We start from the raw sequence: 143322 nt of genomic DNA, 5'->3' as shown, positions 1-143322 counted from the left end.
CGACACACACACACACACACACACACACACACACACACACATACAGGGGAGGGGAGAAGGCAAGAGGAATGTAAGGAGGAAGAAAGGGGAGAAAGAAGGGAGGTAGACAATAGGGAAAAGGAAGAAAGGACAGAAAGAGGCAGGGGGAGACTCCCTTGTGAATCTCCCCACTGATAGAGAAAAGGGACTGGAGAGCCCTGAGTCACAGCAACTGTAATGACACCACTGGTCATTCTGGCTCATTAAAAGCCATCAGCAAGATATAAATGTTATTTCCTTTTATCAACAATGCTAATCTGTTCCTAATATGTCATTTTCTCTCTTCTCTTGTTTCCAAGTGAGTGCATCTGAAGGAGAACTGGCTGGGGTTAGCCAAGCAGTCTGTGGCTATGAGACTAAGAGGTATTAGCTTATTTGTACATGGAATAAGGCCAGCACTTGCTAACCTTGATGCCATTAACATTCCTCCCCAGCCATTGAGCCAATTACCCACAGACTAGTTAACAGGTGAGCGTAAGTATCTATTTAACATTATTTAATTACTTGCATTGAGATGAACATCTCCTAATTACATTAAAGAAATATGTGTAAGATTATGTTCAAGAAAGATGATTCTGAATTAGAGCCAGAATATATAAAACTTTCAGCATATGAATAGATTAAATACATTAAACCTTAAGACTGTCTATTGTGGCTACTGAAGTTGTTTCCTGACTAATGTTTGCCTGGCATACTTGAGGTATGATTCTTAGCACTCAGTTGTGGAACGGTGGCACAGACCTTTATAATTCCAGCACTTGAGAGGTAGAGAAGAGAGGCTCAGGAGTTCAAGGTCATCCTTGGCTACACATTAACTTTCAGGCCAGCCTGGGCTACTTGAGACCCTTTTTTATTTTTTTTGTTTTTGTTTTTTAAATGGTATCCTTTACTGGACTATACTTAAACTTCATGAAAGATGGAGCTTTGTTTTATTATTCTATTTTTAATATCCGGTAATATGCCTGACACACATTCAAGATTTAATAACTATTTGTTGAATAAATGAAAATAGTTTAAGGCATAATAGATAAAAATTAAAAATTACTAAGCCAAATAATTTCTGAAATTATTGATAAAGAGAATTAGGAAAAAAGGGATGCTGAGGAGTCACTCAGAAAGTGATTATTACCTGAGGAGTCCCTTTCCTCCCCTCCTTTTCCCTCCTCTCCCCTCCCTCCCTTCTCATCTTCAGTAGTTCAAGGGCTCTCTAAACCCATAAGCCTTTCTAAGAACTGACCTAGATCCTTAAATAGACAGTTAAAATTTTCATGTGTTTTGGGAGTAGCTAAGGGAGTGGCCTGTGACTGAAGTTTCAACAGCACATTTTAAAAGGAGAATAAGGTATTTTAATGTGTTCCAGGGCAGGCAGAAGCATTTAGGTTCAGGGGTCTCAAACTCAAATGTAGTCAGAGGCCAGGTCAACAGCATAACAGGGTGAAGCAGTTAGATAAAACACGGCAGGAGAGTAGCATCTGGAAAAACTAGTAACTGAGTACACCGGCACCCAGTAAAACATTATAAGGCCAAAGAGATTGGCTCACTAAACGTGCTCCCATGATAACCCAAGTTTGATTCCTGGAACTCATATAAAGCTACACAGAGAGATCCAACTCCACAAAGTTGTCTTCTGACTTCCATGTGGGTTCTGTGGCACACACACACACACACACACACACACACACACACCCATTTACTCTATCATGTAGATCTGTGCTGTCTCATACCATAAATATGTGAAGAGGGTGAGCCTGTAAGGGGACACATGTCTTGCTGCACATTTACTCTTTTGCTAGACACATCTTAGAGAGCAATACCCTCAGAAGAACTCCCAAGCAGCTCAGTGAGAGGTGGACCAAGTGGAGCTGCTCTGCTGCCTGCTGGGCAGTATGTGACTCAGAGGTACTCTGGGAAGAACAAATAAGTTCCACCCAATAGGGAATAACTCAGAATGGGTGATGTTATGGTTTGTATAGGCTTGGCCCAGGGATTGGCACCTTAGAAGGTTGGAGTAGGTGTGGCCTTGTTGGAGTAGGTGTGTCACTGTGTGTGTGGGTTCCTAGCCACCTAGAAGCCACTATCTTCTAGCAGCCTTCAGATGAAGATGTAGAACTCTCAGCTCCTCTTGAACCAAGCCTGCCTGGACGCTGTCATGCTCCTGCCTTGATGATAATTGAACCTCTGAACCTGTAAACCAGCCCCAATTAAATGTTGTTTTTATAAGAGTTGCCTTGGTCATGGTGTCTGCTCTCAGCAGTGAAACCCAGACTAAGACAGGCGCATATCCCAATACCTCTCCCCATTAAAATCTCATAAACTGGGCAGTGGTGGTATACACCTTTAATCCCAGCACTCAGGAGGCAGAGACAGGCAGAACTCTGTGAGTTTGGGGCCAACCTGGTCTACAGAGCTAGTTCCAGAACAGCCAGGGCTACACAGAGAAACCCTGTCTCAAAAAGCAAAAACAAAAAGGAGAGTCGAAATCGATGTTGGGTGGGTGTCTTCCTTGATTGTATTCCACTTCATTTGTTGGAGTCAGAGGTCTCACCAAACTCAGGGCTCAAGGATCTCCTCTTGTGTAGCCTGCTAGCTCCCCTGGGGGCATTCCTGTCTCTGCCTCCTGAGTGTTGGCTTTACAGGTGATTGCCAAACCTACCTGGCTTTTATTTGGGTTCTGAGATTCTCATACTTGGATGGCTTTATCCACTGAGCCATCTCCCTAGCTCCCCAACCCCACCTTCAAAATGTATGTGTATGTATGATGTGTGTGTTTAATATGTATGTGTGTGTACATGTGTGCATGAGTGAGTAAAGACACATTCCAGCCACAGAAATGTGTAGAAGTCAGAGGACATTAGTGTCAGTCTTCACGTTCTTCATTGACTCCCTGTCTCAAAAGAAAAAAAAAAAAAAAACAACAACAACAACAACAAATTGTGACCCAAAGTAAAGCCTTTCTCCCTCAGGCTGTTTTGATATAAAAAGAGATGCATATGGTGGTTTACATGAAAATGGTCCCTATAGACTTATATGTTTCCATACTTGGATCAAATTGGTGAAACAGTTTGGGAAGGATTAGGAGGTGTGGCCTTGTTGAAAGAGGTGTGGGGTAAAGGTCACTGGGAGTAAGCTGGATGTTTCCACAGCCATTTCTAATTATCTCTCTTCCTCTCTACCACCATACCCATCTGCCTTGTGCCTGTGGGTCAGGATATAAACTTTCAGTTACTGCTCTAACACTATGCCTGCCCACTGCCATACTCCCCACCAAGATGATCATGAACTCCAAACCCTCAGAAAATGTGAGCCCAGTATATTTTCTTTTATAAGTTGCCTTGGTCATGGTGTCTCTTTACAGCAATAGAAAAGTAACTAAGACAGCAGCTGGTACAAGGGTGGAGTGTTGCTGTAAAAGGCCGATCATGCTGTTTTGTGGAAGATTTGGGACTTTGGACTAGGGAAAGGGTTGAATGCTGTAAACAAGATTTAAGGGGCCAGCCCTGTAGGACCCTGGAAGACAATAGTGCTGAGAGCAATATGGACTATGAAGGCACAGAGTCTCCAAGGTCTCCTCTGAAACAGAGATTTCAGAGAATATTAGCAACTGGACTAGAGACTGTTGTGATACTTTGCCAAAGAATATGGTCACCTTCTGCTCTCATCCTAAGAACATTCCTACCCTGGCTGTCCTGAAACTCACTCTGTAGACCAGGCTGGCCTTGAACTGAGCGATCTGTCTATCTCTGCCCACTGAGTGCTGGGATTAAAGATATGTGCCGGATGATATTTGATTTTTTTTTAATAGAGTGTTGAGATTAAAAAAAACTATGAGGACTTTTGAAATTGAACAAATACATTTTACATTATGAAATGGGGACCAGGGAGTGGAATGTGTTTGGATGATAATGACTGCCTTGGGCTCACATGTTTGAATATCCCGTTCTCAGTGTGTACTTTCTTGATCTCTCCCTCCCTCCCTCCCTCTCTGCCTCTGTGCCTCTTCCTTGCAAATTAAGATGTGAGCTCTCAGCTGTTCCTACCACCATAGCGTCCCTCTACCACAGTGGACACTAACCCCCTGGAACTGTAAACCTAATTTAAATACTTCCTTTTATGATTTCCCTTGATCATGGTGTTTTATCACAGCTGTGGAAAACCACTAAGAAAATGGGTAACTGATGCAGAGTCTGTAGCTAAGATGATATTTTCTAAAATGAGAAACTTCTGAACTTCAAAACTTGCAAAATCTGGACCTTTCCAGACAGCTCAGGGTGATGACTGTTCCAGGTGAATCTCATCAGCAAACTCACAGGCATGTAACTGCCTTCACGTGCTTGAAGCAATCATTAATTTGAGTTTCTCCTAATTTAGAAGCTCATTAATGAAGGATTAGTTCATTTTTCTATTGTTTAGAGCAAAGGTTGAAAAGTAAGGCCATAGACTGGGTGTGGTGGCACATACCTTCAGGAGACTGAAGTCAGGGTAGCTGAGTTTGAAGCCTGCCTGGGCTCATAAAAAGACCTTGTCTCAAAAATCTAATCAATCAGAGACACCGAGTGGTTTTGATAGTAAATTGAAGCAGGATGGATACAGTATATTGGGAACTAGGAAAGTTTTCCTCCATGCTAGGATATTTTATTTTGAGGTTGAGTCTCATATGTAGTAAAAGCTGGTCTCAAACTTGTGATCCTCCTGCCTCAGCCTCCCAAACATCTGGGATCACAGGACTATACCACCATGCCCAGATACCCTTTAATTTTATGTATATGAATAATTGACTGACTGTATGAATGTGTATCATACATGTGCCTGGTACCTTGGAGGACAAAAGAAGGTATCAGAATCTCTGGAACAGGAGTTACAGAGAGTTGTGAGTCACCGTGTGGATTCTGAGAGCTGAACCAGGATCCTCTGCAAAAGCAACAATCGCTGTTAACCACTAAGCCATCTCTCCAGCCACTCCCTTTTGTTTTTTAATCACACGAGATGATTTGAGATATTATTTGCCAGGTGGAGACCAACCCAAGTGTTGGACACATTGTCTTTTAATTGGACAACCCAAGTATTGGATATGTTATCTTTTAATTGGACAACCCAAGTGATGGACACGTTATCTTTTAATTGGCTCTCCTAATATTAAAAATCAAAAGAACTATCCCGAGAGGTAACTCAGTCCATATGATCTCATAAAGGAGACTGGCAGAGATGAGCTAGGCATTGTATTAAGGGTGAGTCAAGGCCGTAGTCTACTCCCAAATGTTTCTATTGTTTCAGCCTACTGAACTTTCACCCACTTAAGACCTTCTTTGAACAGTCTGATCAAAAACAGGATCTTAAAATAAAAAATTTTTTTTCTAGATTGTTTGCTTACAGTTAAATCTTTAGACAGGAGGCCAACTCTCAGTGGTCAATTTCAAATAGGTGAACTTTGGACTGAATAGATTTAAAAAAATCTACAACTTTTAAACAGGCATGTAAATGATGCCAGTAATTTGGCTGTATCTGCTCTCCTGAAGTGATTCCCCTCGCCTAGAGAATCTCAGGGAAATTAGGAGAACTTTAAAGGTGAATCATTTCTCAGTCCTGAAGAGAGAGTGCAGTTGTTTGAGTCATGATGACCCACGGTTACAGGCTGGATAGGGAGGCCTACATAAAGGAGAGGAGAGAGGGAAAATCGGTGTGGTCATGTGAGGTGCACATTTCTCCCTGACAGGTGCCTTCTGCCACAACACATACTAATCTCCTGCCTTTTCAGTACAGATAAACGATAAAGTATCACAGGAAAATAGTTTTACAATGTGTCAATTTTGGCCGGTGGTGGCGCATGCCTTTAATCTCAGCACTTGGGAGGCAGAGGCAGGCAGATTTCTGAGTTCGAGGCTAGCCTGGTCTACAGAGTGAGTTCCAGGACAGCCAGAGCTACACAGAGAAACCCTGTCTCAAAAAAAAAAACAAAAAACAAAAAACAACAAACAAAAAAACCCAATGTGTCAATTTTGAAGGGGAATGATGGTCCGTGCCTTTAATCCCAACACTGGGGAAGGCAGAGCCAGACAGATCTCTGAGTTCAAGGCCAGCCTGGTGTACAGGGTGAGTCCCAGGACAGCCAAGGCTACACAGAGAGATCCTGTCTTGAAAAACCAAAAAAGAAAAGAAAGAAATGTTCTCCTGTACTTCCAGAAGAAACTGAAGCATTTTGGATATGAGACACTCAACCTGTTTTTATAATCTGTGTGTTGCTATGTAAAATGTTGGTGTGGTTAATATGTTTTATGTATGTTACTCCAATAGTTTTGTTAAAACTGAGGTTTTTGTTTGTTTGATTGGTGGGTTGGTTATTGTGTTGTTTTATTTTTCAAGATACGGTTTCTCTGTATCCTGGCTGTCCTGGAACTCACTCTTCTAGACCAGGCTGGCCTCAAACTCATAGAGATCCGCCTGCCTCTGCCTCCAGGATGGGCCACCACTGCCCAGTTGAAGGTGCTATCAACAAGACTAAGATAACTGGGTCAAGGTGTGGTGACATTTTACAAATAAAATCCATTGCCATATTACTTTCCAAAAGGCTATATAGCACTTTAGATTTCAATAGCAGCACATGAAAACACCCTTTACCCCACAGCCTTGTAGATGACAATGAGGTATGGTTTAGGAGAGGAGTTTTATTGTAGAGGGTGCCAGATCTTGGAGTTACAGACAGTTGTGAGCTGTCATGTAGGTGCTGGAAGTTGAACCCTGTCCTCTGGAAGAACAACTGGAGCCATCTCTCCAGTCCGGAAAGCCTTTTCTATTGTTTATGTGTCTACTTTATTCTCCTCAACATGTTCCTTTCCTCATTTCCACAGGGGTAGTTAATTTGCTCCTGTTGCTCTTAATTACCTTGTTGGATTAATTAGCTTGTTGGATTAATTAGCTTGTTGGATTACTCCCCCAAGCCATTCCCTACTTTGAGACTCATGGACTCTCAGGTCCTCCGGAATCGGCAGCCTCCCACCATGCCCTGCTGTGTGCCATCCAGATTTCAGACGATTACAACATTTCTTGTTTACAAGAATTATTGACTTTTAACTGTTTGACAGAAGTAGCCAGACTTGGTGTCAGCAAGAGTCGAGAGATCTCTGTCCAGTTAAATACCCATATACTAACTAACATTATTTGGACAAAATTGTTCAAAGAGCTTACACTATAGCTTACACTATAGCTTACACTATAGCTGTCTAGTGCTTCCCTCAATGCACATTTACTTCTGCAACTCATTCAGTCCTCTTACAGGTTGGGCATGGTGGCCCATGCCTGGAGGTTAGAATTATGAACAAAACAACAGGCTCACATCTTCATAGTATCTATTTGTTAGATGATTTGTAAGTATAAACACAAATGAAGTGATTTCGATTACCTCAGTGCAGGAGGAGAAGAAAGGAAAACACTCAGGGATGGACGAATGCGGGACTCAGGGACGAATGCGGGATGCAGCACTTTAGAAGGAGCAGTCTCAGGACGACTGGAAGATGTGTTACCCACAAGGAGACAGCTGAGCTGCAGCCCATTGGACACAAGAAGGCCAACACGTCTGTAGTCAGTAGGAGGAAGGGGGCCACAGCTGGAGCAGAAGTGTGTTAGTCACAAGCGCATTGGTGCAAGAAGACGTACCACCAAGTCTGCCTTTAAGTGAGCCTTGAAGCCCACACATGAACAAGGTGGTCAGCAAACAACCTTGAATTGACAGAGTGTTTAGGTTTTGCCTCCATAGACGAAATCTCTACTTTTTTTTGTTTTTGTCAGAGGCAGGGTTTCTCTGTGTAGCCATGGCTGCCTGGAGCTCACAGGCTGGTCTTGAGTACTTGGATTAAAGATGTGTGTCAGGCTGGAGAGACGGCTCAGTGGTTAAGAGCACTGACTGCTCTTCCAGAGGTCCTGAGTTCAATTCCCAGCAACCATACATTCACAGCCACCTGTAATGGGATCCGATGCCTTCTTCTAGTGTGTCTGAAGAAGGTTACAGTGTACTCTCATGTACATTCAATAAATGAATAATTCTTAAAAAAAAAAAAAAAAAAAGATGTGTGCCACCTCTGCCGCCTCCACCCTGTGAGAGCTCTGCTTTCTGCTGCTGTTGTTTGGGCCTCTCTCCTTCCTCTGTCTCCCCCTCCCTTCTCTCCTGCTTTTCCTTTCTCCCTTCCTTTTTATTTCCCATTCTCTCAAACTTCCTTTTTTTATTTTTCCTTTCTCTTCTGTGTAGCCCAAGTTGGCCTGGAACTCCTGATCCTCCCAATTCGGCCTCCAGGTCTCATTCTTGGCTGTCTTTCCTATGGATGATTCAAGGACCTGCAGTTTCTCTCCATCCCTCAGTGCGGCCAGCTTGTCACTGCCTCGGCCCTTCTTTTACTATCTATTTTAAGATTTTGTCTGCAGCTCGATGCACACTCCAGCCTAAGCCCCATTTGTTCTTTAGGGCTCAGGGTAAGCACTCCCTCTTCACGGATGCCGAAGGCTGTCTCTTCCCAAGACACTGCAGCTCCTTCTGCCGAGTTCACAGCCAACCCTGGGTTTCTCTCACTGCACTTGTGATTTTGCTGTGACGCTCTGATATCTGTTCTCTGGCCAAGGGACAGGAACTGGCATATTTTGTTTCTGTCTCATTCTTGTTTCTTCCTCCAATGACTGGAACCTCGAAGGTACACAATAAATATTTGTTGAGTGGATGGACTTGCCCTTAGTGGGTCCACGTTGGCAGTTAGGGTCAATTACTTTAAGTGCTCATAAAACACGTTTAGATATTCTATGCCAAAATCTTTCCAGGGATCACTGGAGGTTTTGTTTTCGAGGTGCCAAGGACTGAACAGGGCTCCTCACATGCCAGACGAGCACTCCTTTACTGAACTGCGTTCTCCACCACCATCCTCTTGTAAAAGAACATTTTTATTTTGAGATAAGATCCCACCAAGTTGTCTGATGCCCAGGCTGATCTTGAACTCACTTTGGGTTGCAGTTAGGTTTTACTGTTGGTGCTCTCACTCTACAGCCCAAACTACTAGTCTTGATCCTATGATCCTGCTGCACCAGCCTTCTAAGTGAGTTTGAGTGTCTAAGTGAGTAATGTATGATTACCAGCATACGTCATTAAAGACTGTGGAAACCCAGATTTCAGGATCTCACTTTTTTTTTTAATTTACTTTTTTTTTTTTTTTTAATGTATAGCCCAGGCTGGCCTTGAACTCGTGATCCTCCTGACTTTGCCTCCTTCAGCAAATCCTACTGGCCTGTGCCACCACAACCAGCTTAAATTTACTTTTTACTTATTTACTTTATATACTGCTTCCTGCTCCCCATCCACCCCCTCCCACAATCCTTCCCCCCCTCCCCTCCTATTCTCCTCTGATCAAGTGGGGCACCTCACTCCACCCTGGCACTTCAAGTCTTTGTGAAGCTAGGAGATTCCTCTTCCACTGGGGCCAGAAGAATCTTCCTTTTTCTATATAAAAAAAAATGCAGTTTTTGTTTTAAATTTAATTCCCAAAACCATAGGTATAGTTTTAAAAACAGTACCAAATATTGTAAATAATAATTTTAAAACTGTGGTCTATTTTCCAGTTATATTCTCTTGATATATAATTACATTAGGCAATTTTGGTCAATTCCCAGCCTTTGTTTTATTTACTTATTCATTTACTTATTTTTGTTTTTCTGAGACAAAAATCTTAATATGTTAGTCTGGCTGGCCTCAAAGCCATAATTCCCCTGCCTCAGCCTCCTGAGTGGTGGGATTATAGATGTGTACTACCAAGTTGGTTCTCAAGCTTAAAAAGGAGTCCTTTTTTACACTTGAAAATTAGAACATGTTGCCTATTAATAACTTTAGTAAAGACCATACACAGTGGCACAGACTTATGATCCTAACACTGGAAGGATAGCAGCAGGAGGATCCTAAGTTCAAGAACAGCCTATGTAATATATATATAACAGATATATAAAGAAACTGACAGAAAAACAAAGGGGTGGGTGGGTGGGTAAAGCTACACATAGTGGCATTCACTTATAAATCCCAGCACTTAGGAAGCTGAGAGGCAGCACTGGGCTAGCCTTGGCTATGTAGTACCAGGCTAGACCCAAATAAAAACCAAAAATAAGACTAAAGGTAGCTTTGTTGGTAGAGTGCTTGCTTCACAGGCACAAAGACCTGGGTATCAGACTCAGTACACCACTTAACTGACTGAGACTAGGGAATGTGAAACTCAAAGTCATCCTCAACTTGCTGCTCAGCCAGTTCAAGGCAGCTTGGTCTACATGGTAAGTTCTAAGCCATTCAGATCGCAATCCCTACCCCCACCCCCACCCCAAGACAGTTTCTCTGTGTGCCCTGTCTATCCTAGAACTTGCTCTGTAGATCAGGCAGGCCTTGAAATCACAAAGATCCACCTGCTTCTGCCTCTTGAATGCTGGGATTAAAGGTTTGCACCATCACCCAGCCTGCCTCTAGTTCTTGAGTGCCAGTATCACATGAGTGTGCCACCACTTGGGGTCTATGCAGTGCTAGGGATTGAACCCAGTCCTTCATGCATACTAGGCAAACACCTCACCAGTTAAAGCACATCCCCAGTCTGTGTTTAGGGATGAGGATTACACTCTCTCACAGCCCCACCTGGAAGGCATTTCCTGCAAGGTAGAACATGAAGGTGGTACCAAGCTTGTGGGGATGTCTTGGGGCCAGCATCAGTGCATCCCACACATCTCAGCTCATATCATGTGAAGAACAGACACTTTTAGCAGTTGGAGCCCTTTAGGCTGAATCAACATCCCTGGATGCTGTATGGTGGTCAGTCGGGCTGCCTGGTAGAGAGTCCAGAGAAAGTCAATTTTTTTTTTTCTTTTTGAGAAGGAGTAGCTGAGTGTTCTGGCATTTGATATATAGACCAGCTGACCTGAACTCACAGAGATCCACCTGCCTCTGCCTCCTGAGTCCTGGGATTAAAGTCCTGCAGCGCTACCCCTTCTTCATTTACTTATTTTTGTTTTGTTTGTTGAGACAGGGATTCTCTGTGATTCATTTGTTTGTTGAAGCAGGGGTTCTCTGTGTATCCCTGGCTATCCTAGAATTGACTGTGTAGACCAGGCTAGCCTCTAACTCAGCCTCCCAAATTCTGGGATTAAAGGGTTCCACCACTGCCGTCTGGCTATTTATTAGTGCATTGTTATAGACTTGATTCCAGAAGCAGCGATCAGAGGTGAAGGGATGCAGTCCTCAAGTTTGGACCCAGAGAAGGAGATTTACCTCCAGACTCTTGTCTCCAAAAATCCAAAATAAGTAACTTGTTGAGTAAGCTGAGCAGAGAGATGTAGCATTTGGATATTTGACCAGCATAATAGCTTCCTGGGGTCACTTCCTTTCCTGGCCAACTTGCCCCTTCCCTTTTGACTTTGCCTTGTGAAATTGTCACTTAAAAATCTCTGCTTACCAAGCACCCCTCAACCATGTTATCTAATCTAAACAGGTCAAACATGTGTCTTCTAATTACCTCTTCTCTTCCTTGTTTCCCACCAGCAAACAAAATCTTGTTGAAACAGACAACCTATCTGGGCTTAAGACCAGAATTAAGGTGGTATGGTAGCTCTGGTATTTATTGGCTACGTGACCTGGCGCCAGGCAGTGAAGGCTTGGGGATTCCTCTTCCTCCCTTGGGGCCCTGGAAGGTGGATGCAGCCAGTCAGTGGTCGGAGGAAGTGCTTCAGTTCCTAGCTGGCCTACTTTTTGCCTCGGTGACCTTTGACATACTGCTCCGCCCTGAGCTTCAGTTTGGACAGAACTGGTCATCCTTCCTTCCCCAGCGGATGTGAAGACCAGAAAAGAGAAAAGGATGAGTCCCAGGCAAAGCAGTGGGGCCTCTGGCTATGGGTGGCTTTTCTTTCTTCTTACTTTTTTCCTGTCTCCCCCCCCCCCCCCCACACACACCTCTGGATGAATTTTATTAATTTATTTTTACTTTATAAAATAGAAAAAACTTATAAAATTCTGAAAAATTAAATAAAATTTTATAAAAAGTTAAACTTCATAAAACCTGCCTTTTCCAGGCAAGGTGGCTCTGGTCTGTAATCCCAGTACCAGGAAGGTGGAGGCAGGACAGTTGAGAGCTGGAGGCAAGTCTCTGCTACATGAACCAAGTAGGTTTGTTTTGTAAACCTTTTGTTGATTCTTTGTGAATTCCACACCATGTAACCACGCACCCCAACCCACTCATCTCCCTGTTCCTTCATACCTGCCCTCTGCCCTTGCAACCTCCTCCCCAAAACCAAGTGTCTTTTTAAATAAACTAATTCATAAAACGAAGTGAATTTCTATATTAGTTGACTCCTGCCCTCCCAGCACATTATAAACTGTGAAAAAGAAAACAGAATATTCAGTTATTTGTGCACAGCACCATGCATTTCTCTGACCTCGAAGCCGTGCTTGAATTCCAGAGAAGAGCTGTTTTTCTAGTTTGGAATGTGGCAAGCTTTTCCTGGAGCTTGCCCCAGGCGGCATGGTGAAGGCTGAAAGCTGAGGGCTGAAGGCAAGACTTCCCTCCTGCAAGGGGACCTAGGGGTAGCTATTGCTCTGAGCAGACACCTGGATGCTGACTGTTCTTTGAGGGGCGGAACTGCTCAGACACCCTGAGACATACCCAGACACGTGCATCATGGAGCACACTAGTAATCCCAGCACCAGGGGAGTGGATACACAAGGATAGTGAGTTTGAATCCAGCCTGGGCTACATAAGGAGACCCTGGCAAAAAAAGAAAGAAGGAAGGAAATATAAAACACACAAAGGCCGGGCGGTGGTGGTGCATGCCTTTAATCCCAGCATTTGGGAGGCAGAAGCAGGCAGATTTCTGAGTTTGAGGCCAGCCTGGTCTACAGAGTGAGTTCCAGTACAGCCAGGACTACACAGAGAAACCCTGTCTCGAAAAACCAAAAAAAAAAAAAAAAAAAAAAACCCACACACAGAGAACCAAACAGACACCTTGCTACAAAGCCTCACACAGCAGTGCATGACTGTAGTCCCAGCTACCTCAGAGGCTGACGCAGAAGGATCACTGAACCCAAAGTTGAAGGCCAGCCTAGGTAACACAGCATCTCAAAATATAAATAAACTAAAATTATTATTAGTAGTAGTAGTAACCACACTAGGTATTTATATGTTTCTCTGGGGAGAGGTCAACAGAAGGTCAACTTCAGCCCAGTATTTTTTGCTTGTTTGTTTGTCTGTCTGTCTGTTAGACCCAGGGTCTTACTACATAGCCCACGCTGGCCTCTAACTCCTAAGCAATCCTTCTGCCTCAGCTGCTGAGGGCTAGAATTATAGCCACTTGGTACACACTCAACTTCAAGCCACTTTTTGATGTTTAAAAAGCCTTTTTACAGCATTTCCTATCTCTCCAGATGTTTTGTATTTATATTTTACCTATAGGTATGGTACATAAAATTTTAAAATTCGAACTAGTGGGAAAATAATAAAAAAAAAAATTAAATTGGCTGTGCATGCTGGCAAACACCTTTAATCCCAGCACTGAGGAGGCAGGGGCAAGTGAATCTCTGTGAGTTCAAAGCCAGCCTGGTCTACAGAGTGAGTTCCAGGAGAGCCAGAACTGTTACACAATGAAACCCTGTCTTGAAAAACCTAAATAAATAAATAAATAATAAACAAACGAATTGATACCTATATTCTTTGCCATCAGCAATAACAACAAGCTGGACATGGTGGTCGCACAGCTATAAATCCCAGGGCTTGGGGGACAGAGGCAGGAGTTCATCATGAGCTACACAGTTGAGGCTCTTAGAAACACAACACAAAACGCTAAACCCAAAATGACTCTGACAAAAGAACTCTTTAAGAGTTAAGACACATTAAACAGTGGAAATGAGGTAATTATAGATAACCTACTGAACAGGGCTGCTACTGAGCAGGAGAAGAGAGTCCATAACAGTTTAAATCAAGTTTCCTGTGTCCCTCAAGGTGATCAGTTTCTCTATAGGTTGTTTCTTTCCATTACACAATCCACTGTTACCCTCGTTGTAGCTGTAATGGGAAGCAGCATGTAGCCGCTCTCCGCACTGCGTTCTAGCTTCCAGTTGCAATGGCTACTTTAGTGTGTCCATTTCAGCCCGTTTTCAAATTAAAGTTTCATTACTGCTCCTATTAAGTTGTTCCCTTAAGGAGGGGGGAAAGAAAAAGGAGGTCTTGGAAAGAGAAAGCTGGGAGTGGGCCTCCGGAACTGGTTAGTCAATTTAGGCAGATAGCTTTTCAAAATGCAATGTGGTTCCTGGGTAGGGCACCTGGCCACCTTCACATCAGCAAACTGCTGACTCCCTGGCTCTGGCTCGGACTCTGACTGGCCTGCCAGAAAGCTGACAGATGGCTAGCATCCTCCCATTCTCCCTTTCCCTTCTTTTTTTTTTTTTTTTTTTTTTTTTTTGTTGTTGTTGTTTTGTTTTGTTTTGTTTTTCGAGACAGGGTTTCTCTGTGTCACCCTGGCTGTCCTGGAACTCACTCTGTAGACGAGGCTGGCCTCGAACTCAGAAATCTGCCTTCCTCTGCCTCCCAAGTGCTGGGATTAAAGGCGTGCGCCACCACCGCCCGGCTCCCTTTCCCTTCTTTATACTCATCACTCCTCTCGCCCTGAAAATGGCCAGGAAAAGGAGTTTCTCCTTCGTGCCCTACAGGGTTGGGACACTCTTTCCTTCTTTCCTTTCTAAGGTTAATGTCACAGACTTGTCCTGGCCAGGTCAGAGAAGGTTGCATCACAGATGTTGCTGCTATATTTAACCCCCACATGCCTTTCAATCAGAGCAGTTCATGTGATAAAAGACAGACGTGACAAATTGTTTCGGGTATCTTCCGGAGAAGAAAAACATCGATTTTTAAAGCTGTGTATGATTTTGTCTTGTAGTGCATTTCTCTAGGGGCTAAATTTCCTTGGCCACGCTCTAAGTCCTCTCTGAGGGGGTTGGGGCTAGGTGGTTCAGTTAGACTCTAACTGTTAGAGAGTGCAGGTGCAAAGGCTTTGGTTTGATCTACAACACGGCAAAATGATGAAATAACTCGAATACAAGTTAAGGAAATGTGGGTATTTACTCTGCAGGCTGTCAAACAGCCCCTGAGAGAAGACAAAATGACCAAGAGAATCGCAAGCAAGGTCTTTGTTGGAATGTTCCAGTCTAAAGACCCCAGACCCAGTTCCCTCCAGCCTCCTTCAGATCAGTTTTCTTCATTCTCCCTTCAAGCCTCAGTCTCCTGCTCCTGAGTAAAATGGAGAGGATCTGTCCTATTTCACCAGGAAGGGTGTTTACTGTGAAAAGAATGAATGTGGCAAAGTGACACCCCTGCCCCTCACACAGGATTCAGAAAGTGGGCAAGGAAATTTAGCCCCTAGAGAAATGTACTGCAAACCAAAATCATACACAGCTTTAAAATTCGATGTTTTTTTCCCTCCAGAACATACCCAACAACATTTGTCACGGCTGTCTTTCATCATATGACCTGCTCTGATGGAAAGGCATGTGGGGGTTAAATATAGCAGGTCTCAAAACCTGGCCTAGTGATGCTTTCCTGATCATGAGTTGGACGCCAGCATAGGCTACTCAAGGACTACTTGTCTCAAAAACAAAGTGAATAGGTATGAGCAATAATTAATTCAACTCTAATTTAGTCCAATATCTTCTTCCTTCCTTCCTTCCTTCCTTCCTTCCTTTCTTTCTTTCTTTCTTTCTTTCTTTCCTTTTTTAAATTTTCAAGTCAGGGTTTCTCTGTGTAGTCCTGGCTGTCCTGGAACTCATTCTCTAGACCAGGCTAGCTTTGAACTCAGAAAGCTGCCTGCCTCTGCATCCTGAGTGTTGGAACTTTTAAAGCATGTGCCACTATGACCCAGCCTCTTTTCTTGAAAGCGGGTCTCTCTATTATGTAGTCCTTGCACTTTTGATGAAAAGCAGGCAGGCCTCAAACTCACAGAGATCCTTGTGCCTATATTTCCCAAGCCCTGGGATTAAAGGCACGCACCACCATACCTGCTAACCTTTTTTTTTTTTCTTGATAGGAGAACTTACTTTCTTACTATAATGTGCAGGCTGGCCCTCAACACTTGGACTCAAGTCATTCTCTTACTTCAATCTTGCCACCAGCCTTAGTCACAGGCCATAGCACCAGCATCATTTCTTGAGTGTGACTTCATACCTGCTCTTTCTTTTTTTCTTCATTTTTTTTTAGACAGGGACTTCATATGTAGCCCATGCTAGCCAGGAACTCACTACATAACCCAAGCTAGCCCCTAACTGAAGCTAGCCCCTGCTTCACTCTCATGAATTCTGTACCACCAACCCTGCAGCTGTATGCACTCTTAAAGAGTTTAAGATAAATTTATGAAGAAATATAACCCCAAGATTTCTGAGAAAGACTACTGAGGGAATTTTGGAAACATCTGTGGAGGAGCCAGGGTTAAGGATGAGCTTGGGGGACAATGATGATAGCAGTCTGACCCTCATTGGAAGTCAGGACACAAGCTGAGACCTTGTTGTGGGGACTGAGGAGGCTATTATGGATATTTTACTGGTGTGTGTGTGTGTGTGTGTGTGTGTGTGTGTGCACAAGGCTGTTTGTGAAAGTGGAAACTGGACCCAGTCCTTAGGCCTGGCAGTAAGCACCCGCTAAGCCATCTTGCTGGCCTTCTGTTTTACATGAGGTGTTGTGTGACAATTGAAATGGTGCTTTAGGTCCTTTTGTATGACAGTTGCATCAGCGAGGGCAATGGTAGAGCATCCCAAGCCTTCCCCGGGCAGTCAGACATCCAAAACATCTGCATCCAATACCTTTCTTGGGACAACTTCCTTAATTAGCCAAACATATTTCAGGTGGGTGCCTTTCTTTTCCAAGGGAATAGTGGTGACATGAGAGGCATGGAGACATTCCAGACAGAACAAAGAGTGAGCTTCCTGAGAATGGGGCCTTTGTTCTTTATCTCTTGCTCCTCTCTGGGGCAGAGGTCCAAATACCCTCCTTTGTAAGCCCTGCTGAGTCAACAGACAGACGGCAAACCTTCCGGCCTGCGGCTCATCACCCCTTCTTCTGTGTCAGGACCTGCTTCCATCCCTCCCTCTACTCCTTCCCCTTCTTTTGTTCTTTCTTGGCTTTGGTGGAGCTGCATAGCCTAGGCTGGCCATCCTCCTTAGCTCTGGGTTAGGAGTGTGTGCCACCATGCCTGGCTACTTAAGGCATTTCATCACCACCGAAAACGTCCTATTAGTTAAGAGGGTGAGGGGGGAAAAGACTAACTGGGAAACAGATGAGGTAGGGCTCAACTGTGCCTATGTAATAATGAAAGTCAAAATTGGATCATGACCCTTTAAAATTTGATTTTATGACATCTGTCAAATAGATCAGACAAGCCAAGCATCTTGCAGCTTATTTATGTTGAGATGGGTGCGAGCGAAGGGTACAGCCAGCCCCTACCTTGCACTTTAAATGGGATTGGCATTCCTCTGAGGTAGGTGTTATGGCTTCATAGGTAAGAAAGCTTATGCACAGGGAAATTCAGTAATCTGTTCAGTGGCTCATGGCAAAGAACTGAGTCAGAATTTGAACTGTGTTTCTTTGCCTTCAAAGTTCCATTATTTATTTTGTTCTGTTTCATGGAGATGGAGTTTCACTATGCATCCCAGGCTCGCCTCAAATTTGTTATGTGCTCAAAGCAGGCCTTCTGCCTCAGCCTCTAAGATGCTGGGATAACAGGTGGATGCTACCACACCTGGTGCTATAATTCTTTTCCCCCCTGTGTTTTAAAAATAATCATTTATTTTTATTCACTTTACATCCCAATCACAGCCCCCTCTCTTCTCTCCTCTCAGTTTCACCCTTACAAATCCCTCCCCCACTACCCCTTCCCTATCCTCAGAGAAGGGGGAGCTCCTCTTGGGCACCATCCCATCCTGGGACATCTATCTAGTCCCAGCAGAACTAGGCACATCATCTCCCACTGAGGCCAGGCAGGCCCAATAGGAGGAAGAGGATCCAATGACCAGCAACCGAGTCAGAAACAGCCCCTGCTCCAATTGTTAGGGGACCCACATGAAGACCAAGCTGTACATCTGCTACATGTGTAAGGGGCCTAGGCCCAGCTTCTGCCTGCCCCTGGTTGGTGGCCCAGTCTCTGTGAGTCCCCATGGGCCTAAGGTAGGCTCCATAATTCTTTATAATTTTTTTTTTCATCCTCTGTCTACAGGTTCTCACTGTGAATCAAAGCTATTAGTATGATTAGTGGAAAATACCAGTTCTAAGCTGGAGACCTAGCTACCAAAGTTCAGGTAGCCTTACTTGTAATACAAAATGACTCTGTGTAAATATTACTCAAGGGACAGGACAGAAATCCTTAGCTCTGTGCGGTGGCCTGAGTGTTCTTATCCCTACCTCCCCACTCCACAGGCATGCTAGGCAAATGCTCTACTGTTGAGCTGCACCCCAACCCTCTAACTATTCCCTGAGATAAAATTACAAATTCCTTTTCTCTTTATCACTATGTAGCTCTCCTCAGTGCTGACCACTAAATGGTTCATTCTTTTCCCCTAAGATAGCTAGGTCCACCACAACAATTGATAGGATCCTACACAAAACAAATGTATTGGGGTAGCCTAAAAGCAATTCACAGCTTCTATTGGGCTCTTTTGAAATGGACGGAAGTGTTCCCAAACCTCCATTAACACCTCCATGGAGAGAGAGGCACTGGGGGAGGGCAATAATAATTCAGCTCTCAACTTTTCCCTACAAGAAAGGTTAGGTAGAAGGAGGAATCATGATGGGGAAAGTGGGTGAGGGGTAAAGGAGAAAGGAAGAGCTGAAATAGAGCCACTCTGGGCATTCTTCCCTTAAGCACGATGCTTGGAGCTGCTTGCCTGCCAAGTCAGCTGAGAACAAAATGTTAGGATGGACAGATAAGGATTCTGGAGGCAGCCTTCCTTAGATGTCAATTTCTGCTTATTACTCTGTTATTTTCTGAATCTTGTGAAATAAAATAATTCTTATACTTATTCTATATATGTGAGATAGGATATATATATTGATATATATATATATAATATATTGGAATATATATGTATATATACACATACATATATACATATACATACATGTCTCACACACACACACACACACACACACCCCACTACGGTCAAGTGATCAAGTGGTGGTATTAATTAGTATCAGTTGAAGGTTTGAGTACTGCCAATGGCTTTGTTTGTGGCTGGAACAGGGGTTCTCAGTATTTCAGGCGTCTAGAACTCCTGGTCCTCCTGTCTTGACTTCTCCATGCTAGAATTACAGATCTATACCATGCTTGGCTACAATACACATTTTGTTATGAAATTCGAGTCGGGTTGAAATAAACTAGAAAGACCTAGAGTATTTTTAGCGAAGATAAAGTGAGAGCCAGACAGCACTGTGACCTGGATGAAATTTGCTGTCCCCCGAGGAAGGAAGAGGGTGGACAAAGCTGCACTGTGCCGCAGCTATGCATTTGGCTCTCTAACGCTGTCCTGATCTGCCTGTGACTAGAGAGAAATTGTTTTCAACATGACCTGATCGATCACCAAGAGCATACAATGTGGCTTTGCTTCAAGTTACATTCTGAGACAAAATTTTTGTTCATTTTAGGGTCCTCATTCCAAGATCTGTTTTGGAGGCCTGATATTTCAGGGGAGCTTCAAACTCTGCCAGATTGTCCTGGGAGTGAGGCCTGGGGGTGAGCTTGCAGCAGGGCTCGGCAGGGCTCCACAGCATCCTACCTGGGTCCTTAACTCTGGGACCTTACTTCTCCAGAGCTATGGAGGATAGGAGAAGAGGAAAACGCTCTAGCACCATAAAAGTGCCAGCTAGGAGGCTGGGGATTTAGCTCAGTGGTAGAGTGCTTGCCCATGCAATCACAAGGCTCTGGGTTCAGTCCTCAGCTCCAGGAAAAAAAAAAAAAAAAAAAAAAAAAAAGCCACGTAAGTTTCTCCCCCCTCCCCCCCTTTTTTTTTGTTGTTGTGTGGTTTTTTTTTTTTTTTTTTTTTTTTTTTTTTTTTTTGAGATGTCCTGGAACTCACTCTGTAGACCAGGCTGGCCTCGAACTCAGAAATCCGCCTACCTCTGCCTCCCAAGTGCTGGGATTAAAGGCGTGGGCCACCACTGCCCGGCTCTATTTTTTTTGGGGGGGTGGGGAGGATGGTGGTGGTGGTGGTGGTAGTGGTGTTTGTTTTTGCTGTTATTGTCTATGTAGTCCTGGCTGTCCTGGAGCATAGGGCAATATGCCCTGAAACTGACAAAGACCCTCCTGCCTCTGCCTTGCCAGTGATGGCTTGTACCACCACACCTGACCTTAGAGTCTTCATTTTTCAAGACACCAGTCTTGAAAGTAAGAAGTCCAGGCAACACATCCATGAAGATTAAATATATTTCTTTTTTACAAAGCTTCTCTCTGTAGTGACAATATTGAAGGAATTCTAACTGGCCAAACATGGCAAACGTGGCTCTGGCAGGCCTTGCCCTTCCCCCATTCCTTCTTGCTTGCTGAAAACCCTTATATTGCATTCCTTAAGTAGCCATCAAGGGGGTTCTCTTATTTGGCCACTTCCTTCCCTGAAGCTGACCACCAAGGTCCAGCTATCAAAGTATTGAAGTCCAATAATCAAAAGTCCCCTTTGGCTACCCTAATTAACATGCCCAATTAACATTAAACATCCCGTCTCCTTTTACCTTTATAAACTGCCATTTGCCTATGGGTCATGTCTGTCTCCTCTCTATCCAGAGACAGTCCTTTGTCCCCTAGGGACAAATATCCCTTCATTGTCTCCCTTGTTCCCTTCCCTTTCTTTCTCACCCTCTGTCTCCTGTCTTGGTCTCTTATCCCCTGCCCTTTGTCCCTCTAGGGCAAATGAATCTCCTTTGTGTTGAGAACTTGGTCTTGGGGTATCTTGTGCAAACTTCGAGTTCCTTTCAAATATTACTTATTATTAGATAGTGAGAAGACTTTTTGGGTTCCTTAATTTCAACAAGAGTCAAAGAAAATAAAATTATCTATCTCCATTATGATTTTATAATGAATTTTTAAATATTCCAAGAATGGGGCCTGGATACCTTGCTCAGCCATTAAGACCACTGGCTGCTCTTCCTGGGTTCAATTCCCAGTACTCACATGGCAGCTCACAACTGTCTGTAACTCCAGCTCCAGGGGAGTTTCCTCAGACAGACACACAGGCAGGCAAAATACCAATGTACATAATTCAAAATAAAAACCTTGATTTAAAAAAATGCAAGAATGAGCTGAGCTAGTCAGTGTGGACTAGTCTCTTTTCTGCCCCAAGCCTGAGGGCTGTTGCCTAGGAAACTGGTTCTATCAGGTGAGACAGCTTTCTCTAAGTTAAGCATACTCCACAGACAGGAGTTGAACATGAGTGAGTATCTGGAAGATAGTATTTAGACTCGGCCAGGAGCTCTTTGCACAAACCATAAATGGTGAAACAAGGCAGTGTCTAGCTGGGGCCTGGTCTCTAATGGAGGCACCCTTCCCGGTTCTTCCTTTGGTTAAAGTCACAACCCACCGAGGATGCTCACCTCCTCTGGGAGCCTGCCCATCACCTCTCCAGACAGAGGCTATTGGGCATTAGCTTATCACCTCAACTTCACACAGCCATAAAGCTCTGTGCAGCCATGTGACCACCTGGTTTCAAGCTGTTCACCATGGCAGAAGTTTCTCAAGAGATTTCCATTTGGATCTCACCTATAGACACTAGCATAAGATCTGGGATACGGTAAAGAGTTTGCTAATGGAGAAAGGAAAAATAAAAAGGAAGGAGGTGGGAGAAAAGGAGAGGAGAGTGAAGGAAGGAGATGGTTAGCGGGAATAAAGGAGAGCAAAGCCTGTGACTTCTAAGACAGGAAACAGGAAAGGTAGACAGACAGTCTGGGGCAGGCTCCAACCATCTGGACAAACTCTCCTGAGGTCAACCACAGATGCTCCATGGATCAAAGCTTCTTTGCTTCATCAGCTTGTGCAGTAGGAGACAGGCTACCTGCTTATGTCTCACCTGCTATTGTTTTCTTTCTTCTGTAACCCTTTAAAAGCACATAGCGCTCGGCACTTGAAAGGTGTGTCCTCTCTTAGAACACCCCCCTTATGGGGTTTCCTCTCTTTCTCACACATGGTGTTGGCTGAATCACAGCTTTGGAGTCTGCCGGCTTCATCCCTCATCGTCCACAGGACTCCATCCTAAAGTCACTGCAGCCTGCAGCTCCAAGCCCTGCAGCTACCATTTTACCTCTATTATAGGTCTCTTTCCTCAACTGCCCCTCACTGACTCTCACCCAACACACCCACCTTAGTTTGGGAAGACAGCCCTGCCTCCATTTCCAGGCAGGATCACCAATAGAGGGTATCATATGTCTTTTATTTTTTGTTTTCTTCTTTCTTTGTTTCTCTCTTTCTCTCTCTCTCTTTCTTTCTTTCTTAATAACTTTTTTTGGGTTTTTTTTGTTTGTTTGTTTGTTTGTTTGGTTTTTTTTTTTTTTTTTTTTTTTTTTTTTTTCCGAGACAGGGTTTCTCTGTATAGCTCTGGATAACCTGGAACTCAACTCTGTAGACCAGGCTGGCCTCAAACTCGAAGATCCACCTGCCTCTGCCTCCCAAGTGCTAGGATTAAAGGCATGGGTGACCACTGCCCAGCTTGTTTCTTTCTTTCTCATTTCCTTCCTTCCATTCTTCCTCCTTCCTTCTCTCCCTCTCTCCCCTTTCTCCCTCCTTCTCCCTCCCCCCACCCTTATACCCCTGGATAACCTGGAACTCACTCTGTAGACCAGGCTGGCCTAGAACTCAGAGATCTGCCTGCCTCTGCCTCTGATTAAAGGTTTAAGGTTTAGGCCACCACTGCCTGACTTTGTTTTGTTTCTTTTCTATTTTTTTTCCAACAGAGTCTCATGCAGTCCTGGCCCGAAACTCACTAATATAGTAGAGGATGGTCCTGAACTAGAGATTGTCCTGTCTCCACCTCCCAAGTGCTGGGACTACAGGAGTTTGCCTTCCTGCCCACCTCTGTGTTTTGAAAAAAAAAAAAAAATTGAAGAATGATAGAACATGTATAAACAAGGCCCGGTGTTTTTGAAATGTACTACTTATTACATTGGAAACATTTTCCTGGTGGCTGCAGTGGTTCATGCCCATGATCTAAGCGTTGTGAAAGCTTGAGGCAGTGGGATTTTGCAAGTCTGAGGCCAGCCTGGGACTCATAGCAAAATCCCATCACAATTCCCCCTAGCTTCATTACCCCCAAATTTGAAGTTCCAACAAACCCTTTTCTCTGAGCCCAGTTACAGGAAAAGTTACAAAATGAGTCCAAGGTTACATCATCAATTAGCAAGTCACAACTGGGGTTTGATGATGAAATTTCTGTATGGTTTGTGGTAGAGTTAGGAATGCTTCAGGCAGGAACTTGGTTTGGGCTATAATCTATGATACAGGATTGGAATCATGGTATCAAGTCCATTTCTTACTCTGTGCTAGGCTTTAAAGACAAATTAAAACTAACAACAACAACAAAATGTGAAAATCCTTTTTCCCAACAGGGTCTCATATAGTCCAGTCTGGTCAGAACTTGCTAATTCAGCTGAGGGTGGTCCTGAACTCAAGATTCTCCTGTCTCCACCTCCCAAAGGGCTGAGATTACAGGAGTTTGCCTTCCTGCCCACCTCTGTGTTTTGAAAAAATATTCTGAAGAATGATAGAACATGTATAAATGCAGACTAGGTGTTTTTGTAATGTAATGTAATGTAACGCTACCTCTCTGACTTAGGGAAAGTGAAGCTCCTCTCATTTTAAACCCATGAGTCTGGCAGGATTGGGGAGAACCACCTCATAACAGGGAAAGAAAGACTGGGAATTTTGGGAGGGAGCTGGGGCTGAAGGAGGTAAATTAGAATAGCTCAAAACAGGAGGCAAAGTGCAGGACTGGAGGAACCGAGAGACAGGTGCCTCTGCAGGGCACAGTGGCACAGGCCTTTAATCCCAGCACTTGAGTAGCAGAGGTAGGCTGATTGCCGTGAGCTGGAGGCCAGCCTGGTCTACAGAGACCAAGACAGGCAGGGTTGTTACAGAGAAACCCTGTCTCGAAAAATAAAAACCAAACCAACCAACCAACCAAACAAACAAAACAAACCAAGCAAACAAACAAAAACTAGAGACCCTCCGCCTGTCCTGCCCTTTTCCTTGATTTATTTCTTCAGCCCCAAACCTGTGCTGGTCCTGTGCTGTGTGCACATCTGCGCACTGACTTCTTCCTGAAGCATCTCCTAAATCAGGCAGGTGTGAGGCCTAATTACTACTGTCTGCCACAGGCCTATTTTCATTCCTCAGTGGGGCCGGGCAGTGTTAAGACCCTTAACATTCTTGGATCTCATGTGTCTGGACTATGGAGTGGGCTGGAGGGGATGAAAAGGGGCAACATTTAAAAAATGGTCTAATGCCCTGGCATGGCAGCTAATGAGGCTGAGGCAGGAGAATTGTTTTGAGTTCCAAGCGAGCTCCATAATGAAAGTCAGGCCAGGAATGAGATCCTATTTCAAAAGTCCCAAACAAGGAAATACAGTAATAACGAGAGAAACAACGTTATATAATGTCTATCTTATAAAATAGAAAGCCTGGCACAGAGAAGCTTAGTCCCTTGCCCAAGAGTGCCCTGGGTTTAGCTCACACCTGAGGCTTTTCCATTTCTCTGTGAGTGACCTGTGCTGCTAGCCAGTACTGGGGAGGAAGAGACTGAAGAAAAAACTGTAAATTCTTTTGGCCCAGTTCTGGATAAACTACACTGTGGGACTTTATGGGAAAAGCAAGTCCTGGCCATTCTGGTTCCTCTCAGAAATAGCACACGGCCTACAGCTTCAGTCTTCACACATTTTTGCTCTTTTTTTTTAATTTTTTTTTTTTTATTTTTTATTTTTTTTAAGTTTGAAGCCAGATGTAGTGGTACTTATAATCTCCACTTGAGAGGTGGAGGCAGGAGGAAAAATAATTCATGGACAGCCTTGGTTTTATAGTGTGTTTGATTGTCCATGTTAGAAACTAACAATAATCTTGGTGCCCCACAAAAAAACACACAAAGCAAATGTAGCTCAGTCAGGCAGATTTCTTTTGCAAAAAGGATGTACCACATGGGCAGTGGTGGCACACGCCTTTAATCCCAGCACTTAAGAGGCAGAGTCAGGTGGATTTCTGAGTTCGAGGCCAGCCTGGTCTACAGAGTGAGTTCCAGGACAGCCAGGACTACACAGAGAAACCCTGTCTCGAAAAACCAAAAAAAAAAAAAAAAAAAAAAAAAAAAAAAAAAAAAAATAAAAAGAAAAAAAAAAAATGTGCCACAATCAAGCTAGCAAGCACCCAGGGGCAGTTCACCTGGTTCTTATCCTAATGCAGGTGGTGACTAACCTAGTGTCTTTCCCTTCGGCTGGAGTCCCACCTCATGGCCTCTTAAAACTGGCTAATTTTAAAAGAATCTGCAGAAAAGAAACGAAGGGCCAGGGAGGAGGCCAACAGCTTCAGGCAAACAAAAGTTTTACCTGTTTGGGAGGTGGGGGTTAGGGGAGGTGAGGAGAGGGATGGAAAAATTTGCATAGAACTTTTCCCAGGTGCAGGATTAAAAGCAGGGTGGGGATGAGGGTGGGGGTGTGTGGGAGTGGGGGTTGGGAGGTGGGAGTTTATGTTATATCGGTCAAGCCACTTGATAGAAACAAAGCAAAGTTGTTCTCTGACCTCCACATGTTGCCAAAGTAGCATCCCCTCCCCCCCAACCCCCACTAAGTAGACAACTTTGTGGAGTTGGCTCTCTTTCTACCTTTATTGGGTTCTGAAGATTGACCTTAAGCCATCAGGATTTCGTGGCAAGTACTTTCTTCTGCTGAGCCAGCCCCACAATTCACTTCCTAGATCATGAAATTTTATTGGTAATTTGTCTCATAAAGGTTTGGCAGAAATAAGTCAGTGTTCATGGTTCCTTGAGGAAAATAACTGAGGCTGGGAGTGATGGCACACTTGTAATCCTAGGTCTCAGGAGGCAGAGACGGAGGAGTGCTGTAACTTTGAGGCTAGCCTGGGCTACATAGACAAGTCACTGCCTTCCAGGACTGCCTACTGAGACATTGTCTCAAACAACAATAGGCAACAATTACAACAGCAAAAAATATAAATTTAAAAAGAGATAGACAGAAAGATAGATGATAGAAAGAAAAGAAAGAAAGAAAGAAAGAAGCCGAGCAGTGGTGGCTCACGCCTTTAATCCCAGCACTTGAAAGGCAGAGGCAAGTGGATTTCTGAGTTTGAGGCCAGCCTGGTCTATAGAATGAGTTCCAGGACAGCCAGGACTACACCGAGAAACCCTGTCTCGAAAAACCAAAGAAAGAAAGAAAGAAAGAAAGAAAGAAAGAAAGAAAGAAAGAAAGAAAGAAAGGAAGGAAGGAAGGAAGGAAGGAAGAGAAAGAAGAGAAAGAAGAGAAGAGAAATAAAGCAGAAAGAGAATAGTGGAAGAAAGCCATGTGTGTTAGCACATGCCTTTGATCCCAGCACTTGGATAGCAGAGGCAGGCAGGTCTCTGTGAGTTCGAGGTCAGCCTGGTTTATGAGTTCCAAGACAGCCAGGGCTACACAAAGAAACCCTGTCTCTAAACAACAACAAAAACAAATAAACAAAAATTATGGGATGAGAAACCTTTACACTCAGCAAAGTAGCTGGGCATCCTTAGCAGGATGGGGGTTGGGAAGGTGGGAGGGTAAGAAGTAGACTTTGTTGTTGTTAAGTAGAATAGGGCAAGAAAGTGAGATGTAAGAAGTAGACTTTGTTGTTGTTAAGTAGAATAGGGCAAGAAAGTGTTAGCTCAGGGTTGCAGACACCACCTTTATATTGATTTCAGTTTCACAGAAAAGCACAAAGGAATATTGAAGATCTGAAAAATGGATTCCTTTAAAACTATTCAGGACCCTGTATCTCCTGAAAAGTATTCCCATTACCTGGCCACTTATGGCCCTCCTAAACTCCATGCTCAATTTGTCTTTCTTGTGCCCTTCTTTCTAGGGATTCCTTCTGGATCATGGAGTTAAAAGAAAGCTTTGCTATTTGTCTTTTACCCACCAGTTATGCACAACTCACAGCCTCAAGGATCTGAGTCATCCTGGAGTCCTTGAGGTCTCTTTCTTTTCTTTTCATTTCTTGTTAGAGATAGAACCTAGAGCCTTGCTGGGTAAGCTGTCTACCATAAAGTAGCTTACTTAATTCACTACGTACAGCCAGTTGACCTGGAACTCACTATATAGACTAGGCTGACCTCAAACTCGAGATCCACCTGCCTCTGCCTCCTGAATTCTAGGATTAAAGGCCTGTGACATTGTGCCTAACCCAACTGATGATAATTTATAAAACACATTTCAAAATTAAATTTTTCTAAAGTATATTCTCAGGTCAAAAATGTAACGTGTCAGCGTAGAGCTATAGCAGGATCCCTGTGTTTTAAGAAGCTGAGTTAGAATATAAAGGTCCTGAGGTTTGTTAACCAATCTCTTACACTCGGAAACATTTAAGTCCCCTTATACTATGTAGACCATCTAGGATTTAAAGCTTAGGAATATGCTTTGTCAGGTTGCTGTGTTCCAGACTAGAAATGTGAGTAGTAGTGTTAACTCTCCTGGTCCTGTGTTCATGTGCTGATAATTATACCATGACTATTCTTTTATAAGCAAAGATCATTAGACATGCCTGGACACTGTCCACTCTACGCAGTGCCTCCTAAGAGTTTAAAAGTAGTAGGAACTGGTCACCTAAGAGGCTCATTTATAAGGTGGTACTTCTTTTTCAAATTAGCTTTCTTTAAGTATTTGCAATATTTTAGAAAAAGATATTTTGTCACCAGACAGTGGTAGTGCTTACCTTTAATCCCAGCACTTGGGAGGTAGGGGCAGGCAGATCTCTGAGTCTGAGGTCAGGCTGGTCTACAGGGTAAGTTCCGGGACAGTCAGGGCTTCACAGAGAAACCTGTCTCAAAAAAACCAAAATAACCAACCAACCAGCAACAACAACAAAACCCCCAACCAACCAACCAACCAACCAACCAACCAACCAACAAAACAAACAAACAAACAAAACCCAGCCAACCAAACCAAAAAACCCAACCAAATCACCGTTATTATTGCTATTAATTATTGTATGTGTGTTCATGTGCACATGTGTGATGTGTGTGTGAAGCCCCTTTGTGAGTATGGGATCTTGTGTGCCCTCACACTCGGGATTCTCTCCTTAGATTGTGTATCTCATAGATTAAACTCAGTTGTCAGACTTGCAAGGCAGGTAGGTACTTTTCCTGCTGAGTCATTTACCTCACGGGCCCAATATTTGCTCTTGGTGATTGTTTCGTATTCTCCTTGTAAAACTTTGCAATGGTTTTCCCATGGACACCCGCAGAAGCACAGCCTTTAAGAAAAGATCCTGAGGAGTATGATATTTTGAGATGCATCATTTATAGGGTAGACAGAATTTAATTCCTGAGGGACTCTAGGTGGTCCTGACCTAAGAGTCACTTCTTCCAAACCTCTTAGTTGCTTAAATTGAGCCTTAAAGGGTTTTATTGGCATCACCTCTTTGATACCTGTCCATTAGCCTTGTAATGTGAAAACGAATCAGACTGAGACAGATCTCATCCTGGTAGCTAGGGACAGTCAATATCGACCCACCAGATAGTTAATCATAATGTCTTCAGGGAAGATTATTCAGCATCAGAGGAGGAAGTTGTCATAACAAAAATGGAATGCTGGGCACAGTGTCATTCGATTGCAATCCCAGCATTTGGGGGGCTGAGGCAAGGGATGGTGCACTTGAGTCCAGCCTGGACTTCATAGTGAGATCCTGCCTCAAAGCCAGCAACAAGCTGGGTCCACATATGCCAGCACTTCTAAAAGTACTGAAAGCCTAGAGAATTCAAAGAGATGTTCCAGATGCGTGGTTACCTGACACTAAGCAAATGTCATTTCAGTATTTGTTCTAGGCAGGACATAGTTCAGGAGTTCTCACACCAACTGCAACCTATCACCCAAATCCCTTAAGATTGAGATCTAAAAACAAATCCAGGAGAATTAGGTCCTGGCAGGAGGGAAGAGACTTTGCTGCCCTTCTGTTGGGTTACAGATTATTGAGACAATGGTCCCCAAGGACTTTGGAATTCCTCAGGAATCTCGTGCTGGGATAAGGAAAAAGAATGAAGGAAGCTGGTGCCGGTGCCGGTTAGAGGTTAGAGGTGGAACCTGTTTCCCAGGAAGAGATTTCACAGTGCTGACACCTTATCAGAGGGACTACCTAGCAAGACAGACTGGAGCCAAGGCCAGAATTGCTTACTTATGCACAGCCCTTGCTTGCCCTCCTCGTGCTAGCAACTGGACAACGGGCTTGGGCTCACAGGGCCTTTTTATTTGTTCTCCTTCCTGTCCTTGCCAAAACGACCAAATCTCCTTTCTCTGCTTATTATTCGTGCTTGTCTCTTTATTTGGAATATTGAGGGGGACCCAAGGTTTTTTTTAAAAAAACTCTTTTAGACCCTAAAAATTATAACAACAGTTTCTGCCCATTTCATCTATCCGGCCTTTCTCAGCTACAGTGAAATATAGTCCCCTTACCCATGATCTTGGTTTTCAAGAGTTAGTTACTCTTCTCCATCCCTCCCTTCCCACCTCTCTTTCCTTTTTTCTTCTTCTTTCTTTCTTCTTTGCTTCCTTTCTTTCCCTTCCTTCCTTCCTTTCTTTTTTTTTTTTTTTTTGTTCTTTTTTGTTTTGTTTTCTTGTCTAGACAGTGTCTCATTATGTAGTCCAGGTGACCTGAAACCTTTCATTCTCCTGCCTCAGCAACTTCAGTGCTAGTGCTGTAAGCATGCATTACCTACCACTCCTTGACTCTGTGCAGCTTCGGGTTGGCCTTCAATTTGTAATCTTCCCTCCTTATCCTCCAGAGTGTTTCATGCTCAGTTTGTGTTACAAGTCCAACTGTAAAGGTTGTGACTATAGTCACGGTAAGTAATTAAGATGGGAAAACTCTACAGGTATGGGTGGAAAGTGGGATCAAAACAACGTATCCTAACTGCCAGTGAAAGCACTGAGCCTGAAGGAGGGCTTCGTTCAGCAGCAACCCCTGGAAATGAAAGACACTAAGGAGATGCACAGATTTACGAATAGGCTTGGACTAAAAATATAAACATGAATAAGCCAGGTTTAGTGTGCAGAGCAAAGAACCCATACGCTCTGAAAAACAAGAACAAAAAATAGTTTCCTGTGTTCTGCAAGAATATCTGAAAACATGAGTGACAGCTGTCTTTTTTATGGACTAGTTCTGCCAACACTTCATCAGAAGTGAAATATATATATATCATATATATCATATTAGGAAATATGTAAATCTGTACTTATATCTATCTATATACCTACCTATCTATCTATCTATCCATATATATAGATATTAGGAAATAGAAAGGTTGGAATCTAAAGCTCCATGAACAGGAGCTGGTGAGATGGTTCATCAGGTAAGAGCTCTCTCCTACTGCTCTTCCAGAAAACCCAAGGTTGGGTCATAGCATGCATGTTGAGCACCTCACAGCTGCCTGTAACTCTAGCTCCAGGGGATGCAAACACACTCTTCTGGCTGTAGACACCCCTCCCACAAATGCACACACATGCATAAAATAAAAAACAAATCTTTAGAAAAGTCCTATTAGTAGTAGATAATTCAGTGTGCGTGTGTGTGTGTGTGTGTGTGTGTGTGTGTGTGTGTGTGTGTGTAGGGGGTAAGGAGAAGAGGCAGGGGAAACTTCAGTCAGGATGTAAAAGAAATATCTCTATCTCTCTATTTCAGCCAGATATGGTATGAACTCCTTTAATCCCATTATTTGGGAGGCAAAGGCAGGAGGAGTTCTGTGAATCTGAGGCCAGCCTTGTCTTCAAAGTGAGTTCTAGGTTAGCCAAGCCTACATATTAAGATAGGTCTCAACAAAACAACAACAACAAAGACAGTTCACCTGGCCATCTATAATGTTTCTTACCTCCAAACACAACTTCATAATCTCAGCTCTTTTTTTTTTTTTTTTTTTTTTTTTTTTTTTTTTTTTTTTTTTTCCTGTAACTTGCTCTGTAGTCCAGGCTGGCCTCAAACTCAGTGATTTGCCTGCCCCTGTGACCAAAAGCATTGTGCCACCGCTGCCTGGCTTCTCTTCTAGTTCTTAAACTGAGATGCCTTGCTTAATAAACAAACAAATAACAAGAAAAACTGATTTTATTAATATATGTGTGTTTTAATATGCTCAGTGTAAATGTCTAGAAGAGATCCTGAAGAAAGTGGTTAAACTTTAGACTTAAATTTTCCATTATCTGAAATATAAAAGAAAGGACTCCGGGGTAGTAACTAAACATATATTTCAGGAGAGATGGTCAGGAAAAGCACCTTAACACCAGTCAGATGTGTTATGTGGGTTAAAGTCCATGTGATCAGTTTGGTAGTGCATGCAATAGAAGTACACCATACAGAGAGTAGCATGGTCCCTGCTAACGGATGGTGTGTGAATTTCTGAGTCCATCTATCTTTTGCTCCCTCAGAAGAGAAAGAGATGGACTGACCCTGACACTGCTATTGACAGCCTCGGGGGCCTTGGAACAAACTGTATTCATATTTTTTCTGCAAGGCGTGGGCTGCCCGGTGTCTCTCCAGTGTTACTGCTCTCCCATCCTATAACGTTCCTGGGGCCTGCACAGTTGTAACCCTAGTGTTATCTCTGTCTTTGGCCACTTTGCTCAGTCTACCACCTCCTCAGTAGTATATCCTCATCCTCACCCACCAACCCCCAACACACACACACACACACACACACTCACAAGCTAAAGCACTAACGGTCCTGACATTTGACCCTGGCCCCTAGCAATTGAGCTGGGAAGCTGGGCCCAACTGTAGGAGGAATTCTTGACCCAGAATGGATATGTTGGGGTCCTGCACATCCTGACTAGAACTGGAAGTGGCAGCTAGGATCCCCAGATCTTTTTAGGACCATTCCTAGTGTCTGCCTCCCAGACTTTAAAGATTGGAATACACTTTTGTAGGGCAGGGAAGGCACATGCCTTCTCTGTTGCTGAACACTATCTAGTCATTAGTCTTTCTAGTGCAAAGAAGAAAAGACCTTTAAAAATAAATTTCCCTTTTTAGGCATAAATTTCTCTTACTTTTTGCCTGTAGTTTCTCAAGATAACTAAACTAATAAATATAGCAAAAAGACATGGTTTGGAATTGTAGAATGTGGTTTTCTACGATCATATTTGATGGTTGTTTATTGAATTTCGATAAACAACCCTAAAAGAATCCATATTCTAATTAGAAAGAAAGATCAATTAGCAAGCTAGATGTAGCAAACCATGCATTCCCCGTACTGGAAAGCTGAGACAATCAGATCATGAATTTCTACTGGCTGGGCTATAGTGAGACCTAGTCTTTGGATTTTTTGTTTGTTTGTTTGTTTTTTGTTTTGTTTTTTGTTTTTTTGTTTTTTGAGACAGGGTTTCTCTGTGTAGTCCTGGCTGTCCTGGAACTCACTCTGTAGACCAGGCTGGCCTCAAACTCAGAAATCCACCTGCCTCTGCCTCCCAAGTGCTGGGATTAAAGGCATGCGCCACCACTGCCGGGCTGTCTTTGGATTTTTTAATTATATTTTTTAACTTACGTGTATGTGTTTGCATGTGTATAACACATGCACAGCTGTACTCACACGTGCACACACACCTCATGCACACGATAATAAAAATGCGATTTTAAAACAAAGTTATGATCTTTTCTTTATAACTCATCACAGTACTACTGTCAAGCATAGGAGAATGACTGCTTTAAAGGAGAGAGAGAAAAAAATGATTTTTCCAAGCCACCGAGTAACTCTGGCCCAAGAACAGTGACTCGAATTGCTCTGAAGTACACATTCCACTGTGGAAAAGGTGAGTTTTTATAGTCACAGAACAAAAGCAAGCCATATATCAATTTCCTAATTACATGGGTGGAAGCATCGGGTAGGCAGGCTCCAAGGCTAGGGAATCTTTTCCAGAGACTCACTGATGTTATCTCATGGTCATCTTAGTTTTAGGCTTTGTGGCGGCTCCAGGATGCTAAGCTTAGTGATACATTCCAAGAAGTTTACCTATTAGCCAGAAGAATGTTGGGTCAGATACAAAAGTTAGGCTATGCAGACAGCTGTTAAGGGACCCAAGATAGCCCAAGATAACGTCGGCTCTAGACTGACCACATTCCACCTGCCCACAGTGTCACTCGCCTACCACACAAGCTATCTACAGGATCTTCAGTGTAGACATGGCTTCTTCAGAGAACCTCAGCCCACTGTGCTGAAGCGGTACCCCTTCCACAGTAACTCGGGTGACTTTGTGCTATGTTCCATTCGAGGGTCATAGCCCATAATTTTGTGCTTCAATTTCTGTGTGACTCAACATTTGGGCACGTTCAGTCTCATTGACATCACCAGCTCTGTCTCTGCTCCTTCCTAATCTTCCGGCTCCCTCTGAAGATATTGCCACAGGCTCCTCCACTTCCTCACTTTTAATTAACACTTCTTTCCCTTCTTTGCCGCCTTCCCTATGCCCTCCACGCCCTCATCAAGCACCTTAGGCTTTTCTCCCAACTTGTCTTGGCTTGAGAATGATTACTCTAGATTTTTCCATGCATCGCCCCCCACCCCCGCCCCCTGTAAGTCTTTAAAGCTGATCGTGACTTCATACTTTCTTCTAGCAGCTTTTATGGATTTAAGTTGTAATCTGCCTTTTGTAGCTTTAATGAATGTAGTTCCATGAGCAACAGTGGACAATCTCCAGCCTGTGCTGTGCACAGACTTTCTTATGCTCTGTATCAATTACTGACCAAACATGATCAATCACACACCTAGTGGACAGGTCTAGCCTTTGACAAACCAAATAATTCCCAGGTCTAAGAGCTGAGATTAGCCGGGTAGTGGTGTTGCATGCCTTTAATCCCAGCTCTTGGGAGGCAGATGCAGGTGGATTTCTGAGTTTGAGGCCAGCCTGGTCTACAGAGTGAGTTCCAGGACAGCCAGGCCTACACAGAGAAACCCTATCTTGAAAAACAAGCAAGCAAACAAACAATAAAAGGTATATGTCACCAGATCTGGCAAAATTACAGTTTCAACTATCTTAACTGATTTTCCTTTGGGTAAAAAAATACTTCACTGTATAAAACAAAATACATGTTCCGGTGAGCAGAGCAGAGCCAAATTGGTTTCTAATGAGAAAGGCTGAAGAAAGCAAAAACCAAACAAAAAGACTCAAGATTCAGATTGGTTGCTTGGAAGTTACTTGTCTTACAAGATGGGATAGGACAATAGAAAAATAACTGATATAGGTTTCTTTCAGATTGCTTCTCTGTGTAAGGTCCGAGACAGAGCGAACATGATGACCAGGCCTACTGAAATTGTCCTATTCAGTAACTTGGCTGTTTGTCTACTCTGGATTCTTGGAAGTTCAAAGAAACTAGCTTAGTTTTGCGTTGATGATACAGCATTTTAGCACAAGCAACTGCATTTTGAGTTTTAACCTCATCCTGAGACCCCTCCCTTCCCAACAGAACTTCAGTGAAGAACAATGCCCCCTGTAATTTCTCTTTAAAATCCCCAAGTATTTAACACTGGACTGGACAATGCAGGGGCTCAAACGGATTTCATTGCCTTGAAAATTACGCCTTTTGGAGAAATTTGAGGTGGTTTTTTTTTTTCCTTTTTAGGATAATTATGCTGTTTTTGGCATATGTGATATTGGGGACAAGAAGTGTCCTTTGTGTTCCAGCAGGAAGTAGTGACAGAGGGCCTTAGCCTGGCTATTTTGCTGTTATTGCTCTCTTTGATGTGGTTGGGATGATGGCACCATGGTGCTTGTGTGAAAATCAGAGGACAATTGAAGGATCCGTTCTCTTCCTCCATCTTTTGGGACCTCGGGGTTAAGCTCAGGGCTTCAGGCTTGGTGGTCAGCACCTCTACCCACTGCACCACCTCACTGGCTGAAACACTGCTCTTGCTTTATTTAGAGATTAGGATGTCACTTGTACCCCAGGATAGCCTTAAACTCAAGATCCTTCTGCTTCTACCCCTGAATTTTGGACCTGTCTTCGTGTCTAGCTTTAAACTGGGTAACCCAAAAAGCTAACTTTACCACTGGTAGTTGTGGAAAAGAGAAGGGTAAGGATCAGGTACCGGTTGATTTGGTGTCCAACGAGAGCCAGTTCCTTAGTAGAGGTGGTTTTTACTTTTATTTTTTGGAGGCAGGATTTTGTGTAGCCCAGGCTGCCCTCAAACTCCTATTTAGACAAGGCTAACCCTGAATTATTTTATTTATGTATTTTTAAATTTAATTTTACTATTTGAGTGTGTGTGTGTGTGTTCGCTGTTGAACACTTGTACACAAGCAGTTAAGTACATGCCTTGGCACATACATGAAGGTGAGAGGTCAATTTGAAGGAGTCAGTTCTTTGCTTTATTGGTAAGTTACGGTTGTTGAACTTCAGTCTTCAGCCCTAACCTTGCCCTAACCTTGAATTCTTCTTTTTCTTTTTCTAAAGATTTTTATTTATTTCTTTTATATGAGGGTCCTATCTGCATGTATGCCTGAATGCCAGAAAAGGACATCAGATCTCAGTATAGGTGGTTGTTGGGAATTGAACTCAGGACCTCTGGAAGTGCTCATTTTCTGCTAGGCCATCTCTCCAGCCCTAACCTCTGAATTCTCTCTCTCTCTTTTAAAAAGATTTATTCATTTTATGTATGTGAGTGCACTGTCACACTGTCACTCTCTTCAGACACCCCAGAAAAGGGCATCAGATCCCATTACAGATGATTGTGAGCCACCATGTGGTTGCTGGGAACTGAACTTAAGACCTCTAGAAAGCAGTCAGTGCTGTCAACCGCTGAGCCATCTTTCTCCAGCCCCCAATCTCTGAATTCTTAATCTGCCTCCCTCCACCTCCAAATGATGGGATTACAAGTGTGTGCTGTTAGTATTCTGTCTAAACTCCACCTCCACAGTTACCTGGCAATAGCCAGGTATGCTCTTCCCCACAGTTACTTGGCACAGTTACCTGGAACCGTGTGGTCTGGAGTGGTCTGTTCTGAACTGCGGTCGGATTTCTAACAACTAACATGTGCCCCCTTACCCTGTTTAGACAATGTTTTTTTTTTTTAATAATTTATTTTCATTTTATGTACATTGGTATTCTTCCTGTGTGTCAGTGTGAGGGTGTCAAATTCCCTGGAACTGTAGTTCAGACAGTTGTGAGCTGCCATGTGCGGACTGGGAATTGAACCTGGGTCCTTTAGTTAAGAACAACCAGTGCTCTTAACCACTGAGCCATCTCTTCAGCCCCATTAGACAATGTTTTTTAATGGATTCTCACTGGTTGCAAGGCACATACATCATCTCTTAAACCTTATTTATAAAGGTTCTTCCCTGGTGACTCAATAGTCCGTATCTTGGTTGGGTGGTAGAAGGCTTGCTTAGGTTCATGAGGTGTTGGATTTGATTCCTCACCAACCAACCAACCAACCAACCAACCAACCAACCAACCAACCAACAAACAAAAAAGGCACTCCCTCTTTGTCCTACCCCCACTCGAAACCCTCAACCCCACTTTGAGAACAGGTCTAGCTATGGACTCCTTGCTGGCCTAGCATTCTGGTTCTGGTTGGTGTTGGCATGGCCTACCCTTCTTGGGAGGTACTACCTCTTAACAGTATCACATGGGGGTAAATATGTAGGCTGTAATACTTTTCTGTCTTTTATCTTTCATCAATAAACAGAAGGAATTCTTTTTCAATGAGTGAAAGAACTTTTGGTGTCTTGAGGACAAGGGCTCATTCCACACGGGACTCTGCCACCCTGGAGGTCCTGGATCTGGAGAGTGCTAAACAAGGGCTCAGGAATAATTCTTTATTTTAATATGGAGGAGAATGCATCCCTGCTCAGGGGTGAAGGAGAGGCCGACTCTGATTCTCCAGCCAGCAGATGAAAGAAACAGTCAATGGAGAAGCAGCCTATTATCTGGACTCAGTCCCCCCTCCAAACAATGCTTTTGTTGACACATTCTCTGCTCCTTTCCAAGGGGGAGGGAACAGCAGTTGGCTGATCTCTGAAGTCTTCCAGATTGGAGTCAGAAGGATCTGGGGGAGTCATCTCACCAGAATGTTACCCCAACAAGCCCTTGACCCAAACTACAGTCCATTCCTAGTCTCTGCGTTGGAAACGCTGCTCCAGATCCCACCCTCGGCACCCTCGGAATACCTTGAAAAAGTTAAGAATGCAAATGCCTGGCCCCCTCCAGGCTGTTAAAACAGAATTCCAGGGTGAGGCCCAGGAAGCTGTGTTTTAACAAGTTCTGCAGGGGATAATTAGATATGCTGAGGTTTGGGATGCTAGAGAGATTGGGGTGGGGGTGGAGGGTGGAGAGAGATAAACTCTTGCAGCTGTTAATGCCGGTCACTTTCCTACGGTTTTCCCTCAGCAGGCCCTGGGGTTTGTTTTTTCTCCACTGTGGACCCCGTTTATTCCCCGCTGCTATGGGTTGGGAGGGGATGCAGAGCAGCAAGGAAAGTGGGAGGGAGGGGAAAGGGGTCAGCCAAGGCAGTAGCGCTTTCTGGAATGGAAAGGCAAAGGCTTCGTGACAATGTCCCTTTGTCACTTTATGTTGATGGAACTGCAAGTCATTAGCAAGCCCAGGAGTTTGACCCGGTCATTCTTCGGGGCCAGATCGCCCTCTGCTGCCCACCGGTAAATGACACACTCTAGGACGCCAAGAAAAGAGAAAGAGTTGGCGCAGTAGTGGGAGAGGAGAGGACAAGACCAAAAGGTCACCAGGTCACCAATTCAGGATGTAACAAAATCATGTAAAGTAGCGTTTGCTGGGAAGGAAGATTTAGCCAATGTAGTGGGTGTTTCCAGGACACATCCAGCAAACAGCAGAGTTCTGCCAAGAGCCCCACTGTTCCCATGATTCCAAGCTCCACACTTGATTTGGTTCTGCAACCACTTTCCCCTTTAGCTCACCCTTACCTCACCTTGGACAGTCAGGGTGTTTAACAAAATAGGGAGACAGAAGAAGAAAAGTGATGAAAATTTTTGGTGTGCAGTCATTTATAGGCATTAGGTCTTGACTCACTCGGCTCCTCCCTCTCCCCCAATCCTCCTTTCTCAGCCTCTCTTTGTTTCTTTTGTCCCGGGAAAAACACCACATCTTTCAGCTTTTCTTTTCCTGCCAGGGAACTCTTGCCCCACAGCTGTGGAGTCAGCCTTTCTTTCCAACTTTATTGCCCCACTTTATTGCTGTTGGGAATGAAGGTTCCTGTAGGTCATTGGTTGAAAGAGCAAAGATTTCTTCCCAGCATAAAAGTTCAGGCTAGCAGTTGCTCCTGCCAGCCTTGAGCGATGACCTATTTCCTCCAGCCTCTTGCCTTGGCCCACTCAGCTCCGACTGTAGCTGACCTCCAGAACGACTCAGCTCTCCATACCCAACCCTGGGTTTCTGTAGCTATAGCGGATTCAGATCCTGCCTGGGAGGCCCCTTCATGGTCAGGTGTGGGAAATTATTTAAACTGTTGCAAAACGTTTGGGGTGAAATAGGGCCAGGAATGTGGGAGGTGAACGGGGGTGGAGGTGAAGGTTCAGGTGGGGAGGAGGTAAGAGTCGCAGCAAAATTCTATGTTCTGATGTCATGAAGCACTTGGGCTCTCTCTGTCCCTAACGACCTCTAAACTGGGTGAGTCTGTGTGGTTGAAGACAAGCCTTTCAACCCAAACAAACATTTTAGATAAAAGTCAGACCACATCTTTGCATCACTATTTTTTCTTTCTTTGTTTGTGTTGTCTACATAGTAAGTTCCAGGATAGCCAGGGATACCCAGAGAAACCCCATCTCAACCCCCACCCCCATGAATGAATGAAGGAAAGAATGAGTGAGTGAATAGAAGGAAGAAAGGAAGGAAGGGAGGGAGGGAAGAAGGAAGGAAGGAAGGAAGGAAGGAAGGAAGGGAGAGAGGGAAGAAGGAAGGAAGGAAGGAAGGAAGGGAGGGAAGGAGGGAAGAAGGAAGGAAGGGAGGGAGGGAGGGAGGGAGGAAGGAAGGAAGGAAGGAAGAAAGGAAGCAAGCAAGCAAACAAGCAAACAAGTAGGCTGAGCAAACAGAAGGGAGCAAGCCAGTAAGCAGCACACCTTCATGGCCTTGGCATCAGCTCCTGCCTCTAGGTTCTATCCCTGCTTGCGTTCCTGTCCCGACTTCCTTAGTGATGAACTATGATGTGAGAGTGTAAGCCAAAATAAACCCTTTCTTCCCAAACTTGCTTTTGGCCATGGTGTTTCTTCCCAACAAAACAGAAACCCTAACTAGGACAGTGAGACGAGCCCATGTAGTCCAGGCTGGTCTCAAAATCACTGTGCAGCCAAAACTGTCCTTCTGAGAGCTGAAACTACAGTTGTGTGCTACCAAGACGTGTTGCTAGGTACTGAACACAGGCTTCATGCATGCTAGGCAAGCTTTCTACTAGATGAATGCAGTCCAGTATGAAGGTCAGGGATTAGGTATCTCACCCTGGTGAGATGCTGCTTTGGGAATTGACAATGGTGGGCCAATTTCAATTTCTTTTTTTTTTTTTAACCAGTTCTCACTATACAACCCTGGCTGGCTGACATGGGACTTGCTATGTAGACCAGACTGGCCCAGAACCCACAAAGATCCACTTGCCTTTGACTTCCAAGTGCTTGGATTAAAGACATGTACCACCACACCAGACCTGTAAAGCTTCACTTCACAGACATTGGTCATTAAGGTATCCAGTCTAAGCTACACACCAATGAAATAAAACAGTAAATAAGATAGCATATATTTCATCTGTTTGCTTTAAATTGGGTCATACTAATTGAAGTTTCCATTTGAGGTGTGATTAGTTACTGCTGCTTTTTCTAAGGGAGGTGACATCATGCATATTGGTGAGGAAATTATCTTGGTTCCTGCTGCACTCAAATGTTATTGGGGATGGGAGAATGTTGCAAGTGGGGTTAGAAAGATGGTTCAGTGGTTAAGAGCACTGGCTGCTCTTCCAGAGGACCCAGGTTCAACTCCCAGTACCCATATGGCAGCTCTCAGCTGTCTGTAACTCCACTTCTAGAGGATCTGACACCCTCACACAGACACACATGCATGCAAAAACACCAATGCACCTAAAATAAAAATAAATAAATCATTAAAAAAAAGAAGATGTTATTGGGGAAGAAGAAGAGGAAAGAGAAAAAGACAGACTAGAGGTCCCAAGGAACCCTGTGGAGGGACAATGCTGGCCAGTGAGCAGAGTAGTGGACAGTCACAAGGCTGGCTCTGCAAGGAAGCCTGATCCCCATTTGAGTTGGGGTACAGAGGTTATTTGTTTGCATACAGAGGCAGAGAAGGGCACAAAGGAGCCAGCACTGAGAATTGGCTAAACCAGGAGAAGTTAGGAAAGAAAAGATGGGCAAGTCCTTTCTAGGTGGTGACCTTGTGTTTCCACAATGTAAACCCTTTCTGACTCCCTGTATACACTAATGCCTTTGGTTAACACTTAATAAAACAAACACTTCTTCTTTCCCTCCTCTTCCCTCTCTTCCTACTTCTGGTTTTCTGAGATAGGGTTTCTTTGTGTAGTCCTGGCTGTCCTGGAACTTGCTCTGTAGACCAGGCTGACCTCACAAACTCACAGAGATTCACCTGCCTTCTGAGTCCTGGGATTAAAGATATGACCCACCACTGTGTGGCCAAACAAACCCTTCTATACTTGTTGAACATTACACAGTATTTCTAAGTCTTTTACATATATACACTTTATTTATTGTTTGTTTTGGGGGGATCGGATTTCATGTGGCTCAGACTGGCCCCTAACTCATTATATAGTCAAGGCTACCCTTGAACTCCTGAACCTCCTGAATGCTGGAATTATATACAGGCCTGTGCACAGGCTCTCTCATTTGTGTGTGTACGTATATATGTGTGCATGTTTGTATTGGTGCTCATGCGTGCTAACACACTGGAGGCCAGAGTGGACCTTAGGTGCTTCTTGGATGCTCTCAACCTGTGTGTTTTTCTTAATATGTATTTATGCACCTTTTCTCTTATGTGTATGAGTATTTTACATGTATGTATGTATGTATGTATGTATGCGTGGTGCATGTACATCATGTGCATGCCTGGTGCCTGCGACTGTCATAAGAAGGTATCAGATCCTCTGGAACTGCAGTTAGGATGGTTGTAAGTCACCATGTAGGTGCTGGGAACTGAATTTGGGACCTCTGCAAGAGCAACAAGTGCTCTTAACCACGGAGCCATCTCTCCAGCCCCCTAATCCTTGTTTTGTTGAGAGAAACCCTTCCACTGGCTTGAAACTTGCTACATGACTAGGCTGGCTGGATAGGGAATACCAGGGACCTACCTATCTGTCTCCCAAACACTGGAATGACAGCTCAGTGGCATCACGTCTGATTTTCTTTTACATGGGTTCTGAGCATGAACTCAGGTTATCATGCATGAGGGTGTCAGATCCACTGGAACTGGAGTTACAGACAGTTTTGAGCTGCCATATGGGTGCTGGGAATTGAACCCAGGTCCCCTGGAATAATAGCCAGTGTTCTTAATTGCTAAGCCATTGCTCCAGCCCTATGTACACTTTTTTTTTTTTTTTTTTTTTTTTTTGGGATTAAAAATGCAGTTAATTGCAGCACTCAGGAGGCAGAGGCAGTTCTTGTGAGCCTGAGGCCAGCCTTGTCTACCTAGTAAGTTCCAGGCTAACCAAAGCTATATAAAAAGATTTTGTCTTAAACATCCCCATAAAGATATTTTATTTTGTGGGTATGATTATTTTGTCTACACGTATGTATGTGTACTGCAGGTGTGCCTAAGGACTTGCACAGAGGTTAGAAGATATTGGGTCAGCTGGGACTGGAGTTACAGATGGCTACCAGCTGCCATGTGTGTGCTAAGCACTAAACCTGGGTCATCTGTAAGAGAAGGAAATACTCTTAACTCTCCAGTCCTAGCTTCACTAAATGTTAGTATAGCATTATTTTCTGTCTTTCTTATTTTATTTGTTTGTTTGTTTATTTGTTTTGAGACAGGATCTCTCTACATAGTGCTGGCTGTCCTGAAATTCACTATGCTGACCAGGCTGGCCTCAAACTCAGAGATCTGCCTTTCTCTGCCTCTTGAGTGCTGGGATTAAAGGCATGTGCCACCACTGCTGGCTTTACTATTATTTACAATCATTCAAAACCTACAGATTAAGAAGTATTAGACAACCTTTTCTTTTTGAGAAAGGATCTTGTTATCATTGATATAGAAACTACAGCTCTCTCTCTTTCTTTTTTTCTTTCTTTCTTTCTCTGTCTTTGTCTCTGTCTTTATTTGTCTCTGTATCTCTGTCTCTACCTGTCTCTGTTTCTACCTGTCTTTGTCTCTACCTGTCTCTGTGTGTCTGTCTCTCTTTGTCTCTCTCTGTTTGTTTTTCTTTTCTTTTTCCTTAAGATTTACTTATTTTATGTATGTCTGTACACTGTCACTCTCTTCAGACACACTGGAAGAGGCTATCAGATGATTATGACTTACCATGTGGTTGCTGGGAATTGAACTTAGAACTGCTTGAAAAGCAGTCAATGCTCTTAACCACTGAGCCATCTCTTTAGCCCCTGGGTTTGTTTTTCAAGACAGGCTTTCTTTAGTAGTCCTGGCTGTCATGGAACTCACTCTGTCCAACAGAGACTGGCCTCAGACTCAGAGATCTGCCTGTCTCTGCCTCCCAAGTGCTGAGGTTAAAGGTGTGTGTCATCATGCTTGGCCACGGCTCTCACCTGCCTCTTTGAGTGAACATGGCCTGGGAACACCGGTTTCGGCTATCCCAAATTCCATGTTCCAACACAGAAGCAGTTTCAAGATGACATTTTTATCATTTTATGGAACAAAGAAAAGCCATAAATCAAGGCAAATTTAAAATACATTGGTGGGAACATCAGAGAGGTAGGTACAGAGCAACTGATGGGGGAAGCTTTTCTATAGGCCCAAGGTGTTGGTTTGGTAGACACAAATGGTCTGCTACGTTAGTAGATTCCAAGAGCTTTTCATCTACTAGTCACTAGGTGTTAGTTCCTGTACAGATGGCTCTTCTGGAGGACTAGAACTAGCCCAAGATAAGGTGATTCACCTCTGGATCTGCAACATTCCAACCTCTCTACAGTACTGAAATCCTAGTCCCTCTGAAGGCACAGCTGCTTGTCAGTTTTTATTCTCAGCTCTCTGGACACAGCTGCTTTTCAGGAGCTTCTGTTCACACTGCCTTGGAACCTGGAACTCACTGTGTAGACCAGAGTGGCTTAGAGATCCGCCCAGCCCTGCCAGGAACTGGCAACTCTTTAATGATCAAGTTTAAAAATTCGCACAGGGCTGCACATGCAGCTCAGTGCTGTGGTATTTGCTTAGCATGTGCAAGGTCTTAGATGTGTTACCCAGTACATCAAGAAAAAGGAAAAGGAAAGATAAAGAAAATTGATGAGAGTCAGAGCAGGAGGGACTGGTGCCTAGGACAAACTTCTGTTTTATGGTGTTTCTTGGCTTTTCTTTCTGAACTAAAGAAACATGTAAAACCAAGAGTCATAACCACGGGCGCCGCAGGATGGAAAGAGGTTAGTGAATGGAAATGATGGCCGGTACAAAGCTGCAGGGAGCAATGCTGAGGTGAGAGTGAGGTCTGAGTTGGTAAATTGTTTTAGGCAAGTACTCTATTGAGCTTTGACTTGACACCAATTAACTTAAAAAAAAAAAGTAAGCTTATTTAAAAAACAAAATTAAGGAGCTACAGAAATGACCCAGGCAAGAATTCTCACTGGCTGCTCTTCCTGAAGATCTGAGAATTCTGTTTCCAGGACCCACATGATGGCTCAGAACCTGCTACAACTCTAGTTCTGGGGGAGCTGATGCTCTCTCTGGCCTCTAGGGGCACTGCAGGTGCACACACATACGTACACACACACACACATACACACACACACACACACACACACACACCACTTATACAGACATAATACTAAATAAGTAGAAACAAAAATAGGGGCTATGAGAAGGCTTCTTTGGTAAAAGTTCCTGTTGGATAGTTTGTCACCAGAGTTCAATCTTCAGGCCTCACCGGGCACAAGGACAGAACTAGCTTCTACAAACTGTCCTCTGACCTAAATACATAGGCAGGGTCACAGCGTGTGAATTTCCTCTACACTTGCATACACACACACACACACACACACACACACGAAATAGGGGCTGGGGAGACACTCAGTAGTTGTACTGGCTGGTTTTGTGCTAACTTGACACGACCTAGAGTCATCAGAGAGGAAAGAGCCTCAGGAGAGGAAATGTCTCCAAGAGATCCAGCTGTAGGCATTTTCTGACTTTGTAATCACTGGGGGAGGACCCAGGCAATTATGGGTGGTGTCATCCCTAGGCTGGTGGCTCTGGGTTCTAGAAGAAAGCAGGCTAGTAAGCAGCACCCCTCCGTGGCCTCTGTCTGCATCAGCTTATAATTCCTGATTCCTACCCTGCTTGAGTTCCTGTCCAGATTTCCTTTGGTGATGAACAGTGTTGTGGAAATATAAGTGGAAGAGCTGGTGAGATGGCTCAGTGGTTAAAAACACTGGCTGTGACTAAGGCAGTGGTTAAAAGAACTGGCTACTCTTTAGTCTAAGCATAGAATGAAGCTTCTATCTCAAAATAAAAGTAAAGAAGTATGTAACTCAATGGTCACCTGTGTGAGGTCCTGGGTGATATCGCTAGACCTACCAAAGAAACAAAAAAGCAACCAACCAGGCTCTTCCCTGTGTGGGCCGTGTCTGGACCGTCATACACACTGAGTGTGCCATGTGTTAGGGGAAACAGCCTAGGACAATAACACTGGGCAGGGGACTTTGTCATGCGTTTCTGATTTTGTTCTTGCAACATTTTTAATGGTGCCGTTCTTGTTTCACAAAGGAAGGACATAGGCATAGCAAGATTAAGTCTTTGTTCCATATCATGTAGCTTTATCAGAGTTTAAGCGCATGTTGGGATGACTTTCCCATACATGTGCTGAGTCACTGTGTACATGGGCTTTCAGAACAGATGAGACTTGGCTAACAAGGTTGTAAATTAAACTGCACCTTAACACAAATTGTTAAACACCTTGAGTCTGTTTAACTTTGAGAAACAGAAGCATTGTGGTTATTTTAAAAATATTTATTAAAATTTAATGTGCAAAATGTAAGTCTCCAGGGTGTGACTGGGGCAAAATTGTTATTTGTTCCACTTAAGAAAAGACTTTTGAGCATCAGAAATGTCTGAAAAGGAATTAGGAGCTGAGAAGATGGCTCAGTCACTAAAGTGCTCCCAAAAAGCTCCTAAGAACCTGGGTGTTGTGGTGTATGCTTACAATCCCAATGGTGGGTGCTGAAGTCAGATAATCCCTGGAATTCCCTAACCAGCCAGTTTAGCCACATTGTCAACCCGTAGCTCTCACCTACCTTCAAAAACACGGAGGGTAATGGACTGAAGAGATGGTTCAGCAGTTAAGAGCAGTTGCTGCTCTTCCAGGGTTCAGTTCTCAGCACCCACCAGGAGGCTCACAAACATCTGAAAACTCTAGTTTTAGAGAATCTAATGACCTCTTCTGGCCATTGTGAGTACTGCACACAAATGAAACACATTAAGGGACCCACACATATACATGAAATAAATAAATAAATCTTAAAAAAACAAAATCATCCATGTGGTGGTGGTGCATGCCTTTAATCTCAGCACTCGGGAGGCAAGAGACAGAAGGATCTCTGTGAGTTTGAGGTCAGCCTGGTCTACAGTTCCAGGACAGCCTCTTTCAAAGAAACAAAAGAACAAAACAAAACAAAAAAAATAACAAAAACCAAATCAAAACAAAAACCTCTAATGTAGACAGTTCATAAAACTGACAGGGTCTTGCTGTGTGGCCTATGGTGACTGTTTTAGTTAGGGTTTCTATTGTGGTGAAGAGACACCATGATCCAAGCAACTCTGTAGACCAGGCTGGCCTCGAACTCAGAAATCCGCCTGCCTCTGCCTCCGCCTCCCAAGTACTGGGATTAAAGGTGTGCGCCACCACTGCCCGGCCACAGCAACTCTTATAGAGTGAAACATTTAATTGGTGCTGGCTTACAGTTCAGAGGTTTAGTTCATTAGTGTCATGGCAGGAAGCATAGTGGCTATGACGGTGTGTATATGCTCAGTCCAGGGAATGGCACTATTTGGAGATTTGGCCTTGTTAGAGTAGGTGTGTCACTGTGGGCTTGGGCTTTAAGACCCTTGTCCTAGCTTTCTAGAAGTCAGTCTTCTGCCAGCAGCCTCCAGATGAAGATGTAGAACTCTCAGCTCTGACTGCACCATGCCTGCCCAGATGCCACCATGTTCCCACCTTGGATAATGGACTGAACCTGTAAACCAGCCCCAATTAAATGTTGTCCTTATAAGAGTTACCTTGGACATGGTGTCTGTTCACAGCAGTAAAAGCCTAAGATAGAGACTCTGCAGGAAGACATGGAGCTGAAAGAGGAGCTGAGAGTCCTACATCTGGATCAGCAGGCATCAGGAAGAGACTATGAGCCACTGTCTTGGCTTAAGCATCTGAGACCTCATAGCCTACCCCCAGTGGCACACTTCCTTCAACAAAGCCACACCTAACTCCATGAAGGCCACACCTCCTAATAGTGCCACTCCCAATAGCCCTTTGGGGGCCATTTTCTTTCAAACCACCGTACACTGACCTTTCAATCTTCCAGGCTCAACCTCCCAGTGCTTGTATTAATTACCATAGACATAACACTTTTTAAATGACAAAATTAAAATATTAAAGAAACCATAAACCTATTCACAAAGGCAAAAAAAAAAGTTATCGTGTGCTTTGAGCTTGATCATCAATGGGTTTGGAAAAACTTTCCAAGTGGGTCACATGTAGAACAGAAAAGGCTGTTGTAGACTGGAATGTTCAGTGCTGCCCTAATTACTGAGAGCGGCAAAGACTGAGCTGCAAACTTCAAATGTTCACTTGTTTTCCTCTTTTCCTTGGGTCAAAGTCTTTGGGACCCTATAATAATCTCAGAATAGCCTTCTGTCTTTCTGGGATTAAAGTAGACATCATTACATTAAGAAATCTGGAAAAAAAATCTGATAACAGGGCTTGATCAATGGCTCAGAAGTTAAGAGCGCTGGCTGCTTTTGCAGAGGACCCAGGTTTGATCCCCACAACCCATATGGGAGCTCCCAACCATCTTTAATTTCAGTTCCAGGGAAGGTGATGTTCTCTTCTGGTCTCTTTGTAGGTACCAGGCATACACAGATATGCATGCTGGCAAAACACCCATACACATAAAAACAAATAAGTAAAATATGGTCATTGTTCACTTAGCTCTTTACACAGATGCTTGGAATTCACACCTGGGCCTCTTGCTTGCAGGGTTAATGCTCTTACTTATGGAGCCATTTCCTCTAAATTTTATTTATTATTTAATTTATTTAGTTATCCATGTATATGTATATATATGAATATATGGATATGCACACTCATATATATGCATGTATGTGTATATAGTATATATATATGGATATGTAGATATATATATATTTGTGAATATGTATATATATACAAGAATATACATATATTGATATATGTGTATGTGTATATACATGTATAACATATATGTGTATGTGTTTACAAGTTTTGAGAGTCTGCTTTCTTTTTCTACAATGTGAGCCCCAGAAATAAAATTCAAGTCCTTCTAGGTTTGGTGGCAGCCATCCTACCCGCCGAGCCATCTTACCAAATTTTGATCTGCGTTTTATAGATAAAGAAATCTGTCAATCTTAAAAAAGTTTAACTATTTTGCCTTAGGTTACTGTACTGGCTGGTTTGACACAAGCTAGAGTCTGATGAGAGGAAGGAACAGTTGAGGGGATGCCTCTATGAGATCCAGCTGTAAGGCATTTTTCCAGTAGTGATCATCGGGGAGAGAGCAGATTGTGGGTGGTGCCATCCTTGGGCTGGTGGTCCTGGTTTCTGGAAGAAAGCAGGCTGAGCAAGTCAGGGGAAGCAAGCCAGTAAATAGTACCTTTCCTTGACCTCTGCATCAGCTCCTGCTGTTGGGATCCTGCCTGTTTGAGTTCCTGTCCTGTGCTGTGGAAGGTATAAGACAAATAAATCCTTTCCTCCTCAACTGATTTTTTGGTTATGGAGTTTCATCACAGCAATAGAAGCCCCAAGACAGTTACTGAGTTAGTAAGTGATAAAGCAAGGACCTCTTTTCTTGGGGCCTTTTTCTTTTTTTCAACGTTGAGGATGAAACCTAAGTCCTTGCACACGCTAGGCAAACACTCAGCTGCTAGAGCCCACATGGTAAAGTGTGTTCTTCCTGAAGCAGTTTACTGTAGCCATAGTGAAGCAGTCTCCAGTGTTCTGGAATGAAAAGAGAGGCCCCACTCTGCAGGTCTCCTCACGTGGTAGGCACACTGGTAGAGTCTTCGGTCAAATGCTTAAGTTATCTGGGGAGGGAAAAGAAGGAGGGGGGCACTGAATCTACATGTTTTCCACTCCAAAACTTCCTGACTGTAACTCCTGTTAAACATCTTTCCAGAACCACGATTAGAAGTGATTTCATTTGTAATTTAACCTTGCCCAACCATGCTTAGTCACTGACACGCCTCTGTATGTGTCAGCACCTGCCAAGTCACATTTAGGTGGGGTTTTATTTTTAAGCCACCTCCTAGTGCTTTATGTTCAATCTCCACATTTTATATATACATGGTACTGCAATACTCCTATTATACTTGGAGTATTATCTACTTGTATAAAATGGGGAGTGATCTAAATATGTGTTAACAAATTGTAAACTGTGCACTTAGAGTTTATACTAGTACATATCTACTTCTATTTTATACACCCATAAAAGCTGTACGTACTGTGGAGGGGAGAGGAAGCTGAATTTGAGCGTGACTTTTTTTTTAGAACTGAGTATTGAATTTAAGGCCTTCCGAAGGCTAGGCAAGTGCCAGAACATCTCTAGCCCCGAACTTAACTTTCGACCGCACTACAAACTTGTCCACGTTTGTTCCATCTTTCAATCACCTGCAAACAAGGAGACAATGGTTGCTTCTAGCTGCAGGGCTATCAGAGGATCAGAGGAGGTCCCACATCTTTCTTTCCCGGCTAATGAGCTGCCTTAAGTTTGGATGAGGCAATGCTGAGTCTCTGTGTATCCCTGTTGGTGAGCCCTGAACTCCCCTCCCCTGCTTGCTTCTCACCTGCTCACATGCGTCTGGAACTGTGTTAAAGAATATGTGGCAGAGATTGAATTGAATAAGAATCAGGGGAAAAGGCAAAGGGCGGAAGGAACCGGACAGTAGCATGCATGTTCTTGTAAACTACAGAAGGTGCTGTTGTCTAGGATGGAGGAAAATAGTAGATAGGGGTGTGTGTGTGTGTGTGTGTGTGTGTGTGTGTGTGTGCTCGCACACTGGAGGATGAGACCCAGAGCTTCACACATGCTAAGAAAGTGTACTACTATGGACGGCATTAGCCCCGCAAATGATAATTTATATACTCTGAGTGTATAAAAGAGAAAAAAAAAGTTGAACTGCCAACTATGAAGTTGGAGATCAACGTATCCATTTTGTATTAAACAATAAAAACACCCTCATTTAAACTCATATTTTTACAGAAAAAAAGATATGAAAGACAATGAGTGGTTATCAGAGACTATTCTAAGTAAGTATCTGGGATGGATAGCTTCCATTTTCTTCCTCCTCTTCTTTGACATCATCTTTTTCTTTTTGAGACAAGGTAGCTCAGGTTAACCCTGACTCACTATGTAGTGAAAAAGTGGAGAATGACCTTGAACATTATTATTATTTTATATCTTCTCTCATATATTCCTACTCTAGTTCCCCTCCCTCTTCTTCTCACAGTCCCTCTCCTCTAACCTCCCCTCACCCCCAGATCCACTCCTCTTCCATTTCCCTTCCAAAATGGTCTCTCAGGGATATCAACCAAACGTGACATAACAAGTTACAGTAAGACTAGGCACAGACCTATCATGTCCAGGCATATCATGGCTAGACAAGGCAACCCAGTAGGAGGAAATGGTCCCAAGAGCAGACAAAAGGGTCTGAGGCAGCCCCCACTTTCATTGTCAGGAGTCCCACAGGAACACCAAGGTACACAATCATTACATGTGTGCAGAGAACCTAGCTCAAGGTGATTGTCTCTGTGAGCCTCTATGAGCCTTGCTTAGTTGATTCTGGTGGTGTCCTTGATCCCTGTGGCTCTTACAATCCTTCTTCCCCCTCTTTTGGTATTCCCCACCCTCTGCCTAATGTTTAGCTGTGGGTCTCTGCATCTGTTCCTATCAGTTGCAGGATGAAGCCACTCTAGTGACAATTATGGACCTTGAACTTTTGATCCTTTTGTCCCTTCCTCACCTCTTGAGTGTTAGAATTTTTTTATTGGTTGGTTGGCTTTTTGACACAGGATTTTTCTGTGTATCCCTGGCTGTCCTGGAACTTGCTCTGTAGACCAGGCTGGCCTCAAACTCACAGAGATCCGCTTGCCTCTGCTTCCTGAGTGCTGGGACTGAAGGCATGCTCCACCACTGCCTGCTTTAGGATTAAGTGTCTGCCACCACGCCTGTGTATGCAGTTCTGGAGCTTGAAGCAAGGGTTCATGCTAGACAAACACTCTAGCAACCCAGCCTCCCCTCCATCCCTGATGGCTTCATTTTTCACTTTACATTTTCCTGAACGGTTTAAAAGTGCCTGCAATCATTTATTATTATTACTTTCAAAAGTGAAATATGGAGGCTGGAGAGTTGGCTCTGTGGTTAAGAGCACTTACTGTTGTTACAGAGAAGCCAGGCTCAATTCCCAGCACCCACATGGAAGCTCTTGACCACCTACCACTCCAGGTCCGGGGGAATCCAACACCCTCTTTTGTCCTTGGCAGGCCCTGCATGTGGTATATTTATCTATATACATTCAGGCACACACAAAAATAGGTAGTTAGATACGCAAACACACTTTTTTCTTTTCTTTTTTTCTTTCTTTTTTTAAGTAAAATATGCCCAGGTCAGGGAATAACTAGGTAGGCATGCACGAGCCATGCTACTGTGTCCTTAACCCTTGGCTCTTCTCTCCAAGGCCGTTGGTCCTCAGTCCCAGGAGGATGTTGACCATCTGCCCTACTTTCCACGTGCTGTTCTGCAGTCCACACCAACTGCCTAAGCAGCAGGTTCCCAGTGGCTGGTCAGCTGGAACTGCTTCTAGAAACAAACAGGAAGGACTCATAATACCCCACTGGCCTCACTGACAGAAAAAAATTAAACCTCAGAATGTTGAAGGAAATGTCATGCTATCAATCCCCACAGCCTCTTCCTGGATCTGGCAGAAGCTGGACTTGGGATGCTCTGAAGGACTGACCATCTTCTCTGCGCAGAACAGGCTGCTTCCCTGGCAGTTTGCCTCTTTCTTGGTTAGGTTCCAGCTACGTCAGCTAAATTCTGATGATCTTAATTCTCTGAGTCACACTGGAACTCTCTGTGGACAAATAGGAAGCCTCACTATTCCCTTATGGGGGAAGCCTTGTAGGAGTTCAGGACAAAGGTGGATTGCAAAGAAAGGCAATGGAATAAGGCAAGCACTGCAATGGACCATAGGCAGTTAGTCTCTGCTCAGACTTTCATTAACAGTGTGACTTTAGGTAAATGGTGTCACCTGCCTGCAAGTTTCTTCATCTATAGGAGGGGAGGCATGTGATAAACATCTTTGCCTCACAGGCTTGGTTGGAGGTGTTCCATATAAAGGCCTAGTGCTATCACCCTTTAATCCCACCACTTGGGAGGCAGAGGCAGGTAGATCTCTGAGTTCTAGGATAGCCTGGTCTACAGAGTGAGTTCTAGGACAGCTAGGGCTACATGGATAAATCCTGTCTTGAACACTGCCCCCCACACCCTATGCCTAAAAAATCAAGGGTTAGTTCTTTACCTGGGGTCATGTTTAGCAAATGCTCTTGTTTGTGTGCTGATTCTTATATTCTGCGAGTTTGGACTCCTAGGGATAGGGCAAGCAGCTAAACCCCTGCAACCTCAGCACTTGGGAGATAGAGGCAGGAGGAAGATCAGATACTTAGCCAGTTTGAGGCCAGCCTGGGCTACATTATGAGACCTTGTATCAAAACAGAACAAAACAAAACAAAACCCAAAACAACAACAAAATGTCTAGGCCTCAGAGTCAGGCTGTGCCACTCAGTTCTCCGATGTTTATTAACCTGAGACTTTGGGCAGCCTTCTTTGCTTCTTGATTTTCTCATTAGCAAAATGAATATCGGGATTCACATCTCATATGAGTCATATGCATGATCTAAGATAAGTGCATATAAAACAGTATAGAGCCTGGAATCTTGGCAGTTAGGAAAAGGGGCTGATTTGTTACTTACAGTACAGTGGGAAGGCTTCCTGTAAAGGACACCGAGTTTCAGTCAGGCATGGTGGCAGTAATGTCAGCACTTGGAGGTGAAGGCAGAATTAGGAATTCAAGATCAGTCCTGGCTACATATGTATTTCAAAGCCAGCCTGGGCTACCTACGACTTTGTCTTATAAAAAAGGCCAGAGAGAGATAGATAACTCACGGGTCAAGCATTTGTTGTCCAGTCTTGACAACCTGAGTTCAATTCCCAGAACCAAACCTAAAGGTGGAAGAAAAACTGACTCCATACAGTTGTCCTCTGATCTCCACAGAGCCACCACACCATCTCCATTATACATACACACAATTATAAATACAATTTAAAAGTAAAAAGGGATTATGGGTTTGTTTTTTTCTTCCTCCCTCTCTTCTGCTTCCTTCTCTTCCTTCTCCTCCTCTTCTTCCTCCTCCATCAGGGTTTCTCTGTGTCGCCCTGGCTGTCCTGGAACTTGTTCTGTAGACCAGGCTGCCCTTGAACTCAGAGATCTGCCTGTCCCTCACACCCCAAGTGCTGGGATTAAAGGTATGAACCACCCACTGGCTATTAGGCCATTTTCTAAACCTCTCCCTGCACCCTTCTCCAAATACTGAGAGTCTGAGCCACTGGTTCCATTCTGAAATCTTGGTTCTTCAGTGAGCTACCATCTTCCTAACTTCACAGCCTCCTTCCCAGTCTGCCAGCTTCTTTTTCTCTCCCTGCCCAGACCTCTCATTAGTCCAATTAATAAATCACTGCGGTCATAGCAGACCCAGGATTGGGGTCCTTTGGGGATAGGCATTATGCTGGGGAAGTGAAATGGTTGGGGGAGTCACAGAGACATTCTCATTTCCATAGGGAGTGGACCTGGGGGAGCAGGGTTGACAGTAGATGAACCTCCCAGGGCCCAGGTCTCTGGGGACACCATTAGGATAATCATCGAGGACTTTATTATACAGTGAATGTCTGTCAATTTGCCAGAACACTGGGGCCTAAACAGGGACAGGAAGGCTCTGGCCTGGAGCTAATAACCAACCTCAGGCTTTTGGCTTTATTCCATGCTCTGGCCTTCAGCATCACATTCATGCAGTCACAAACACAAGTTCCCTCAGTGTTCTGTCAGCTAAAGGGTTGTGGGTATGTTTCCAGCCTGGAAGGCTGGTGGACAGGATGAAGCTGGGAGGGCTCAGGAACTCATGAGTGCACCTGCTGATTGCTGAGAATAACCAAACTCCAAGGTTCTCAAGAGTCCCCTAACCATCGCCACATCCAGAAAGCTTGGTTCTCTCCTAACTTTGACAGGGTAAAGGAGCAGGTCTGAAGGATGGAGAGAAGATGGCTTGGCAGTTAAGAGCACTGCTCTTCCAGAGGTCCTGAGTTCAATTCCCAGCAACCACATGGTAGCTCACAACCATCTATAATGGGATCTGATATCCTCTTCTGGTGTGTCTGAAGAGGGCTACAGTATACTCATATATGTAAAATAAATCTAAAAAAAAAAAGAAAGAAAAGAGAAAAGAAAAGGAGCAAGCTGAAAACACAAAAAATGGGGACTTACTTCATATGGACTCAGAGGTTCAAGCAGCTCAGGATCTGGCTGACATCATGGGTGCAAGATGGAAATTAGCATCTTCAACCCTTTCCCTATGCCCTCAAAGCATGAAACCAGAATTTATGCCAAGGATGAGGGATGGACCAAAAATCAAGGGAATGGCTTGGTGGGACGCAGTCTGACTCTCTTTCCTCCAGTTATTCTATCACACTCTTTCTTGTGTTTGTGTTTGTGGAAACTGAGTTGGCATCACACTCCTTGTGCTGACACCTGGTTACTACCTGCTACACTGTCAACACTCTTATTCACCACCCAGAATTATGAGCTTCTGTGCTGGCCCCAGCTCAAGAACTCAAGAAGAATGGAGGAAGAATGCCAGTGTTTTCTTCCTCTTAGTTCCTCAGCCACAAATCACCTCAAACCACCTATAGTTTTTTTCTCTCTCTCTCTCTCTCTCTCTCTCTCTCTCTCTCTCTCTCTCTCTCATCTCTCTCCCCCCCACCCCCCACTTTATGTTTTGAGACAGGGTTTCTGTGTAGCCCTGGGTATTTTGGAACTTACTTTGTAGACCAGACTGACCTCAAACTTTGAGTTCTGCCTGTCTCTGCCTCCTGAGAGCTGGGATTAAAGGAGTGTACCGCCACACCCTGCTTGCCCTCCACCCCTTTATTTTTCTCTTTTAGACAAGGTTTTTCAGTGTAGCTCAGGCTGGCCTCAGAATTTCAGATCCTCTAGTCTTGGTCTCAAGAGTGCTGGGACTACAGGGAGTGCCACTCTGCCTTCTGCAAAATCTGGTCCCATTTCAACATTACCTAGGAATTTAGAAACACACATTCTCAAGCCAGTCTGTACGTACTGAATCAGAACACTGAGGTCAGCTGTACAGTCTTTTTTTTTTTTTTTCTATTATAGCTCAAGTTCTATTGACCAAGTCCTGGGATTATAAGCATGCAGTACCACACCATTTAAAAAACAAAAGAAAAACCAAACCAAACCAAATCAAATCAAATCAAATCAAAACAAAACAAAACAAAACAAAAAACCCCCCAAGGTTTCAGGATAATTCTGATATTTGATGAAATCAAAGCGCCTATCTGTGTTGCTTTTAAGGATAACTTGGAAATACTGGTGGCACGGAGGTGGAAGGAAACTAAATGAAACCTGACCCGTGAATAAAACTCCACAAAGTGTGGAGTTGCTGAAAGGATCTACCCCCTCATCGCAGAGGCCTGTACACAGATGTTGACCTCTTCCTCTACCAAGATGGGGGTTTACTCCCATCCCCTGGATTCATCATCTCTCTCGTCTCTTCCATCCCCTTTCCTTTTTCTCTTTTTTTCTTGTTGTTGAGACAGGGTCTCATGCAGTCCGTGCTAGCCTCGGATTTGATGTGGCCAAAGATGACCTTGAATGTGAGAGCCTCCTGCTTCTGCCTGAGTGCAAAGATTATTGGCGGGTTTTTGAAGTGCTGGGGATGGAACAAACCCAGGGCTCCCCAAATCCTAGGCAAGCACTTCACCTTCTGAGCTCTGTCTCCACCTCCCTCACACACCTCCCACCTGGTGCTTGTCAGTTCTGTCTCTTCTTGCAGTAGTGTTCGCCACCTTCTCTGTGCATACTTTGAACTTTGTTACTCTGGCTGTGCTGTGCTGTGCTTGTCGTTGGCAGTTTGTTTTTCTCAGTCACGATGGAGTGTGGATAATTGTCCTCCCTAGTGCTACCGCACCTTTCCATTTTCTAGTAGGTGGATACTGGGTGGCTGCTAAGTTTCACCTGTGAAAAGTCATGTATCACCTTTACATAGACTTTAATTTTGTACCCCTATTTGACTTTAATTCTGTACCCCTTGTCTGACTATTTGCTTACCCACACACTTTTTCCTTCCTTACTAGCTAAGACCTTGTTATGAGTTCTTATTTTCTGGAAAGGTAGGTCCTTTGGATTTTTTTTTTTTTTTTTTTTTTTTTTTTACTTTTATAATATTGGTGATTGAACCTAAGGCTTTGCATATTCTAGGCAAGGAGTAACTCTAAGTAAAGCTAAGACACTGAGTTACATGCCCAGCTCATTTTTATTTTTTATTTTGAGACAGAAATAAAAGCCCAGGTAATGCCCAGGTTGGCTTTAAACTCACTCTGTAGTCCAGGTTGGCCTTGAACTTGTGGTTCTTTTGTCCCAGACTCCTGAGTGATGGGATTATACCAGCTTGGACAGAGCCACCAGGCCTGAGTTCTGTTTCATTTTTAGTTTTTTTGTCTTGATTTTTGTTTATTGAGACAAGATCTCCATAAGTGTTAATTTTAAGGCTGGCCTGTCAGGCTAGCCTCCAGCCTGAAACAATTCTGCCAAGGCCTCCTGAGTACAGGGATTATAAGTGTGTACTACCAAGACCAAGTTTGTTTTTGTTTTTTGCCAGGTTCTCATGTAGCATAGGGGTTGGACTCAAACTGGTTATGTACTGAAGGCTGGCCTTGAATTTCTAATACTCCTGCTTCTTTCCAAATGCTGGGATTTTAGATATGTGTTACTATGCTCACTTGTTTTATTTACTTGTTTATTTACTTGTTTTATTTATTATGTAGCCCTAGTTGGCCTGGAATTCTATATGAAAACACCAGAACCTACATGGTGGAAGAAGAGAAGCAATTTCTGTAAGTTGTCCCCTGATTTTTACATGCACTCTGTGGCCACACACAATAAATGTAATAATAATAATTAAAAAAAAAACCCAAAAAACAAGGAAGCTGGAGAGATGGCTCAGTGGTTAAAAGCACTGATTGCTCTTCCAGAAGTCCTGAGTTAAATTCCCAGCAACCACATGATGGCTCACAACCATCTGTAATGGGATGTGATGCCCTCTTGTGGTGTGTCTGAAGAGAGTGGCAGTGTACTCACAAATATAAAATAAATAAATAAATCTTAAAAGAAACAAAACAGCTGAATAGGGAAAAGTATATTATGCTCTCAGACCGAAAGACTTATTTCTATAAAGATGTCAAGTTCTGTCGGGATGATGCATAGATTTAGTGTAATCCTAAGAAAAAAACCTCAATCTGTATGGGAGGTGAAAATAACAGCAAAGATACAGTTGGGGTGAAAAATGTAGAACTTGCTGGGCCAGCTATCGAGATATATTTGAAGGCTATTGTAATTTAAAAATATAGTACTGCTCCATGGAAAGTTCATCTGACTTTTGATACATATCAGATGTTTAATGATATTTGATTAATGACATAGAACTTCAGAGTAGTGATGAAAGGCGGAACTTTCACTGAATGAAGCTAAGCTCACTGTATTGTCACATGAGAAAAAAAAGAACTTGGATTCTTTTTCTTTTCTTTCTTTCTATTTTTTTTGTGTGTGGGTTTCTAGTCAGGATTTTTCTGTGTAGCCCTGGCTGTCCTGGAAATCACTCCACAGACCAAGCTGGCCTAGAACTTAAGATCAGCTTGTCTCTGCCTCCTTAGTAATGGGATCAAAGACATGTGATACCTGGATCTTTTCTTAATCATATGCAAACATCAATACAAAGCCCAGGGAGATTGTACATGAGATAAAAGCACTTGTTATCCAAGGCTGATGATCTGCGTTCAGTCCCTAGAACCCATAAAAAGATGAAAGAAGAGGATCTCCACTCTGACCACTATGATAGAATCATGGCATACTCACACACCACCACATATCATATACACACACATACAATAATCAGTGGTTGGAGAGATAGATGGCTTACCGGTTAAGAACACTGGGTGCTCTTCTAGAGGATCCAGGTTCAATTCCCAGCACCCAGAGTGTGGCTTACAACAAATGGCCTGTGACTCTATTCTGGGGAATCCAATGCCCTCTCCTGGCCTCTGTGGGCACTGCATGCACATTATACAATATATGCAGACAAAACATCTACATACATAAAAATAAATAAATTTTAAATTTTAAATCAATTCCAGACCAAAATTATATGCAAATCTATAAAGGTTTTGGAAGAGAATTATCAAAGACTTTTTTTTTTCACTTTGGAGTAGAAATGGATGCTTTAAGATGTAAAAATGTTATTAACCATAAAAGAATAAGAAATTTAGCTATATTAAAATAAAATTGCCAGGCATGGTGGTGTATGCCTGTAACCCAAGCACTCAGGAGGCTGAGGCTGAATGCTCTCGAGTTCAAGGCCACCTTGGAATATAGAGCAGAGTGAGACCCCTATGCTATAAAAATAAAATTGGAGTTGGGCTGGGTAGAGAGATGGCTAGGCAGTTAAGATCAGTGGCTGCAACTGCAGAAACCCAGGTTTGATCTCTAGCACCCACAATCTTCTGTGACTCTAGTCTCAGGGAATCCCTTGCCTTCTTCTGGGCTCCTCAGGCACTGCATACAAGTGGTACACACTTGCATACAAGATAATACACACTAGCAAAACACTCACACGTTGAAAAAAAAAATCAGGGGCTGGAGAGATGGCTTAGCTCTTGTTCCTCTTCCAGAAAGCCCTCGGAGGCCGGAAGAGGGTATTAGAATCCTCAGAGCTGGGTTTCATGCTGTCCAGTGTGTGTGCTGGGAACTGAACCCTGCTCTTCTGCAAGAGCATTAAATGCTTACTTCACAGCTGAGGCATCTCTTCTGTTCCCAAAGTATACATTTTTGATGAAGTTCAATATCTCTATCATTTTTTTTCCCGGCTTCACATTTTGTTTCAGTGATAATAAATAGTAGTTGCTGTTAGTTTTCATGGTCATGTTTGCTTTGAGAAGGAAGAAGAGGCTGAAGGGAGACAGCCTCTAAAAGTCCTATGCAGTAGACAAACACACGAGGACAGCCAGAAAAGTAATTTTAACCCAAAGGTATGACATGGATGGAAATGGTGTGTGTTTAAGTGCCACAGTGTGCATATGGAGATCAGAGGATAGGGACTTGTAGGAGTCAGTTGTCTCATTCCACTATGTGGGCTCTGTGGCTCCAACTCAGGTTGATTCACTTGGTGGCAAGGCTATTATCGCTGAAGCATCTTGCCCACCCTGTTTTTCTTTTCTCCTCTTCGATACAAAGTATAACTATGCAGTTGAGGCTGAACTGGGACTTGGATTCTCCTGCCTCAAACTTCCAAGGAGTGCAGGGATTGCAGGCGTGCAGGTCCATACCTGGCTTGCAAAGTCTTTGCAAGTATAAACACTACACGTCAGTGAGCCATTACTGATATTTTCAGTTTTACTCACTTCGTAGGTAACACATAGTTGAGAGGGCACAGGTAGCTAGATTCCGCTGTTCCTAGTAAATCTTAACTTCAGGATAATTTCCTTCCAGCCTTCACTTTGTTGATTGCTCAAAAACCACGAACAGAAACCAGAAAACCCACATCCCCAAACCAACCCTTTATCTATTTGTCCCACTTGTTTTTCTGAAACAATATTTTCCCAAACCGAGAAAAGAATTATCCTTAGAGACAATGACTGAACTCCAGGCTACAGTAGAAGCCGGAGGTGTACTGATGACTAAATAGCGCCTCTGCTAGTGGGAACTTGTGAAGTCCTTTTCACAATGACAGCGTGCTGTGATCCGGGAGTACCAGCTGCCACATTTTTTCAGGGCAGGGAGTACGTGCCGCAGAGGCCGCCCTGGTTAGGCTACGGAGGCTGATGTCATCAAAGTTAGGCTTGGATTCCGCACTCATTTGCGGCGGCGGCTTGGAAGGCAGCCCTTCTACCATTCCCTTTTCCTGAAGCCTACAGAATAGGTCCTTCTCCACTACTACAGCAGATCTACCGCAGTGAGGACTTGGCGCTCCGGGTTTCGCTCTGCCAATCTATTTTAAGGACCTAGTGCGCCCACAAGCGGAGGAATAGCTGCAGAACTGCAGAAGAAGCTCGGAGAAAGGAGAAAGGGCCACTTTAATGCTCGCCTCCTAGGGGGCCGGGCTATCTTAGGCCTCGCCCCTCTCAGAAACCAATTTCCGACGCAACCTCATCTTGGGGCTCCGATTGGCTGGCTTCGGAGCGTGAGGACGTTGCGTCGCGGGGCGGGGCGGACGAGCGGTGTCTGTCAGGGTTTCAGCTCTACGCCCCCGACCACCGCCCCCTCCCCTGCGGTCGCGTCGTTTCCTCCTCTCGCCTGCTCTGAGAGGGGACAGGTGACGGCCGGCGCTCCGGGTAGCGGTTCAGCCTCGGGGCATCTCTCAGCCGGCTCTGAGCTAGCTGCTGTCCTCGAGCGGGTCCCGGCCGGGGGAAGATGGCGGCCGCGCCCCGCGGCGTCTGGGAGCAGCGGCGCCTGGGCTATGGATTGGGATCCCTCGCACGGTTGCTCATTCTTGCGCAGGCGCTGCTGCCCGCTGCCTGGGCCGGCCTGTGCCCAGCGCCCTGCGCCTGCCGCCTTCCTATGCTGGACTGCAGTCGCAGGAAGCTGCCCGCGCCCAGCTGGAGGGCACTGTGGGGCCCACTGCCCCCCGACATCTCCAGCCTGTGAGTAGAGGGCCCGAGGGCGCAGTTGCCATCGAGTTCGAAAGGGAGCTGCTGTATTGAGATTGTGAACTTTGGGTTTCCTGGAACTCGTGGGAAAATCAGGGTTAAGATCTGGGATCCTAGGGGATCTGTGACGTTTTGGGCTGGGATGTTTAATGTTGGACTCACGAGTCCAGCTGAGACTCTGGATGGCCGTGGGTCGGGTCCAAGTGCTAAGCCCTCTTTGGGCTGCATCATTTTTGTATTCCAGCTTGATTGGTCCTTGGACACGTGATGCAAACACGATCTCTCCCAAAGATACAGGAGCTCTCTTTTGTCCCCAGTTCTCCTATCGGCTCATTGTATGTTTCAGTTCTGATACTTGAGTTCTTGATAGGGTTGGAAACCTCAGCATGCATAAGGAAGATCATTGCTGATCGATCCCTAATATTTTTGAAAGAGTAGTATTCTTTAGTAATCAGTTTAGAGAAGGGATTTTTTTTTCTTCCCAAATCATGATACTTTGTTTTCACTATGTTGCTTTGAGTCAAAGGCCCTTCGTATCAGATCTCTTTGTTTATGTATGAGAGTTCAGTGCAGAGGTTGAATGGATTCTGGAGTCAACCTCTGACTTTAAATCCTGACAAACTTGTATTAGCTAATGGCACTTAGAGAGCTCACTGGTCTGAGTCAGTAGGTATTAAATACAACAGTAGGTATTAAATACTGCAATTATGAGACTTCTTAGCCACCAACATACAGTTATGTCTCTGCCACTAACTGATCAACATGCTTATTGACTTCTAGAGTTACCTCTGAAAAAGAGTTCTCACTAAAAATAGTTTTGTGATATAATTAAAATACGAAGACTGGTTAGGTTCTCATTGGAAATAGAATACAGACAGAACATCTGTATTGTAGAGGTTAAGTATACATCTGCAGAACGTATTTATAGAACGTATTATAGAACGTATTTATAAAGAGGAAAGAAGCTATTTCCTATATTCATTGAGTAAATTAGCAACTGCTACAGTTAATATAGAATTGCAGTGTAGTATTACAGCTTCTGTCATTTTGTGGTGGTTATATCTGTAGCTTATTCTGATTTGACTCAGACTTTAGTATTATCATGTAGCATTATCATGTAGTCTGAATTAAACCAGCACAGCATCTTCTTTATACAGTAGGTTCCTTTTTTGAAGAAATTAATGAGACAGCTACCTGATTGTGATAGACTGAATCTGACATAGGTTTAAACAGTATGACTTAATGTAACTAATTGAAATAAATGGCCGGGCTGTGGTGGCAAAAGCCTTTAATCCCAGCACTTGGGAGGCAGAGGCAGGTGCATTTCTGAGTTCGAGGCCAGCCTGGTCTACAGAGTGAGTTCCAGGACAGCCAAGGCTATATAGAGAAACCCTGTCTCAAAAAACCAAAAAAAAAAAAAAAAAAAAGAAAAGAAAAGAAATAAACATGGCCTGCTTTTGAAGACCTTTCATTGGGACTTGCTGAGCATGCTTGTTTAGTATTCATGAAACTGAGTTTGGACACTAGTTCTGGAAAAGAATTAAAAAAAATCATTAGTAAGTATATAGTAATTAGAAGTAATGTTACCAAAGATGAAAATTGCCAGAAGCTAACTGACATTTTTTTGTCTTTTCCCTTTTGTGTTTTGAGAGGAGGTAGCTCAAGATGACCTCCAACTGTCTATTCTCCCGCCTCTGTTTACTGATTGCTGCCCACCATTCCCACCTTGTATTCAGAAAATTGAAATTAAAATGAAATTGACATTTTTAGTTGAAGTGAAATGCCTTGGAGAACAATTCTCTTATACTCAATTATTTTGAATATAGCTTCACTAAAAATTTCAAACCACAGGCAGAATACAGCCATGTTCTTTGTCAGAGTTTAGTGTGAATGGGCTCTAGTCTGCCTATAGAGTCCTTGTTCTCTGAAACCAAATGAACGTAGTATCTACTGCTTATACTTTTATCAGCATTTTGGCATCAATGTATGTATGGTTCACTAACCTCTTAACGTTCTAGGGCTTTTCTTTTGGTTTTTCGAGACAGGGTTTCTCTGTATAGCCCGGGCTGTCCTGGAACTCACTCTGTAGACCAGGCTGGCCTCGAACTCAGAAATGCACCTGCCTCTGCCTCCCAAGTGCTGGGATTAAAGGCGTTCGCCACCACAGCCCGGCTATTCTAGGGCTTTTCTAACCCATAGCTCAAAATTCCTCTTGCAAACGAGTTCTGAGATCCACAGAACAATATGATCAACAACAGCCTTACTTCTTAGTGTGGAATTTTTATATTAGTTACTTTTCTTTTTTCTTTTGGTTTTTCTAGATAGAGTTTTTCTGTATAGTCCTGAAACTCGCTCTGTAGACCAGGCTGGCCTCCAACTCAGAGATGAGCCGGCCTCTGCCTCCTGAGTGCTGAGATCAAAGTCTTGCGCCACCACTGTTTTTCTTGTTGCTATGACCAATTATCTGACATACATCAACTCAAGGGAGGAGTTTTGGCTTATGTTCTGGGAGATGCAGTCTATTATAGAAAGGAAGACTCCACTGCAGAAGGATACAGAGCATGCCGCGGCTTGCTCACAGCTAGATGGCAGAGGAAACACTTTTTTTTGTTTGTTTGTTTGTTTGAGACAAGTAGTCCAGACTGTCTTTAAATTCCTATTTTTCCTAATTTTGCCTCCTGAGTGCTGGAATCATTCTGTGAATGAACCACATTGGACACTAGTGTGTCTGTAATTTTTGATTTATGTCATAATGTTGATGCTTAAAAGTATTGGGCTTTGGAGGATTTTGGATTTTCTGGTTATATATATATTTGATCTATATTTTTAAATCCCTCCTAGTTATTCTACTATCTAGTGTTAATGGAGAACCACTTAGCCAAAGTAGCTATAGACTGCTAGGGCCTTGTACCTGCTAGGCAAGTCCTCTGAGCTCTGTCCCCAGCCCAAGTTGTCATTGCTTCTCAGTGCCAATTTAGGAGATCTGTATTTTGTTTAATTGTTCAAAATTCTGTTGTGCATTGAAAGACCCACAGATTGATTTTTATTAAAAATACTTTGTAGAGAACTGGAGAGAAGGCTTAGCAGCTAAAAGCACTGGCTGCTCTTGTAGCAGGTAGGGTTCATTCCTAGCACTCAGGCAGCTCACAACCATCTGTAACTCTAGTCAAGTGTGGATCTGAGGCCAGGACTATACAGAGAAACCCTGTCTCAAAAAATCAAGGGAGGTGCGCGGGGGATAATCACATAGTTTTCTAATGCTTGAAAATACATTTCTCTCATCTTAGTAAATAGCCTTTTAAAGTGGATAAATGTTTATTTTTAATGTGTGCATGTTTCTCTGTCTGTCTGTCTGTGTACGTACAAGTGTCTGGAGGCCAGAGGCATCAGATCTCCATGAAGTAGGACATTGTGAGCTGCTAGGAATTGAACTCAGGTCTCTGAGAGAGCAGTATGTGCTCTTAGGTGCTGACCATCTATCCACTCCAATCTTATAGTTCTAAATTTTTGTGGGGAAGCAATGTGTTATGAGATTTTGAGATTGTTCTTTCATGTTATTTCGAGGCAGAGATTCTCAGTTAAACCAAGATCTGGCTGTGCTAGCTAGCTTGCTGGGGGAACCCCTGTCTCTGTCCTTGGAGCCTGGAATTACAGGTGGGCCACCATACCCACCCAATGTTTATGTGATTTCTGGGGACCTGAACTCCAGTCTCTAGCTTGCCAAGTGCTTTTAACTGTAGAACCATCTTCCTAGCCCTGCTTTATTCTTTAAAGGGTATCCTAAGCCTAATGAGAAACTGGCATTTAACCAATGGAGAAAGAGCATATTAAAAGCTTAGCAAAAATGTTTTTAAGAAGGTCTTTTAATGTGTTCTTATATTTTTTTTCTTTATGTGCCAAAGTAGATGACTCAACTAATTCTCTATTACTGTAGTCATGAAAAATGTTAGTATGTTCACTTGATATAAATTAAAATCAAAGCTATTTAAATAATTTTACCCCAACCAAATTACATTTGTATTAGGACAATCTCCAGAAGAGTTTTTTTCTGCTTTGTTTTTGTTTTGTTGAGACAGGATTTCTCTGTGCTGCCCTGGCTGTCCTTGACCTGATTTATAGAGCAGGCTGTTCTTGAATTCACAGAGATCTCCCTGTATCTGCCTCCCGAGGTAAACTTTTCTTTTTTCTTTCTTTCTTTCTTCTTCTTTTTTTTTTCTTTTTTTTTTTTTTTTTTTTTTGTTCTTAGGAATGTGCTTCTGCTTCTGTTGCCCGTCCCCCCACCCCACCCCCCAAAAAAGAAGAAAGGACTGTAATTCTGTTATTTGTAAAATAGTTGGCAGGAGCAGTTTTAAAATTAAGCAGTAAACAGTTCAACAGCAGAAACTGCACCATAATAATTGGAAACTAAATGCTATTTCTTTCAGGTTTCCCTTATTTTGTTTTTAATATTTGTTTCAAAATACTATCACAGCTTACTCATGTAATTGCAATATAATGGCAGGTTTCATTGGTAAAAGTATAGATAATCCCAAGCATAAGAGTCTTTCTTTGGAAGCCATGCATTGGATGTGGTGCATACCTTTAATCCTAGCAGAGGAGGATCTTTGTGTTCAAGGCCAGCCTGGTCTACAGAGGAGTTCCAGGATTGCCAAGACTACATAGAGAGTCCCTGTCTTGAAAAACCAACATAAAATAAAACAAAGTAAAAAAAGAGTCTCTCTTTGGGAAGCTGTTAAATCTGGTGCTGGGCTAACTGAAGTTACCATTGAAAGGCTAGGAAGGTGGACTTAGTGGGTAAGAGTGCTTGCTGAGAAAGAAAGCAAGATGACCTGGGTTAAAGTCAAGTCCCCAGCAGTCATGTGACAGGTAGACATGGCTGTGCATGCCTGTAATACCAGTGTATTGGGGGATACTGGTGAATCCCAGGAGCCTGATGTGATAGCCAGCCAGTCTAGGTGAAATGGTGAACTGCAGGTTCGTTTAGAGACCCTGTCTTAAAAAGTAAGATGGAGAGGTCTGGAGAGATGGCTCAGTAGTTAAGAGATAATTTAATTCTTCCTACAAAATAATAATAATAAAAAAAACCAAAACCTATGTTTGTTATAGAGAAATGATGTGTTGTTATTTTAGTGATGAGAAAGCCAATGATATGCTTTACAATTAGGTCTTCAGTGCATGTTATTTATTTAAATTAAAATAAAAAAGTTGGGTCTGGAGAGGGCTCAGTGGCTAAAGAGCACTGACTGCTCTTCCAGAGGTCCTGTGTTCAATTCCCAGCAACCACATGGTGGTTCACAACCACCTGTAGTGGGATCCAATGCGTGTGTCTGAAGACAGCTACATAAAATAAACAAATCTTTCCCTAATCAGCAGAAAATAGTCTAAGAATAAAGTCTCTCACTTTCCCCTCTAAAAAAATAAAATAAAACAAAATAACAAAGTTTTGGTCAGAGAAGAACTTTGTGGAGTCTGTTCTCTTCTACTTTGGGTTTTAAGGGTCAAACTTAGGCTGCACAACAAGAGCTTTGACCCATCTAACCTTCTCACGGCCCTTCTGACAATGTTTTGAATGGTTAAGAAAACTTTTTTGGTGTTGCTTGTTTGTTTTCAGATAAGGTCTCCCTATGGCACTCTGGTTGGCCTGGAACTCACAGAGATCCCACTTGCATCCACCTCCCACCCCCAGCTAAGATAGCTTGTTTTTAATGTCCATTTTGCATTTTAGAGTCTTAATTTAGTAATTACAAAGCCTGGCGGTGGTGGCGCACGCCTTTAATCCCAGCACTTGAGAGGCAGAGGCAGGTGGATTTCTAAGTTCGAGGCCAGCCTGGTCTACAGAGTGAGTTCCAGGACAGCCAGGGCTACACAGAGAAACCCTGTCTTGAAAAACCAAAACCAAACAAACAAAAAGACAAAAAAAAACCTTAGTAATTACAAATAGTTTGATAAAAAGACATGAATTCAGTTGATTCTCAGAAAGGTTCACAAATAATGGAAATACCCTATCTTTCTTTATAGTATTGGATATGATCAACATTATTTCCAGATTTTTTTTTTTTTTTTTTAGAGAGTCTTGCTTTGTATTGTCCAGGCCGGCCTCTGTTTTACAGTCTTCCTGCCTTGATCTCTGAGTGCTGGATTATAGGTGTGTCACTACACCTAGCCTGTTACTTTATTTTTAAAGATTTAGTTTATTAGTTTAAATTATGTGTATGGCTTTCCCCCTTCAGTCATGGGTTATCAATAGCTCCTCGGCCAAGTGTGGGGCATGGGGCAGGGGTACTCCTCCCATTTATGCTGGAATCTTGGCAAGCTCAATCTTGTGCAGTTGCAAGTTCATGAATGACATAGCCATATCATGTCTGGAAGTCAGCATTTCACAGGTCTCTTCCCTGCCCACCAGCTCTTCCATTCTTTCTGCCTCCTCCTTGGAGATACTCTCTGAGCCTTGGGTGGATGGCCTTGTGGGAGTGGAGAGGTTGAGAGGGTTCAGCCACACTCAGCACTCACAGTTACTCAAGCTCCCCTCTTTGACCAGGTATGATGAGGGTTTAAACAGGTTTTCCCCCTGATTAGCTATTAAAATAGAATGGAGACATTTAAGATAGAAAAGTAAAAATTCTTTTATCACATTTAAGAAAAGCCACTATTGTTTGATAGATAGGCATCTTACACATGTGTCTTTTTCCTTTCTTTTGAAAACACAAATGAAGCCACTTATAGATTGTATAAATATGTGTATGTATGTTTTAGCTGGTTGCAGAAAACTCTGTAGGATGGAACTTGAAGTTATTTAACTTATCTTGATAGCATGTAGGTTTTGTTTAAGATTTTTTTTTTTTTTTTTTGTATAACTCCTTGGTAAGTAGTTTTCCAAAATTATATGACTACATATGTAGACTAGATTCTTAGAAGTTGTGTTAATGCATGATTCTGGAATATCAAGTAGCATAATATTGGTGTGTATCCCAACATGTTGACCAGGTTCTTGGTAATCTATCCATCTTCTTATTGCTATCTTTCTCATGGAGTTAGGGTTCAGAATCAATTTTTAAGATTATGGTTTTAAATTTTTAATGTAGGGAGCTTGGACTGGTGGTGCATGATAAGTCCCAGTTATTCCAGAGGCCGAGCGAGGAAGATTGCAAGTTCAAGGCCAATCTGAGCAATTCAGTGAGATTCTGTCTTAAAAGTGAAAAGACAGGGCTGGAGAGATGGCTCAGAGGTTAAGAGCACTTGCTGTTCTTACAGAAGAGATGGGTCTAGTTCTTAGCACTCACACGGCTGCTTAAACAGCCTGTAACTCTAGTTCCAGGAGATCCAACACCTAAGATTTATTTATGAATTTGTTTTAATTATATATGTATATGTGGGGCATGTGTATGTGAGCACAGGTGCCTTTGGGGTCCAGAAGAGGCCATTGGATCCCCTGGAGTTAGAGTTACAGGCAGTTGTGAGCTGTAAAATGTGAGCTCTGGGAACTGAGCTCAGGTCCTCTGCAAGAGTAGTCTGTATTTATAATCCCAGAGCCAATTGATTAGCTAAGAAGTAAACTAAACTGACTAACTAACTAGAGAGCTGGATAGACAGCCAAGTAGTAAAAATGCTTACCTAACAGGCGTAAGGCCTGAGGTTCAATCCCGGTAATTGAACACACAACACATCATTTATTAGCTAATAATGGCTTTTCAGGCTACAGACTGGCTAGTCCAACAAGGAGTTGTCTCAGCCCCTGAAGTTGAACATGTCTTCTGTATACACTAGAATTCTAAAGAAGTAAGCTCTCATGCTACCACTGAAGGAATGGACTTGCCAGCAAGAGAACAGAGGTCAGAAAGCAAGAGCTTCCTTCTCTCATGTCCTTTATAGGCTGCTGCTAGAAGGGGTGGCCCAGATTTAAGTGCATCCTCCCCTTGAATGATCCAGTGAAGAAAAATACCTCATAGGTATTTAGATTTTGGCTAATTCCAGATGTAGTCAAGGTGACACCTACAAATATCCATCAACTAAGGTTTTGCCTTGGGAAATGGATTATACCTGCATGTTCAATAGATAAATGCTTAAAAGAGATGGTGTTGGACCATTGTTTTATTTCAGATACCTTTATACATTGACCTCTGTTAATTATTTTATTTATATATTTAAAGCAGTCCTATAAAGTTGGTGCTGGTATTCACAATTTATATTAGAAGAGACTGAAGTAAAGTGTAGAGAGGTTAAGTGATTTGTCTGCACTTCCTGAACTGGCTGTGCAAAGGCTAGGTTCTTGTTTCCTGTATTGTGATAGTCCTAAGAAGCAGACAGAGCATTAAGTGGTTAAGAACCCAAGGAAAGCGGTGTAGGCATGTAGGCTTATAACCCAGCTAGCTACTCAGGAGGCTAAGGGAGCAGGATTGCAAGTTGAAAGGCTGCCTGGCAGTAGAGTGATACACTTTTTCAGAGAAAAATAAAAAGAGGGCTGGAGATGTAGCTCAGTGGGGCTGTGCTTACTTCCCAGGACCACAACATCTCAGTAATAATATCCAGTAGTAGAAAAACAAAAATGTGCCCCTTAAGTTTGAATTGAGCGTCCCTATCATCCTACTGTTTGGATTCTTATAAAGGATATTCTGAGAAAGTAGTGGTTCTCAGCCTTCCCAGTGTGTGATCTTTTAATTCAGTTCCTTATGTTGTGGTGACCCCTAACTATAAAAATTGTTTTTGTTGCTACTTCATAACTGTAATTTTTCTACTGTTATGAATTGTAATGTAAATATCTGTGTTTTCTGACAGGTTTAGAACCACTGTTATATAGCTTTATTACCTTACAGAAGCAACTTAAGTGGGAAAAGAGTTATGAAAGTGCTATTTTGGCTCTTTTTTTTTTTTTTTTTTTTGACAGGGTCTCACTGTATAGCCCTGGCTGTCCTGGAACTCACTTTGTAGACTAGCTTGGCCTCAAAGTCACAGAGATCCACTTGCTGCTGCCACCCAAGTACTAGGATCAAAGGTGTGGATATAGTCTGTCATGGAAGGGAACATGTGGTGTCAGGAGCAGTTTGGACTGTGGCAGTGGAAATGTGAGGTGGTTGGTTATGTGCCGTTGATACTCCAGAAGCAGAGCTGGCCCATTAGCAAGTCCTGCTCTCTAGGTCTTATTTGCTCCTGCTGATGCACAGCTTCCTTAAACAGCTTTACTAGCTGGGAAATGTGTTCAGCCGCATGAGCCTGAGGTGGACATTACATTTGCATACAGCAACACTGTGTTAGAACTGGTACAAAGGAGACCAGAGAGTTTTGTCTGGAGAGTAGCACTGTGTATGGTGCACCTTCATATTGTACTTATATGGCACTGAACCTGGGTCCTCTGTGAGACCATCAGGTTCTCTTAATGGTTGAACCATTTCTCCAGACAGTGGTTTTTGTTTTGAGATTGCATCTCTCTATGTAACCCTAGCTGTCCTGGAACTTCCTGTGCAGATGAGCCAGACCTAATAGTTTGATGCACACTGCGCAGGCACTCTACCATTAGACTATATTCCTGGCCCTTTTCAATAAAATACACAAGTTCTCACTAGGTTGCCTAGGTTGTCCTCCAACTTGTTGTCTTCCTGCCTCAGCCTCTCAGATTTACAGTTCTGAGCCACTGCTTGATTAGATGTGGGTTATTTTTTGTTTGTTTGTTTTGATACCCTTTGTAAAAGACTCCATTATTGGGGGCTTTGTAATTGTTGAAGTGAATAATGCTGTTGATTCTTGAAAACAAGAAGAAATTATTGACACAAGTGGATAGACCTAAGTAGGCAGAAGAAAACTGTACTCTGCCGCTGCAGGAATTCTTTGTAGTTGGCTTGCAGAACTTGTGACTTCTCTGAGCATTCTGTAAATAATTTACACCCTGATGGCACTGCACAGCCACAGTAATGGCACCTCTGGCTCCGGATGATATAAGCACTTTAATAATTCATCGCTTATTGCAGCTGCTTCCCTGTAGCATGAGTGGGAGGCGAGAGACCTTTACATATCAGTCATCCATTATTGCTTATATCTGTAGTGTTAGAAAACACAGGAAAGGCTATTGATTGTTAAATACATTTTGGGGATAGTTGAAGGGAATAGTTGGGCTTTCATTCTAATAATAGCAGTGCCTGTGATGCCTTACCAAACCCTATTTCTTCCTGGTAGATGATGGTGATGATGATGATGATGGTGATGATGATGGTGATGATGATGATGATTCCTGGTAGATGATGGTGTGGAGGAGGAGGAGGAGGAGGAGGAAGAGAAGGAGGAGGAGGAGGAGGAATATGTATATGGTATGCTTATGCATTTTGCATATGTATGGGCATATATGTCTGTGCAGATGGGTGAAGGAGGTTCAAGGTTGGTGTTGGGAGTATTGCTTTGAGCAGGAGTCCCTCAGATGAACCCAGAGCTCATTGAATTTGTTAGTCTACCTATCCAGGTTGGTCTTGGGATCTTGTCACTGCCTTGTAAGTGCTTGATTACAAGTGGGCTTTCAGGACTATGTGGCATTTATGTGGGTCCAAGGGATCCAAACTCTGGTCTTTATGATTGCATGACAAGCATCTTTTATTTCCTCAGGTTGTTGGTAGTTAACTCTTGATTTTACTCCTTCCTAAGAGTTCTCCTGTGGGTGCCACTCAATGTTAATAGAGAGTTCTTGACCAATTAATTTCTTTTCTTCTTTCTTCTGGTTTTTCTAGATGTTTTTTCTCTGTGTACCACTGTCTGTCCTGGAACTTGCTCTGTAGACCAGGTTGGCCTTGAACTCAAGAGATCTGCCGGCCTCTGCCTCTGGCATACACCTCCACTGCCCTGCCCAAACAATTTCTTTTAAATAAAATACTTTAAAAGATAGTTTTCTGTCAGTACTATCATTTAAAAAAATAATAACAATGCTTAGTTTTGTCCCCATGTAAATTAAGCTCTTAAATAAAAGTGGCTAAGATTTACTGATGAGCAGGCGTGAATCTAGATGAGAGCAAATTATTTGGCTGTGTCACCCAAACCTGCATGCACTTGCCAACTGCCTGTGGCAGCACAGGGAGACAGATTGATCTGTAGTGTTCTCCAGTGTGCCCCTATTGCTAGCCATATTGTAACATGCAGTAAGTCTCTTGGGCAAACAGCTTGTGTGGGCTAGATTCTACTTGAGCATTGTAAAGACGACAGGAATCATCCAGGTGAATTTTTTAAGATTGTTTAAACTCATGATGAACTTCAGTGAAATTTCTATTTTAATAAAGTACTTTTTAGAGATGGGATGAAAGTTTGAATAAATAGCTTCTCTACTTTTAGTTTTGTGTGACTTTAGATTAGCAAGTTCTTAGTTTGTTTTTGTTTTCGTTTTTTTGGTTTTTCGAGACAGGGTTTCTCTGTGTAGCCCTGGCTATCCTGGAACTCACTCTGTAGACCAGGCTGGCCTTGAACTCAGAAATCCACCTGCCTCTGCCTCCCAAGTGCTGGGATTAAAGGCGTGCGCCACCACTGCCCAGCAAGTTCTTAGTTTGTATGCTTGTTTTATGTATAAGCATCTTGCAGTTATGTGCTAATTCATCTGGTAGTACGCTGGAACTGTCACCATCATCAACATAATTTGGAAATTTATTACCTTCTCCAGAAGCTAGATAGCTCTTTTTAGGAAGACCAGATTCCTTGACTGGGTCTGACTATGAGCTCAGGTTAGCCTTACACCAACCATCCTTCAGTGTTAGCCTTTATGTATTACCTCTGCATACTCAGCTCAGTTCAAGTTATAGAAATGCTCATTTTGACTTGTGGCTGGCTGGTGGTGACAACACATGCCTTTAAAAGTCAGGTGGATGTCTGTGTCTCACTGTGTAGCCTTAGCTGACCTGGAACTCACAGAGATCTGCCTAATTCTGCCTTCCAAGTGCACCGCCACATCCAGCTTATTTGTTTTTGAGAGAAGACTTTGCTAAGTAGTCTCGATTGGATTATAGTTTATGCCCTTCCCACCTTAGCTTTCCAAGTGCTGGGATTATAGGCATGGGCCACCATGCCTATATGGCTTATGCATTTTATTTATTATTAAACCATGCTAATTTATTCTAAATTACTGAAAACCATTAAAAATCAAAAAGTATTAGATCCATTGAAATTTGGACAGACTTACTCATAAGCATTTCTTTTGGTAATACTGAAATTCAGTTGCACTCTTTTTGAGACACGGTCTTGATATGTAACTCTGGCTGGCCTAGAGTTTACAGGCAAAGCTCAAATCGAGTGATCTTCATGACTCTGTTTTCTTAGTGCTAAGATTACAGACAGTTCTCACTATGCCTGACTGAAAATTTCTATTTAGCGGCTGGTGAGATAGCTCAGGTTAAGAGCACACACTACTCTTGAAGAGAGGACTCCTGCAGAGGACAGCATTGAATGCCTGTAACCTGCCCTCCAGGGGAATGTGATGCCTTTGGCCCCCATAGGCACCTGTACTCCCATGTATATACCCACATGGGAACATAATTGAAAATAAAAATAAATCTTTTGTTTGTTTGGTGATTATTTACTTTTGAGACTGAATCTTACTGTATAACTCTGGCTGGTCTGGAGCTTGTGCCTCTGCTTTCTAAGTGCTGGGATTAAGGCATGTACCACAACACCTGGCTAAACTCTGGCCTCAGTGGGATAGGATGTGCCTAGTCCCACAGTGACTGGGGAGGGGGTTGATGGTGGTGATGATGGTGCATGTGTGTGGGTGTCATCCAGAGGGGGGCTTTCGTTTTTCAGAAGAGAAAGGGAAGGTGGAATAGGGGGAGGACTTGTGTGAGGGGGGTACTGGAAGGAGAGGAAGGGCTGATCCTGAGTTGTAAAGTGAATAAATAAATTAATGAATCAAATAAAAAAGAAAAAACTTACCTTTGTAGGATTTAGTACCCTGGTTTAGTTTTGTACTTCCTTCTCCTCGATTCTTTGGGCACCTAGAGAGTTGCCTAGGTCTTAGCCGCTTTACCACTGAGAGATGTCCTCCTAGACCCTATTCTCTTTGATTTTCCTCTGAGGTTTTGCTTCCAACACTAAGCTCAGTATATCTGTCTTCTTTCAGGGATTTGAGCCATAATCGGTTGTCTAACTGGAACATCAGCTTGGAATCACAAACATTACGAGAAGTGTAAGTTATTTTTATTCATTCATTATTATAGTCTTTGAAGTAACCTAATTATGAATTTGAGTATTTTTGGTGTGTGTATGTGTGTGTACCTGTGCACTGTACATGCTTGTGGAGTCCAGAGGTCTACACTTAGTGTCTTCCTGAGTTGCTTTTGTCTGCCTTATTTATTTAAAATAATGTTTTTATTTATCTTTTGTGAATTTCATGCATTTTGATCATATTCTTTCCCTTCTTCCATCTCCTCTCAGTTCCTCAAATACTTCCCTAAACTGCCAACTTCATGTTCTCTCTTTTTTGTTTTTTTTTTGAAAAAGGGTGTCACTGTGTAGCCCTCGCTGAACAGAAACTCACTTTGTGGACCAGGCTGGCCTTAAACTCACAGAAATGTACTTGCCTCTGCCACCAAGCCTGGCATTCTTTCTCTCTCTAAAAAAACAAAAACTAGGGGCTGGAGAGATGATGGCTCACCGGTTATGAGCACTGACTGCTCTTCCAAAGGACCTGGGTTCAAGTTGCAGCACCCATATGGCAGGCAGCTCATAGCTGTCTCCAAGATCTGACATTTTCACACAGATATACAAGCAGGCAAAACACCAATGCATATAAAATAAAATTAGATAACTTAGAAAAGAATAAAAACTAAACAAACAAACAGTCTATTTGTGCTGGCTAGCTCTTTCTGAGCATGGAGCTTTTCCTGGAGTATAGTTGATAGATACACTATCACTCCATTGGAGAAAACAGATTTCCTCTCCTAGCCGTTACCAATTGTAAATAGCTTTTCATCTTAGGTTGGGACTTTGTGCTCACTTCCCCTTGGGGTTTTGTCTGGCCTGAGCTTGTGCAGGTCTTGTGCATGCTCTCATAGTCTCTGAGTTCATGTGTGCATTTTCCCTGTTGTGTCTAAGAAGACAGCTATTTCCTCGAAGTTACCCATTACTCTGGCTCTTAGGATCTTTCCGCCTGCTCTTTTTCATAGACCCCTGAACCTAGACGGGACGGGTCTGGTATTGGATTTCGCACTTAGGGCTGAGCAGTCCAGTCTCCTTCTCTCTGCACATTGATTAGTTAATCACCATCTACTGCAAGAAGCTTCTCTGATGAGGGATGAGAGAGAGAGACAGATCTATGTATAGAGCAGTGTGCTCTTAGGAGTTGGTACATTGATATGCTCATTTAGCAGAATAATAGTAGTAGATTTCCCCTTAGGCCTAGGTTCTTGGCCTCATTCTACCTTAGTGTTTGAAGCATCATCTTTAAAATCTGGACCTCATAGGCTGCTCGTTGATCATCAGGGATCCAACTGACTTCACTCTCCTACCTCAATACTGGGTGTACAGATGTGTGCTGCCCTGTTCAGCTTTGTATTGGTTTTAGGGATCTAAACTTGGGTCCTCATGTTTGTATAGCAAGTACTTTATTTACTTCCTGGACCATTTCTCCAGTGTGAATTTGGGAATATTTAATCTAGAATTGCTGGGGAAAAAAAATTGAAGGAATTGAAGGCTGGAGGGATGGCTTTGTGGTTAAGAGCACTTGATGCTCTTCCAGAGGACCTGAGTTCCATACCCAACAACCATGTGAGGCAGCTCACAACCACCCTATTATCCTACTACTAAGCTATAACTCTGTCCCACCCTTCTTAATAATTAATTTCTAAAATTAAGATATAATTGCAGCATTTCTTCAATCCCCCTTTAAAAAACTTTTTATTACTTTTTATTATTTGTTTATGTGTTTAGGTAGTTTACCTGCATGCATGTATGTGCACCACATGCATCCAGGATTCACAGAGGCCAGAACAGGAAATCAGATACACTGGAACTGGAGTTAGAGACAGTTGTGAGTTGCCATATGGGTGCTGGGAATCAACCCTGGGTCTTCTAGAAGAGCACCCAGTGCTTTTAACCGTGGAACTATCTCTTCAGCCCCTCAGCTCCCCCTTTTAAAAAAAGACAATATCTTGCTAAATAGCTTAGATTGGTCTAGAACATATTGTGTAGGAAGGCTGGCCAATGGACCTGTGAATCCTCTTACATACATCAAAGGACTGGGGTTACTGGCATGTGTCATCATCTCTGGCACAAGCCTTTGTAATACTGATCTATCTATCTATCTATCTATCTATCTATCTATCTATCATCTTATCTATCTATCTTTCTTTTTCTCCCTCTCTCTTCTTTCTTTCTTTCTTTCTTTTGATCTTGGTTTTTTTTTTTTTTTTTTTGAGATAGTCTTTCTGTTATATAGTCCAGACTGGTTTTGAACTTACATTCTCCTTTCTGTTTCTTCGAAGTAATGGGATTACATATATGCTAGAACCATAACCAGCATCTAATGCTGACTTTAGTGGTAGATCATTACTATGAAGTAGCACATTGAAATTGCTAATTTCTCAGAGCTGGAGAGGTAGCTCAGCAGTTAAGCATACATACTGTTTCTTGTAGAGGACCTGGGTTTGGTTTCCAACACACACATTGGGTGGTACCACCTTAACTCAAGCTTCAGGGGATCCGATGCCACTGGTTTCTGAAGGCACTGCACTTAAATGTACAACCTTCTTCTCCTCCTCACATAATTAGAAATAATAAGTCTTAAGAATATATAATTTCTTAGAATTATGTATTTGTCTAACTTAGTCTGAGTCATAGGCCCTTTCAGATTTGGATATATTAAGATATTAATCAAAACCAGAATTCAAGAGGTAATTTCCATTATTAAACTTTAAACTGTTTTCTCTTTTGCTTAGGAAAATGAATTACAATGAACTAACAGAAATACCATATTTTGGAGAATCAACACCTAATATTACTCTACTTTCATTGTAAGTATTATAAGTTAAGATTTCAGATCTCTTATTTAATTATTTATTGTGTGTATATATTGTACACACACACACACACACACACACACACACACACCTGCTACCACTCTGCTTTCTCTGTAACTATATCCTAATTATTTAGTATCTTTGTGGCCTGGGTTGGGTCACTGACAATAACTTCAATATAATCCTTGTTTTGTAGGGTCCATAATTTAATTCCAGAAATAAATGCAGAAGCATTCCAGCTTTACTCTGCTCTTGAGAGTTTAGACCTCAGTTCCAATATAATATCAGAAATCAAGACATCTTCATTTCCTCGAATGTCACTGAAATACCTGTAAGTAAATAGAGACTTAGATTTACTCAGTTAATTAGAAGAATAGTTTATTGAGTCAACTGCAATAGGCTGGGCAGGAACTGGTGTACTGCCTGCCAGTGCGTTTCTGTCATTCACTGGCCATCCCTCAAGTGTCTGTTGTTTATGGTAATTTGATATGTGTGTGTAAAACAAGCTTAGTTTTGAGCTTTTGTAGTTATTTATTTCCCTACTTCACCCTAAAAGAAAGAGTGCTCTGTTGCCAGAGAAAACTGCTAGATGCTGAGAGCACAGTTTGAGATTTAGTTTTGACATTTATTTGTTTGTTATTGTGCATGGGGTGATGTAATATGTACATCCTACAGTGAGAATGTGCAGGTCAGAGGTCAGCTGTGTGCACTGGGTTTTTTTTCTTCCATTTTTTTTCTTTTCCTTCATTTTTGGTTTTTCATGACAGTGTTTCTCTTTGAAACCCTGGTTGTCTGGAACTTCTTCTATAGACCATGCTGGCCTCAAACTCAAGAGATTCACCAACTTTTGCCCTTAATGCCATGTGACACATCTGGCCAGCCTTTTCTTCCATCTTTATGAGTGTTTCAGGAATGAAATTCAGGTTGTTAAGTTTGTTTGGCAAGTGTTTTTACTTGCTAAGCCATCTTGTCAGTCCAAGATTTAGTTTGAGAAATTTTTGTTTTGGTACTGGAACCAAATGCAGGATCTTGTCATGTTGGGCAGTGGCTGTGCCGTGAGCCACACCTCCAGTCCCAGTCAGCAATTTTGTGAAAAGTAGAGAGGACTGATGTGCTACTGTTTGTTGACCAGTAGCTTACCCTGTGTGCTGCTTCTGATAGTTAGTCTGTGTGCTGTTTCCTAAAGTCTAGTCACCCTGTATTGTAACATTCTAAGTGAACTAGGAGCCATGCTTTTATCCTTCCTTGTTTTTTTTATTTTTCTTTCTCTTTTTTCTTTTCTTTTTCCTTCCTTCTTTCCTCCCTCCCTTCTTTCTTTCTGTTTTGTTTGTTTTGAGACAGGGTTTCACTCTGTAGTCCTGGCTGGCCTGAAACTCACTATATAGACTAGTCTGGCCTCAAAGTCATAGAGATCCACCTGCCTCTATCTTCCAAGTGCTGGCATTAAATTTAACGGTGTTCTCTACAACGTCCTGCCTTCCCCTTGTTTTTCAATGCTAGGGTCCAAACCTAGGACCTTACAGTATCCTAGACAAGCACTCCATCACTAGCTCTAGGTCTAACTTAATTTATTTTGTAGGTGAAGGGAGAAAGCAATTAAATTATTTGTGAAATAAAATAGCAGTTAAGAGGCTGAGGAGATTGCTCAGTGGGTACAAGTGCTTGGCTCTGCAAGCACAAGGACCTGAGTTCAAATCCCAAACATCCATATGAAAATTCAGGTATGTCTCTGTGTGTTTGTAACTCCAGCATTGGGAGTAATGAGAGGCAGATGCTGAAAGTTCAGTGGCCGGCCAGCATAGCCAAAAATAGTGAACTTATGGCTCTGAGTGACTGAGCTTTTGGTTCCATGAGAAACGCTGTCTCAAGGTGTATAAGTCAAAGAATGATAGAGGTAGCTCTCCCTTTCCCTATCCTGCTCTGGCCTCTGCACCCTACATACACTGTGCACACATACACATGCACACAAAAAAATATCAGTTAAATTTTTTTTGTTTTGGTTCATAAGCATGATGACTGGGTACTTGTGCCTTTGCAGCACATGTGTTTCCCATGAACCTTATTACTTACAAATATGATTTTTGTCCAATAATAAAAAAAAGCCTGACTTGGGGTGGGTACTAGAAATAGCAGTTAAATGATTTGTCAGCATGTGTATAGTTAAATGACAGAGTTGGAGCTAGAGTTGGACTTGGGTAGTCACCACTGCTTCTTTTCTTGTGCTGTTATCTTGTTGTTTTAGGAATTTGAGTAATAACAGGATAAGCACCTTGGAGGCTGGCTGCTTTGACAACTTATCAGACTCTTTATTAGTGGTAAAATTGAACCGGAACCGAATAAGCATGATTCCACCTAAAGTCTTCAAGCTGCCTCATCTCCAGTTCTTGTGAGTAACAAAGCTGATGGACTCTAAGAAAATTCTAAGTTTTCCTCTACGGCAGTTTTTCTTTTAAATTGCGGTTAGAGTGCCTCAGCCAGTTGTCTAACTGTAAATCCTTTTGTTTAAGGGAACTGAAAAGAAACAGGATTAAAACTGTAGAAGGCCTTACCTTCCAAGGGCTTGACTCCTTACGCTCACTGAAAATGCAGCGGAATGGAATTAGCAAACTCAAAGACGGAGCATTTTTTGGCTTGAATAATATGGAAGAATTGTAAGTATTAGAATAGGGGACAGTTGTGGGGTGGACTCTTCCTCTCCGCTAGATTGAACCTAAGGCCTTACACATGCCATACCCCTTGCTTTCATACAGACTTTAAAGTTTTTTAGTTTACTGGAATTTTTGTTATCATTCATAAGCTTTTCAACACAAAAATAAATTATATTTCATATTGTTTTGACTCAAACTTACCAGAATTTATCTGGATTGGGAATGCTGTAGCACTTGGTCTGTTGGTTTTATAGATACTTAGTCACTTTAGAGCTTAAGTTTCTTGGGTCACTAGAGTTTAGCAAAGGTATCTGTGTGTCAGTTTAAAGGAAATTTAAAACTGTACTTGGTATTGAGTGGTTTGTTTTGAGTTACTTGCTTCTCTCTATACATACAGAGAACTGGAACATAACAACCTTACAGGAGTGAACAAGGGGTGGCTATATGGCTTGCGAATGTTGCAGCAACTGTATATGAGCCAGAATGCTATTGAAAAAATAAGCCCTGATGCATGGGAGTTCTGCCAGAGACTGTCTGAACTGTAAGTGTTGAGTGGTGCTTCATGGGAGGGTGTGAGACTAGACAGATTGGAGTCAGTTATTCTCATGGTAGTTGTGAGATCTGGCATCCCAGGTCCCTCAGTTTTTGTTAGAGAACTGCACTTATTTAACATGACGAAGTAAAATTCATAGATTGGGCTAATACACTAATTCCTGACTTTGAGTGTTTCTTGTTTTTTAGGGATTTGTCCTATAACCAACTGACTCGCCTTGATGAATCTGCCTTTGTGGGTCTGAGCTTACTGGAGAGATTGAATTTAGGGGACAATAGAGTCACTCACATTGCTGACGGTGTATTTAGGTTTCTTTCCAATCTTCAGACATTGTAAGTTTTGTTCTGTTTGGTTTTTAATTTTTTTAGAATGAAATGAACCAAATGAATGAAAATAATATAAAAATGGATATGTGCTAGTATTTTGTGCTTCTTTTGTTCTCTATCCCATAAATAAATTTTAGAGCAGTTTATACTTTATTCTGAGTTAAGTGTCATTGCAGCAAAGACTCTTCCTGTCAGTTGGCAGTGTCAGAATGCCATCATCTGCTTGTTCTCATGATGGATAGTGTCCCACAACTACCGGCTTTTGTCTGGAAGGATATAGATATATGTAGTGGTAGCAGTTCTGTTGACTGTTAGTAGTTTGCTGCATGACCTTGGTGTTTTGTTTTGTTTTTTGTGACTGTGATTTTTGTGATTTTTTTTTGAGTCTTTGAGGATAATGCTAGGGAGTAAAACTTCAGCATACTAGGCCAGCACCTTACCATTGAGCTATTGCCCAAAAGAAAGTAACTCCTTTTTTTATTTTTTGTTTTTGGAGATAAGATCTCAATGTGTAGCTTAGGTTGGACTTGAACTCTTAGTTCTGCCTTCAAGGTGCAGGGATTATTATAGGCATGTACCACCATGCCTGGCTGAATTGTGTGTGTGTGTGTGTGTGTGTGTGTGTGTGGTGATTTCAGCATCCCATTTATGACTGAGTATTAAATACTCATTCTCCTCACCTTGACACATTATGAGTCTCTGCAGTTAATTGCTGGCCTACTCCAAAAAGGAGCTTCTCTGATCAAAGCTGACAATTATAGTCTGACTATATGGCTATAATCATATAGTCATATAGACAAATCTATAATCATAAACAGTTATTTAGAGATCGAATGTTGGGTACATTGTGTCCATTAGGAAAATAATAGCAGTTGCTTCTCCAGCTATGGTCCATGTTTGTGAAGCAGGCCTTAGATCCAGTCACAGAGTAGTTGGTAACAGACTCATTGATGTTAATACCAGTGGGCACATCTTGCCTTATAAGTCAGTAGTGTTGCATATAGGGTTCCCAGCTGAGTAAGACTATTGATAATAATATTCTTAGCACTATGAAACTAGCCAGCAGGAAGGAAGTTTCCAGCAGTTCTAGTTTGATTTCTCTGTCCTGAGACCAAAGCATGTGGTACACTCATCAGTAGTGTCTTACCATTTAGATCTGGGAGCAGCCAACAGCAGTAGCAATTGCTACTTTTGAAGTCTTTCTGTCCAGTAACTTGTAGGGCACTAGCCCACGCTGGCACTGGGATTTTATTTAACAATGAATGGCTTCTGGTAGCAGCTTTATTCTATCATTCATGGTACCTCCATTCAAATTCTGTTTTGTTTTGTTTTTTAATTTTATTTTTTAATTAGCTTACCAAGTATCAGGTTTCCTTAGGGGTAAGGACTTTTCCCTATTTATAGCTTTAATTGACTTTCTTTCCTACCCTTTCCTCTTTCCCCATCTCCTCCTCTTCTCCCAACTCCCCTGCTTCCTTTTCCGGGTAAACTTTTCTACTTCTTGTATTCCCCTTTCTACTTTTGCATCACACAGGTTCTATCCCTCCCCACTAAAAATGTCTTTTGTATCTTCTCATGGGTTCCTTTCTCATAATTAAGATTCTATTTTTAAAAAGATTTATTTATTTATTTATTTAATTATTTAATTATTTTGGATTTTTCAAGACAGGGGTTCTCTGTGTAGTCCTGGCTATCCTGGAACTCACTCTGTAGACCAGGCTGGCCTCGAACTCAGAAATTTGCCTGCCTCTGCCTCCCAAGTGCTGGGATTAAAGGCATGCGCCACCACTGCCCAGCAGATTTATTTTATTTATATGAGTACACTGCAGCTGTCTTCAGACACACTAGAAGAGTGTATTGGATCCCATTACAGATGATTGTGAGCCACCATGTGGTTGTTGGGAATTGAACTCAGGACCTCTGGAAGAGCAGTTAGTGCTCTTAACTGCTGAGTCATCTCCCAGCCCAATTAAGATTCTTGTTGTTGTTGTTTTGGTTTGGTTTGGTTGTTTTTTTGTATTTTTGTTTTTTTAAGACGGGATTTCTCTGTGTAGCCTTTGTTGTTCTGGAACTTGCTCTTAAAGACCAGGCTAGCCTTGAGTTCTGCCTGCCTTCTAAGTGCTATGATTAAAGGTGGACACCCGGCTAATAATTTAGATTCTTAATGGCTCTTGAATAGGATATTTTGTTATTATCTTTTTTGAAATCTATATCTATATCTATATCTATATCTATATATATCTGCATGTACATCTGCACACCAGAAGATGGCATCAGACAGTTGTGAGCTGCCATATGGGTACTGGAAATTAAACTCAGGACCTTTGGAAGAGTAATGAATGCTCTTAACCCATTTCTCCAGCCCTGATACTTGGTTGTTATCACATTCAAAATTAATAAATGGTTTCAGGAAAGTGATAGGCTCCAAACTTTGGTACCTAACTACCAATGAGGAGATACTAAGTATGAGAAAATGCTCATATACTTAAGATACACAGTGTCTTTCTTAGTTACTGTTATACTTAGTTACTTAGTTCTAGTGATGTGAAGAGACAAGATAATCAAGGCAACTCTTATAAAGGAAAGCATTTAATTGAATACTTGCTTGCAGTTTCAGAGGATTAGTTGGTGAACATCATGGCAAGCAACATGGCAGCAGGCAGGCATGACACTGGAGCAGTAGCTCAAAGCTTACATTCTGATCCTTAGGGAGCAGAGAGAAAGATTGAGCCTGGTATGGGTTTTTTGAACCCTCAAAGCCCACCCACCCAGCGGTACACCTCCTCCAACAAAGCCACACTCCCTCCAACAAGGACACACCCAATTCTTCCAAAACATTCCACTAACTGGAGCTCAAACATTCAAACATAGGAGCCAATCTCAATCAAACCACCACATTCTACCCCCTGGCCCCATAGTGCTGGGAGCCTGCCCGACCTGGAATGGGTTGAAATGGGACACAGTGTTAGACTTAGGTCAAAAGATTGATGATCTCCTGCCTTTTAACTTTTTTTTTTTTTTTTTTTTTTTTTTACTATTTTGTATGAAAAACTTAACTCCTTATTATTTATGCTTAAATAAGTGCTAATATCTGGCGATTAACACATGGTGCATAGAAGTGGAGAATTAGGTAAAGGATTTATTGCTAGTGCTGCTTTTTTTCTGGCCAGGCAGGCAGGAGCCCTTCACTGTCCAGGCTGATTAACTCTTTGTGAACCAGAGAGGAAGGAGAGGAAAAGAATTAAGATCCTTTACACAGACAAATATGCACAGACACATATATATTAATACCTCCATACTCTGGTTAGGCCCGACCATCTGTTTCAGTCAACTCTACAAGTATTCATGCATGCTTACATACATATACCTATACATATACCTATATATATACATACAAACAGACATTATATATACATACATACATACATTTATTTGGATGGATGGATGGGGCAGAGCTCCCCAAGCCACCACATCATCTTTATTTTTTACCTCTGGCCTTTTTATACCTTCTTAGATAAAAGTTCTTTAGAAGAAAAATTACCTTGTAGATACAGTGTTACACAAAATGGGAGTTACAAAAGGATGTTGATGTTAAGTTCAAAGCTGTGCTTCATTCTATGTGCTCATTATAAGTTCAAAGCAACAGTTTCACATAGCCTTGCCTTATCATAGTGCATACCTGTGGCTTCATTCTTGGACCTGAATATTTTTCCTTGAACATAAATTTGTCATAAGCCTATTTTCCTTTTTAGTGTAATTATGAAAGCTCATTGCGTTTCTTGTTATGTAGCCTTTACTTACTCTTATGAGGAGTGCACACATTCTGTTCTTGATTCTAACTTCATTATATCTTCTGGCAAAACAGTTCATCTTAATGTTGATCTGCAGGAAATCTGTTCAATAGGGTAGGCTAATGCCCAGGGATTATTAATGCTAATTTAATAATGATAAGAAAGGCATATCAGCTGCAGGAAGAAAATCTGAGGTGAATTCTTTTTGGGACCTTGCCTCATAGAGCTCACCCATCTTCGTCCATGTAAAAAGGTAGGCCACCTCCAGGAAGGCCACCTGCTAGACTTAGTCTTTCCTAGATGGCTCCTGACACCATAGGCTTGTAGCCACATCGTAATGAAAAAAAAAAAATGCATTTAATCCACATAGTCTTTTACAGTCTCAACACTATTTAAAAGTTCAGAGTTTCTTCTGAGACTCAAGGCAGTCTTTTAACTGTAACCTCTATAGAATCAAAAGGCAAATCACATATTTCCAACTTAAAGTACCATAGAATATATATTACTATTCCAAAAGAGAGAGAAGGGAGCATAGTGAGGAAATACTAGACCAAAGCAAGACCAAAACCCAACAGGGTGAACTCCAAATTTTGTATCTTTATTCCCAGTGTCAAAGGGCTTGTTAGACGGCTTTTTTTTCTTTTTTTTTTTTTAAATTTATTTTTTATTGGATATTTTATTTACATTTCAGATGCCATCCCCTTTCCCCATTTCCCCTCCCTAGAAAACCCTTATCCCATACCCCCTTCTCCTTTTTGCTTTTATACAATTTTTTAAATGTTAACCAATGGCTTTATAAGTTTGGTAATGCTCAATATAAATCAGAAGTGTAACCTAATACCCAATCTAGATATATCAACTATCTTTGACTGTCGGAGACATGTGAATATCCGCCTTCATGTCTGGCCCCCCTCTCTCTTTCTCTCTCATCACCTAGCTCCTCCTTTCCTTCTCCTCCTCCTCTCCTTACTCCTCCTCTCTGTACTGCTCCCACCTTAACTCCTCTTACATATCATCCTTCCTGTTAAAATAAAACTTGTCTCTCAAAATACAGTTAGAGCATAACTATTACTAATTTATGTCAGTAAGGTGCAAGATAGACCTAATACCCAGTCCATCATTTTGTTGACTAAGCAGAACCTCTGTCATTTCTCCTAAATAAAAGACTTGATTCTGAGCCTGGCTTTTTTTTCTTGGCTTTAGAATGACTGTCAGCTGAAAACCATCCTCTCAAAGTAAATAGCAAGGATTGGCTATGAGACTATAAGTTTTCAACCCTATGTCAGCTGAAAACCATCCTCTCAAATGTTTTCTTTCAAAGTAAATAGCAAGGATTGGCTATGAGACTATAAGTTTTCAACCCTATCAGAAATCCAGAATGACTGAGTTAACTGAGATTATGGGAAGCACAAAGCATAGCTTCTAAATCATAGCCAATTTACAGAGACTGCTGGACACCTGGACAGTCCCTATACTACAGAACGTTGGAGCATCTGATCTTCAGCCTTCTGGCCCAGGATCATCTGACAGACCTAGTGATGCAGAATTATTGAGGGCTGATTACTCTGTCTTGGCAGATATAATCAGTCGACTATTCTGCAAGTGTGTCCTTTTCTGGACAGTATTTTGTCTGTAGATGGAAAGAGGCAATTCTTGCCTAGTGGCTGTCTCACCACAATTGAAATAACTCCAAAGATGCTCAATTTCTTCTTGTAATCCAAGATAGGAAGCTGTTAGGAGCAGACAGGTCTCTAATCAAAATGAACATTAATACAGAAATGTTTGTAACATCAATTCTGTGGATTTCTGATGTTTTGAAAACCAACTATCCATGTAAGGCTATCTGGGCTGTTGTCTGTTAACTCCACTCAGCTATTTCTAAAGAAAATAGAGAAAACTCCCTAACAATAAACTCAGAGCCATGAATTTGCTATCAACAAGTAAGGAAGGTGAATGTTTAAAAAATATGAGACCTGTGCTGGGCCATAGGAATAACAATACCAAGGTCTGCCAGTTCTCAGCTCTCTGCTGGTTTGCCAGTCAACAGTTGAATACACAGAGACAACCTTTACCCAGTGTGCAAAAGGTTACCCAACACTTTGCTTTTTTACAAGTTTCAGGGTTATCTGGTTGGGTCTTTCCCTTAGGTACCATTCCCTTTATCCTTTATTCCATTTAGCATCATTTTTTTTTATTTTTTATTTATTTTTTATTTTTGTTTTTAAGAAATTTATCATCTCTGTGAGCACAATACTTGGCTCTAACATTCTAATGCCTGGTGCTCTTTTTACCCCAAACTGCATTTTGCATTTCTTTTTGCCCTGCTGGCCCCTTTTCATTATATATCTGTGCAACAATGATAACCACATAACACAGTTAGTGCTAAGCTACCTTGACATCTCTGCCAACGGCATTAGTCTGGACCTCTTTAATTTAGTCTCTGGCAGATTTTTTTTTTTTTTTTTTTTTTTTTTTTTTTTTTGGACTAAGGGCAGAAAACAAGTATGTTCTTTGCCAAAACATCTCAAGAATGGGCTCTAATATTCTTCCCTTTTGAAGCCTTTTGAGCTGGGCCTCCACAGGCTACATTGTTTTCAGCACTACTGTCTTCTATGCTCCTTCTAGGATGGCCCAATTAAGTCCTACTTACATCATTCAACTGCTTTCTTAATCCAAAGTCCCAAAGTTTTCATATATCTCTAAACAACAGTGTGGTCAGGCCTGTCCCAGCAGTACCCTAGTCCCTGATGTTAACTTCTCTCTAAGTTCTACTTCCCAGCAGTACCCTAGTCCCTGATGTTAACTTCTCTCTAAGTTCTACTTCTATGATGAAACACTATGAGTAAGGCAACTTATAAAAGGAAACATTTACTTGGGGGCTTGCTTATAGTTTCAGAGGGTTAGTTTATAACCATCATGGCAGGAACTGTGTAGGCACACATAGCACTGGAGTAGTAGTTCAGAGTTTACATTGAACCACAAGATGGAGACAGAGAGAACAAGACTGGGCCTGTTGTGGGCATTTGAAACCCAGTGACAAACCTCCTCAAACAAAGCCATACCCCCTAATCCTTCCCCAAATAACTGAGAATCAGTTACTCAAACATATGAGTTCATGGGGGCCATTTTCTTCAGACCACAACATACACATGCATATAAAAACACACACACCGGGACTTAAACTGAGAGAGATCTACCTATTTCTGCCTCCAGAATGCCTGGTATTAAAGGTATGTGTTACCATACCCCACATACCCCACTACTTATTTTTGCCTAATTAATTAATTAATTAATTAATGTATGTCTCATGACAAGGTCCTGCTCTGTTACCCAGGCTGGCTTTGAACTCTCCATCTTCATGTCTTAGTTTCCTGAGTCCTGGGATTATAGGCGTGAGACACCATGCCTCTCTTGGTGAATAATTTGGAGGAGGGGGAATGTTCTGAAGAATTGTTAGTAAAATAAAATGAGCTATATTAGCATTTTACTTGAAGGCTAAGCAAAAAGAAACCTCTCTTGGCATCCATGCTTTATATAATCTTATAAATCAGAAAGTGTGTGCCTTAGTTTAGTATGAGATAGCTTTAGGAAGTAAAAGTGATTAAATACTTCTAATATAACTGGTATTTCATCAGCACATGATATACACAAGTGTACTTTCTCTAAGAATGGGGTAGTTTTTAAAGAAAACACAGTAAACACTCTAGTATGTAGTCATACCATTTTTTGCTTCCCAAAAGGAATGTTGGATTGCTCTTGAGCTGTGAAGTTCTGTCTTGGTATCTCTTTGAGCTATTAAGTTGAAGAGCCCAGAGGGAATCTTGGAGCACGCAGGAATCTTATGACTCTAAAATTACATTTGAAAGCTGTATCTATCACCTTTATCTTGAAACCTTCCTTTTTATAGGACCCTGCCTACGATTTTTATATAGGCTAGCACAATTAGATGAGGCTAACTAGGAAGATTAATAATCTTAGCAGGTTGCTTAGTTTGCCTATCTATATTTATTCATCCAGCCGTTTATCCATCTATCTATTTTTGAGGCAGGGTCTCTCTATGAAGTTCTGTCTTGGAACTCACTATGTAGATCAGGCTGCTTTGAACTCACAGAGTTCAAAGCCTGCCTCTGCCTCCAGCAGTTGAGCTGGGACTAAAGATGTGCATTACCATGCCCTGCTGCTTAGTTAATTTATTAATTTTTCTATGTTTATCACAAATATTCCTTTAAAAAGCAGGACTGAGTCTTCATCATAAATGACTGTTAAAATCAGGATTGGAGTTAATATGTGTGCTCCTTTGTGTTGCAGTATCAGGATGCTGACTAGTGGTGTGGTGGTCATATTGGCTAACAATCTTTTTCTCCCTGATGCTTTCAGAGATTTGAGAAATAATGAAATTTCATGGGCCATAGAAGATGCTAGTGAAGCCTTTTCTGGACTCAAAAGTCTCACTAAATTGTATGTATCTGTGATGTTCTAATGTCTTTTCAAGAACAGTTTTAAATGTTACTGCATAATGTTTATTTTATATAGCCAGAAAGTCTGAGCCTTCCTACCGTCTCCTAAAAAGGAAAGTTTTGTTTGTCAAGTAGATTGTTGTTTGATACTTTTTATTTATAAAATTTCCTATGGAAATTGGTTTTTATTTCTTAATTAGTTTCAGATTAGCATTGTGAGAGATGGGCCTCATCATGGCATGTTCATATATATGTGTAATTACTTTGTTCACATTCATTCCCTTCTTACAGTCCTCTTCCCTCTTGCTCTCTGCCTTGGTGTTTCCCATTTTACATCCAGATAGTCCCTCTGCTTTCTGATAACATATGCACCATTCTCTATTAGAGCTCTTGCTTCCATCTCAGGATCCCTTTTCTAGTTTCATGACCTACACACACACACACACACACACACACACACACACACACACACACTCCTAAATCTAGGTTCTGCATATGAAAGAAAATGTTTGGTTGTATCTATTTTGTTGTAAATGCTATAACTTAATTTTTCTTTATGGCTGCATAAAATTCCTTTGTATGTATGTGTTACTTTTTCTTTATCTGTGTTTTAATGGACATATAGGCTGGCCCTGTTTCTTGGCTGTTGCATGTAGTTCAGCGTGGTGATGCAAGTGTCCCTGTGGCATATTTTAGAATCCTTCAGGTATAAATCTACCAGGAGCATGGCTGGACCATATGGTAGTTCTATTTTCAGTTTTTAGAGGAACCTCCATACTGATTTCCATAGTGACTGTACAAGTTTACATTCTCAGTCTTGTGGGATTTAAATAAGTTACTGAGTAGAGCTCTCCATTCAAGTAAGAGCAGTGCTCTGAGATAATATAGTACAACTAGTGGTGTGTTTAATCATGGGAGCTATCTGGGGAATTAGTCTAATAATGGGGAAAATATTCTCCCATGAAGTGAAGCATTTGAGATCTTCTATGAGAAGGATTTCTCCAAAGATTCATACCTGTCTGAGCATCTGTAAACTGACCAGCTTTATTGGAGAACTGTGAGGAAATGAGGGAGAGAAAATAGTATGATAAAATGTATAATGTATGAAAATTAAAGTAAAAATTTAAAGGGAAAAAAGGAGAGAATGGAGAATTTAACCTCATTTAGCATAGGCAAGCTACCAGTATTTTAGTGGTTAGGATGATGTTCGGAAGACTTCCGTTGAGCTCTGAGATCTCAGTATATGCTTTCATGTTGTACTTTGTATTAATTAGTTAGTAAGTTCATAACTTTCTTAAAAATGCTTGTTGTCATTAAGCTGGTGTGCATAATTTTTCCCTTAGTTGTATCTCAGTAAAGCCATTAAAGGGGTTAAAGGGATGGTTCAGTGGTTAAGAATGTATTCTGTTCTTCCAGAGGACCTGAGTTTGGTTTAGCGCCAACATTAGGAGGCCCATAAGCACTCATAACTTCCACTTCAGGGATCTGATGTTCTCTTCTGCCTTCTGCAGGCACAGCACTGAACATGTCCGTACCTCTCCCCCAACATATACACATAGACATATGACTAAAACATAATTTTTAAAATGTGAATAATAGCACAATGCAAGCATTCAACACAATTATACCTTGTGTAGGTAAATATCTAATGAATTTAATTTTATTTCAGAATCTTGCAAGGAAACCGGATTAAGTCAGTTACACAGAAAGCATTCATTGGCCTTGAATCCCTTGAGTATCTGTAAGTATTTCATATATGTTTACTCACTGTATGATCTTTGTGCTGGGCATGGCGGTGCCTACCTTTAATTCCAGTCCTCAGGAGGCAGTGGCAGGCAAATCTTTGTGAGTTTGAGGACAGCCTGCTCTACATAGCAAGTTTAAGGCCAGCCAGGGTTGCATGCTGAGACTGTATGTCAGCAGGTATTCATGAGCATTTCCGCGTTTATGTAACTTCACTACGGAAATGGTTACTGATGTTGTATTTCTCTTCATTTCAGAGATTTGAACAACAATGCTATAATGTCTATCCAAGAAAATGCTTTTTCTCAGACTCACTTAAAGGAACTGTAAGTAATTTTTTCTCTTATGTTAGTGCTCATTGTATATAAAGTACACCATTTGTGTGCCCAATGCTCATATAGGCCAGAGGAGATGGTTAGATTCTCTGGAACTGGAGTTACGGATGATTGAAAACTGCCGTGTGGGTGATGGGAACTAAACTGGCTTATCGGGAAGAGCAGGCAATGTTCTTAAACACCGGACCATCTCTCTAGCCTCTCATTGTCCATAAGGTAAAGAAGGTGACTCAGATGTTTCAGAAGCGTGTGATGTGAGCAAGAGATAGAGCAGTGTTAACACTGAGTTGTTTCAATGGTCGTGTCATTTAGACATAACCCAGCACTGGACAATCAGGAGTGTGTGCTACCACATGTGTCCTGTCTGTGCTCACAAGTAGGAAACCTTAGCACTACTCCTGGGCTCCAGTGTGGATTTTATTTTCTAGACTGGTCAATCCATGAGTCTCCAGTTCTTTCTCAATGATGGGGTTAAGGTGGGTAACAGCTGATTTTGTTCTTTACTTTGTGAAATTGATCTAGGATTTTGTGTTATAAATTTTACTGTGTTTAAACTACTAAGATGTTCAGAAAATTTAAATATTGCAGTAGAAAAAAAGTGTTTTATACTAGTTTTCCATATGATTTAAAAAATAAGTTTTAAAATATATATGGATGTTTTGACTCCATGTATGTCTCTGTACCTGTACATGCCTGTTACCTCTGGAGGCCAGAAGAGGGTGTCGGATCCTCTGTAATTGGTGTTACAGACAGTTGTGAGCTGACATGTGGGTACTGGGAACTGAACCCAGATCCTCTGAAGAAGAAGTGCTTTTTAACTGCTGAGCTGTTTCTCCAGTAATTCCTATATAATTTTTAAAAATTGCCTTTAAAAATTATTTTATGTGTATGTGCTTTAGTGTATATAAGTATACTACATGTATACATGTGTGAGTTGAAGGAGATCGGAAGACGGCATCAGATCATCTGGATTAGAGTTATAGATACTTGTGAACCACCTTGGTGGTGCTGAACAGCAAGTCCAGGTCCTCTGTAAGAGTTCTTAACTGCTAAGCTATCTCTCCAGACTCCTAAAATTGGTTTTATTAATTTAGAGAGTTTTCTGAGTGAAGGAAGTTAACTTGGGAATTCTTATTAATTTAAGCTGGTGTTGGAAAATCAGTTTATTTAAAATGTCTTAGCTAGGGTCTACTCAAAAGACAGCAGTAGAATCAGTTCATGACAAGACAGATAAAAATGAAGAGAAAGCTTTTAGAAACTTTTTTATGACATCTTTGTGTAGTTTTTAAAAGTCTTAGTTTTGGGCCAGTGACATGGTTCAATAGACAATGGTACCTGCCATCAAGCTTCACAGTCTGACTCCTACAAGTTGTCCTCTGACCTCCACATAAGAGCATGGCACGTAGCCAGGTGTAATGGTGCAGACCTTTAATCCAAGTACTTGGGAGGCAGAGGAAGGCAGATCTGTGACTTCAAGGCTAGGCTGGTCTACATAATGAGTTCAGGATAGGCAGGATTATATAGAGAGACCCTATCTCAAGAGAAAAAAAGTATGATATGTGTGTATGCCACCCCCACCCAAGCATCTTTACACACATACATGGTAAATAAAAATGTAAACAAAGTTATCTTAAATCACTGATTTGTAATAGGTTGAAAAATTGAAAAACTGGTTCTTACTACAGATGGAGATGTATTAGAAATGTGTTTTTGTGTTCAGACCCCTGCTCCATTTCTTATGACTTGTCACAGTAGGCAAATTGCTTAGCTGGAGACTCAGTGTTTCTTCTTAGAATGGGAAGTAGGACATGTGACAGGACCATGAAATAATTTGTTTACTAAACCATTCTTTCATCCTCTATTGTGTACTATATTGGATCATGGTCTCTCTTCTTACATCGTATTATGTTAAGAAAGTTTATTCTAAGGTCGATAAAGAATTAAAACAGTATGGGCTAGCAATGTAGCTTGGTTGATAAAATGCTTATCTAGCAAGGTTCTGCACTTTATCCCCCAGCACTGCAAAACAATGGTAACAAGATAGGATAAATAGATGTAGGTTTTCAGAGAATACTGAGCCCTGATCCAAGGTACACAGTAGAAAATCAAATGACTAATATTTACAACAAAAATAGGAATATTATGAAAATCTGGACTAAGAATGTGACCAGTTGGTAAAGTACTTGCCTATCATGTGTGAAGCTCTGGATTTATTCCCTAGCATTGCATTAACCAGGCATAGTGGTACGTGCCTAGAATCCCAGCACTCAAGAAGTGAAGGCAGGAGGACCAGAAGTGTAGTCATCCCCAGCTACCTGTCACGTTTGAGGTCATTCTGGGCTGCGTAAGACCTTGCCTCAAAAACCTTTGAAAAATAATCATTAATTGCTTTTTGCACGTTACAGAAATTAAAGGGATCTTGTAAAATATTTGGATTTACTTCTAGGTATAGCTAATTTGTGAGGATTCAATTTAACTATAGATCAGTTTACCTTTTTTTCTATTAATATTATCTGAGGGTTAACAAGAAAGTTTTAATTATTATGAGAACTTAGTTCAATGTATAGTTTGGATAATAGGCAGTATAGTTTTAATGTAGGGATTCACTAGGGAGATGAACAAATAACAAGTATCTAAACAAATTTCAGCAGGCAGGCTCCTGACTCTTCTAGGCCTATCTGTGTACTTTTTTTTTTTGGTCAGGGTCTTGCTATATAGACCAGGCTGACCTTGAACTTAAAGACATCCGCCTGTTGCTGCCTCCTAAGTGCTGGGTTAGAGACATGTGCCGTTGCACTCTAGCCCATGTACTATTTTTTAACGTTCGTTTTAGCTGAAACCTTTCTGAACCTAAAAGTTTAGCAAGGATCCTCCCATGCACATTATCTGGGTATCCCTAGGTATCCTAGGTAACTGCTCACATTTTCCTTCTGTAACATTCCACAAGTGATGTCTGACCACTCTGGCCTGCCTTTAGCAAGGGTCTTTCTAGGTTTTTTTTTTTTTTTTTTTTTTCCTTAAGCTAGAACCCTCCTCAGTTCTGAAGCCCCTCGCTGATTCTTACCCCTCTTTCTCATTGGCTAAAAATTCCTGTTTGCTGTTGCTTGTAATTGGAGTTGAGCCCAGCTTCTTTTCCTCTCTTACAGAATTTCATTGCAGTGATCTGTGTGCCTGGGAGATGGTCTTGAATGCACTGCCTTACCACGCTTTAGCAAGTATCATCGACTAGCTTTTCCTTTAACAGTTATGGTGGTGTGGCATGGATAGGATCAGATTCATCATTGGATCCCCGGCCTCTCACCCAGGACTCCCAAATATACACCTTTGAAGCCTTTGTTTTCATTCCTGACTGATTGATCGGGGATCCAATGGTGAGTCAGACTGGTGAACCATTGCTCTGGACAAACATCCATTGGAGCTAGTAAGGAGAGATTTTGATTCTTGAGGTTCTGAGTGCAGTTTCTGAGCTGGGACAGAGTGCTACACTTGATACCTGTTCTGCCTGAGTCTTCCTGGACCCCTTTCCTGAGTGGGGGCTGTTTTCTGACTCTCTGGTGTATTCTTAGTCCTCTGTAGAATCTATCTATCTTTTTTCTTGATTATATTCTGTTTTTCCTCCAGGAACTTCTTTGCCCTCACTGGAAACCCTGGCAATAACATGTTCTGCTAACTATATCCACTTAACTGTCTACTTCCTAATTATTGGAATTTTATTGTCCTCTTTTGGGGAACTTATGGTCTTCCTGTACTGGTTCTTAAGATCACTCCCTTCCTTCCCTTTGAGTCTTTTGATATGTCTCTGAAAATCCCCCTTCTGCATTTGTCCGTCCACCTCCGTCAGTCCATATCCTATTTTAGCTGCTCCCTTCCAAGCTACCTGTTGTCCATTGGAGATTCTTGAGACTTAGAGACCCCAAATAGCAATTGTGTACGTCTGAAAAACACTGAATGCAAGTATTATTTTATCTATGCTGAGATGGACTTTGGCAATACCTAAATAGCTCCTATGTGTCTCTATAACCTCCCTAAGATTGATTATATATTATGGCAGAATAATTTTAAAAAATTTTAATTAGCATATATTGATTATACATGATAATAGGTTTCATCCTGACATTTTTATGCATATATATAATGTATTTTGAGCATATTTATTCACTAGTCCCTTTATCCTCTTATCCCCTACTTCCACTAACCTCTTCCCAAGTAGCCCCACTTCTATTTTTATGTCTTTTGTTTGTTTGTTTGTTTGTTTGTTTTTGTGACCCAGTGGATTTCTTAACTGTTTACAGACGCACGGGCACCTTACCCATGGCTATAGTACTGAAGAAAATGTCTCCATCTCCAGTAACCCTTAACAGTGTATAAATCCTCAGAGGGGGCCCAAGCTGATAGTCTCCTATACAACTATATATGTTTCACCTTATCCTTTAGGAATGTGTTCCCTATGCTGAAACTGCATAGGACCAAACCTATACATGCTATAAAATTACCACTGCAGAATAATAGCATTCACTTGTCCTTCCATGTCTCGTGCCCTGTTACTGCTTCTTCGTTGCTTGTGGGTTGGAACTTTAACAAATTAAAGAAGAGTTATTTGAACCCAAGCCATTGTAACACTATAACATTTGCTCTAATAACCAGTATGACCATTAAATTATTAATGGGTGATCAGCATATGCACTGTGGATGTACTAGAGAAAAGGATGATTTATATCCTGAATGGGATTGCATAAGGTTTTATTTCATTAATCAAAATGGCACACAATTTGCAACGTAGGAATTGTTTACTTCTGTGCTTTCCCATGTAACATTTTATATATTACTGACCTCCAGTGATTGAAACTGTAGGAAGCGAGCTGTGGATAAGGGAGACATCTAATTTGTAAATAAGTATCTTTCCCTCTTTGCTTTCAGCAACAGTTTGGATAAAAATGTAAAGTATAGGAAAAACAACAGTTTTTTTTACTTAAAACCACCTATGGGAGGCAGAGGCAGGAGGATCTCTGAGTTTAAGGTCAACCTGATCTACATAATGAGTTCCAGGCCAACCAGGGTTATAGAGAGACTTGTCTCAAAAAAAGTAAATAAATAAGTGAGTTTATGTTAGTGTTTTACTGTTTCAAGACTGAGATCTTAGACTGAAAGACGTAGTTTTTGCTTGCATCTGTTTATATAGTAGTTTGTTTGTGTTAGGTGTATGAATGTTAAACATGTTTGTGCATTAAGAGGCCAGAATTGATATGAGGGGTCTTCTGTTCTTCACCTTAGTTTTTGAGCTGGGGTTTCCCACTGATCTTGGAGTTCTGCTCTAGCTAACCTGGCTGTCCAGCATGTTCTTGGGAATCTCTCTGTCCCTGCTTCCCCAGAGCTGGGGTTGCATATACATGTGGCTGCGCCTGCCTTTTACATGGATGCTGGAGATTCAGACTCAGATCCTTATACTTTGACAAGAAACCCTTCAACCACCGAGCCACCTGTAGCCCTATGATATTTGTCTAGCTCTAGATTAGTGGTTTTCAACCTTTGGGTTACAGCCCCTTTGGCAAACTTGCAGCTCCAAAAATATTTACGTTACTATTCTTTTTTTTTTTTTCCCCTTTGACCTTCCCTTGCTTCCTCTTGCTCCAAACTTGCTCGCTCCGGCCCAGAAGCAAAATTACAGCTATGAAGAAGCAAAAATAGTTTTATGGCTGGGAGTCACCACACATGAGGCACTGTGTTAAAGGGTTACAGTGTTAGGGAGGCTGAGACCGCTGCTCTAGATGGTATTGCCAAATTAATTTATACTTTTTAAAAACAGAGTTCTTTAAAAATTGTCTTTTTTTCGTTTTGTTTTTTCGAGACAGGGTTTCCTCTGTGTAGTCCTGGCTGTCCCGGAACTCACTCTGTAGACCAGGCTGGCCTTGAACTCAGAAATCTGCCTGCCTCTGCCTCCCAAGTGCTGGGATTAAAGGCATGCACCACCACTGCCCAGCAGAAATTGTCTTAAGAAAAAAAGAAAGATGGAAGGAAGGAGGGAAAGGAAGGAAGGGAGGAAAGAAGGAAGGAAAAGAAAAGAGCTAGGTGTTGGTAACACATGCCTTTAATCTTAGCACTTGAGAGGCACGGGCAGATGGATCTTGAGTTCAAGGCCATACTAGTCTACAGAGTAAGTCCCAGGACAGTCAGGGCTATACAAAGAAACCCTGTCTCAAAAAACAAAAACAAAATAAGAAAAAACCAACCAACCAAACAAACAAAAAAACCCGAAAAACAAGAAGAAAACAAACAAGTACCCGAATAAGCATAAAATTCTCAGAAACACAACCCATGTGCTTTTCAAGTTCATAGAGCTGGGTAAGCCATGTATGGATAAGATTAGTCTAATGGTGTTGGCTTGTTAAAAACAGCTGTATTTTCAGAATTGTCAACATCGACTGTGATAGTTTCACTTTATCTGGGGTTCTATTCAGCTTCTTATCTTCACTAATGTTTGGATTATGAAATTACAATTCAACCTGTGAACAGAATGTGCACTAAAATTAGTTACTTGATGCGCATCAAATCAGAGTCAAAAAGAAGAAAAAAGAATAGTATGTTTAATTTTGTAGGTTTTCTATGATACTTTTTTCTCTTTTGAGAGTTCCAGGCAGGCTTCACAGTGCTGAACACATGCTGTGCCACTTTCAGCCTGTGATTCCCCCCCCTCCCTCCAGACCGCATGCATAAGTTGGCTTTCCTCCTGCTTTAGCCTCCTGAATGAGGGGATGTGTAGCCATGTACCTTCATATTCAGTTTTCAGTAATATTTTTTACTCTTACGTCTCTTAACAGATAATGAAAACAGATTTTCCATAAGAATTTTAATCACAATTAAGCACAAGTGAGTCAGGCAGATGTAAACAGAATAAGTTTATGAGTGAACTTTTTACCAATCACTGTTTTTATGTAATGTGTCTGTGTAAAACAAGCCATACTACTAAGTGAAATGGTGTAATTTATTCATTGAATTTGTAGATAATTTCAAAGCATAATAAAATTTGAGGCATTAATTATCAAATATCTTCAAACTTACATACTTTAGATGGCTTGAATTCTATAGGAAACAAATGTATTTGAGCCTGTTAGTGAGTATGTCCTAGGCTATGGAGAAAAAAATGTATTGTAGCCATATGCTTGCAGAAACTTTTAAATGGTGCATTCTAAGTTTAAATTTGTTATTCTTAAGATGCTGGTATACGACAGTTTACTTTTTGTGTCCTTTCTTTTTTTTTTTTTTTTTTTTTTTTGCTTCAAAATGTCTTTAAGTATTCTTTAAACTAGTAAACATTTTTACTGTTTTATGTGTATGCGTGTTTTACCTGCATGTACATTTGCACCATATGCATGCCTGCTGTCCAAGGAGAACATGATAGAATATTGGATCTCCTGGAACTCAGGATGGTTGTGAGCCATCATATGGGTGCTGGAAACTGAGCCTGGGTCCCCTCTGCAAGAGCAACAAGTGCTGCTAACCTCTAAGCTATTTCTCCAGCCCTGAGTGGGAAGATTTTTATTTTATAGGTTAGGCTTGGGTGCAGTGAACACATAAGTCTATTCTGCACACATTCAGTGGTGAGAATTCTGGGACATGAATACTTCCTAATTACAAAGACAGACTAGGAGATTAATCTAGCCATGTGCTCAGAAGGGAAAAAAAAAAAGATTTAATTGTAAAGGGGTCTTGGGGGAGAAGTAAGCCAGCCTGGTGTCAGTGGAAGCTGGAAGAGACTTAAATCTCCCAGAATTGGAGTTTCAGATGATTGTGAGCAACCATGTGAATGGTGAGACTTAGACCTGGGTCCTCTGGAAGAGCAGCAGTACTCTAAACTGCAGAGGCATCTCTTTAGCTCCACGACAAAAGTTACTGTTAATGTTGTAGCTAATCCTAAAAGTAACAATGCTCTATACAAGGAAAGATGGATATAGTTTTGATATGAAAGGATATAAAGTACAAATATATTTATTTTTTAAGTGTTTTTATTTAAAATTATTCATTTACGTTTGTCGATCTTATTTATTTATGTGTGTGTGTATGTATGTGTGTGTGTGTAGATCAGAGGCCAACTTGTGGGTATCAGTTCTCTCCTTCTACTATGTGGGTCAATTTATGTCATCAAGCATGCCAGTGGGTACCTTTACCCACTGGGCATCTCATCCAGCCCCCAAAGATACATTTGTAAAGTTGAGGGGAAAGTAATTTGTAGATCTTTCAGTGCTCCAAAATCTGTGATTTTGTTCCCAATGTTTCAAGATTTTAAACTTTAGGAGTATAAAGAATTGTACAGTAAATATCTACAAACTTTTCACCTGGATGTACCAGTTATTAATCTTTGACAAACTTATCCAATTCCCCGTTTCTGTTCCCACTCTGACCTTCACACTCTGTATACATACATAGTATATATTAATATGTATGTATGTGTATATGTGTATATATATGCATATATGTGTGTATACACATATATATACACATATACATACATACATATATATATACATATATATATATGTACACACACACACAGACACACACACACACACATCTTTTGTAGTTCTCAGACCATTTAAAAGTTATAGAGAGCTACCAAGCGGGTGAAGAGTTAGCTTAGTTAAAAGCAGTTGTTGGTTTTGCAGAGGACTCGGGTTCAGTTCCTAGTGTCCACATGGTGATTCGTAACCATCTGTTACAGCTTGGTATATATTTTCTAAAAACAGGGACATTTTTTACATAACTACATTACTGTTTTCATTCTCAATGAAATTAACATTTATAAAATTACATAGTAGATTGCCCATCTTCATGTTTTCTCAATATCACAAATATCGCCCTGACAGGGGATGCAGCTCAGTTGGTAAAATTGCTTCTTTAGGATGACTGAGGGATTCAGTACCCAGGACCATGTTAAACCAGATGTGGTGTTGGCACCCATAATACCAGTATTTGGGAGGTAGAAACAGAAGGACCAGAAATTTAAGATTATTCTTTACTACACTCACAGTAAGCTTTAAGCTATTCTGGAATATATGAGACTCTATCTTCAACAAACAAACAAAACATGCATATGTATGTATACATACACACACACACACACACACACACACACACACACACACACATATATATCTCCCTGTTTAGATACCACTCTCTAACACCTGCCAATCAAGAATCATGTTTGTCAGTGGATGTCACGGTATCTATCTGGGATTGCAAATTTGAGGCCAGACTGGGTAATACAGTAACTGTTTCTCTACAGTCCTCCCACAACAAATACACGTGCATGTATGCATTTCATGATATTGCAATGGCTCTTTACTTGTCTTTAATTTAAAATAATTCTCTTGTCCTTCAGTCTTTCTGATTTTTTAAAATAATGCTGACTTTATTAAGGCTAATGGTCTGTTTTATTATAATTAGATGAACATTTTTTGATAAGTAAATGCATATATGTGTAGCAGGATTTTCCTGCAGAAACTTGAATGAAGCTAAAATGAAAGGTTCTTTTCCTTGTTTTCCTTCTGTAGTGTTCTGAACACAAGCAGTTTGCTCTGCGATTGTCACCTGAAATGGTTACTTCAGTGGCTGGTGGATAACAACTTTCATCATTCTGTGAATGTAAGCTGCGCACATCCTGAGTGGTTAGCAGGGCAAAGCATCTTGAATGTGGACCTGAAAGATTTTGTCTGTGGTTTGTATTTCTGTTTTAAATTTAAAAAAAAATTTTCTTAACTATTTTAACAACAAACTAAAGGGGATGAAACACCATCACCATCAACAAAAACATCTACCTGGCTGACTAGCACATCGTAAGTCCTTGTGCTGCTTGCTCTCCAAGTCCTGTCTCAGTGCTTACTTTATACAGGCCACATTTTGTGTTCTTTGACTTAGTGTTTTATAAAGGTGTTTTCTCACCTTTTGTTGTTGTTGTTTGTTTGTGTTAGCACAAGGACTTTCTCAGTGCTGCCTTCTCTTTGTCTTTGAGTGATCATCTTTAGTGGCAATGTGAATGTCAGCTTTAATTTAAGAGGAGTTATTAAATTTAGGATACATAGCAGTAAGACTACTGAATCAATGTTTTTTTTTTTTTTTTTTTATGTGAATGCTTAGTAGATTCTGAAAACCACCAAGAAGAATCTTGAAATGTCATTAGTTTATGCTATAATCATAAGTGTATACTAGTATATGTTTATAATCACCAGTTTCATTTTTTGGATGCAGTCTCTTGGAAAAAGGACAGACAACTTGAGATGATCAGTTCTCTCTTTCCATCATGAGGGTTCCAGAGAGCACACTCATGGTGTTAGGCTTTAAGACAAATTCTTTTATTACATCAAGCCATTTCATTGACTTTGATGAACTTTCTCTTTCTCCCTCCCTCTCCCTCCTTCTCCCTCCCTCTCCCTCCCTCTCCCTCCTTCTCCCTCCCTCTCCCTCCCTCTCCCTCCCTCTCCCTCCATCTCCCTCCCTCTCCCTCTCCCTCCCCCTCCCCCTCCCTCTCCCTCCCCCTCCCTCTCCCTCTCCCTCTCCCCCTCCCCCTCCCCCTCCCCCTCTCCCTTTCCCTCTCTGTCTCTCCCTCCCTCCCTCCGTCTCTCTTTCTCCTCCCCCTCTTTCTTTCAATCTACTTTTATTTTGTGTGTGTGTGTAGATGTTTTGCCTGCATGCATGTCTATGTACTGTGCACAGTGCCCAAGAAAGCCAGAAGAGGGTGTCAGGTCCTCTGAAACTGAGAGTTGCAAAAGATTGTTAGTTATGGTGTGCTGGAAACTGAACCTGGGTCCTTTGCAAGAACATCCAGTGTTCTTAACTGTTCTTGAATCCCTTTATACACTTTCTTAAGACTTAAAGGGCAAGCAGTGGTGGCACAAGCCTTTAATCTCAGTACTCAGGAGGCAAAGGCAAGCGGATCTTTGAGTTTGAGGCCAGCTTGTTCTACAAAGTAAGTTATAGTTATAGGACAGCCAAGGCTACAAAGAGAAACCCTGTTCCCGCTGCTCCCCCCCACCCCCAACCACACCAAACAAACAAAAAGACTCAAAGTGGTAGCATATCTTTGAGACAGTAAAAATAGTCATAGACAGTATGTCCTAAATATAACCCTTTGTTGTTGTTGTTTTGTTTGTCTCTCCCCACCCCCCCAAGACAGGGTATGTAGCCTTGACTGTCCTAGACTTTCTCTGAAGACCAGACTGCCCTCAAACTCATAGAGATTTGCCTGTCTCTGCCTCTGCCTCCTGAGTACCAGGATTAAATTTATGCACCACCACTGCCCAGTCTGAATATAACATTTTTATTTCCTTCCTTCCTTCCTTCCTTCCTTCCTTCCTTCCTTCCTTCCTTCCTTCCTGATTTATTTATTTTATGTATATGAGTACACTGTCCCTGTCTTCAGTTATACTAGAAGAGGGCATCAGAACCCATTACAGATGGTTGTGAGCCACCATGTGGTTGCTGGGAACTGAACTTAGGACCTCTGGAAGAACAGTCAGTGCTCTTAACCACTAATACATCTTTCCAGCCCAACATTTTTATTTTCAAAAATAAATCTATAATTTTCTTTCTCACCTTGGAAGATTTTCTTTTATACCTAAATCATTGTTACAATGGATTGAATTCTATTTACATTGTCACACATTCTCCTTTGACTTTCGCTTAGTTTTATGTAAAGCATACTATGTTTTGTCTGTCTGCTTTTGAGACAGGGTCTCACTATATAGCCCTGGCTGGCTTAAAATTCACTATGCAGACCAGACCAGGTTGTCCTGGAACTCAGAGATCTGCTTGCCTTTGCTTCCCAAGTGCTGAGATTAATGATGCTAAACACTGGCTCATACTATATTTTTTATACTATTCCAATTACCTTTTAGGGCACAAAGGAAGGTTACTAAATGGACATACTGCCTCAGAATTTCTATAGCAGCCTCTCTCAATTCATAGCATTTTTATTTATGAATCCATAGTGTACTAGGCAGTCTTAAAACAGTTTTCACTTGTGTGTATGTATCCTGTTCATATTCTTCACTATTTTAATGTTGAAGCTATGTATAAAGTACTTTTAAGTCATGTATTCATTAGTATTCTCCATAAAAAGAATTAAGTTTATATTCCCATTTTCTGTATTATTTAGAAAGGATAATAGTTATTATAAACATTTTGCATATGTAAAATTATAGGACTATGTGATATATATAATATACATTATCTATTATATAATATATATATAATATAATATATATATAATATATAAGATATAATATAATATATAAATAATATATATAATATAATGTATATAATATATATATATATATATATATACATATATATATATATATATATATGGTGATAGCATTGGAACTTGCCTTGAAATTCTTATATAAGGTTTTTCTCCATCTCTACCCCCCACCCACTGGTAATGCATAGTAAACATGGAAGAGTCCTGTGGAATGGTGGAAGAGCACTAGGTGCTGAGGTCCAAAACCTGAGTTCTAGCCCACCTTCTGTCACTGCCTGATGCCTTTGCACAAACTATTTGACTTCTGGAGTTCATTTTCCTCAACTTTAACCAAGAGATTAGACTCCAGATCTAGAGTCTCCTTCAATCTTAACATAGCTCCTGTGACTGAAACGTACAGTGTTGGGGCTGGAGAGATGACTCAGTGGTTAAGAGCACTGACTGCTCTTCCAGAGGTACTCAGTTCAATTCCCAGCAACCACTTGGTGGTTCAGAACCACCTGTAATGGGATTCAATGCCCTTTTCTGGTATACATTGCTACAGTGTACTCGTATACATTAAATAAATAAATAAATCAAAAGAAAGAAAGAGAGTAAGAGAGAGAGAGAGAGAGAGAAACGTACAGTGTTACAGTCTTTGTTTTAAAATCGGATTTGAGGTAACGTATGTAACTGACTTGGCCACTGTTGTATTTATTCCCTTTAGATGATTTCCTGAAGCCTCAGATAAGGACACACCCTGAAAGCACAGTTGCATTAAGAGGTGTTAATGTGACACTGATGTGCACTGCAGTGAGTAGCAGTGATTCACCCATGTCCACTGTATGGCGCAAGGACAGTGAGCTCCTGTATGACGTGGATATTGAGAATTTTGTTCGTTATCGGCAGCAGGATGGAGAAGCTCTGGAGTATACTAGTGTCTTGCGCCTCTTCAGTGTGAACTTCACAGATGAAGGGAGATACCAGTGCATTGTTACTAATCACTTTGGTTCTAATTATTCTCAGAAAGCCAAATTGACTGTAAATGGTAAGGAATTGTGCTACTGGACTTTTTAAATGCTTTTTTTTTTTTTTTTAACTTATGTATTTCTAGAATAATCGCCATGCCTGTCTGGTCATGCTGTTGGGAAAAAGTACTTTGAAATAGTTTTTACATCTAAATTATAAATCTAACTTACAAATCAATTTACATCTAAATTGACAAGAAAATTTGGTCATACCCCACATTTGGAGGGGGCGCTTAGTGTCACTTTCTCTTGACTGTGGCATATGGAAGGGATGCACTAGTGGGTTACCCACCTGCCCACTAGCCCACATTCTTCTTTGCCCTGGGAGATACTTTACTTCCATTTTGGTTTGTCAAAAGACATTCTTTTATGGTCTCAGTTTCTTTCCAAAACCACAATTCTCTGAAATGTATGATTTCCTTTCTCTAATACTTTTTACTGTGTCCTCTAATACTTGAGACTGTTGAGGACATCTCTGGGTCTAGTGGTCTCTATAGCTCTCTGGATATAGCCAAAATCATTTTGAAAATAAAGCTCTCCTCGTAGTTGTAAAAACCTTTTCTAAGGCAGCTTGGTCTGTCTACTATCTGTGTGATCGAGTAACCCTGTGCTTCAACTGAGTGATGGACAGTTCCCTGTGCCTGTGTTTCTTTTTTTACATTTCTAGCTTCTTTTTTTTTAAGATTTTATTTTATATTTTACATGTATGAGTAATTTGCCTTCATGTATGTCTGCACCACATGCATGCCTGGTACCTACAAAGGCCTAGAGAGGGTGTTGGATCTCCTAGGACTGAAGTAACAGACAGTTGTAAGCTGCTATGTGGTTGCTGGGAATTGAACCTGAGTCCTGCAAGAGTAACCTGCTCTTACCCACAGAGACAACTCTTCAGCTCTACAACCCACTCTAATGTTTCTTAAATGACATTTTTTAAAAGCATAATTAAAAAAACAAAACAAAACAAGGTTCTGCTGACATTAGATGGTGAAGTATCACTTGACGGTCCTAAGTGGAAGAGTAACATTAAACACCGGAGTCTACACTGGCAATCAGACGTTTGTGGCTTTCTGATCTTCTTCTTCTCATTAGCATAGTAAAATGAGCATGGCATGTATTCTGGAAGTATTGTATTACTGTGTGACACACACTGAAAGGCTGGTGGGAAAGACGGTTGCAAACGCTGTGTTCATTGTCAGGCCAGAGATACGGTTTCCTAAAGAAATGGAGCATTTTACATCAGAATTCGGCCTGCTAGATTGGATTTGTGTTCATGTGTGTTCCTTTTGCCTACTTTCTCTGTACTGTTTTTGGAACAGAGATGCCGTCATTTTTGAAAACTCCAATGGATCTAACTATTCGCACTGGTGCCATGGCGAGATTAGAATGTGCTGCAGAGGGGCACCCTACACCTCAGATTTCCTGGCAGAAAGACGGTGGTACTGATTTTCCTGCAGCCCGAGAAAGACGCATGCATGTCATGCCTGAGGATGATGTCTTCTTCATTGCCAATGTGAAGATAGAAGATATGGGAATCTATAGCTGCATGGCACAGAACATAGCAGGGGGCCTCTCAGCAAACGCCTCGCTCACAGTGTTAGGTAGGCTCACCTGCTAGGACTTGCTTTACTGGAGCCTCTGAGAACCACATGTTACTTGGAAAGGCAAGAAAAACAATTGGAGGTTTTGGTTGTGGCTTTGTTTTTTTGTTTGTTTGTTTGTTTTTGTTTTTTTTCTTCTTCTTCTTCCCCAAAACAGGGTTTCTCTGTATAGCCCCTGATGTCCTGGAATTCACTTGGTAGACCAGGCTGGCCCTGAGCTCAGAGATCCCCCTACGTCTAGCTTCTGAGTGCTGGGATTAAAGGCATGTGCTACCACCATCAGGGTAACGTTGTTGTTCGTATTTTCCTGCTTTATTCAGGGGTATGTCAGCTGAAGGGATTAGTAGGTTAAATGACATAAATCTTGGAACATTTCCAGGGCATAAATCTTTATCACAAACTTCAGATCCCCTTTTTCTTTTATGTTTCCTCTGTAACATTTTAATTTGTATGTGTTTTTTTTTTTTTTTTTTTTCTGTCCAGCAAATTTGCATTGGGAGTTCTGCTTTTCCTAGAAGGATCCTAACCATGTGATGCAGCTACATACAAAACTTAAGAGAGTTTATGTTTTCTTTAATTAAAGGAAGGTTTAATATCAAAAATGATTTGTCTTCTGGTTAGATATTTTTATCTTCTTTTCAGTATGTTCCACATAATCTTGATATTCTTTAAGAGTGTCTTTTCCCATGCTGGGCATTATGACATACTCCTATAATCCCACACATGCACACATAAGGATTACATTAAGCTTGAGAGTGGCCAGGTTTAAATAGTGAGTTCTGGGTCAGCTGAATCTGTCTCTAAAAATTAGAAGAGAAAAGAAGTGTTTTCTTGGAAATTTTCCCTGGCTCGTGTTCTGTTTTGTTCGTTTTGGGGTTTTGAGACAGAGTCTCACAGAGCAAAGGCTGGACTTGAAACCGCCTCCACCTTCCTCTTTTTCCCAAGTGCTGGGATTATAGCTGTGTACCTTGTTAGTCTTAGTTAAAACATGTTTCTTTATGTAACTCAGCCCAAGGCAGATTATGTTGTCCAGGTCTCTGTTTTCTTAGATATCAGATTTTTATGGGGTCATCTCCACCTCCTTTTCTTCTTCTTTCTTTTCCTCCTTTTCTTACTCTTTTTTTTTTTTTTTTTTTTCCGAGACAGGGTTTCTCTATATAGCCTTGGCTGTCCTGGAACTCACTCTGTAGACCAGGCTGGCCTCGAACTCAGAAATCCGCCTGCCTCTGCCTCCCAAGTGCTGGGATTAAAGGCGTGCGCCACCCCTGCTTGGCACCTTTTCTTATTCTTAATCTTCCTTTTTCCTCTTCCTCCTCTTCTCTCTCTTTTTTAAAGATAGAGTCTCTCTCACTCTATAGCCCACCCAGGTTGGCCTGGAGAACTTGTGTGTTATAGGTGAGCCACTCTGACCTGGCTGTCAAAAACCTTTAAAATAAGTTTTTAACTTGGAGGCTGAGGCAGAAGGATCAAGAGTTCTAGGTCAGCTTGTAGTATATAGTTGAGAACCTGTCTCAGAAACAGCAGTAATCCCAGCACCCATGGACTGGTAGCCTCATTTGTGCATGCAGGCCAGCGTTGTGCCAAGCTAGTGTCCTGCCCTACAATGCTTTCTTCCTTTCTTCTGCCTTACTTACTTGCTAAGGTGCCTAGATGGCTGTAAACTTGTAATCTTCTGCTTTGGCTTCCTAGTGGAGTATCTGGGATTACAGCCCTGCATCACCACAGCCAGTTCACATTTATAGTTTTTCTGGTTTTGAGTCCTTTGGGTATCTGAGACATTAACTGTTAACCCTCATTAAACTGTACATTTCATCATACTTTTCATAGTGTCATTCTGTAGGATTTAGGGTACACATTTTCTAACTTAGTATTTCTAACCTTCTCCCATTAGAGACACCCTCATTTATTAGACCTCTGGAGGACAAGACCGTCACCCGAGGTGAGACCGCCGTCTTGCAGTGCATCGCTGGAGGGAGTCCTGCTCCTCGCCTCAACTGGACCAAGGATGATGGGCCACTCCTAGTAACAGAACGACACTTCTTTGCTGCAGCCAATCAGCTTCTCATCATTGTAGATGCTGGGCTAGAAGATGCTGGAAAATATACCTGCCTTATGTCTAACACTCTTGGGACAGAACGAGGACATATTTACTTAAATGTCATTTCATCTCCCAATTGTGACTCTTCTCAGAGTAGCATTGGGCATGAGGATGATGGTTGGACCACAGTGGGCATTGTCATCATTGTTGTGGTCTGCTGTGTTGTGGGCACTTCTTTGATCTGGGTCATTGTTATTTACCACATGAGAAGAAAAAATGAAGACTACAGTATCACAAATACAGGTAGGTGGTACCCAGATGACACATGGCATGTTCTTAGGAATGTAGGATTGAGTAGAACATTAAAAAAAAAAAGCTGGACTACGAGATGTTCGGAAGTTTTCTGACAAAATATCCAGCTTCCTTGAGATAATAGAACCTGTTTGGGGAAATAGTTTTAAGAATTTGTATATACTGTATATACTTCCCCCTAAATTTACCTCTTAGAATTATATTACAGGTATATTTTCTTGGTTTTGTTCTTTTGTTGTAGTTGGGTTTTTTGTTTTGTTTTGTTTTTTTGTTTTTTGTTTTTTTTTGAGACAGAGTTTCTCCATGTACCCCTGGCTATCATCACTTGTCTGTAGATGAAGCTGTCCTTAAAGTCAGCGATCCACCTGCCTCTGCCTCCAGAGTGCTGTCACTGAAGGTGTATGCCATTATGCCCAGCTTGTTCTTAAGAGGGTCTCAGTGTATAGCCCTGGATAGCCTGGAACTCATAAACTTGCCTCCTCTCCCTCTGCCTCTTTATGCTGGGATGACAGGTTCAGTTGGCCATGCCTTGCTGGATTGTGTAGTGGTTTGGGGTTTTTGCACTTTCTTTCTTTAGAGCCTAAATTCATTTCCACCATAGTTTTGCTGTAGAGTCAGACCCTTGTGAGTGAGTTGGTCTTTTGCCCCACTCATCCTGGGGTCTACAAGAGAAGGAGTCCATGCAGAGAGATTGAGGAAATACAGTTGTAGATAGGATTTTCATCTTTAGGGTTGTTTGTTTGTTTGTTTGTTTGTTTTGTTTTGTTTTGGTAACCTTCTCACCTTCAGCCCTTTGCCAGTGATTCTGGGGACTGAACCCACAGCCTATACATGTTTGGCAAGTACTTTACCATTGAGCTGTATCAGCAGACTTAAGTAATACTTCTAAAATGAAACTCTGAGAAGAACTTTAATAAAACAATACTATGCTAAGGGAGGTGTGAAGAGCTGTTGGGGTCCCAGGTCCATACCATTTCCCAGGCCTGTGTCAGACAAAATTGTTTTCTGTGTATTGGCTTCAACTGCCTGAGTTTGAGAGTTACAGATGTCTCTTTACAGAGGAGCTTAATTTGCCTGCAGACATTCCCAGCTATTTGTCTTCCCAAGGAACATTGTCTGAACCACAGGAAGGCTACAGCAACTCTGAGGCAGGCAGTCATCAGCAACTTATGCCTCCTGCCAACGGATACATACACAAAGGCACCGACGGTAGGCACTGTGCTGTTTATAGTTACAATTTCAGCCTGTTTTATTGGGTTTATTGTTCAGTGTATGGTCTCCCCATTAGCCTGAAGCAATATTTTAGGATAAAACACTCAGAACATTTAACTTTGCGTAAAATGGAATGAAAATCGACTATAAAGTCTTAACCAAAGAAAGCCATCTTACAGAAAGAAACGCATTACCCTTAAACAGGGATGAAGGACACAGCTAAGGCTCCTGGATCTCTCTCATGACCAGAGGAGATGTTCTAGAAAGTCAGTTCTTTAGAGGTGAGCATCCTTCAGATGACATCCAGAGGCATTTGGCTCTCCTGCTGACAGGTAGATACTTAGTAAAGTTTAAAGGGCAAAATGACTTTCAGCCTGTAATGGAGAGTTTCAATGGATATAAAATGTCCCCTGATAAAGTGACTAGGACACCTGTCTTTCTTCACACCCTCACTTCTTTAGAAAGTGACAGGCACACAGGAGAGTGGATTGACTAGGGATAGTCAACAGTTATGTTGCTTAATTTAACTTCTTGACTCATAAGAGTAACATGGGCTCTCATATCATAGCAATGCCTGTTTTGCTTCCGTTTGCTCAAGCCACGCACGTATCTCAGACAGAGGTCCAGGCTTGTCTTGGATCCCTTGCTTGGAATTTAATCTCTCCAGCCTAGACAGAGCTTTAACATTAGAATTCAAGAGTGTAGGCTCTGAAGCCAGAGTGTTTAGATTTACGTTTCAGCTCATCCTCCTGCCACAACTTTATCTGTTAAGTGGAGATGAAAATTATATCTACTCCATAGGGATGTTGCAAGGAGTAAATGAGTCAATTCACTTAAAGACCTTGGAATTTCACCTGGTTTGTAAAGTAAGTGTGTAGTAAGTGTTAGAACTGTTGAAGAAAGTTTATTATTCTAAAACTCTTCCTTATCAGAAAAACATCTGGATTCTTTCCATGTTGTTCCTAGGTGGCACTGGTACCCGGGTGATCTGTTCAGATTGTTATGACAATGCTAACATCTACTCGAGGACCAGAGAGTACTGTCCATACACCTATATTGCTGAGGAGGATGTTTTAGATCAGGCACTCTCCAGCCTTATGGTCCAGATGCCCAAGGAGACATTTTTGTCACATCCTCCCCAAGATGCTGCTACTCTGGAGAGTCTGATACCATCAATGGAGGGAGAGCCGTCTGCCTTTCCCACCAACCATGAGAGGATGAGTGAGAACCTTCCCTTCTCACAGAGGAGCAGTGGTAATGGGTGCTTTTGTTTCATTTTGAGCTTTTGGTTGTTTCACTTTCACCTGATGTGCCCTTCAGTTGTATCAGTAGCATGCACATGTAACAGGAAACACAAGTTAGTATACTAAAATAATTGCTGCTAACTAGTGTCAGCTAGAGGTCTTTACTTATATTTTCTCCCATCTTCATTTAAATAATAGAGATTTGAAGTGCTAAAAGTAGAGCATGAGAAACCTGAAGCATGTTTTGTTTGGTTGTTCTTCTACACTGTCAGTATCACATCACCTGTGTCAGCAAAACAAAGCTCTTTCTGGATTGTGATGGGAACTGTTCTCAAGCTGTTCATCAGCTGTCCCTTTTTTTTTTTGTTTTTTTTTGTTTTTTTTTTTGGTTTTTCAAGACAGGGTTTTTCTGTATAGCCTTGGCTGTCCTGAAACTCACTTGGTACACCAGGCTGGCCTCGAACTCAGAAATCCGCCTGCCTCTGCCTCCCAAGTGCTGGGATTAAAGGCGTGCACCACCACCGCCTGGCAGCTGTCCCTTCTACTCAGAGGAAAAACATTGGGGAATGAACAGGGCAAAAATTACAGGGTCACAGAGGAAGGTAAGTGTAGGGTTGTTTCCAGGGTCAGTTCTGGCAGCAATAACTGATGTAACATGAAACTGAAAATGTGCTCTGTAAGAGACCAGTTCTGAAGATTTTTCAAGAGGAGTAGGTTAGAAAAAAGCACTGTCACTGAAGGGAGTGTCTCAGCTTTACATTCAGTGTCATGAAGAACTAAGGTACAATACATCTTGTAGCCTGTGGGATGTCTTCATTTTAAGTAGGGAGTCATCACTAAAATGAGGGTGCCTTGGTGCATTCTGTGCCTAGGACACTCTAATTAATTTACTCATTGTGTGCTAGGGTGTATTAGCATGACCTTAGAACTTGTTAGATATGCAGTTGTGTTCCCACCGTAGACCTGGTGAATGTAGATCCAAGGATTATTTGTATGTTTTGGGGTTTTTTATTTGTGACAGTGTCATGCTCAAATTCAACAGTAACCCCTACCTTAGCCTTCCAAGTACTGAGATGACAGGCAAATGCTGGGATTATGGGCATGAGGCTTGTAGCTTATATTAAATTTTGGGTTTGTTTTATAAGTGAGTTATGTATGGATGCATGTGCTTATAGGAACATTCTTATGCATGCATACACATACATGCATGGGGGGACTAAAGGAGAAAGTCTAGAGTCATTCTCTATTGTTTTCACCCTGTTTGTTGAGACAGAGTCATTTCACAAACTTGAAGGTTGCTGTTTCAGTTAGGCTGACTGGTTAGCAAGCTTCTGAGATCCTCTTGTCACTGCTCCTCTGTGTTGGACTTACAGGCGTACATGACCATGCCTGACTTTTTATGAGTGCTGGGAATTAGAACTCAGATCTTGCTTGCACAACAAGCCATATCCTCAGCCCCCACATGCATGTTAAGTTTTGAGAAATCATTTCTTAGCTTATATTCTAGGTAAATTTTGCTTTCATTTGTGGGATTTTGTTTCTAGAATATTAGACTAGCTTTTCCTAAAATATAGCTCTCCTACCTGTGTGCGTGTACATGTGTGACTGTGTGTGTTTGTATGTGTGTGTGTACGCGCACACATACATGCATGTGTGTATCATCTTTTTGCCTCTATCTTCTCAGTGTTTTGACTACACCTGAACCCAGGTTCAGTTCTCAGCACTCATATGATGGCACTAAAGTTCCTGAAGATCTAATGCCCTCTTTCTGACCTGCTTCACACAAGCACAAGGCATGTGTGGTGCACAGACACACTGGCAAAACATCCATACATATAAAATAAAAAATTTAAAAATGTATTTAAAGAAGTAACAGCTGCTTTGAAACAATGAATATTATCTATGTGTTGTAAAACTGTCATCACAGTGTCTTTTTAAAATTCCTTTTCCATGAGTCTAGAATTTTGTATTCTTATTTTTATCTTAGTTATGGTTTCTATTGCTGTGATGAAACACCATGACACTTCCTCCCCAAGGGTTTACTCTCCTTATAGCTCCATGTCACGGTTCACCATCAAAAGCACTGAGAACTCATGCAGGGCAGGAACCTGGAGCCAGGAGCTGATGCAGAGGTCATGGAGGATACTGCTTTCTTGATTGCTCCTCATGGCTGTTCAGCCTGCTTTTTTATAGAACCCAGGACCATCTGCCCAGGAATGGCCTCACCCACAATGCTCTGGGCCCTCCACTATCAATCACTACTTAAGAAAATGCCCTACAGACTTGCTTATAGCCCATTCTTTTTAACTTTTTATTGGTTCTTTGAAAGTTTCCCATCCTGCATCCCAGTCCCACTCATCTCCCCATCCACTCATATCTGTCCTTCGCCCCTGTAACCTCCCCCTGAGAATAAAACACACCCTCCACAAAACAAAAACAAAGCATAAAAACATTTCATTGTGGATGCTATGATAAGTATGTCACAGTGTGTCCCACAGTATATCTCTCTGTCCACACATCTTCACTTGCAATGAGTCAGTGGTCTGGTTTGAGATCTCTGTCTTTTGTGACACCATCAATATTGAGTCCTCATGGATCTCTTCCTGGTTATTGCCCTGTAGCATGAAGATCCTGCAGCTTTGGATCTGCAGGACTGGCCCTTTCACATGCTTCAACAATTCATAGATGGAGTAGATTTTGGGATAGGCCAGCTCAAAGCCCTGGATCTGAGCCTGGGTGGTAACTGAGTTGGTGAGCCTGACAGCTCTCCTGCACCCGCACCACCAGGGCAAGCTGTCCAGTACTGCTCCAGCTAGGCCACCCAGTGCTCCCATTGGCAGGAGGCAGGGTCAGTTCTGTTCTCATGCCTTCAGGGCCAGCTCCACTATGCTGCCCAGTCAAAGCATAGGGTCCACACTTCCAAAGTGCCGCAGCCTGTGAGGGACCACCAGGTCAGCTCTCCCACTCTTGCACACTTGGGGCTGGCTCACCCATGTCTTTGCCATCGGGGCCAGCTCCACTGTGCCTCCCAGGCCAGGTACAAGGCCCAGTCTTCCGAGTGCTGTGGCCAGTGAGGATCCAGGGCCAGCTTTTCACTCTCATGCCCTTGGGGCCAGCTCTTCTAACTACCATAGTTGACAAGGGTGAGGGGGCCACCAGGGCCAGCTCTACTGTGCTGTTCAGGAAAGGTGGAGTACCAGCTCTCATGACCCCAGGGCCATCTCTCCCAACTGCTGCAGGTGGTGAGGGCCAAGGTTCGAGAGGGCATCACACCCATACCACCTCTCTGTGGGGCCAGCTTTCCTGTGCTCTCAGCCTGTTCTCCTGGGTGCTGCAGCTGGTGAGAGGCAGTTACAGCCCAATCTCATTAGGGCATTTTCTTAATTGAGATCCCTTCTGATAACTTCAGCCTGTGTCAAGTTGACATAAAACTAACCAGTACAAATCTTTGCAGAGAAAAGGTGCTAAAACGACAGGTGAAAAAGAGCAGCGTGACTTCGGAAATTAGCTTGTTAGGTTTGTTGACCGTAAACGTCTGGTAGTTTGTGGTTCCAGTTTTTATTTTGTTGTTTTTAATGTTGGCATTGTGATCTTTGTGTCTTTATCAAGGATGATGAGCATCTGAATTTCTTTTGAGGATTGGATTAAAAGGAACCCTGGGGGCTGGTGAGATGGCCGAGGGGTAAAGGGCATTTGCTGCTTTTACAGAGAACCTGGATTGATTCCCACCAACCACATGGCAGCTCCCAACCATCTGTAACTCCAGTTCCAGGAGATCCAGTGCCCTTGTCTGGCCTCTTCAGCCACTAGACAGACAGACATGCAATGCATAGACATACATGCAGACAAAACACCCATATACATTTGGGGGGAGGGAAGCATATTAGTCTTTAGGGAATTAATTTTGAAATTCCAGCTATCACTGATGATATTTCTTGTCTTACTCTCATTCTCAGAAACATTTCCACGGCCTCTGTGGAACATGAACAGAGAACTGGGCTTACGTCCCTTCCCCCAACAGCCTGTCCTTGAGTCACCACAGCTGCCAGAGAGGGATCCAAACTGCTCTTCACCTGTGTCTTGCCACAGGTTACATGACCATGCTTTTGATTTTAGTAGGACTCGGAACATTCAAGACGGTACTGAGGGCACATGAAGCCTGTCCAGGAGGAAGTCTGAGCAAAGACTCAAGTTAGTTAATTTACTACCTCAGAATTGAGAAGAAAAGTCAGCATTTGCATTTCTCTTTGCTTCTTTACATCTGACCACATCAGTGTAGCCCTGATGTTTGTTTGGGCTTACACCTGGCAAAGAGAAGGTAGCGGCTGACAGAAGTGTACCACAGAAGTGTGTACCACGTTGAAAGTGCACAGCCCTGGCAGAAGATGATATGGGAAGTGTCCTTCCTGATCCCCACAGGGATGTGTCCAGGCGAGCACTACCTGTCATGAAGAGTCACTGCTGCTTAGCCTACCGGATTGTTCCAGTCCTCAGAATGGTCCCGAGAAAGTGTCTCTACTTTGATATTCTACTTTGCCTTCCAAGCAAGGAGCAGAGATATCTTCTGAGCTTTCATAAGTGCGACAAGGATTCTCCAGTGGTGTTGAGCAGAGAAGAGTGGCTGAGGCTTTGATAGTCAAGGTCTTCAGCTAGAATCCAAGTCTCACCAACTGGTAGTACCAGATCAAAGGCTTTGTATTCTTGTGGGTTTTGTGAGTGAGTGTGTGTGTGTGTTTCGTGGGTTTGTTTTGTCTCTATAACTGGTGATGTCATTGTAAATATATGTGCATTTATAAATAATTTTTCTACTCATTGACCTTGTGTGTTGGATACAGTGTAAATATTTTTGATATTCCCAAATTATATATAATGTCTGTCTGGTTACTGTATGGGCAACAGCTTCTCAAGATCACAGATTTTATATAACGTAGTGTAATGAGATCTGCAAACTCTGTTTAAAGTTCTAAACCTGCGTATTACCGGTGTATGTATAGAGGCAGGGTACTTAGTGATTGTGTGCTCATAGACTCAGTCTTGGTATAATTAACTGCTTGCTTCATGCCTGAAGTTCTGTGCATCTCGTACTTACCATCTCCTTACAAGTGCCAGGTGATAATCTCGTTCCAGCGTAAGCGTCTTGTTCTTCCAGAGCCCAGCAGTGTTGTCACAGCCCTGTGAGCATAGAAGATGACGTATTTTGGGACTGACTTCTTTCAGCAAAATACTTTGAGGACAAGAAAACCAAAGATTGTTCCTTTTTATGTTTACTTTGTTTTTAATCTCCTTCATGAATGTAGCGTATTAAGAAGGGAAGTGTGCTCTTGGGAGTAGATCACACAGAAGTTCCTGTACTCTGTAGATTTAGTGTGGTTCTTTCTTTATACAAGTATTATTTAATCCAAACAGCTTTCTGAATTTCTGATAGCAAAAAGCTTTATGTAAACAAAGAATGTTAACACTAATGAAATGTCACACGCTTTCAGTCTGTCCTCTGGGTGTCATACCAGCTTACTGCTTGATGGCTGTCAACTTGTGAAGGTGTCTATTTATAAGTAACTGTGTATATCTAGAGTTCCAGACTCACAGTTTTTAGCTTTTTGTCAGAAAGTTCAGATGAGTTTCTGACATTTTTTCCCATGCTTTTTTTTCAAACCTCATTTTTCTTCCTCAAACAGCAGCACTGTTTACTTTTTAAGCTTTCTCTTTTTATTTAAACTGTCATGTTTTCTTCATTTCCACTTTGAACATTTAAAATTTATAGTCTTCTCATTGTTTAGACTATATGCTTCTTTTTAGGCTGTATTCCAGTTTTTTACTGGTCTGACTAGGAATTAAGAGCCTGCTCTCTTGGCACTGCTCTCGCTAGCTGTCTGATTTTTACTGATGGAAGAGACTGGTTTGTAAGCTGCTCTAAGCTGCTCTCCAGCTCCCTCCAGGAACCAAAGAGGATTGTGCCTTTGTGGACTGTAAGCTAGATCAAGGGTGATGCTGCTCGCTCCAGCTTGAGCTGTATTTATTTTGCCAATACAAGATTTAACGGTCTAAGATATGCTCAGGGGAGGAAAGAAATGTTCTGCTTCTAAACAGTGTCAGTAAACAACAACTCACATCTGAATTGAGAAGTCATCTTTAGTCCTGGGCTGAGGACGGAGGTGTACAGCATCTCGGTTAGAGCTGGCCATCCCACTGCTGTGGTCAGAGTTCTGTGCTCTCACAGAGGGAGCTCAGGGGAGTCGGGGAGAAAGCAGGCCTGACCTAGTCCTCTACCTCCAAGCTCCAGCAGTGGCCGTCTACTGGAGTGTCAGATTGATCTCCTGGGGGTTGATGACATGTTGACCTGCCCTCCCAGCTCCCTGGCTGGCTTAAGTAACTGGTTAGGAACCGGTTTACAGATGGGAAGAGCTTGCCTTTGCTCCTAAAACAACAGCAGCAGATTTTTACCCCAGAGAACTTGGTTACACATGTTTGATCAAGTGGTCTCTATCCTCCCAGCCATAGGACTAGTATCTGCTTAGTTAACAAAGGAATCTTCTCTGTGTTCACAGCTAAAAACATGAAATTATGGCATTATTTTTCTGGAAAAAAAAAAACCCAAACCAAAAAACTAACTCTATACATCTGACACAAATGTCATTGACAAAAAATTTAAGTATGTGTTATATTATAAGTCTTTACTCTTGTTTTTTGTTTTTGTTTTTGTTTTTTTTTTAAAGTACCCACTGGCCTTGAATTCTCAATCTCTTGTTTCTCTCTCAAATGTGGAGACTCTAGATGTTTCTGACTTGATTAATTTTTATTCTTGCCTATGGAGCCAGCTGGAGTGGGATTGGTATTACAGCGTTCAGTTTTATGTTTTATCAAGTGTGTGAGGATGGCCTTTTCTCATGGTTGGATATTCACTGGCACACTATGGGGTAAGGAGTAGTAACAGGTAAGTAAGGCTGTTTCCCCCCTGCTGGGGTTCAACCTACAGGTTTCTGAAGTGAGATATATCCCATCTTTGGGCCTGTCTCTACTCCCCACCCTTTTTTGGCAGTCCTAGGGAGTAAACCTATAACTTCCTCCATACCAGGCAAGTGTTCTACCTCTGATTCAGCCTCAGCTGAACTGTTGTTTGCTGCAGATTAATAAACAGGTGGTTATAAAATCTCTGGGGCCGTGAATCGCTGAGCTGCTTGTTTCTGTTAGATCTCTTTCCCAGTCCACTTTGGAGGTGTGCTCCCACCTACTTTGAGCTTTTTGTTTGGAACATGGTTAAATATATAGCAGGTAGTCTAGATTTTCTTTTTCTTTTATTCTTTTCTGGACATCTGTCTGGTTCATTGACAGAAGTACCAAGTTTCTGATGTGAGGATGTATTAGGAGCATCTGAAACATGTGAAAATGCAAGAATCACTTGCAGGTTTGTGAGGAGGTGGGAGGTGAAAGAGAGATTGCTGTATGATGTCCTAGGAATCAAGCTCAGGCAAGCGCTCTTGAGGTAGGTGTGCTGTCAGTTAAGGTCTGGATCCTCTCCCTCTAGGCTGCACATTGTTTCCTCGAAAGTCCTGGTAATCAGGGAGAAGAGCATCTTGACTGGTCTGCGCCTGTTGTTGGAGGTGAAAGTGATCTTGTAACAACTGTAACTGTTTTCAAAGAGGAGCTGATCTTCAGGTGGCCAAGTGCCCTTGAAGTATCACCTGGCTACTGGAGATGGCCTCTTCATCCCTGAGTGACTTATACTCTCTGCTGCCCTCTCTTCTCTCACCCATTAGAGGGTCTCAGGCTGAGCAGCCCTGGTGTAAGGCATCTCTAAAGAGAAAGACAAGCCAAGTTGTTCATTGTGGCTATTTCCTGGTATCCTTTATATTTTCTCATGTAAGAATGTATATTTTATAGAGCATGTGTTTGTTCTGTCTACTGTAATGTCAATAAAGCTAAGACATGATTCTCTGGTCTTCTCTTGCCTAAAGTATAGGAATGAATAGTGTGTTTTGTTTGGATCCTTTGAGGGGACTTTTCAAGTAGTTAAGCTTGCTTTAGCTTTCACCAAGTCCTAATTTCTGAGCCTGATCTGGCAGTGCCTTGCAATGGAGCTGTGCTGGGGGTGGGGGGGTGGGTGAGTGGGAGCACTGTATGTTCTCCTGCTTGTCCTTCCTAAGGTCCACTTTTGTCCTAGGTGCCGGGAGACAAGTTGGGCTAGAGAGTCATGGAAGTGTTCTTTGCAGGGGGGGGGGGGGGGATGTTGAGAGCAATATTTTCAAGTCTGGTTTGGTTAACATGGTATTTGAGGAATGTCAGTATTCTGTATCTTTGTTGCTCTACCACCTCTGGGGTTTGGTCTCTCTGGGGTGTCAGCCCTTTGAAGACTGGGCTTGATCTCATTTTGTACATCTGTCACAAACTGGGAAGCACTCACCTGAATCTCCCAGCAGTCTGGGGGTATAGCTCAGGCAGACAGCTTTAATCTGCAATCCGTAGTTAAGGAAACTGCTTCAGTGAAGCCTAGTGGCAAGAAACTACAAGGCAGAGAAGCTGGGATTTGAGTCCCGGTCTGACTCATACAGGGCTTGTCTGTGAGGATGCCTTCTAGTTCTGAGTTCTGTGACTTGGCTGCAATCTAGGGAAGCAGCCTGGGCCGCTAGTCAGCTCAGGGTGAAAGTGTGAACTAGAAGATTCATGATTTTTTTACTAAAGTCTGATGGAAAACCAACTAGTCTGTGTTAGACACCCTATCTTTCAAAAAAAGAGGGAGGAGGTGTGGCTGGTGCTGAGTTTGGGTCTCAGCACCTGTGTAAAAGTCCTGCTTGGTGGTGTGCTTTAAGTCTTAGCTCTGTGGAGGTGGAGTGGAGATAGGCGGATCTCGACAGGCTAGCCCATTTGGAAGTGAGAGACCCTGTTTAAGGAAAAAAAAAAAAACAGTTAAAAGGACCACTCTCAAGGAATGGCATCCGAGGTTATCTTCTGGCCTCCATACACATGAATACTGCACACAAAGATGCACACACAAAAAAAGACAGTGCAAGTTTAAGTTCACTATACATTCAAGAGGTAGGTGCTCTTAGTTTATGAACATTTCTGACTTCTGTTCAGTTTCTCTATGTGTGGTGTGTGTGTGTGTGGTGTGTGTATGTATCATATTTTTTTATGGATAAGTAACAAGTACAGTGTGTGACCTGGAATAGTCTGCTACATCTGTGACTGTCAGTGCCACTGGGGTCACTGGGGGCTTGGTGGTACTTATGTCTCAGGGTTCCTTTTAACCCAGTGATACGGAATATTTGAAACTTGAAAACCACCCCTAGCCAGAAGCAGCAACTGAAAGGGCTTTGCTGCTCAGTCCCCCCTCCTGTCTCCTTACCCTTTGAGTGCAGATTTGCTTCCCAGGCCTGCTGTGTTTCTAGGCGATGCTCTCTGGAATGGGAAGCCTGTAGTTTGTTACCAGGGAAATTTTATCACAAGGTGGCCTAAAGGAAAAGAAAATACATACATAGGTCAGTCTTCAAAGGAGAGGGATTGCCGATGTGGATGTCATGTGGCTTGTGGTAGTGTCTGAAATGAGGTTGTTGGAGCTGTTGAGTTTGCCACCTCTGCTGCATTGTTCAGCCAGTGTTTCTTGACAGCTCAGATTGAGAGCTGGAGAGATGACGAAGCGGTTGAGAGCACTTGGTGTTTAGAGGCATAAGGGTGCTGGGTTTAATTCCCACTACCCATATTAGTTAGCTCAGTATAGCTTATAACTCCAGTTCCAGGGGATCTGGTGTTTGTAGGTACCTTACATGTGTATGGTGCACATGAACTAGTGTGTGTGTGTGTGGGGGGGGTTGGGTTTTGAACTATCATTCTCTGCATGAGCAAGTATTCTTAACTGCTAAGCCATTTCTCCATCCTAAATGAACAAATGTTTAAAATAGGAGATTTCAGATGTTTTTTCCAGCATTCATTTAGTTCCCAGATTGCAGTTTATTTGTCAAGGTAAACATGAAGAATTACTTAACTATCACTGATGGGAGGAAGTTTTAAAATCAATAGCAAACCCATTGTACTCCTTCCAGATACTGTTAGACACTCCCCACAAAACAAATTCACATAATGAGCAAGCAGTAGAACCAGGAGTTGCAGTGAAGGTCTCAAAGTGGAAGTTATTATGTTAAAGGAAAAAATGTGACCCTCTGGAAAGCCTTTGGTTTTTTTTTTTTTTTTTTTTTTTTTTTTTTTTTTTTTCTTGTAGTCTTTATTGACTGAATTGTATCCCTAGCAAGTAGAAATGTTGATGTCATAGTCCCCAGGGCCTCAGATTATAGTCCTATTTCAAGGTAGCCCTTGGAAGATACGATTAAGGTAAAATTACATCTTTAAGAGCAGGACCTAACTTGGCTGGGGTGCTAAGAAAGAAGAAAACATCAGACATAGGAGCCCAGACAGAAGACCATGAGTGAACTAAGAAGACTCAGTGCACACCAGAGCCCTTAGAAGAACCCAGGCATCCCCACTTTTCAATTCCATAACTATGAGAAAACGAGTTCTTTTAAAATAAAGATTGCTTTTTATATGTGTATATGCATACCAGTGCCCACATAGGCCAGAATACAGTGTTGGGTTTCTTGGAGCTGGGGCTTCTGATGGTGGCTGGGAGCTGAACTGGGGCCTCTAGAAGAGGACTACTTGCTCTTAGCCTCTGAGCAGCTCTTCAGTCCACTCAAAAAATTCCTTACCCAGTCTGCAGCCCTAATAGACATCGTCTTCCAGCAACCAGTCAGGCTGGTCAGACTCCTTTTCTAAGTAAGGAGTTCATTCCAGATTATGTGATTTGTCTAAGGTCATGTGCTCCAAAGCCTCTTTCTACTGAAAGATACTGGGCTCTGACCTGTCTGTCTCTTTCTCTGTCTCTGTCTCTGTCTCTGTCTCTGTCTCTCTCTGTCTCTCTCTCTCTCTCTCTCTCTCTGTCTCTGTCTCTCTCTCTCTCTTTCTTCATTTCTCCTCTGCCTCTTTTTTTTTTTTTTTTTTTAAGCATGGTTTCTCATGTAGTTCAGGCCAGCTTCAAACTCACTTTGTAGCACAGTGTGATCATCCTGCTCCATCTCCTGAGTAGGCAGATGCTACTATGTTTACTTTCGTTTTCAAACAGGATCTCTCTGTTGTATAGCCCTGGCTGTCCTGAAAATCTCTATGTAGACCTGGCTGGTATCGAATTCACAGGAATCCACCTGCCTCTGCCTCTGGAGTGCTGAGATTAAAGTCATATACCATCATGACCAGCTGTTAGTTTTAATCTCCCCCCCCCCCCGTGTGTGTGTGTGTGTGTGTGTGTGTGTGTGTGTGTGTGTGTATGTGCAGTGAGGAGAGAGAGAGCATGGAATATGGGTGTGTGTGCTGTGGTACATATGGAGCAGTCAGCACAGCCTTGGCCATCAGTCTCCACTTTCCACCCTGTTGAGATGGGGTGTCTTGCTTTTCCATTATACACGCTGAGCTCCTGGGAATTCTCTTGTCTCTGCTTCCCATCTCCCTATAGGAATGCTGGGATGACAGGCACTGCATTGGTTTTACTGGGTTTTAGGGAGTCAAACTCGGTTTCTCACACTTTGCTGAGCTGTCTCCCCAGCCCCCTCCAGTTCATTACAAGTTGAAATACATCATGGAGGCTCAACATTTTTAGGTTTTCTGAGGAGAAATGAAACCGAGCAGATGAGCCCACTGGCTAGCATGTCATTGCTCTGATCTACCCCAGGGATCACTAAAGTCTAGGAAACTGAAGCCAGCAAGCAGCAAACCAACTCTACCACAGAAATGAGTGAGTCTAGGAACAAAGAAGGGGTACTAGGAGCACTGAAGGGTAAGTAAGTGTTTAGACAAGGTCTCATCATGTAGCCCTGGTTGGCCTGAAGTTTGCTATGTAGATCAGGCTAACCTAGAACTCAGATCTGCTTGACTCTGCCTCCCTGAGTTCTGAGATTATAGCTATGCTCCACCATGCCCAGCTTAGTACTTTTAAGTTCCTATTTTATTCTTTTCCAAGGAGAAACCAGATGCAATAGGATCCCATGCACAGACTGACAGCAGGCCAGCTCTTGAGGCATATGTGCAAGGCTGGGCTTTTTAAAGATCTATCTTTATTACTTTTAGTTATGTGTATATGTGTGTCAGCACATGTGAGATCAGAGATCTCCCCCTGAAGCTGGAGTGACAGGCAGTTATGAGTCACCTGATACAGGTGATATGGGTGCTGAGAACTGACCTTCAGGTACATCTTACTGCCAAGTCATCCCTCCTGCCCCAAGATCTGAGTAGCTTCAATTTATTTCTTTTCTAAATGCGCCATCAAAGCCAGTGTGAAACCCCTCAGTCTTGAAAACAACGGACATGTGGCTAGCGTTGGTAGTGGAGACAGTAGCTTGAATTATTTATCCTATGGAGCAAGCTCCATAGGAGTTGTGTCCCGTTGCCAGAAACAGCAAGGACAGAGAAGAAATACATTTCTCTTCCAACAATGAATTGCTGCTGCCTGGGTGTCTTTGTCCTTTATACATGTCACGGGAGGAGTGGGGGCTGGCTCAGGGATTACACAAACTGCTCTTACTAAGATGGGACTTTTAAGGTGAAAATTCAAGCATGTGATGTTGAGAAAATTTGACTTTCGGAGAAACACAAAATCATAATAAATTGTGGGTCTGGAGGGAAAGCCATGAATCATGTTGGCAGGTGTGCTGCCTCGTGGGCCCGTGCCACCAACACCAGCCTTCTCTCACACCTCTCTTAGCCCTGAGTCACCTGTCTTCATCTGCCAAGTGTGTACTGTTCCCTGATGTTTCCCCGAGCACAACAGATGTCAGTGCCCATAGGTCAGGAGAAGTTTGCAGAAGACCCCGCACCTCCGGCCGTGAATGCTTTCATAGTTCTATCTTTGGTCAGCCTTAGTTTAGGGAGGTCTCTCAGCTGGCTCTGCTTCATGCTTTCTGTGGTCCAGGAAAGAAAAATGACCAGTTGGTCCCTTTCTTTAAAGTCCTCTCGTGTCTGAGTTGTACACGATGCAAGACTTGCTAGTGAAATGACTAATACAAGTGGTAGAAAAATTTAAGTTCAGCCTAGATTTTATTTATTTATTTATTTATTTATTTATTTATTTATTTATTTTTGGCTCCTGGAGACAATGCATGGTTCTGTGAAAGCTCCAGTTAAGAGCACAGGCTTGTTTTCTTTCTCTACAACCCCCAATGTGTCTTTCCTTATGCTTTTTCTATCTTTTCCTTGGTCCTCAGAAAGGGCATTTGGGCAAAACACAAAAAGTTAGATTCCAAAGGCTCCAGTTTGCCGTCCTTGGTGGGAGTCCCAAGACGCCACCCACTTGCTATGAGACAGCTGGTGAGTAGGCGGAGGTCCTGCCTGGTCAGCTGGGCCCTTCATTTTCCACATGACCTTTAAAAGTAAGCAGCAGGCTCCAGTCCTACGTGGTGGTTGCAGAGGCTTAAGCCAGTCCCTTTAGTTTTGTATACCTGTGTTCCTGATTTGCAGAACGCAAACAAGCATGTCCTACTTTCACTAGAGTGGGCTGTATCAGCGACTGCAGACAACAAATGAAGCACAGCGTTCAGCACAGCCATCCATACGTTACAGGTTTTCAAAATGGAGCATCTCCTCCTCCTTCCTTTACTGTCTGGACCAGTTCTGGGTAGAGAATGGGGAAGGTTGGTTTTCTAGGGCTAGCCCTGGAGATTTGGGTTCTAGTTGGTTTTGGCTTAGAACAAGACACTTTGAAAAACTGAGGAATGCACTGGCCTAGGAATCAGTGGGACTGAGATTCTGACTTGGTTCTGTACACACCCATGTACTACAGTCTTCATAAGCTACTGACTGGAGAGTCTGGGCGGCACGCCTGATGCTGAAGAAGCATGCACGAGTCCTGACTTGGGAGCCCTTTCAGCTCTGGAAGCCTATACATCTTCTCAAGCACACTGAGCCCTTCCCAACATGGTCTCCATTGGGGTTTTATCCCATCCTCCCTTCTTCCCTCAGTTGTTTTCTAGTGGTCTGTAACTCCCTGGAAAGGCTTTTAAAGGAACAATAATTACAAATGCACATACAGAATTTTAAAGGGACAGAGACCTCAGCTGCTTTAAATGAGGATATGGGAAGTAAAGGGTTGAAACTTTTTGAGCCCTCTACAAATGTGTGTTGAGACTGCCAGTGGGCATTCTTTCCCACTGAAGATCCTCTTTGGCCCAGACATTCCCCTGTATAGTCCAGTCCCCATGATGGTGTACGAACTCCTGCAGTGCTCCCTGGCAAACTGAATTGCTTCTCAGAATATTATCTTCAGTACTTAGCATACTGACTTTATGCCAAGAGGGGAGATGGCATCTTGGAAGACCACAAAAGTTCTGGAGCCAGAATGCTTGAGTTCACATCATGGCTACTTGTATTTTAGGCAGATTACTAAATTTCTTTTAACCTCTGTTTTGTTTTCTGCAGGACAGTAATGATAATCTTCATTCTACAAGCTGACTGAGCACCACTGAACTCAATTCTACTAGGGAAGCAAATACGGTGGCATTTTCTTTGTTTGTTTGTTTAGTGGGATCTCACTAGGCAGTCCAGGCTACCTTGGATTCACAGTTTTCCTACCCCAGGCTTATAATCATGCACTACGATACCCTAGCTCAGCTTTTGGAAGTCTAATTGGGGGGCGGGGCATGGATAAATGACATCATGTTTCTTTGTTACCCAACCAGTAGGCTATATGTTGTTCCCCAGGGGAACAGTTATATTTTTTAATAAGTTCAAACATGACTCTTCTTTCCCCAAAACCGTTAAGGTGATCTTGTTGGAACTGTTGGTCTGAAGAGTGACAGCAGTGGCTGCATGTGAAGATGTGGGCACCTTTGTGGGGGCCTCCCCGGCCTGCACACTGCCTATTTCATGGCTTGTTCTCTAATTGTGCTAGAGAATTCAGTAAGCTGAACAGCAGCAAGCCGCATATAATGCTTTATAATTGAAAAATGTAGTCCAATACAAAGTTTCACTATGGAGTCTTCGTATGTAGGCGCCATTACACTTGTCTTCTGTTTTCCTCCCCGGCCCCTTTTTACCCCAGTCGGTCTCCCTCTGATTTCCTGTTGTATGTATCCCACAATCCTCTCTGGTTCCCAGTGCCCTTGAGATAATTTTTTTCCTTCTCATGATCCCCTTTCTGTTTTGTAACTTACAAACATGTATAGACATGCATATATAGACATGTGTATATGTAATTTAACATGAGGTGGCACACATGAGAGAAAACATTAGGTATTTATATTTCTGAAACTGGTTTATTTTGCTTAATGTTCTAGTTCCCTCCATTTTCTTGTCATTTATGATGTCATTTTCCTTTGTCCCTGCATAAGATTCCACTTTGCATATGTATTTTTAAAACCGTAATTAATTTTTGACAATTTGCACATACATAATGAATTTTGATTACATTCACTTCTCCATTACCTCCTCTTGTCCTCCTCCTGCTGGACCCCTTCCCAGCTAAACCACCTTTTACTTCTGTGGGGTTTTTTGTGAGAAGGTTGTGGCCCACGGAATTTAATTGAGGTTGCTTGTGTAAGCATGGTGGGGTTGTTTTCTGGGGCACAGGCAACTTACTAGTGTCAACACCACTGAAGCAACTGTTTCTCTTTGCTTCAGCATCTGTTAACTCCCAATAGCCCCTCCCCGACCTGAGACAGAATGCTGACAGTGTCCTGTGTTATGCGGGTGTCGGGCTGCTGTGACTTCATGAGTGAGTGGGTCACATCTGGAAGAAAGCTCCTCACAGCACTCCTCTCCACCCTCCAGCCCTTGCAGTCTTTCTACCTCCTCTTCCATGGTGTTCCCTGAGTCTTGGAGAGGGTAAATACCGCCCATGTAGAGCTGAGCGGTCCCAGTCAGCTGTTCTCAGTACTTCCACTAGTTATGCGGCTCTGCACTAACCATTGTCCACAGCAAAATGAGGCTTCTCTGATCAGTGACAGCGACACTATGGGCCAGTGCGATGGCTTAGCAGGTAAAGGAGCTTGCTGCCAAGCTTGATGACTTTTCAATCCTCGGGGCCCACACGGAGTAGAGAACTTATCTCCACATGTTGTTCTCTGAGTTTAATACGAGTGCCCTAGCATGTGTGCACCTCCCTACACAGACAAATAATAAAATGTAAGAAACCATAAATTCTTAGAAATCAACAGAATAACATGTACATTTAGCAAAACAACAGTGGCTCTCCTCCTAGTGCCTGGTGGCTTTTGACTAGATCTAAATTCCTTTCTGTGGAACAGGTCCAAATCTGTAAGTTATCAATTACCCGACATTGGCCATGCCACTGTTACACCAGGGGACACTTTTGTTTTCACTGTAGTTTAACACAAAGGAGCCTCAGCTAGGTAAGACTGTTGCTGACTACATTCTATTTATGTGTTAATCTATCAATACACACCTAGTTCAGTTCTATTTCTTGGCTTTTATGAATAGCACAGCAGTGAATGTGGATGAGAAAGGTATCTCTGTGGCGTGCTCTTGACTAGAATCCTTCTGGTATGTATTCAAGATTAGTGTAATTTGGTCAAGTGTAGTTCTAGTTTCAGTTTTTTTTATATTAAAAAATATTTTATATGGATGGGTGTTACCTGCCTAAATGTATATACCGTACATACTCACATGCCTGGTGTCTATGGAGGTCAGAAGAGGATGTGGCTGCTGGGAACTGAAGCCAGGTCTTCTGCAAGAGCAGCAAGCATCTTAACTGGTGAAGCATCTTGCCATATTAACTTCCACAGTGGCAGGTTTACTAGCAGTGTACATGGGGCACACACATGTACATGTTCATTTCTCCACGTTTGTTGTTATGGTGACAGCCATTCTGGCTTGCGTTCCCCCGTGGTAAGGATGCTGAACACTTAAGTGCGTATCACCTATTGTATGCCTTCTTTGAGAACTGCCTTCCAGTCCATTAGCTTGTTTTCTGCTGGATGACTTGTTTTCCTGGTGTTTAGTTTGTCCAGTTCTGTATATATAAAGATGTGTAGCAGGCAAAGATGTTCTTACCATTCTCTAGGCACTGGTGCTTGTTTTCTTTGTGGAACAGGAGCCTCTTAATTTCCTATGGTTCTAGTTGTCAGTTGGCATGATTTGCTGTACACTTGGAACACTTGAGAAAGTTTCTGCCTATGCCTGTGTCTTGAAGTGTTTTTCCGAGCACTTTCAAAGCTTCAGGCCTGGCTCTAAGATTCACTTTGAGTTTATTTTGCACAGGGTTAGTGATCAGGGTCTTAGTTTTTCCTCTCCTTGTGGAAACTTTTCTCAGCACCGGTGTTTAGAGGGTCTCTTTCCTCCAGTGTATGGTTTTGACACTTTTGTCAAAAGATAGATAACTGTGGCTTTGTGGGGTGACTTCTGGGTCCTCTATCTGCACCCTTTGATTGCTAGGCCCATTTTTTGAGCTTGTACCATGCTGGTTTTGTTACCATGATGCTATAATATGATTTGAAATGGGATATTTCTGATACCTCTAGCATTTTCCTCTTTCTGATAAGGATTTGCTTGAGATATCAGGGTCTTTTGTCCTTGTAGCTAGTGTTCTCTCTCTCTCTCTCTCTCTCTCTCTCTCTCTCTCTCTCTCTTTCTCTCTCTGTATGTATGTATGTATGTATGTATGTATGTATGTATGTATGTGTGTGTGTTGTTTTGTTGCTTGGTTACTTGCTTGCTTACAAAAAAAATGCAAAACAAAACCAAACCTTTCTCAGTTTAGAAGCCTGATCTCTTTTTCTTTATATTGGATATTCCCTATTTCCTGGGTCCCTCTAGCTTAGGGTTCTTCAGGCTAAAATAACTTGGAGCTCATTTTAAACAATCATCTTTGTAGGCCCATCCAGCTGCTTGTTAACGAATAGTCCAGGGTGTGTGTTCATGCCCAGGCCCAGGCAGCTGATTCAAAAAGCTCTGCAGCACCCCCAGGCTCTCCTGAGAAGGGGCCGGCTCACTGCCAATCTCTCTACACAAGTTAGTGGAACCTGAATTTTGCATTAGGGGGACGAAGAGGTTGGAGTCTGAGATACATGGCAAAACTGCAGTTTTCTCCTCACGTGTGCTTTTCAGATCCAGATATTAGAATTTATGAGAGGCAGTGACAAGATGACTGTGGTTCTAAGTCGTGGAGAAATCCTGTCCCTTTAAGAAGCCTGTCATTCAACCCTTGAATATCCCATCCGCAATAGCAAAAGGGCCCGTGAAGAAACTGTTGAGGTTCTTTCAAAAGGTTCCTTTTTGTTCCAAGGCATCTCCTGTTTCCCTGTGTGGAGGCTGATTTTAAAAAGGTCTACTACACGACGGTTTGAGCGAGAACTGGCCCCCAGGTGGCGCTTCAGCACAGAGAATGGCGGCACGGGGCGCTTCCCAGGCCACCATTGCTCACGGATGTCCTTACGTAAGGGGATTCACGAGAAATCGGCTTCTCTGGTTGCACAATGGAGGAGAGGCCTGGCCTTTGTCATGGCTCAGACTGTAACTCAAAATCTGTCCCGGGCAGTGCAGGGCTCGAACGTTCTAGGCCGCTGCCAGGATGAAGCCCAGGGCAGCTTGGCCTGTTGGGAGGGAGAGGCCAGAGCTCCAGGCTTTGTCCTCAGAGGAGGCCGGTGCTCTGGGCTCCCAGCCCAGGATGAGCTCGCAGCTTAGCCCTCAGAGGTATTCAGATGCATTCTGATCCAAAGGTTGTAGTCTCGCCTTTGTCTTTGCGCTTCCTCGCTTCTCCCTTCTCCCTCCCCCTCCTGCTCCCTCCACACCCCATTCTCACCTTGTGCTTTTTACGAATTTCCCTGTGTGATCCCATTTGCAGTTCCCACGCCCAGGGTTGAGGGGCAGGTTGGGGCCATCTCTCAGTCCCTGCACTCTAAAGTCTTGAGAAGGTCTCTCCCCATGCCTGTCACCACTAGCAAATACCGGAGCGGCTTGGGCAAACATTGAATTCAACTTGGTGGTTTGAGAGCTTGGCACTGAGGAGTGCTGGAAACTATTTCCAGCATGAAGAAATATTTACAGATGAGAAGCTGTTTGGAGGAGCAGTGGGTTGTGGACTGTACTCTAGAGGTCAGGGCCTCAGATACTAGAACCACCAACAAGGCTGCATGAGGCAGTAGTTACAGCAGTTACAGTTGACTTCTGCAGGCAGAAGAACAGCTTGCAGAAACCTTGAGACCCTGTCTCGGTGCCTGGCAGACACCATGAAACTTCTCCAGGTTAGGTCCTGGAGTACCTGTCTATAAGGGGATGTGTGACAATAAGGACGAAATGAATGGCATGTATGAGGCCTCAATGGTATATATGAAGCCTTGTTTAAAGCATGGGGTGGATAGGCACTCTAACTCTATTTATCAAAAGCCTGATGTTCACTGAGAGTGCCCCGGAGTGGGCACTTGTAGTGTCCTTGTAGCTGTCACCTAACCTCCTGCCCCCATTAGATCACGGACCAGCCCTTTCTTTGGTTTTTGTTTGCATGTGCATGTTTCAGGCATTTGAGACTTGAGGCAGACAAACTGGGTTCCAGTCCCAGCCCTGCCTTTGACTTGTGGGTTGGCGTCACATGGTCATTGAACCCCTTTCTGCCTGCTGCTTATCTGTTTGAGTGGTAATATGATACTAAGAATATTAACTAAAATTTCAGGAGCTAATACACAGAAAAATGTGTGAGTGTGTGTGTGTGTGTGTGTGTGTGTGTGTGTGTGTGTGTGTACACATGTGTGCATGAGTACACTCACACATGCTTTACTACTGAGGCCCCTGCCCCATGTCTCAGCTGTCTCTCTGGAGTTATCTTGTACTTGAGAACTGATCTGGTTTACCCTGGGGTGGGGGGAGGGTCTCATCAAAATTGTGTAAGATTTCCTCAGATCAGCTGACAGATTCTCTCCTTTCTCCCATTCAGTTATACCATTCTTGTGGTCTAGGTGGGAGAGGAAACCACTAAAACAGACTGGTCTTGTATTGTTTTTCTGACAGAGGCACTGCCGATTTCATCTTCAGCCTCTCCAGGGGTCTAGCCAGAGTTCAAGGCTCTCTTCTTGGTGCTCAGGTTCCCTGTATAGTGTATGGCAATTGTTCAGTACAAACTCACGGCAGACAGGAAGGAAGGGACCTTTCAGATGATCACACTAATTAGTACAGAATAGTTAATCTGGACAAGATCCTGTGGAATGCAAAACCATCCCTTAAGTCTCAGTGTGGAAATCACCAAGGAAATGTGATCAGCCTGAAACAGAAGGGGGTGGGGAGGAGAGAAGAAACCATAGCTGCTGGCTATCAACCAGAGCATCGGTTTCCATTGCTCAGGGTTCCATCTCCCAGGCCAGGTTGAAAACCTTGCCACTGCTCTGGGTCTCCAGTTGCTGCCTGCCCAGGAGTCGTGTTTTGTGGGGGGAATTTGTCATGTGTTTCATAGCCTCTTAGGTTCCTCTCTTTATGGCTCAAGACCAGCCGGTTCACTGGGCCTATGTGTAGGACTGAGGAGGAGAAAGGCAGAGCTGGGGAGAAGTCTTCAGAATGCACCCCGCCCCGCTCCCCGCCCATCCCCACCCTGGCTTATATAGCTGAGCCTGGTGGGGAACTTGCTATATATATCACTGAAGGTGACCATGACCCGCTCTTCCCACCTTCACCTCCCAGTCCTGAAACTCCAGCTCTGCAGACACCACACTTGTTTTATGTGGGGCTGAGGATCGAACCCAGGATGTTGAGCATGCTAGGCAAACACTCTTACTAACAGAGCCACATTTTCAGCCCTTCAGCATATATATATATTTGCTTTTTGAGACAGAATTTCTCTGTGTAACAGAGCCCTGGCTGTCCTAGAACTTGTTCTATAGATCAGGATGGCCTCAAACTTGCAGAAACCCACCTTCCTCTGCTTCCCAAGTGCTGGGATTAAAGCCATGTGCCACCACAAGTAATTTTAACTTTTCTGACTATAGTTGTCTTAGCCCGATTCTCATGCCAAATAAGACTTCTGGAAGAAGCCGGGCAGTGACTGAGCAACCTTCCTTTAACCCCAGTGCCTGCTCTGGAGGCAGAGGCGTGTGGATCTCTATGATTTCCAGACCAGCCTGGTCTACAGAGTGAGTTCCAGGCCAGCCAGGGCTACACAGAGAAATCCTGTCTTAATAAAAAAAGAAAAAAAAAAAAAGAGAGAGAGAGAAATTTCTAAAATAGCCCACCAACAGCCTGGATTGTTCAGCCGGAAAGGATCAGGGTAGACAGAATGTAACTGGATGCTACTCTAGTTTAGGGTTCCAGAAGGGAGAGGAAATGAAAGCTCTTGGTGCTTGCCTAGTAAACACATTAGCTATTAACCAGCTGGGTCACTGATGGTAAGCAGGAAGGAATGTCTCAGGCACCTGCCTGCACTCTCTGACTGATGGACATAACCTTGTGTGGAGAAGGATTCTGAGTGTGCCTGTCATTTGACCACTTGATGCTCAGGGGCAAGTGCTCTGACAGCCATGTCTGTCACAGGTGCAGAATGGGGAACCTACCCGCCCCCCAATGGTGGGTGTGTACCTGCTCCTGTTGCTAATGAGAAGAGGAAGCTGTGTACAAAGACGGTTGACTGGTCAAGGATGCTCATTTAATTAGCTCACAATGGGCACTGAGCAGTAGCAGCACAGGAAGGTAGGCTCTGAAGGATGTCGGCGAGGTAGGGAACATGGATATTCTAGGTCCCTGTAGACCTGTCCCTATTAACACTCAGATGGAGATGGCCAGGCAAGATTCTGGCTCTGGAGTTTAAGACCTGGGCAGACCCTAGAAAAGAGAGTGAGACGCTATTGTTAGGCAGATGAAAGGGCGGGGAGAGTTTTTCTCCCTGAGCTCTGCACTGCTCAGCACCCCTGACATTTCCGTCAATGTTTTACTGTGAAAATCAGGCAGTGATGAGTTTCCATCAACCTAGGGAATCCTATGAAAAGGATCCAAAAAAGCTTACTGAGCCCAAAGTGGATCATTTATTATTTATTTGAAGCTATTAACGGTATAAAAAAAATCACAATTACATTTTCATACTGTATAATATCCTTTATTCATATCTCCTCGAAGGGATGATTGGCCTGAAGGAGGTGTAGAAGGGGAGAGTACTGAGGTTCCAGTTCTGAAAGGCCTTGAAGAGAAGGCGAGGAGTCTGGTTTTGACTGGGAGGTAGACAACTCGTGGGCAGAGGAGATGGGGTGAGGACCGGCTTAGGAAAATCACTGTAGGTACCATGAAGGAGAGGCTGAAGGCAGGAGAAACTGGAGTCGGAAGAGGACTAAGGACCTGTCATGTGGTCTGCGTAACAGGTGTTAACAAGGCTGGGGTGTAGCTCAGTGGGTAGAATGCTTCTTAGCATGCGTGAAGAAGCCCTGGGTCCATTCCCTAGAGATGCTTAAACTGGTGCATGTTCTACAAAGGTAGAGGCAAGAGGATCAGAAGTTCAGAGTCATCCTTGTTACATAGGGAGCTCAAGGCCAGCCTAAGCTACGTGAAACACTTAACAAATGTTAAAATAAATAAACATAAGAGATGCTAAACCTCATCATGGCGGACAGTTACCACAGAAATAGAAAAGCCGAGAGTCAGGAGAGACTTGCCATTGTCTTCAAGAGCTTTCAGGCCCTGAAACTGGGCCTCCAGGGAAAGGTACCAGCTTCTCTCACAGCCTTTAGAACAAAAGTGGCACAGGGGGAAGCAAATAGCTGAGCTGAGGTAGTTGATAAGAGTGGCTTCTTTCCATGCTGGGCCAGGCCACAAGCGGGCCCTTCACAGACAAGTGGCCATCATCCCTGGACCACAGGCAGGCCACTCAAAGCTGCTTTCAGCTACATGAGAACTGCATGAATTTGCTTGGGAATCTGAGTATCAGCCAAGGTCTTGAAGCATTCCTAGTCAGTGGCTTTCAAACCTGACTGAACAGGACTCAGCAGTCCTGTTGAATAGCAGCTTAGCATCCATGAGGTGTGGCGTCCAGTCCCCAGCATCAAACACATATACACCATCCCTCTTGTAATCACAAACTCTGATGAGCTCAACAAGAAGCTGATGCCAGACTCTTTCTGGAGAGCTGGAGTTGAGTGGGGGAGCCCACATTCTGTGGTGTTTTGAGGTGATTAGAAGGCAGGGTCATTACTCATGACTCTATTCACACGTGAGCAAACTGTGCTCAGAGAGGAACACGGTCTTAAGTCAGTCTGGCAAAGGTCCCAGCATCAGAGCTTGGATCAGAATCTCTTGCTTCTGGCTCCCTAGGCACACCACAGGCTAATGGCTGGTCCCATGCTTGGGTCTAGGTCGAGGGGTACATTATGGCAGAGAGGCTTGGAAACCTTGTCTATCACCGGCTAGGAAGACCTAAGATGAGCAAAAGAGTGGCAAGGAAATGGTAAGGATACAGTCAATACATACCAAGCACTTCTACTGATCCAGAGTCTACTGTTTGACTTTGTCTCAAGGTCATTTTTGTCCCCCACACTCAGAAGGGGATTTTCCCCTCCAATTTCCCCAGCAGCCATTAGATGGAGGGCAGGGAGTCTAGAACCATGGGTTCCCCAGGGCCAAGTCCTACTAGGCTTCTTTCTGGGAATTGAACCTGGGACCTCTGCAAGAGCAACAAGTGTTCTGAACCGCCGAGCCATCTCTCCAGCCCCAGGAAAGGGCTTTCTGATCCCCGTCTCCATTCACACTTTGATAAGAACAAAGTATTTATGGAGTGGCTGCCATTCTCCACACATATGAGCTCATTTCATAATCCCAGGGGCTGGTAGCATTTCTATCCCTATGTACATGTGTGCTGGTCAGTTTCTGTCAAACTAGTCATAAACCAGAGTCGTCTTGAGAAGGGATCTCAGCTGAGGAATTGCCTCCATCAGATTAGCATGTAGAAAAGTCTGTAGGGCATTTTCTTACTTAATGACTGACGTGGGAGGGCCCGGCCCACTGTGGGCGGTGCCACCCCTGGGCTGGTGGCCATGGGTTGTAAAAGAAGGCACACTGAGTAAACTGTGGGGAGAAAGCCAACAAGCAGTGTTCCTCCATGGTCTCTGCTTCAGTTCCTGCCTCCAGGTTCCTATCTTGAGCTCCTGCCTTGGCTTCTCTCAAAGGTGATTGTGTAAGCAAAATGAATCCTCTCCCAGCCTCAAATCACTTTTGGTCAGTGTTTTATGACAGTGACAGAGAAGCACACCAGAATAAGCCATTTTTGGCTTTTCTGATTATCATGAAAAAACAAACAAACAAACAAACATGTTACCTTGAACACCGGGGCCTTGATTTTACATGGGCCTACATTGTAATTGCTCTTGGGACTGTACCTCAAAGAAGAACTGCTGAGTCACTTGGCGTGGCTGGAGCTCTGGAGAGTAAACAATAGGAGCTGCCTCTCAGTGAAGAGGACATTTACGGGCAGTATCATGGAGGCTTCCAGAATCCATAAAGACAGGCTAAGGGAAGGGCCTAGAAAGTGGACCAAAGCTCCAGAATGTTCAGTAGCCAGGCAGTGAAGAGGATGGAGACGAGCCCTTCACAACAGCAGGTTAACCAGAGCTGTGTATAATGAGTCGGGTCATAGTTTGATGAGACGTGGGAGTCCTCAGACTGAAGGCCCAAAGACCCAGGGTAGTATCTAATGGTGATTGTTCATACCTGGGGCCCCCTCATGGGTCCTGGATGTCTAGATTCTTTCTGGCCTCTCTGTGCAGCCTTCTGTTTACCCACATTTTCTGAGATGTTTTGGGATCTTAGAACTTAAAACTAACAAAGATAGGTCAGAGTGTTTCTGACTTATGTATTCAATTTTTAATTGGCATACTGCATGTACTCGTGAGTGACAAGGTGGCTGTGATTTTTCAGTGTCTGTGCACACTGTGTTGTGATTGGATCAGGATGACTGGCGTATCCATCACCTCAGACAGTTCTCATTTCTCAGTGTGGGAACATGCGAAATCCTCCCACTGCTTGCCAGCCACTGCTACGCTGGATGCTGTGGATGCTAGCAGTGATTCCTCCCCTCCTGTTGCAGCCACTCTCTCTACCTCTCTGCTCAGGCTCTGGACCACTGCATCTCTACTGCATTCTGTGCATATGATACAACATAGTGTCTTTCTTTGCTTGATTTATGTCACTTAAACTTCTGATTCCACCCATGTTGGGTAAATGACACAATTGTATTCCTGTTTATGGACAAATAATATTCTATTTTGTGTTTGCTTTTTTTTTTTTTTTTTTTTTTTTTTTTTCAGAACAGGGTTTCTCTGTGTAGCCCTGTCTGTCCTGGACTCAATTTGTAGACCAAGCTGGCTTCAAACTCACTCATGGAGATCTGACTGCCTCCTGAGTACTGGGATTAAAGGTGTGTACCACCATGTCTGACTACCATATGTTCTTAACCCTTTGTCTGTTGCTGGGCACCTAGGGTGATCCTATCCCTGCTCTGAAATGTAACTCTGAAATGTGGACTCTTTGTCAGGCTGATTTCAGTTTATCCTGGTTTATACTCAGTAAGAGCTTTCTGGGTCACATTGCAGTTGTGTTTCTTGTTTTCTGAGACATCTGCACAAGGTTTGTTCAGTGGCCATGCTCCCATCTGCTGTGCACAAGGCTCTCCTTGCTCGGATTTCCTCCAGCATCTGTTACCTTTGTCTTTTTAATAAGTGATGTCCTATCAGGGCTGGCTTGATGTCCCAGTGTGTGTGTGTGTGTGTGTGTGTGTGTGTGTGTGTGTGTGTGTGTGAACATGAGTGCAGGAGCCCACAGAGGTCAGAGGGTGTCAGGTCCCTAGGGCTAGCTTTATAGGTAGCTGTGAATCACTATAGGTGCTGGGAACAGAACCTCGGCAAGGGCAGCAAATGTTCTTATCTTTTCTCCCACCCCCAGCTCTGTGGTTTGCTTTGTGCTCCCTGGTGATTGATGATTGTTCCCCCCCACGTGACTGTCGATTATCTGTATATCTTCTTTGGAGAAATCTAGTTAGGGCTTTGCCTCTTTTTAAACCGATTTACGATTTTTGTGTGGTTTTGTTTTCTATTGAGTTGTTTGAATTCTTTATATATATTGTTAGAAAATGCCTGCCCCACCCCTGTTCTGTTTGTGGGAGGCATCCGTTTTGTTTTTTTCTTCCCACTTCTCAGTTTCTGCCGGAGGGGAGCCGGGTCACAGCCAAAAACCTCTTTGCTCATATCCTAAAGTATTCCCATGTCCTGCTCTACTGATTTCACTTGTTTGATTTATTTATTTTACTTTTAAGTCTTTAATTCATTTTGAGTTGATTTTTTTACATAGTGAGAGATAGGAACCGAGTTTCTTCTGCATATGGATGTCCAGTTTACCCAGTGCCATTATTAAAAAGAAATTTTTTTTTTTTTTTTTTTTTTTTTTTTTTTTTTTTTTTGGTTTTTCGAAACAGGGTTTCTCTGTGTAGCCCTGGCTGTCCTGGAACTCACTCTGTAGATCAGGCTGGCCTCGAACTCAGAAATCTGCCTGCCTCTGCCTCCCAAGGGCTGGGAGTAAAGGCATGTGCCACCACTGCCTGGCTCATTTTCTATGTATTACAGTCTATGGCAAGTATGTGGGTTTATTCCTGGCTTTCTGTTCCACTGGACAGTATCTATTTGGGGGCTACTACCTTGCTGTTTGGTTACTATAACTTTGTAGCATGTTTTGAAGTTAGGAATTACAAAGCCTTCAGTTTTGCTCTTTATAGATAGGATTGCTTTGGAAGTTTAGGGTTGGGGATTCCATATAAATTCATTCTTTCTCTCTCTGTCTCTGTCTCTGTCTCTGTCTCTGTCTCTGTCTCTGTCTCTCTCTCTCTCTCTCTCTCTCTCTCTCTCTCTCTCTCTTTCTCTCTCTCTCCATAGCCCCAGTACTGGAGATTGAATCTGTGGTCTCCTGTATGCCAGGTAGGAACTGTACTGAGTGACATCCCAGGTCCCTTTCTCTTTCTTTTCTGGTTGGAACACCGTGGGTATTCTGATGGAAGCTACTTGGAATCTGCAGACCTCTGTCAGAAGCGGAAGTGTGGACAGTTTATCAGGACGAGAACTTCCAGTCTGCAAACATAGAAACCTTTGTTTGTCTGTGTGCGTTCTCTTCATCTTCTTTCATAGAGTCTCTTGACTTTGTTTTTTTTTTTTTCTCTCTTTAGCCTATAAAATTTCTTTCCCCCAAATCAATATTTTTTAAAAATTACTTCTAAGTGGGTCTGTGACAAATGTATTCAGTGACTAGTGTGTTTAACTCCTGTTACACAGACAGGATTAAAAGCAAGCCCAGCTCTCTCATTCATGCCTCAGAGTAGTAACAAAGGTTGGATTCTTTGGGAATGTAGAAATGTTTGGGGTTTTTTTTTGTTTTTGTTTTGCTATTTTAGTATGTAGAGTTGAATTCCTGTATCTACCACACACACACACACACACACACACACACCATATACACACATACAACCTCCCTACAGAGAGAGAGAGAGAAAGAGAGAGAGAGAGAAAGAGAGAGAGAGAGAGAAAGACTATGTCAGAGTTTAAAGTAGGAAAGAATGAGTTTACACTTCTCCTGACTCATGTGGCCTTTACTTACATTCTGACCTTCTGCCTCACCTAATATTACCCCATTTTCTAAAGACTATACCTACACTTAATACTTGTTTACATATATTCCTGTATATATTCTAGGCTATAGCTCATCTATGAGGAAGAATTTTTTTTTGTCTTGTAGAGTTTAAGATTATACCCCTTAATGTTATGCTTTTCAGATCCGTCATTTCCTGCGAGTTTCGTGTTCTTTACAGCTGAACAATACTCTATCTTGTACATGAACCACATTTTCTGTACCCGTTCTTCTGCTGATGGACATCCAGGTCGGTTGCATTTCCTTGCTAGGGTGAGTTTAGCCCAGTAAATGTTTGGCTGTCAGACATCTCTGAGGTAGCACATGGAGTTCTTTGGGCAAATGCCTAGGAATGGTAGAGGTAGATATTATGGTAATTCCATTTAAAATTTTTTTGGATACTTCAATCTGATTCCCACAGTGGCTGTTTCAGTTTGCACTCCCACCGGCAGCAAACGAGGCTTCCTCTTTCCCCACATTCTTACCAACATTTGTTGTCGGATTTCTTTTTGTTTTTTAAGACTTAGTTTTCTCTTATGTGTGTGACTATTTTGTCTATGTGTATGTATATCACACGCGTGCCTGGCTTCCATAGAGGCCAAAAGAGAGTGGTAGATACCCTGGAACTGCAGTTACAGACGGCTATGAACTACGATGTGGATGGGGCCTGGGAAACAAACCTAGGTCTTTTGCAAGAGCAGCCAGTGAGCCACCTCTCCAGTCCTGGGGTCAGCGCTTACATGAAACAACAGGGAATGGAGTAGAGAAATATTTTTAGATTGGCTTCGGGGAGAGTGGGTTCTAGTTTCCGTAGCTTCCCTAGGAGGAATTGAAGGGGCTAAAACAAGAGGGCAGGAGAAAGTCAGGGCAGAGCTCCGCCCAAAGGAGTCTGAGTCCTGGTGGTGACCCAGGTGGGGATACTGGGAGAAATGCCAATTGTTCACTGCCACTACTGGCCTTCTGGAACAATCCAGCTTCTAGGAGGGAAAGTCCATTTGCGCCAGTCTTACGGCCCCCACCTTCCCTGTGTTGTGTCCCATGGAGATGGGGTGGGGGTGGAGGGGGGAGGGGCAGGAGGCAGGAAGAGAAACAATCTGACCCTTCCGGCCACCGCAGAAGGGAAGGTTTACACACTGGGCAGTTTCCTCAGAAGGGAAATGACCTGAGGTTGGAGCAATGCTGGACAGCCTGAAAGACATCTGTTCCAGCAGGGCCTGCGGAGGAGGAGGAGGAGGAGGAGGAGGAGGAGGAGGAGGAGGAGGAGGAGGAGGAGGAGGAGGAGGAGGGTCCACAGGTTGGGGTGAGGGCCAGGCTGAGCCATTGCAGACCCTGCTCCTGCCTGTCCAGCTGCAAGAGCCTAGAGTTCTCTGTCCCTTGCAGCCACACTGAGGGAGGCAGGGACCAGGAAGAGGACTGTCTGTCAGGGGCCTTTTAACTAAAGCTTGCAATCCTCAACCCCTTTTCTCCAGAGTTGTTTTGAAGTGGACTGGAGGTTGGAAGAGCCCAGCACAGACTCCTCTAAGGTACAAAGGATTATTATTTTTCCCAGGCTCTTGTAAGATAGGAGCAAAAACACGATAATAAATGAACAAACAAACAGCTGTTTTCTCAAAGGCCTTACCATCCCAGGTTCCTCGTTTGGCCTGAGTTTTCTCAGTGTTCTCTATACTCGGCAGCCTGGTGGGCGTCTGTGGGAGGGAGGAAGGAGAGGGTAGTGCTTTGAAACAGAACTGGGTCAAAGCTGGTGCTTAAACAGTGTGTAGATGGTGGAAATCTGCGTTTCTTCCCCTTGTCTTCTGGAAGAAGTGCTGGAGGAGCTGTGGGAGGGAGGGAGAGGGGCCAGACACACCAGATGTTTCCCCTGCACTCCCCGTGGTTTCTGCTCACAGCAGTCCCTTGGAGGTAAGGGAGATTGCCCTGTTCTTTTTTTAGCTGAGAGCGAAGTCCTCTGCCTCTGTTGGTGTGGGTCTCAATTTCTCCCATCAGACTCCAGGTACCAGGCTTGTGCAGGAGAACTTGCCAGCATTCAGGAAAAACACAGAAACCTCATTTGGCATTTGAGCACCTGAAGTTCAAACAGAGCTTAGAGAAGGCAGGGGAAAGGGCATAGCTTCTGTAGGCTAACTCCAGACTTTTTTTTTTTTCTCCTGGGGAAGGGAGCTATGATATAAAAAGCCACATGTTTGTCCTATTGGACATACTTAAGATTAATTTTTTTCTTATACTTATTTATGGGACAGAGAGGGAAGAACCACAGGTTCTCATACCATGACAATGCAGAGACTGGAGGACTATTCGTGGGAATCTGTTCTTTCCTTCTACCATTTGGGTGCCAGGGGATTGAACTCAGGTCATCAGGCTTGGCAGCAAACACTGTTACCGGTTGAGCCACCTCACCGGTCCCACATTTGGTTTGTATGAAGACCAAGGATATTTTTGAAGGACTTTCAATAAGTCTGTTATGCCGGGAAAGCTGCAGGAGGCAGGGGTTGAGTCACTTGGTGGTAGAGAGGAAGACTGTCCTCAGCCCTTTTGTTTTTCAAGTAACAGACATAATTTTTTTTTAAGATTTATTTTTATTTATATGATACACACCAGAAGAGGGCATTGGATCCCATTACCGATGGTTGTGAGGCACCATGTGGTTGCTGGGAATTGAACTCAGTACCTCTGGAAGAGCAATCAGTGCTCTTAACCACTGAGCCATCTCTCCAGCCCCAGACATGATTTTTAAAATAATAATTATGAAGACTGTGTGTATGACGAGTGTGAACATAGGCACATGCATGTGTGTGTGTGTGTATGTGTGTGTGTGTGTGTGTGTGTGTGTGTGTGTGTGTGTGTAGAGGGCAAAGAACAACTTTGTTATTTCTACTTCTACCGCCATGTGGATTCCAGGGACCAAAGCTACTGTGCCATCGCTCCAGTCCCCACAAACACAATGTTTTAGAGCAGTTTTGGAGATGGGGTGTGAGTTGGTGGCAGAATAGTTACATCCAACCCAGTCCCCACATGTGGACAACTTTCCATAGGCACCCCACATTAGAGTGTCCCATTCATTACCATTGATGGATCTACACTGCTACGTCACTGTTACTGGAAGCCAAGGTGAGAGCTTATTCATGGTGCTGTACATTCTAGGACTCTTTCATGGTTAGTCTTCTCCATACTATCAGAGAGAGCAAAGCTTCTTAAACTGAGTCACGGTCCCAAAGGGAGTGAGTTGCTGGGTGTAGGGGTACTAAAAAATTTGTCCAAAACAAAAGACTTCTGAATATATAAAAAGCAAAAATCCATTTGGAAATCCAACTCAGGGTGCATCGGAGGTGTTTCTGTGAGGGCGCCGTGCGCCGTATCATGTGACTTCCCTGTAGCACATGGAAAACAACATGTGCCCTGTGCATGCTGTCTGGCCAGGAAACACCAAGGGCTGCCCAGACAACTCTGCTTAACATAACTCTGCTGTTATGTTATGGATTGCAGTATAACGTTTTCTGCTCTTGGAGGAAATAATGGTTTAACTACAGAAAAGAGACTCAAGATGTCCCCACCGCCATCGCTCAGCATATAGATATCAGAGGCAAACATCACTGGCTTGTGTTGTATTGGGATGTTTCTTTGGAAAACTTTCTGTCCTGAGTTTGGGATTAGGAAAGAATTTCCAGCAATTTCTGGAACTTTTGTTGCACAGTGTTTAGTATGCATAATATTTATGCAAAGTGACATTCTTAGCATTGATTATAAAATCAAAATATCAGTGAACTCTGAAAAACCCTCATGGTCTCTCTTATGCAGTATCAAATATTTGGGTCAAGATTTAATCCTCTATGTAAAAATAAATATGCATATCCTCTCATTGGTATGCAAATTTGATTTAGTCTTTAAATTATAAAATAATATAACTCAAATAATTGTTTAAGATACATTTTATGATTTACTATCAGTAACTGATTAAGTTACCTGTTTTATATACAAATATACTCAGAATCACATGAAAATTTCTCCTGGAAAAGCAGTCATGATTAGAAACACACACACACACACACACACACACACACACACACACACAACCCCCCATCCCGTGGCAAGCACGGTTCTTAAGAAAGGCTGCAGGGGCTTGGGAAGATGGCTGCCGGGGGGCCTGGGAAGATGGCTGCCGGGGGCCTGGGAAGATGGCTGGTGATAAAGATCTTGCTGCACAAGCGTGAGGCCCAGGGTTCAGATCCTTAAAACCCACATAAATGCTGGATGGGCATGGATATGATTTGTTCCAGCCTCAAAGGAGAAGACAGGGAGATCCCCAAGGCAAGCTGCCTAGGAAGACTAGTTATATCAATGAGCTCTGGGTTTGATTGAGAAGTCCTGCCTCAGTAAGGTGGAAGGGGCATCAACCTCCTATCTCCATGTACACACACACACACACAGACATATATGTGTGCACACACATGTGAAGAATGGAAAAAAGGAAAGAATAGTTCTACTATCTTCAAGGGATATGTTATAAGAGGTCCCGTGGATACCTGAACCCTGTATATGTTATTTCTGGTTCCACATATTTATGATAAAATTTAATTTATAAATTAGATGTGATAAGAGATAAGAAGACCTAATAATAACATGGACCAATTATTACCCTATACTATCATATACATTCTCTCCACTCTTACCCCTCCTTAATGCATCTTTTTTTTTTTTTTTTTTAGATTTATTTATTTATTTCATGTACGTGGGTTCACTGTCATTGTCTTCAGACAAACCAGAAGAGGGCATTGGATCCCTATTACAAATGGTTGTGAACCACCATGTGGTTGCTGGGAATTGAACTCAGGACATCTGGAAGAACAGTCTTAACTGTTCTTAACTGCTGAGCCATTTCTCCAGACCCTCCCCGCCTAGCACATCTTATGGGCCAATGAATGGCTCAGAAGGCAAAGACTCTTGCTACCAAGCCTAAGGACTTGAGTTCAACCCTAGAACCTACACAGGAGAACTCCCACAGGTTGCCTTCTGACCTCCACACGTATGCTGTGGTGTACACACACAGATCATCTGCCCAGCTGATTTATTTTATATTTTTATGTGTTTGGGTGTTTTTCCAGCATGTATGTCTGGTGTCATGTGCATGCAGTGTTCACAGAGGCCAAAAGAAGCCATTGGATACCCTGGAGCTGGGTTTAAAGAAGGTTGTGAGCCACTGTGGGGGTGCTGAAAAATCAAACCCAGGTCCTCTGAGAGAAGGGCCAGCATTCTTAATGTCTGAGCCATCTCTTCAGCCCCTTCTTGAGAAGTTTTATGTCTATGTTCACAGGAACTATTGTGCAGTCATTAGCCACTGGTTTTGGTAGTGTGGTGATATTGGCTTCATGGAATGAAGAAACATTCCTGCTCAGAGACTAGAGAAAATTGGTGTCAGGGCTTCTTTAAGCTTTTGGTGAAAACCACCGGTTAATCCATTCAATCAGTTTATCATTGATTCAACTTTATTCATACACAAAATGTTCAGATTTCTCAGATTCTTCTGGCATAAGTTTTGGCAGATTCTCTCTTCCGA

At 42.6% G+C, this 143322-nt stretch overlaps 1 protein-coding gene and 1 long non-coding RNA gene across 3 annotated transcripts; one reads left to right on the top strand and one right to left on the bottom strand.

Annotated features, from left to right (window-relative positions):
* Positions 1–60222: 60222 nt before the first annotated feature.
* Lrig2 (leucine rich repeats and immunoglobulin like domains 2) lies at positions 60223–118086 on the top strand. Of its 2 annotated transcripts, none has more exons than XM_034500053.1 (18): positions 60223–60671; positions 73750–73815; positions 76565–76639; positions 76842–76976; positions 78888–79031; positions 79153–79296; positions 79691–79834; positions 80035–80178; positions 88341–88421; positions 90090–90161; positions 90421–90489; positions 100044–100207; positions 103455–103775; positions 105072–105353; positions 107245–107694; positions 108763–108912; positions 109882–110169; positions 114116–118086. In XM_034500053.1, exons 1-18 carry the CDS (start codon positions 60442–60444, stop codon positions 114313–114315), a joined length of 3159 nt encoding a protein of 1052 aa, XP_034355944.1. In that variant the 5' UTR covers positions 60223–60441; the 3' UTR covers positions 114316–118086. The 2 variants fall into 2 exon arrangements, with proteins under 2 accessions (XP_034355944.1, XP_034355946.1); XM_034500055.2 differs by having other exon boundaries at positions 60296–60671; positions 108784–108912.
* An 815-nt stretch (positions 118087–118901) lies between these two features.
* Positions 118902–129069, bottom strand: LOC143442087 (uncharacterized). The gene is made up of 3 exons (XR_013110002.1): positions 128947–129069; positions 119500–119605; positions 118902–119034 (listed from the first exon to the last, which is right to left on the bottom strand). It is a non-coding gene; the product is annotated as an uncharacterized LOC143442087 (long non-coding RNA).
* Between the last annotated feature and the right edge of the window lie 14253 nt (positions 129070–143322).

The sequence above is a fragment of the Arvicanthis niloticus genome, chromosome 4 (assembly GCF_011762505.2).
Source record: "Arvicanthis niloticus isolate mArvNil1 chromosome 4, mArvNil1.pat.X, whole genome shotgun sequence".
Classification (NCBI taxonomy): domain Eukaryota; kingdom Metazoa; phylum Chordata; class Mammalia; order Rodentia; family Muridae; genus Arvicanthis; species Arvicanthis niloticus.
The sequence above is the reverse complement of the archived record's forward strand: the minus strand, read 5'-3'. Positions and strand labels throughout refer to the sequence as shown.

Bases quoted from the DNA above. Each gene is read 5' to 3' on its own strand.
- Lrig2 (XM_034500053.1), top strand. From the start codon at position 60,442: ATGGCGGCCGCGCCCCGCGGCGTCTGGGAGCAGCGGCGCCTGGGCTAT. The intron at 90,162-90,420 runs GTAAGTATTTCA...TCTTCATTTCAG, and splicing joins CTTGAATCCCTTGAGTATCT to AGATTTGAACAACAATGCTA. The intron at 107,695-108,762 runs GTAGGTGGTACC...GTCTCTTTACAG, and splicing joins CTACAGTATCACAAATACAG to AGGAGCTTAATTTGCCTGCA.